This window comes from Peromyscus leucopus, unplaced genomic scaffold, assembly GCF_004664715.2.
Source record: "Peromyscus leucopus breed LL Stock unplaced genomic scaffold, UCI_PerLeu_2.1 scaffold_933, whole genome shotgun sequence".
Taxonomy (NCBI): Eukaryota; Metazoa; Chordata; class Mammalia; order Rodentia; family Cricetidae; genus Peromyscus; species Peromyscus leucopus.
In genome coordinates, this window is record NW_023505875.1 from 10,734 (window position 1) to 154,912 (window position 144,179).

The window sequence follows — 144,179 nt, forward strand, 5'->3', positions numbered from 1 at the left end:
TTTTCAAAGCAAAGACAGTAAGTAGTTCAGAGGTGTTAACATGTTTAATCAAGACACATAGCTACAGTGTACTGAAGCCTCACTTTGTTTCATTCTAGTCTGCTCTTTATTTGAGTCTTGGTTACTGTCCTATTGCTGTGAAAAGACACCACGACCGAGGCAATCCATAAAAGGAAACCTTTAATTGAGGGCTTGCTTACAGTTCCAGGGGTGAGTCCATGACCCTCACAGTAGGGAGCATGGCAGCGGGCGGGCCTGGTACTGGAGCAGCTGAGAACTTACATCTTATTCACAGGCAGCAGGCAGAGAACGACTGGCCAAGAACATGGGCTTTTGAAACCTCAAATGCCACCCCAGTGACATACTGCCTCCAACAAGGCTATACCTCCTAAGCCTTCCAAAACAGTTCCACAGACTAAGAACCAGGATTCACATATATGAGCCCTATGGGGCCATTCTCATTCAGACCACCACAATATGCTTACAGAATACTGTTTTAACCCTAAAATACATATATTTTTAATTCTTATTTTCTTGAGTTTTTTGCTTTGTTTTGGTTTGGTTTGGTTTTTGGTTTTTGAGACAGGGTTTCTCTGTGTAACTTTGGAGCCTGTCCTGGAACTCACTGTAGACCAGGCTGGCCTCGAATTCACAGAGATCTGCCTGCCTCTGCCTCCCAAGTGCTGGGATTAAAGGTGTGCACCACCACCACCACCCAGCTGTTTTGTTTGTTTTTTGTTTTTGTTTTTAAACGAAGAGTAAATGTTAAATTTTCTTAATGGCTTTTTAGAGCCTATGGAGCTAATGATAATCTCCTAGATTCCTTTTTTCTTTCTAGATTGCTCTTTTTTTCCTCTTTATTTTAAAGGTGTGTGTGTGTGTGTCTGTGTGTGTGTGTGTGTGTGTGTGTGTGTGTGTGTGTGTGTGTACACACCACATATGTGCAGGCTCCCATGGAAGCCAGAAGAGGGCTTCAGCTCCTCTGGAGCTGGAGTTACGGGAGGTTTTGAGTCGCCTGATGTAGGAACTGTGAATGAAATTCTGCTCTTAACTGCTGAGCTGTCTCTCCAACCCTTCTTTATAGATCTCTCAATACTCAGCTGCCATCACATCGGCTGTGAAGTTTTGACACCTGAATTTTAGGGAGGCAAACTCAAATTATAGCACTCACCAGTCTCAACTCTGTTACGGCCTTATTTTATGTCACTTTAAATTTTTTATATATAGATATTTTTACATTTTACCTGCGTGTAGTCTGTGTCCTACATGTGTACACCAGTGCCCATGGGATGCATAAAGGGGACTGGAGTTAGAGATGGTTGTGAGCCACTGTGCGGGTGCTGGAATCAAACCTGTGTCCTTTGGAAGAGCAGCCCATGCTTTTAACTGCTCTGACTGTTCCAGTTAAGAACATGTTTGACATCTATGTGTCGTTCTTGAGAAGTCTCTTTATAATTCGGATTCTCTTGCTGTAATAAGTTTGGGGCTTGGTTTGCTCAAGTGCTGTGAGGATTTTTCTTTTATTTAAAAAAAAATTTTTTTTAACGAAGATATTTTTCAAAGTGATTGTTGAAAGTCATTTTTCTCAACTATTAGTGGACCGTTTTAATTTCCTTATCCAGCAAGGTGTGATGTACACCCTTAATCCTGAGTCCAGCATATTTCTGTGAGTTCAAGGCCAACCTGGTCTATGTCACAAATTAGAGGCCATCTAGGGCTCCATAATGACACCCCTGTGTCAAATGAGAGCAACAGCAGCATAGTGTATGTATATTCACGTACATATTTATCTCTTGCTTCTTGTAGGCTCTGAGCTCAGTGCCAGAGAGAGCCTCACTTAGGTTTCTCTAGACATCGCCAGTGCCAAAGAAGTTAATAAAATGTTTCACACATAAATTTAAATATTTGTCCTTATATGATAATTTCTTCTGCAACATATCTAATATGCAATTGCATTTTCTTGTCTTCTATTTCAGTCTTTTTCTGGTTTTTCCTTTCTTAATTTGCTTTCATTCTCTTGAATTTTTTTTTATATAATTAAGGAATAATGAATTTATAAGTGTTAATACAAACTATTTTGGTTTTGGTTTTTTATTTTAGTGGGGACCTTATACTTCACTTCTGACGGGGCTTTTTTCCCCTGTTTCTTTCATCAGTTTAATCAACTCTCCTGTTTTTCAGGGTAGCATCCTTAGTTTTTGAGATTTTTGTTGTTATTTTTTGATCCACTTGTTTTTTATTCTACATTTATGGGTATTTTGCTGCATATCCTGCCTGTGTATCACATGTTTTCAGTTCCCTCACATGCCAGTGGAGGGCATGGAATACTCTGGAGCTGGAGTTGCAGACAGTTGTCAGCTGCCGTGGGGTCTGGAAACCAAACCAGGCCCTTTGAAGAGCAGCCAGTGCTTTTAATCGCTGAGCCATCTCTCCAGCCTGTGTCTTCAATTTGGGGTACCTAATTCAAGCTCCTTTTGAATCCTTTTATGTAAACCTTAGCTCAGCATGGAATATCATGTTAAGATTTTTTTCTGTTTTGTAATTGGTTGGGGAATTTTTGTGGTTGTATTACTGAATTCTTTTTAGTATTTTCTATTGATCATTTTATAAATGCATGTTTTCTACCTTTGCATTTTTGTGGACGGAATGGCAGATTAAGGTGATTTATAGATTCGTAGTTCAAACACCTTCTTTTGAGGGGCAATAGTCAACAGGTTATGTGTGCTTCCATGTTTTAATTTTTTTTTTTTTTTTTACATAGTAAGAACTTAAAGGTTTTTGTCATCTTTATCCTTTGCTGTTCCTAAAGGCTCCTTGCCTTTTAGTCTCTTTTCCTTGCCAAGGCTGCCTCTCCAGCTTTCACATACAGTTAAGTCCCTCAAATGTACAGTCTGCTCTGGTCTACCAGGCCGTTGGTTTCTGGTGTGGGCATTCACAGAGGTCTTCCTCTTCCCAGTGCCCTCTGGAAAGGACTGGAGTGAGAGCTGGAGAAACAGGTCTGGGAGCTGATGCGGAGCTTCTCTGACTGCCAGTGGTTTGATGCTTCTGTTCTGTCTTTAGCAATACCAGGTCCTGACATTTTCACAGCTTTATTGTCATTGTAGATTCATGCAGTTTGTGGAGGATGACTGGCAGATGTCAGTGTACAAACTCTTATTACCTTGTCCATTCAGAAATTTTTTCTACTTCTTTATTGCCAATATCTTCCTCTAGAAAACATGTTGCATTAAACAGGGACCATTTTACCTTTACTGAGTATTTTATTCCCAGTGCCTAATAGAAGATGTCTGACACTAATTGTTAAATAACTTGTCCAAAATGCATACATTTCTTTTACCATTTTTTTCTGTGTAGAAATGAGTTATTGATGCTTCTCTTGTTGATTTAAATGTTCTGTTATGTGTAAAGGTCTAATAAAAACATTAATATATCTTAATTATATACTTAATATCTTAAGTATAAGCTTTGAAGCAGGTGTCCTTAAGACAGTTTTTGTATGGCTTTTATTTAGATTGAATGGTGCAGGATTTAAATGTAGAGAAAATTAACCATACCTGGTCGCATTGGCAGTGGTTATAGTTATATAATTTTTAATTTTTCTCTAGTGTTTGAGTAGCTAACCACCTTTGCCCAGTAGAATTTTGTACTTTCATTTTGGAGCCTTTCAAGCACTCTGAAAGGAATTTGAGATTCTGGCCTATAAAGTGCTTTTCTTTTTTGCTACACCGTGAGGTTGGTGCTCCTCGGTGCCTGGATAGACAGGAAATGAATAGACAAAATGACAACAGAGGACAGCCTTGGAGAGAAGCAAAGGTCAGGGGGGTTGCCGAGTGTGCACAGGCCGGGAAGTGCTGCCTGTGACTTCAGTCAGAGCAGTTGACCTCTGTCCTCTAGGTTGTCTATTCTCACCCACAATCATATTCTCCCATCTAAAAATAGACCGGGGCCATCTGCATTGTGCTGGCGCTAGCCCGTTACTGAACTAGTAAAGTCTACAGAGCACATCTTGGAGTTGGACATTCACTCTACCGAGTATAATGCTGTTGAACGGAGGGGATGGTGTTTTGTGTGGTTGCAGTCAAATGTTTGCGTGTTTCGTTGGTTGGCAAGAAGAACAAGGGAGCCTTTCATGTCTAAGAAGACTGTAGAGGGCAGACTGGGCTACGGCTGTGAAGTGGGCATGACAGCGGATGATGTTTGGTCTATTTCTGTAGCTGGAAACATTCTGTCCCTAAGCTTGTTGCTGAAGTGCAGGGGAGCGCTCTGTGCAGTCATGAGTGGAATTGTACCCTTGACCACAGGACCTGTTCCTCCCTGATAGTTTACAGCCTCCATGGATGTAGCTTCCGAATTTCTAATACTAATTTCTGATTCTTATTAGTTATCTTCACCTAGCAAATACTTTGAGATTAGATTGGGTCTTTACACTCTTCGTTTACAAATTATACGTGTTCTGTTTCTCTCTTAATTCTCCCACACTTCGCAGTGTATCTGGGGAGTGTTGTAATGTTGCTTGAGCCTTGTTCAGAATTATCAACTGTTACTTTCTTTAATGTTTTCGAGTGTACCAGTTCTTCTTCTCAAGACTCGAATGTCTTTATTCCATTTATATACTTAGTGTGTATGTGCCCGGTGGCTGTGTGGAGGTCAGAGCACTGCTTGGGAGTCCTCCTCTCCTTCACCGTGTGTGTCCTGGGCATTAAACTCGAGTTGTGAGTTTTCTGTTGTTGTTGTTGTTGTTGTTGTGACAGGGTCTCTCTGTGGAGCTCTGGCTGTCCTGACACTCCTCTGGAGACCAGGCTGGCCGTGACTCACAGAGATCCGCCTGCCTCTGCTCCGAGTGCTGGACTAAAGGCGTGCGCCGCTGTGATGCCAGATTAAGTTGTGAGTTTGGGGAGCAAGTGTCTTTACTTGTTGAACTATCTTTTTGGTCCTAAAACTTTCATTTTTGAGAAGATTGTGAGAAAAGTTAATGTGGAGAAAAAGATACTCATAATTCAAACACCAAAATTCTTTCTTTTTATGTGTATGCATGTTTTTTCTGCATGTATGTGCCTTTGGAGGCCAAAAGAGGGCATCAGATCCCTGGAACTAGAGTTACAGGTGGCTGTGAGCTATCATGGATGCTGGGAATTGAATCCAGGTCTAGAAGAGCAGCCAGTGCTCTTAACCACTGAGCCATCTCTCCAGCTCTAAATTTGATTTTTAAAACTAAAGCTAAATCATTACTCATGTAATTTTGATTTTTTTGGACTTGCTTCATTATATAATATTTGTCATGCTTAGAAACATGGTTAAAAGCCATTTATAATTCCTAAGTAATCCTCAGTGTGCTGGCATTTAGACTATATCAAAAATTTTAAACATGCTTGTATTGTCACAAAATTTTGCTTTCTTTTTGTCATTTTTCTCCTTCCTGGATTGTCAGCCTGGAATTGTCAGCTTTATACTTCTGATACATGCAGTTACTGAATCTTCATTATAGCTTTTTGAGTTGAGCAATTGTGTGTTCTTACACTGTCATTCCTTTGATTCTGAATACAGGATCAGGATCAGTATAAGACAATCTTACAATCTCATTTTAGGCGTTGCTTTTCTTTGAACTCTTTCTTTAGAGTTACCAGTTAGGAGAACCTGCTTTCTCCTGTCTCTGCCTGCTCTCACCTGGTTTCTCAGTAACAAAGATCAGCAACAAAAGTGAGATGTAAATAATCCTCAGACACCACCTGAGGGTTCTGCCTGTCCTGAGAAGTGCCTGAAGCCTTTCCTGGAGTGAAACAGTGGGTAGTAGCCCTTTGTTGTGGGAGGACAGGTGTGTTCATAGTCAAGCATGGCTCTCTGAGATGGCTGAGTCCCAATCTCCTTAAGTTGTATGAAATTGAGCGTCAGAGGCTCAGACTTATTAAAAGATACTAGGACAGCAGAAGTTGTATTATCTAAACAATGAACTGACATGTTCGTGTATGTTGACTTTTGTTTCTGAAGGAAGTTGAAATTCGAAATAAAGACCTGGAGGGGCAGCTGTCTGACCTAGAGCAGCGCCTGGAGAAGAGCCAGAGCGAGCAGGAGGCTTTCCGCAATAACCTGAAGACACTCTTAGAAATTCTGGATGGAAAAATATTGAACTAACAGAATTACGAGATAATTTGGCCAAACTACTAGAATGCAGCTAAGGAGAATGAACTCTCAGTGCAACTGATGAAAAGATACTGTTTGTCTTCATAGGACTGTTGGGGCTCTGCACCAAGATTGCACAAAATTTTTTGAATATCATTTCCTCCAGGAGGAGGGTGTTTTGAAAATTGGAATTGTATATTTCAGTATAAATTTTAGAATTTAGCTTGTAGCTAGTTGGGGAAAAAAGACATGAAAACTTGAACTACAAATTACCTCCATGTATATTGGCCATAGTTAACTGGAAAGTTATAAGTGGACACTTAATGCAATCTTTTACCCCTGATATTAGCCAATGGGAGAATTAACAATGTTTGGGTCCTTTCTCCTCTTTTTTTTTTTTTTTTTTCCGTTCAACACAGTGAAGATTATCTGCTTTTTAAATTATTTATTTATGATATCTACAGCTGTGTTTTATGCAAAAACTTAGTACTGAAAGCCCTGTCTTTTGTTGTTATCTGAATAATTTCTCAGGATATTTTTGCACTGCTGAGAAGCAGGGCCATTACAATTAATTCTTGCCAGGTGTGGGAGAGAGCTGCATCTTAATTGAAAATCACTGTAAATGGGTGTCTGGAGTTCTTCCTTTTTGTACTAGAGTGTCTCACTCTAGTGACTGCTCTGGTACACTCTGCTGTTCTCCATCTTGTCTGCTCTACAGTTTACTTTCCATACTGATTCTTGTATTTATGAAAGATACTGTCTCCCATTTTGTTACACATTTTAAAGACAATTAACAAAGGCAGCTGAGTCCCTCAGATATTTTTCTTTTTGACTTTATAGTAAATTGACACACAGAACTGAAATACAGCAGTCTGTCCTTAGCGGTTTAGGCTAGCAATGTTAAGTATATTTACAGAAAATATGCAGTTACATTTATTTATATATTTGGCAAGAAATCTTTTCTGAGTGATCAATGAATTTCAATTTCTGAATAATAATGGTTATGGGGGCACTGTTTCTTATAGATAATTTTAAGGTGTATGGCTGATTTCAAGGAGGTCCACTTCCACCTAGCAGTCAATCAGAGGACGTATCTAAATTGTGACTGTGGCAGATGGGTCTTCACCGAAACCATGTCTTTATTCAAACTTCACAAGGCAATATTTTGAACTGTTAACTAGGCATTTCAAAACGGGAAATACCTTCAACAGGCTCTTCTCGGAGAACAGGTTTTAGTGTTGTTTTGATGTAATTTTAAGACATTTAGCAAACATGCATTTCTTTATATGATACATTTCTTTCACAAAGCTATCTTAAACGCAAGCCAAGTGCCGTCTGCTCTGCCCTAGTAGGAATCGCATCAGCATACATACATTCTTGCTGTACAATGCCTGTGACCTTGAAGGAGTTCTTTCAGTGTATGCTTGAGTACCTGACTTTGGAGTCAATGAATGCACTGATTTTTTTGTTTGTACCCCAAATGATTGAATTGTTCAGTACAAATTAAGCAGATTAACCCATTTTTCACTCATAAACAGATTCTTAGTACTAGTTTTGTTTTATATTTATGTGTATGTACATACATACATACATATATAATCAATTTATACCAGAGTGAAAAATAAATGGTTTGTCTCTAAAGTTAGTTTCTATGGGGAGGTGTCCTCTGAAAAATCTCTATCAGACACTTAGTCATCATGTATTATATGTCCTATAACACCACAAGAGCCACAACCATCTATTTTAGGGTATTTTCCTTACCTGTTTATTATAGGGAGAATAATTTAGGTACACATGCTCAGAGCCTTCTCTGATAAATCAGGTAATAAAATTTATTTGATGGATAGAATTTTGAAACAGATATGACTTTATCTGAGTTTCCTGAGTTTCTGAGTATCAAGGAATACCAGGTTTTAATTTAAGTAGAGGATTAACACTAGGGGTCAGGGAATTTAGTTTACGAAGAGTTTAAAAAAAATCTTAAAAAAACAAAAAAAAAAAAAAAAAACAGTGTAAGCTGTTGATAAGGTAAGCAAATTATTTTAATGATGTAATAAAATATTTTTAAATTTTGGCATAGTGATGATTTAATGGGAAAATAACTCACCAAAATGTCTCCACTTGAATTGTATGATAATGTGAGGCATATGTGTAATTCAATATATACATATACCTATATGTATATACAGAAATTATTTTTAATATTTTCCCTACTGCTGTGAAATTTAAAATTGGAAATTTTGTGAGTGTTTTCCATGTCCAATAGAGCCTAATTGTTTCTTTTTTTAGTAACTTAACAATTTCTTGAGGGCTGCACCTATAACTTCCCAGCTTGTCAGTAGACATGTACAGTACTTGGGAGCAGGTGGACACAAGTGCACATATAAATAAACCTTCTTACTGACTATTTTAAACACTCGGTCACACTAGAGGAGCGTTAGAATCATCGCCTCTGAGTCGTAGGTTTGTGTGCCTACTGTAGCTTTTTCCATTGCTGTATTATAGACACATTTGCATATTAAAATTTGATTTTTCCCAGAGATAATATTATATAATGTATCTCTATTTAGATCAATCGTGGTAATATATTTGATCGGAACCTAATGTTGGGGACTATAGCCTGAACATGTGGACTTGCAGTGACACTGGAGGAGAGCAGAGGTCAATCCATCTCTGTGTAAGTTATTATAACTATGAAATCTTGTACAAAAGCAAAAACTGGAAAAAAAAAACAACCAAAAATACAGTTTTTATTTGAAATACTTTTGTTCTCTGGAGAATGTACTTCATCTTTTTTTCCTAATCTTTTAAGGATATTTAAAACATTTAAGCAATGGCAGCATTTCCTTCAATCCTACAGGTGCTACTTCATTTTGCATTAGTATGTGATGTTTTAAAATCCAACTTTGACATAAAAGGTTTTATAAGTATTTCCACTGCCTGGAAAATTAGTTTTTATTCTTCTCTCCTCATTTCCTCCTCTCGTCTGCTCTCTAGACAAAAAAAAAAAAAAAACGAAAACAAAAACGAACATTCATGAAATACATTCTCCTTGTCCTAGAGGAAATTTGCAGCACCATCCAAACTCTGACGCTCTGTTGTCTTTGAACTGTTGGAGCAATTAGAGAGGAGCTTGTCCTTGTCTTTTCAGGTGCCACTGAAATGGTAAGCTCCCACAGGACCTTTAAGAAGCCATCTCTTTTGCTCTGTTTCAATTAAATGTGTCTTCAGCAGGTATGTCTGCGGTGTGGGCTTGGCTGCTGCCTCCTGACCCGACCGCTCAGGACCGGAATAGGAGGCAGGCCCTGGGGAGAATTGGGGTTATTGTTTTGAGCCTTTCATTTATTTGTTTACCAAATCATTTTAACATCTGAAATTTTGTGCTTTAAACATAAAATAGACTTCATTGAACCTTTTAGCATAATCTTCTAGCATTCGTGAGGTAAATTAACATAATTTCTTTTTCTTTCATGGTGCTTGGGGGTAAACCAGGGCTAGCACATGCTAGGCAAGTACAGTACACTGAGCTCCTTCAGCCCTGTGCAAACTCATAACGAAGACAATTGCAGGTAAGAAGTAGTTGAGTTTGACACATTGGGAAAAAAATCTTTAATAGAATACCACATTGTATGGTTAGTAATAATAGGTATTTGTTAGATAGATCCTCTTTATTTTAAGACTCGCTCATTCCACTGTCCTAAGGAAAACAAAAACTATTTTAAACTGGGAATCATCATTCTTTTCATCCCAGCATTGAGAAAGGCTGAGGCAGGAGGATGAGAGTTGGAAATTAACCTAGGCTGTATATAATAAGACGTTGTTCAAAAATAAAGAAAAATAATTTAAACCTAATAAGCAGAGGGACTTTGGATCACTGACTGTTTGACCTCAGAAACTCTGAGTCAGCACCATGGCCTGACAGTCTGTTTGGCCACTAGGTAGCGGGTGCCTAAGAGAGAAGAAAAAGCATGCATATAAGTGTTTTGCATGCATATAGATATGTCTACCAAGTGTGTGCTGGTACTGCTCAGAAGTCCAAAGAGGGCGTTGGGTTCCCTGGAGTTTTGGAGAGTGTGGGCTGTTATGTGGGTGCTGGGAACTGAACCCAGGGCCTCTGCAAGAACAACAAGTGCTCTTAACCACTGAGCATCTCTACAGCTCTAATTCTCTGAGAATTTCATACAGTTTGTTTTTTTATTGTACTTCTTTTCTGTTCCAAACTCCTCCCAGATCTTCCCTCCTACCACCCTACTTCAATGTTTCTTTGTCTTTAGTGAAAGAGAAAAGATGGGGAGAAGAAAGAGGGAGAGAGAGGGAGAAGCCACTGAAAACATGGAGCCGTCACTCCTGAGTGTGAGGCCAGCCTGGCGGGTTGGTGTGCCTAGTGTCACTCCAGTGAAGAATTTTCCCTCTCCCAGCAGCTCTCAGAGCTTCTTGGTTAGTGGTGAGCCTTTGCGTCCATTTCTCCTTCTCAGTGCTGGGATTTTGTCTAGCTTGAGCTTATGCAGGTCTTACTGGACTGTCACAGTCTTTGTGAGTTCATATGGACATCAGCCCTGCTGTGTCCAGGAAATGTCTTATCTTAAAATCCTTCATCACCCCTGACTCTTACCATCTTTCTGCCCCTTCTTCCACATAGATCCTGAGCCTTGAGGGGAGAGGTGTGATAAAGACACCTCAATGCTGGCTGAGATAGTATTAATGAAAGCAAGAACCTGAGACTAGGTGGGTCATGGGCCCGAGGGGAAAACCTACCCCTGTTATTCTGCCAAATGAATGGAGCAGTAAATGACTCCTAATGATAGACTACTGTACCCATAGATCAGTGTGTTGCTCAGCCTTCATTAGAGAAGCTTCTCATTGTAGGGATGGTAATTAACACAGAGACCCGCAGCCCAGCAGCATGCAGTATCAGACTCTGAAGAAGGTGCCTTTCAAGGTAGCCACAGGTCTGTTTACAGACAGAACACATGTTCAAGCACATGCAGAGACATGCGTGAACTCCTTAGCAAGACAAACAAGAAATGTCAAAATGATGAAAAGAAACATTTTTCTCAGGTCGTTGTTACTAAGACATATTGAGCCATGAAGAAAATTGCTTCTGGACTAGAATGAAAGGCACACCCAGAGACTTGTGTGGACTTTCTCGTCTGTTGGGGCACTTTCCACCCTTTACAGGCTGCACTTTAAGCCTAGGCAGAGCTGTCCATGCTCCTAGTCCCAGTGCCAGATTTGAAGCTGGAGAATAATTTGAGACAGGAGTTGGGACACTTAGGGCAATACAGACCCTGTGTCTTTAAACAATAACAGAGTAAGTGGGGGTGGAGAATTGTCATTATTGTGACAGCGAATCCAGCAAGTAGGAACATCAGGACAGTTTCCCACTGAGGCACATTGGGATGGCCAGACAGCCTCCCCAACCTTACTCTGTTTTCATGCTGCCTTTATTTATATTTATTTAGTTGTTGATTTGTTTTGTTTAAGACAGGGTCTTCTCTATGTAGCCTAACTAGCCTGGCACTCACTGTATGACCAGGCGGGCTGCCCTGGAACTCAGCAGAGCTCCACCTGCTCTGCTTCTGAGATTAAAGGTGTGTGCCACCACACTTAGCTGCTGCTGCTTTTCACCAAGTGGGGATTGCCCTGAGGAGTCTCAAGGACCTGAGAACACCCTGACACTTGGTAAGATTAGAACCTGCCCCAAGACATAAGCTTCCACACTCACCAGTCTCCGGGATGTCTGACTACGTTTGTCAGGTATTTTTTATGTCAGATACATCAGGAATAGAATCTGCTCTGCTTCCTCATGATAGCATTGAGTGAAGATACTAGATGTCTTCATAAATGCAACTCCACGGCTGTTTCTGTAGTATGGGAAAGTCTTGAGGATTTTTCTGTCAACATTTTGCTCTTGTCTGTTGTGACGGCCTTGCTGAGTACTCACTCATTCAGTAAGTACCTCTTTGTCTGTGTGACTTGTAAATGAGACCTGTTTGTTCCCCTGGCTTTTCGTGGAATGACATCTCAGAAAGCATGGCTAGAAATGAGATGTATTTGACAAGGACACTTCCTCTACAGCTTGCTTGCCTGTGAAACAAATGGACATCTGCTTTGCGAGGGGCGCTGTGCCCGTTGCTTGGCAGTCGGAGAGGAGAGCAAAGCAGAAAGGTTCAGTGATGGAACCTGCTGTGCTCACAGCTGGAGCTCAGGTGTCTGGCACATCTGTCAGGAGGTAGAGGGTTCTTTGTTTTTGGTTTGGTTTGGTTTTGGTTTTTTGAGACAGGGTTTCTCCGAGTAATTTTGGTGCCTGTGGATCTCACTCTGTAGACCAGGCTGGCCTCAAAACTCACAGAGATCCGCTGGCTCTGCCTCCAGTGCTGGGATTCAAGGCGTGCGCCACACCCCCGGCAGTAGAGTTCTGGATCATATTTCTGCTGCAGTTTTCCTTTCTAACTTACCTGCCTTGCCTCTCTAAAATATCAGTTAGAACTCACTTTTTGTTTCTTTCTTTTTTGTTACTGTTGTTTTGGAAAATGTCTTATGTAGCCCAGGATAGTCTCAAACTTGGTATCTAAGGACAGTCTGCTCCACCTCCCGAGTTCTAGGGTTCTAGGGCATGTGCTGTCCTATCAGTCTCTGTGTGGTACTGGGTATCAAACCCGGGCTTCATCCATGCTGGAGAAACATTCTGTCAATTGAGTTACAGTTCTGACTCTGTGCAGATGCTTCGTAGCTACGGGTCTTACATTTTCTCTCCGGCTTTCCCTGATGCTTACACCTCTTGTTGTCCTTGTAAGTCACACATCACACTTTTGCAGGCGTCTTATTCATGGACCGTGTATTAGCCCCAATTTAAAGAAAACTAAAACAATTACAGATTTCAATGGTTCAATGAAAGTAATTGTTCATATGCAGAACTCAAGTCCCTTTAATTTAAATAACATCTTAGTTTGAAAGCACATACTGGTAGTCACAGTCCTTGAAAGGCTGAAGCAGGATTGCAAATTTGAGGCCAGCCTAGGATACATAGCAAAACCTGTCCTAAAAACAAAATAGTAGAAGCTGGGCTTGATGTGCACTCCTTTAATCCCAGCACTCGGGAGGCAGAGGCAGGCGGATCTCTGTGAGTTCGAGGCCAGCCTGGTCTACAGAGTGAGACCTTGTCTCAAATAATATAAACAAATGAACAAAACAGTATGGGCTCAACAGTTAAGAGCCGTGTGCTTGCAGAGGACCAGGTTCAATTCCCAGCACCCACATGGCTGCTCACAACTTGCATTACTCAGTTTCAGGGAATCCGACATCCTCTTCTGACTCCACAGACACCAGACACACGCATAGTGGACAGACAGTGCACACGGAACACTCACACCACATGAAATAAACCTTTAAGACCCAAGGCCAGCTGGTCTTACAGAGTTAGAGCAAAGACAGCCAGGGCTACATAGAAAAACCCTGTCTCGAAAACATAAACAAGCCAGCAGCAAACTGATAACCCAGGCCTTAGGAGACAGTTTGCTCCTGGAAAACTCATCCCTAGCTCTGAGGAGCTCCCTGGGATGGACTTTGCTGTTGGTTCTAGATGGCTAGGCAGAGTTGGCTCTGTAGAAGCTAAGGCTTCTCCCAGTCGGTCTAACATTAAACACGAGTGCAAGTTAGATCTTGAAGAAGGCTGAGCGCACTCAGTCCTGCCAGACCACAGTCGGTAAATGATTACTAAAGTTCCTGCTTTGTGCTGGTGCGGCAGCTGTAAGGGCCTCCTGGTCAGGTGGCTTTCTCTCTTGTGTCAAGTGTGATTTAAATAGAAAATCACCATGAACCTTCCCCTGCCCCCAAAGCACAGGTTTCTCGTGTATAGCCCTGGCTGTGTCCTGGAACTCGCTCTTTGTAGACCAGCCCTCGGCCTCGCACTCAACAGATTCACCCTGCCTCTACCCCCTCCCAAAATGCTGGAATAGAAGGAAGAGAGACAACATGAGTATGGTGGCTTGCTGTGGGGCATGTCACAATCTCTGACACAGCCTCCCTTCTCTTCTCTCTCTCTCTCTCTCTCTCTCTCTCTCCTCTCTCTCTCTCTCTCTCTCTCTCTCTCTCTCTCTCTCTCCTCGACGAGTTTCTTCATACAGTCCTAACCATCCTGGAACTCACTCTGTAGATGAAGTTGACCTTTGAACTCACAGAGATCCTGCTGCTTCTGCCTCCCCAGTGCTGGGGTTTAAGGCGTGCGCCACTATGCCCAGTTCATTGAAGCCATTTCTAAGAGTCCAATGCTGTGACTTTCAATGCTTTTCTGGTGTTTATTATCACCACTGTCTATTTACCTTTGTTGTCCTCCCTGACGAGATACCGTATGCCTCTGTGTGTTTCTGTTCTAGGTCCTTGGTTGCATGCAGTCACACTGTTTGTCTTTGGGGTCTGGCTCGTGTCACTTGGCATGATGTTCTCCAGTTCCATTCCTATTGTGGCATGTCTCGGCGGGAACTCCATTGCTTCTTGAGACTGATAAGAGTCTGTTGTGTAGTTATTAGCTCTACTTCACTTATCCAGTCATTTGTTGATGGATGCTGGGTGTTTCTGTCATTGTGAACATTTGTGTACAAGAGTCTGAGTCTCTGTGGCACATTTCGGGGGCTATATACCTAGGATAGAAATAGGAATTTCATGTGATAATTCTAGGTGTAACTTTTTTGGAAGAACAAGCAAAAGATTAGGTTTGAATGGGTAAATGCAAAAAAGGCTGTAGGATTAAAGTGTGAGCTTGCAGGGGAAATTAGAGTTCCCAGACTGGGGTTTTGTAGTTGGTTCATTGTGACCCATGTGCCTTTTTTTTTTAAAGTGTGTGTGCACGTCATGTGGAGGTCAGGGACAACTTGTGAGTTGGTTCTCCCCTTTCACGGCGAGGCTGTCAGGCTTGCACTGCGAGCACCAGCCCAGTCCACATGCCTTTACACATTCTTTCCTAAGACAATTATCGTGCGCCAGCTGTGGCCCAGGCTCTGTCCTGGAATAGAAAACTACAGAAAGAGGGCCACAGTTGAGTACAAGACCAAGTTATTTATACTGTGAGTGCTGTGGGAAAAGAGGACTCTTGATCGGACATCCCAGGGAAGGAGGGGGAAGGGCTTTTCCCCAGCTCTTGCTGCAGGAACAAGAGTTTGTCAGTTCTAGGCCTCAAAGAATGACTGAGAGTGAGTGTATCACATGCAAAGACTCAGACGGAAAAGCACAGGGGCCGTTTAGATAGAGCGGGGAGTGTGGAGGAAGCCTAGGGCGTGGCCAACAAGGCACTTTCGCTAGTTCATTCTGTGGTAAGGGAGAGAGTGAGGGGTTTTGTTAAAAGTAATGCATAAAACCAGACCAGATAGTTATGTGAATGACAATAACCACTGCTGAGGGACTGTTGACAGCTGTGGCGTTGGGGACGATAACTATGCAGTGATGTGTTGGAAGAGTCTTTAGGAGGGAGAGCAGGATTTCCAAACTCCTTCAGGTGACTTGGGAGAATGCGTCTTGAATGCAGGCTGAGTTCAACATGACCCGAAGCAAAGACCCGCCGGATTAGTCTCTGTCTCTCCTTTGTGAAAGGGTGGGGTTGGTGGGAGGGAGGGAGGAGGGAGGGAGGAAGTCACTACTGGAGTCAATGAGTTTCCTTTTGAATGAATTTAGTGTGCGTGGAAAAATACCCAAGTGAAACTTTTGAGTCTAGGTGTGAAACTTAGTGGAAAAAACAGAAGCTGAAAATAGCTGCTTGGGAATTGTCGCTGTGTGTGTGTGTGTGGTACAGTTGAGGGCCTGAAGATCCGGAGACTGCAAAGTGAAAGGGAGACTCCAGGCCAGATGCAGCTTGAAGAAGAAAGTGACGAGGGGTGGGTCAGCCAGAATCGGGGCCTTCTGGGAGCCTAGCGTGGAGTTTGAGAAAGCCATAATTCACGTGAAAATACAGCCACAAATCAATCATATCTCAGGGTTGGTGGCTTAAAATGTGTTCTGTTGAGATCCTTTATTTGATTATTTTAGGCTTAAAGTAATAAAAAAAAACCAAAAACTGAAATATGCTACTTTAGCAAACTCAGATTCACTTGTTATAACATTTAAAAACATTGAAGTCCAGGTTAAGTGTTTCTTCCTGGAATTAGGAAGGCAGGTTGGTAAAGGATTGCTGCTGGTTTCTGTAGGAACTGGGACTTTGTCAGTGTGCCAGCTGTATTGGAACACAGAAATGATATGTGCAGGTGACGCTGTCTTCTAGACACCCATTTTAATAATTTTTAATAAAAACGACTTTATTTCCTTCAGTGGTATGCTGATTAAACACTCCGGACCGTTGTGTGTGTATGTATTGGACTTCATGTTGTCCCGGGGGTGGCTGCTGGGGCCGCAGCCAGGAGAGCTAGCTGCTGCCGCCTGTGGCTCCCCTGCCTTGGTGGGGTTAAGTTCTGGGGCTTAAGTTCCATGCCTTTCGGTTTGTGAATTTGACAATGAATTCATGACTAGGATCGAGTAATTGTACATTTGCATTGCTTTAGAAAGTTTACGTTTCTGTTACCCTAGCTACTCCTCTTTCTTACTAATTCATAAGCATAACTATTTACAAATTATTCTCTCATAGAAATAATCTCAAATGGTATCAACAAATACTATTCTTTGTACTTGGTTCTAGTCTGCTGTGGTATTTGAGTTTTATTTCTAGTTTGAGTTACGTTTCAAATTAGTTTGAATTTATTGCGTAGACATTCTGTGTCACTTGGACAACAGATTGAGCATGTTTGACATGGCAGGAAGGGAAAAGGAGCCACCGGTATTCACAGTTTGCTTAAAATATATCCTATCAAATTTTCAAGTCAACTTCGGAATTGTCAAATAAACAATAACTTTGAAGTCACTCGTGTTCATCTTTTTCTGTTTCATTAATCTCGGTCTCCCATAGAACCTTGATTTTAAGGTGCTGGTGCGGTGACTCCCAGTGCTGTGTGTCTGGGTATAGATGCACAGTGCAGCTTCGTGATGTCCGGCCAGCTCAACACAGCATCTTCACAGCAGTTTTGTGACCAAAGTGTTTTCGTCCCTTCCACTTCTAAGATGGGGTTGGAACACAGGCCTTCCTTCCACTGCGTTGTGCCCACCTGTGATAGCATGCTTGAACCGTGCCATACAAATCCTTCTTTAAAAAGCAGCATAAGAATTATCAGTATGTAACACTTATCAGCCTGTCAAGAGAATCAGCTGGCTGCTTTTCCATCCCATATGCTGTTGTGTATCTGATTCCCTTCCTCTCAAAAAAAGGAATTTTTAATTATTACAGTGGTTCCTATGTGCTTTCAAAAAAAAAAAAAAAAAACAAACTTTTATTATTGTGTGGGGTTTGGTGCATGTGTGGAGTCAGTTCTGCCTCTGTGGATTCTGGAGCCCGGCCTCAGTGAAACCCTGGTAACCCCCCTGGACCATCTCATCGAACCCATGTGCTTTCTTTCCAGTTGGAAATACAGATAAAGCAAAAGTCACTGTGACTCTCCTTTCATCTTTTGACGACATTGCTGTGATGCATTGGATGTCATTCAGTGTGTCATATGCTTGTACACACAGTGTGTATATAGTTACTGAGACCTCTAGTTTGTGGGATGAATTGTATCATAAGGTATGGGTTTTCCCCCTATGGTTTCCTTGTTTTAGGCTACTAGGTGTGTCCAAATTGGTACATACAAATCTGTCTTACTCTTTTTCTCTTCTTCATAGAGTTCTTTGTTTTGGACATCAGATTAGATATTTCTGCATTTTTTTCCTTACCTGCAGAGTGCTTGTTAAGTTTTAGGAGTATTCAGAATTAGTTAGTACCCAGTTACCAAATATCCCACAGTGCCTCTAAAACCTCATAATCAATAGAAGGCATGAACTCTGGAAAGAACATTACTGAAAGCTAAAGAAATAAATGTTGGACTTCCCTTGATGAAACTCCTAAATGACAGCACTGTCCAGCAACAGCTGCTTGACAGAGTACTTCATCAGTGGCTTGACTCACTGGGCATACTGCCTGCCTTAGGAGAAAGGACTGTCACTGTTGAGCTTTGCCTGGTGATCAGGTCTGACGACTGTAGTACAGTGCCACCATCTCCTTCCAGCTCTACGCGGGCTCTGGAGATCACACTAAGAGCTGCAGGCTTTGGGCAAGGCACTGTTAACCCACCGAACAAAGTCTGTTGCAAGTTCCTAAGTGTTTACACTGCCTTTTAAAAAAGTATTTGCAGCCCATGGCTCAAGCATGCCGCCCGCCATGGGTGAGCCCAGTGCAATATTTTCCTTTGCTCCTCACGAGGCCAGTCCCCTAGTCCTGGAGACACGAGGGTTCCCGTGAAAAAGCATAAGACACGTAGTTTACAGCCTTGATTTACAATATTTATTTATAGTTTTAAAACAGGAGGATGGGGACACAATGGAGAAAGAAAAATGCTAGGGCTGTGGTAGATCAGGACAGTGTCTACCCCTCGGGTCAGGAGCCTGGGTCACCTCCTTCACTCTGCCTCTGGTGGCGTCTGGTGACAGCCGGCTGGTAACCCATCATTTCCTGAACACCTCTGAGGTCCTCCCATCAGGAGGATACAGAAGCCACGGAGGGAGCCAGGCAGCCGCCTGACTTCCGCGCTGCACGGCGGCGAGGGATGCACATGGGGAGGGGGCAGTATTGAAGCAGGGTGTCAAAGGGGGGTGCTTGCCCCCCGGAAAGTCAAGTGATGGGGGAAAATGAGAACACATGCCGCTTCGGTCCTGAGGCCCAGCACGGAGAAGGAATCCAGACTGCAGGCTTGTCCTCGGCCGCCCCCCTTTCCCAAGCGGAGAATCAGTGAGACCCTGGAGTAACGGGGCTGCAGGTGCGCTAAAAGAGAAAGTAAGTAGCCATTGGACTGCACGTTTCTGCAAGGTCAGATTCAGGAAGGCTTTCAAACGGCAAACAGCTGACCAAAACAGGGGGCGGTCACGAGGTGAGTGACAGGGAGGCGTTGGGCGTGTGTGTTGCTGCTTCTTGCCTGGCATTTGTTTTTCCTTTTTCTCCTCCACCCCACCCCCAATCCAGTACCCACAAAAGCTGTCCAGTTCGGGGACTGCCAGGACTGAGTGGTTCCTCCAGGACCCTAGAGGTTAGTTCTCCACGTTTGAGTTTTCATGTCAACTGAGGTTTTTGTTGTTTTTTTGTTTTGTTTTGTTTGTTTTTTTTTTTTTTTTTTTTTTTGAAAACTTGACAGCTGTGTGATGAGGCCAGGCAGCAGAGGGCAAGTGTGTTTGGGAAGACACTAGGAGGAGCCCAGCCAGAGGCCCCCCCCCCCAGACTTCAAAGATACATAGTAAAGCAGAGTGCCTTGGGTCGACTTGACCTCCACAGTGATTCTCCATGGAGAAGAGATGGTATTACACACACACACACACACACACACACACACACACACACACACACACAGTGCCAGAGTTCAGCTTTGGAATGCCCTTGCTCAGCCCTTCACAGCAGGCTGGAGTAGCCTCTGTGCCTAGACAGATCAGGTCACCAGGGTGGGTCTAGGACATGAATGTGAACATTAAGTGAGAACATTAGGTGAGAACGTTAGGTGCGTTCTTGCCCATGGCAGCGTGGATGGGGCCCACCGCATGCCCAGCCTCCCACCAAGAACCTTCACCCTGACGTGGAATTAGATAAATGCCAGAGAAGGTAGAGAAGAAAGCCTAAGTACTGGGCTAACAAAAGCTGTTTTCCTCTGCTGGGCAGAATACATGTTTTTAAAAGATTTTTATATTATTGTTGTTGGGGTAAGAAGAGCCTGTTTCATGTGAAGGTCAGAGGAAAAATTTGTGCTCGCTCCTTCTAACTTGATGTGGATTCCAGGGATGAGCTAGGTGGTACACTTGCGCATGTGAAGACATGTTTAGACATTCTCTGTGTTTCCTAGCTGAGGCCTGAGGAAGTGTACCTGCTGCCACGAGCTTGTAGGGGACAGGCTGCTGGGCAGACGTCTCTAGCCTTGGCCCCCGCTGAAGGCGAGTTCTGGGCCACAGGACTTGGTGCTACCTGCATCCCCAGAGGTCTTGCTGATCTGATGCCTCCACAGGGGAGCAACGGGAGAAACTGACTCAGGGTTGCCAGAAAAGGATGGCTGGCACAGCCATGACAGAGCCAGAGAGTGAAGAGAAGACTGGAGCCCTTGAAAGCCCCGATAGTGAACCCTGTGCAAGGAGGAAGGAGTTAGAAAGGACACTGAAGGACAGTCCAGCATGGCCTGAGAGGGTGGGTGACACCATACATCTGGTTCTGAACTTCCAGGTGGGAACATTCAACATAAGGGAGTTTGAGTGGTAGGTGTTTCAGTTCTTTGTAAAATCTCTTGATTGGTTTTTTTTTTTTTTTTTTTTTTTGCTATTAAATCAAAACTCAAGGCCGAATTGTGACTGTGGAGATGCCAGGATTCTGACACCCCCAGGATTAATGTTCGGGTATTCTTGGTGGCCTTGGTGGCTCCACTGCCACTGCAGGGAAAGAGTGTGTGGTTCATATCAAGGAATGTTGCTGCAGGCTTTGTGGATCTGCTGTGGGAAATGTTTTCAGTACAATGCCTAATTTCCCCTGTAAGGAAAGATCCTCATCTCATCATTTTCTGAGGTAAGGGCTGGATGAGCTTGATCTTCCGAGGTAAGGGCTAGGTGAGCTTGTTCTTCTGAGGTAAGGTGGGTGAGCTTGTTCTTCTGAGGTAAGGGCTGGGTGAGCTTGTTCTTCTGAGGTTAAGGTGGGTGAGCTTGTTCTTCTGAGGTAAGGGCTAGGTAGGTAGCTTGCTCTATTGAGCCATTGCCCCTTCTAGGCAATGAGAATTCCATAAACATACCGAATCTTCATCACTCTGCCTGATCCAAGTTCAAGACTAGTTTTTGAAGCCAGGCGGTGGTGGGAGCACTTGGGAGGTAGAGACAGGCAAATCTCTGAGTTCAAGGCCATTCTGATCTACATAGTGAGTTCTAGGACAGCCAGGGCTACATAGTCATATGTTGAGAGAGAGAGGGGGGGAGGAGCGAGGGAGGGAGGGAAAGAAAGAAAAGAAACACAACAACAACAAAACAAAAACAGGAGGGTTTGAGTTTAATTGCTGTAGTGCATCTGACAGCTCTGAGATTTTGTTTTCTTACATTTTTGTTTTCCCTCTTGAACCTTGTTTTCTCTATTTCTTTTTAACATTTTTTGTAACTAAAAAGAAGTAAATTATTATATCCACTATCAATTTCCTTGTATTCCAACTTTCCCCCAGACGCTCTCAGCTTCATGAGATTTGGTTTGGTTTTTGGTTTCTGAACCCACTGAGTCTGCCAGTGTGTCCCTGGGTGAGGACTTGCCTGCTGGAGCATGAGCAGATCTCAGGGACTGAAGACCACTGCTGCCCAGCAGCCAGCTGCCAATAGCTCTCAGGTACTGGTGTGATGTCATGACTCCCTCTGACCCGTGCTGGGCTGTGCCTGGCTTGACTTGTGTGGGTCTTGTGCATACCGCCACAGCCTCCTTGGGTTCATGAATATAGCTGCCCCCTTTGTCCCTAGAACACTATTTCAAGACAGTCATCGACTTCCTCTGGCTCTTACCGTCTTTCTGCTCCCTCATCTGATAATCCCTGAACCTTAGGTTGAAGGAAGGCTTCTATTTCTGGGTTTGTTTCTTGTTTAGGGGATTTTTTTGTTGTTGTTGTTCATTTGTCTGAGACAAGGTCTCTCTATTATGTAGCCTTGGCTGTCCTGGAACTCACTCTGTTGACCAGGCTGGCCTCAAAATCACAGAGATCCGCCTGCTTCTACCTCCGAGTGCTGGGATTAAAGGCGTGTGCCACCACATCCAGCCTTATTTCTGTTTCTCTAATGAGTAGTTTGCTTTTACTATATTGGTCTGGTGGTATCTGTATACACACACATGGACACACACACACTGACACACGGACACGCACACAGGGACATACACACATAGACACACACCCAGACACACAGCACGGGAGATGGGTGATAAGAATACTAGTCTGGGCATGCCATCTGTCATCCTAGCGATCAGGCTGAAGCAGGATACATGTGAGCTCCAGGCCTGCTTAGGCTCTGCAGAGAGACCCTGTCTCTAAATAAATAAATAACTATATAAATAAAGTAGCACTGGGCAGCATGAAAGCCATGAGAGTGCCTTTGAAATCCAGCGTGCTCTCCAGGCTCACAACAAGCAGAGTGATGAGCCTTTGTTTCTCCGTGAGCCCGGCTTCCGTGAGGTGAACAGACAAATGTGACAGCGAGGCGGAGATCACAGCTCTCAACAAGCTGTTATTTCTTTTTATTGTTTGGTTCAAAGGATTTCAGAATTGCATTCCAGTTCTTTCACTTTCTTTAGGAAAAATAAACCAAGAAAAAAATTAACCAGTATTCTTTTTCACATCTCAAATCCGCAATGTTTTTTTCTTAGGATTAACATTGCTGCGATGACACACCATAACCAAAAGCAACCTGGGGAGGAAAGGGTTTATTGTGACTTACAGATCCAGCATCAGAGTCCACCGAGGGAAGCCATGGCAGGAACTCAAGCCAGGTGGGAACCTAGAGGCAGGCCATGGAGGGCTGCAGCTTACTGGCTTGTTCTTCGTGGCTTGCTCAGCCTGCTTTCTTACAGAATCCAGGACTGCGAGCTCCATGGGTGTCTCCACCCCCAATGGTTCCCTCCACCATCAATCTCTTAGAAAATGCCCTACAGGCTTGCCTACAGCCTGATCTTATGGAGGGATTTTTTTCAGGTGTGGTTCCCTCCCCTCAGAAGATTTTAGTCTCAAGTTGACACAAAACTAGTCAGGACAAGGAGTAAGGGTAATTTTACTTTTTGTTGAGGTTATGGTTAAGTTTTCAAGCAACTTGATTTTTTTTTTCCTCAAAATATCTATTTTTTGACTACTTAATTGCTGTGGTGGTTTGAATAAAAATGGCCCCCAAAGGCCCACTAATAGTGGAGTGGCACTATTAGGAGGTGTGGAGGAAGAGCGTCGCTGTGGAAGCGAGCTTCAAGGTCTCAGATGCTCAGGCTGTCCCAGTGTAGCAATCTCTTCATGTTGCCTGCAGATCCAGATGTAGACCTCCCAGCTCCTCCAGCACCATGTCTGCCTGCACACTGCCATGCTTCCTGCCATGAGGATAACGGACTGAACCTCTGAAACTGTAAGCCAGCCCCAATTAAATGCTTTCGTTTATGAGTTGCCATGGTCATGGTGTCTCTTCACAGCTTTAGAAACCCTAAGACAATTGCAAAACTTAAATTTCAAGAGGTGTTCATTGAAGATACTGGCTGCTACCACTGGGAATGTTCTTAAATGCCCTACCCTGAACAGTGCACAGTGACCACAAGGGAGAGAGAGGCTGAGTTTCAACTAGAATCTTAGTTGTACGGAAATTTGATTTAATATTCAGAGGTTTTTAGCTAAAGTTTTAGATCAAGAAAACTACTTTGTCAAGTAGTGATTTCATTCCATGTTTACTGTAGTGGGGAATGCCATCTTACATTCCATCATACAGCATGAGGTGTCCCCATAAAGCTATGGGACTGCTCCTAATCCCAAGGGCTGGCCCAGAAAAAGGATTCAAAACTTAGAGATTCTGCCAGCAATCCCCGTTGTGATGTAAACTAACAGAACCCAGTACTGCATCCAGACGATGGATTCTTCCTGAGCAGTTAGAGGGGGATGGTGTGTGTGGAGTCCCATGCTGAGTGAAGGAAGACAAGCCAGCCTCTCTAGTGACCAACAGCAGGGCAGGCACAGACCACGAAAGGGTGCAGGACTCAGTGGGAGTGTGGCTCTGTGGTGAAATGCTGGGTCCATCCCCACCAAAGAAAAAGAGAAGATGAGGAGGAGCAGAGGAAGTGGAGGGCTCTGGCGGAGACACAGAAGGCTGTGGATGTTAGGATGGCATTTTGTCAGTGTATACATACAGCTATCCAAACTCATCCGTTTGTTTCTTTAGGTGAATGCAGCTTAGTTGTACATTATTTCTCAGGGTGTGGTGAGGTGTTGTGTATGCTGTTAGAGCTGAGGCCGGGAGCAAAGATACAATGTACAGGGACTTTTGTGGAGCCCAGATGCCAAAGTGCTGGTGAAGCAACCATTTAGTGTAACCTTGAATGGTCTGGAGACCCCTTGGGTTTCTGGTCATGGCCAGCCTACATGACTGTAGGAAACCAATGGATTTTATGATTAGGGTAAAATTCCTCCCCCTCCCCCAAAAACAAAGATCTGCCTTGGGAAAAGACTGCCCGAGGCTGGTTCAATGTTTCCCTTTCTCCAGGGCCCTGTGGATGCCCAGAGCCAGCGGCCTGGACATCGAGGAGTGAATGGACAGTGGCAGACAGCCTCTGGTCCTTCTCTGTCTTCTTTCCCTTATGCCCAGTTGGCATCTGTCCACTTCTGTGTGAGGATCCATCCCCCTGTGGCCGTTAGGCAGGAGCCGGAAACTGTAGAGCATTTATTTTATTTGACTGCCTGCAGTGGACTGTTTGAGTTGGCATGACTCAAAGAAATGCCAGATGGAAGGTCTGAAGACTTCAGATTGTGCCCAGCCTTCCATCTCAAGAGGGGCACCCTGAGGTCCAGAGAGGGAGGTGGCAGTCTCACTCAGCCTGAAAAGGTCAAAAGTCACTGCCCTGGAGGAGTGTCTGCGGTGCATTCCGTACACTCCTCGTTAATCTGTAAAAGTGACTGGGTTCTAGCAGAGATGGGTAGTGCTTTCTCAGCCCTGCCTGCTGTGAGGTAAACACGAGGGGCAAACCTCAGCCTGGAATGAATGAGAGACATTTGGACTATTGTAGAACTTGGCAGTGATTATAAAAGCCTATTGCATGGAAATGGCCTTGTTAAATTTCCATTCATATTTACATGTGCAAAAAAATAGAACAAAATGACTTCTTGGGTAGAAACGGTCTCTAACGGGGAAGTATTGCTCCATTGTTAATGCTTTTTCTTCATACTTTTTTTTTTCTTCTTGGTGGCTATTGAAATAAGTATTTTATACAGAGAATTTTCATGCCAGCACATTCTTGATTGAAGGAGGATCGAATTCCTGCAGTGAATCAGCCACGGCTAGGAAGTAAATTAGGCCTTTGTAATTGCCTGGTGACAGCCTGGCAAGCTCTAGTCAGAGGCAAAGCTCTGCCTTCCTCCTCAACACTGCATGGGCCCTTTGCAGGTCATGCTGTCCTCTCAGGTAGCGCTGCAGGGGACATGGGCCGAGGGACACAGGCTGGAAGCTGTGCCCTGACCCTTGGGGTATCTGCACTACTAGTAACCTGGAGAGTGCTCTTCACTGATTTTTCCAGAAAATCTGCAATTTAGCTTAGTAATCAGGATGGGAACTTCAGGACGAAGACTTCAGGGGGTGGAAATCAACTGCTCTTATGTGAACCAGCAGGGTTGCTGTACTGGTGATGTTAAAACACACACACAAGTAGTAGTAGTAGTAATAATAATAATAATACAGCAAAAAACTACTTAAATAACAGATGCAGCGGGGGAACAGAAACTGTCCCCAGAAAATCCTTCCATGGCCACAGTAGATCTGTGACTATCACGGAGAAACAGAGTACATATCGGGGAAGGTGAGGCATGTTCTTCCACCTCATCTATCCCTTGAATTAAGTGTATTATAATCAAAGATGTTGGGGCATCTAGTTTTCTTTTTCTTGAGATAGTCTTGTCATGTATCCCAGGCTGGCCTTGATGCTGAGATTCTCCTCAGTCCCTTGAGTGCTGAATCACAACTCAGCTGCTGTGGAACAATCTTTGCATACTGTGAATATGTGTTACCGTCACTGGTTAATAAAGAGCTGACTGGCCTATAGCTGGGCAGGAAGAGATTGGGTGGGACAGCCAGACTAGGAGGAATGCTGGGAAGGGCGGAGTCTGAGGAGTCGCCAGCCAGACTCAGACACACAAAATGGGATGGAAGTAAAACCCACATGGTAGGACGGAGATTGAAAGATACGGGCTAAGTTGTAAGAACTAGTTGGAAACAAGCCTAAGCTATTGGCCAAGCTTTTATAATTAATAATAGTCTCTGTGTCGTGAATTGGAGCTGGCAGGAGGACAGAAAAATCCACCTACACTGTGCCACTATGTCTGGCTCTCTAGTTTCTTAATTACGAACTAAGAAATGTGAACACAATGGCTATATCCTGTTACTTTGGCTTTTTATCTTTTCTAGCCACACATAAGCATACTTTGGTGCCTTTTACCTTAAGTATATCCTACCCAATTCTTTATAAAACTTCTTAAAGAACTGTATTCACAGAATATCTTCCTTTACAGATCTTACCGGATTCCATCAACTTCTCAACTAAAACATAGTACCCTGTCCTGTATAGCTCTCCCTAGGGAGCATCTTGAAGTCCTCCCTTGCTGGAGTGTTCCTCGGGTAACTTGTTACATAGGAACAAAATCCCAACTTGAATCCCTTCAAACAGGACAGTAAGCTGCTTGATCATTTCATCCCTTTGTCATTTTTCTCATCCTCCAGACAAGAACTAGATGTATCATGGTGGGATTAATCTTCTAACTTTCCATTTCTGCAGCTATTCAGTGTCATGCCTGAATTATTTTTGAAACAGGATTTCACTATGTAGCTCTAGCTAGCCTGAACTAGCTACACAGACCCGGCTGGGCTCACGAGATCCACCTGCCTCTGCCTTCCTCTTGCTAGGAATAAAGGTGTGTCACCATGCCTGGCTCCATGCCTGAATTTGTAATCTTACCTGTCATAGATTTGGTTTCCAGGCATTCATCTTTGCTTTCATTATCACAGCACATTGTTTCATGGTGTATTTTATCTTTTTTTTTTTTTTTTTTTAAAGATACGTGATTTTCATTCTCCTTCCCTGTTTCCTAATTGTGTGTGTTTTTTAGTTACTTTCTTCATGTTTTGGTCTCATCCATGGTGTGGAGACTTTGACAGTGCCTCTAAGTAGCCCATCCGTGCTCTCTGCAGAGGGCACCTGGAGGCTGTGCAGTATGTGCCGTGGCTTTAGGGTAGGCAGTGGGGTGGGAAGCCAGCCCTGTCGTTTGACTGGCATCCCTCCACAGACAGCGGCCCACGTCTTTGGAGATGTTTTGTACAGGATGACTCCTAAGGCCCACTAGATGGTACATGAATGTCTACACTCAACTACTTCTACAGAGTCAGAGTTATGGGTCTTTTATTAACTTAAAATGTGACTCTGGGGCTGGAGAGATGGCTCAGTGGTTAAGAGCACTGCCTGCTCTTCCAGAGGTCCTGAGTTCAACTCCCAGCAACCATATGGTGGCTCACAACCATCTAGTGGGATCTGATGCCCTCTTCTGGCATAAAGTTGTACATGCAGATAAAGCACTCATACATAAATAAATAATAAAAATCTTTAAAGAAAAAAATGTGACTCACTGAAGTGTTTATTCTGTGACAAGAACATGTCTGTGTGAATTCTCAGTGTTAAGGAAATCAACATTAAGTGTTGCTGCAGTCACAGGGCATCTTTCTAGTCTTGGATGTTTTTGTTTCCAAACTGTCTTCCAGGTAATGTCAAGCGATTCTCGTGTGTGCCAAGACAGTATTACGGTTTTTCGGGTTTCTCAAACCATGTCACAGCCGTGAGACAGATATATCCTTGTTGCCTCTGGTTACTCTGAGCTGCAGGACCACGCCCAGGAGTCCTCACTCCTTAAGCAGGTTTTGTTCTTTAAAAAAATCTCACCTATGCTGGGAAGCAGTGGTGGCACACACCTTTAATCCCAGCACTGGGAGGCCGAGCCTGAAGGATCTCTGTGAGTTCGAGGCCAGCCTGGTCTACAGAACAAGATCCAGGACAGGCACCAAAACTACACAGAGAAACCGTGTCTCCAAAAAAGAAAAAAAAAAAAAACCCCAAAAAAAACCAAAAAACGAACTCAGCTACATGACTTCAAATATACGTGTTCAAACCAAACCAAACCCACAGCAGGAGTCTGGCCCTCCAGAGCCAGCAGAACACAGAAGCCGTTTTCAGAAGTCTGCGCCGCCCGTGTGCCACCAGTGCCCTGAATGTGGCTCTGGCTCGTGCCAGCAAATGAAAACCTGAAGCAGCAGCTATGGTCCTCCATTATTTTGTAGGAAGGGGGGGGGGCAACTGAATTCTAGAGCAATTTTCTAGAATCCTAAGAGAACATTTTTAAAAGTCACGGCATGTAATACTTACTTTTAAAATGCATAGACCTCATCATCAAACAGGTTACTGAGCCCTTATCAAAGCACCATCTGAGGCCTTAACGACCTGACATTCTACAGCCGGCCTGGGACTGCTCACCTCCCAGTGCTTTGTCCTAAAGGTGAGCACAACCGTGGTTTCTGTGGCGGCACTTTCTTCTCTCAATAACTTTACTGAGTAACACCCCAGCACTAGTTTAGTTTTGCCTGTTTTTACTTCATGACTGGAATCTGTAGACCTTTGTCTTGCTCCCTGGTGAGATTCCTCAAGTTGCTGTCCTAAGGCATAGGCCTTCTCTTGCTGTCCCCACTGGGCCACATTTACACTTTAGGGATACTATTTGTTCACCTGTTGCTAGGCCGCTGGGTTATCTTTAGTGGCTGGCTATTACACATTGCTACCACAAGCACTCTTGTCTGCTGATCGGGCTGTAGACACATCCACTACATACGACAGTTGTGTGTCCAGAGCATCGTGGCCGGTCTTTGTGATACCCCAGTAATTTTTCATTGTGCATGCCATTTACAGCACCGTCAGTGGGCAGAACTGTCTTCCAAGTCCTTGTCTACACTTGGAATTGCCAGTCTAAAGCGTAACAATTCAGTGTGAACTCAGTACTAACAAGGCCAACTGATAGCCGGGCCGTGGTGGCGCACGCCTTTAATCCCAGCACTCAGGAGGCAGGCAGACCTTTGTGAATTCGAGGCCAGCCTGGGCTACACAGTGAGTTCCAGGAAAGGTGCAAAGCTACACAGAGAAACTCTGTCTCGAAAAAACAAAACAAAAACAAACAAAAAACCCAAAACTGCTTTCCTGTAGCTGCACTGGCATTTGGATTTCTTTAGTTGTCTATTTTTTCTTTTGTACTGGTTCCTCGCACTTCTCGATGGACATTTTTACGGTGTTTCACTCTTTATCTCCTATCCTTGGTAGTACCGAATGTCTGGTCAAACAGAACTGTTAATTGTGGCCATTTAGGCACTTCTGAATTCTGCACACAGCCTCCCAGTCAAGCGTCCTTGTTCCCCGTCTTCCCTCACATGCTGGCCTAGCTCTCACAGCAGCGGCTCGGCTGCATCAGGGGATGGTGCCCTCCATGCCATCTCAAAGTTGTCTCCACTGCGTCACACAGCGACTCAGCAGTTTTCACGGGCCGTGCCCCCGGCAGGAGACGCCCCCGGCAGGAGACGCCCCCGGCAGGAGACCCGCATCACTAGTTCTCCTTCACTGGGCGATGGCCTGGCTCGTCTGAGCTAGTGCAGGGACACCTGATGAGACACTCGTGGGTTTGACTCCGTCCACACGGGCAGAGACCGGAGAAGAGGCCACCGTCCTTAGGTAGCACCATGGTGGGAACTTGACCGATGCTCCCTTGGTTTGCCAGGGCTGCTGGATTCAGCTGCCACAGGCTTGTACCTTCACATCCCCCAGTTTCTGAAAGTGCAAGATCAGGGTGTCTGCGGGACTGGCTCCTTGTGAAGGCAGCAAGGGGAGGACTTACACTGAGCCTGTCCGTTTGTAAACAGCGTTGTCGTCCTTTATACCACTTGCCCTGTGACCAGTGACTGGTAATACTAGGTAAGGGCTCACTCAGCCCAATGGCCTCGCTTTCCCTAAGATCTCTGTGCACTCCATGGAAAAACCAGACGTGGCAGCATGAGTCTGTAACCTCAGCACTCGTGAGACAGAGAGGAGGGAAGGCAAGTTCCCAAACCCAAGCTAGGCTAGCAACACCTTCCCTTTAGATAAAAACCTCTAAATGCGAACACGTGCTCAGATACAAGGCTTTAGGACATGACTATATAACGAGACACACACTGTTGGTCGCTGTGCGGGAGGGGAGAGGCATGGGCAGTGCGGGAGGAGAAACTCTGCAGAGCTCTAGCCGTGCCCGCAGGGAGCTCAGGAAGCCGAGGAGCAGATGGCAAAGACAGCCTGTCTCCTGGAGTTTGCAGAAAACCCTACTGTCGGTTCATCAAGTGTTGATGCAGGGGTGAAGCACGGCTGTACCACCGCGCAGGGGCAAGGCCGGCAGTGGGAAGACCATGTGGACGCCGGTGCCAAGAACAGCTGACAGACGGTCCAGCTGTGCCAGACGGAAGATGGAGTCGGATGTGGGCAGAGATCGAAAGGTCTAAGGGCAGCCGCTTATGAATTATCCGAGCCAGGGAAACGTGGCAAGATCGAGGTTCATTTTGACAGGGATAGTCAAGGGCACCACTTTTGGACCAGAGGTTCCAAATACAGAACTCATTATTAAACAGCTGGACCCAGCCCTGGGAAGCCTAGAAGAGTCACAGGCCAGAAGAAAACCACCTATCCATGCTGAGTCATGGGGAAAAGTGGGAACACAGGAGTTAAGATTTTTGGCTCAGCCCAAGTTTAATGTTTACAAGGCTGGTGTGAGCTGGGCAGTGGAGGGTCTGCATCCAGGTGTTTCCAAAGCTTAGATAATGAGAAAGTTAAGTCAGGCAGGCAAGAGAACTTCCAGTGCCGGGCAACAGCACAGATGGCTGCCTCTTCTGATAGTTTTAGGGAGCTGCAGTTACATCCGCTCAAGGGTTATAGAGCTCAGCCCTGTGTGTGACAGAAGCTAACCTGTGTGTGACAGAAAGCTAACCTGTGTGTGACAGAAGCTAACCTGTGTCTGAAGTCACAGCCTGGCCTGGGGGAGAGCAGATAATGAAGACAGGAATGGGAATGGCTGGAAAACCTGGTCTATCACAGTTTTGGATCTTTGTTCCAGCGTGAGGAGATCCATTTATGGGGAACTGCCACCAACTGGACAAGTCTAACCCCAGAAACCACAGCAGGGCTGTATGCAAGGCTGTACCCCCAGGCAGCTCGACTCCTATCTGCTGCCTCAGACTCCTACCCCAAATTCTGACAGAAGCTGGAATTTGATTACACAAAACATCTGTTGCCAATCCACCATCCACGCCCTGGGGATGAGTAGCTTTCACCTGTTCATGCTATTAAATATACTGACAGATTGGCCAGTGTCTGCTGGCCTCTAGTTAGCAATTTCCCAAGTCTGAAGCCAATCTCTCTCAACTTAGACGATCGTGAACAAACTCCTAAAATGAAGGCATTTAAAGATCTCCAAGTTTTGGAAAACATGTTCAAGTTTTGTACATATGTGTACAAACAGCACATACAACAACAGCTCAAGAAAAGCTGTTATGAAAATACCTTACAACAGCATTCAGGGACGCACAAGTCAGCCGTGGATAGCCCATGTATCAGGTTCTACGTAACTGTGGTTAATCTTGAATCATCTTTAATGGACTTAGAATCGCCATGGAAACCCAGCACTGGAAATATCTATGAGGGTGTTTCAACGTGAATGTGGGGACACCATCCCCTGGTTACCTGGACTGGATGAAAAGAAGCAAGCAAGCTGAACACAAGGATTCCCTGTTTTCCCGCCATGCTGTCAGGGAGACGTAGTCAAAGTATCAGTCACAACAGGAAGTAACTAATATAACAAATACTACTAAAAATGTGCATATTGGTATGCTCCTGTTTGAAATGAAAATAACGCCAACGTATTTAAACAAACAAAATCAAGTTAATTCAAATAAATATCCTTTATTAAAGAAAAAAGAATATTGTTAAGCACCAAAACTGTGTGTTGTTACATTGCATGTACAGTAAGAGATGGTGAGTGCAGTGTTGGGTGAGCAAGTACTTAGCTCTGAAGTCAGGAGTGTGAAATGTAAGAAGAAGAGCAACGCAACCATCACGATGCAGAAAGGTTGCACTAGAAGTGAGAGGCAAGACCTCATAGTATTGCTATAATGCCTGCTTAGTATTTTCTTTGTATCTTTAATACTTTAGAATGTTAACTGAGCATAGTTAAGTATATAAATCTGCAAGAGATGGCGTTACAGTACGCTGCAGACAGTCACTTCACGGAATGTGGGAAAGCCATCCTGGGAAGCCAAGCAGTCACTAGTGTTTGCTTCTGCCTTTGGAACACTGCACAAAGCTAGAGTGCTGAGTCGTCGTCTGCCACTGTAATTCTCATTTACCCAAAACAGGTCAAAAGAAAAGTGTCAGTTTCTTCAGCCCCAGTGGGCTTTACTCATGCAAAGTGATCTGCAAGCCTTCCATTTCTCAATCAACTACACATTAGGGTTTCACACCTGGCAATGCATACAGTACAGAGAGCGATTCAACAAGGCAGTGGGGACTGTGTTAAAGACATTCTACGTCACTGTTAAGGGATGCACTGTCCAACCTCTGGAACAGCACATAAATGAGGGGAAATCACAAGAAAGGGAGTGAATGTCAATGGTAACTGCAAAGACTTGAGTAAAGACAATGGATGTTGCATGAGAAACCTAAAAACAGTGCATTACACCCTTTGATAGTTAACTATACAACATGCAAGTAAAAATGTTTTCTCCTGTTACAACTCAACACACACACCTTTGCTTTTCAATTTCTCAGGGTCTTTCCTACATACTTTCAATGCCCCAAACTGAGCCACTGAATCTACAAAAAAAACACATAAGAAACAAAATGTTCCCTTCCTCTCAAAACAAAATGATTGCTTTCAAGTCAATGTGAAACAGCATCCATGAACGCTTATCATGTCAACCTCAGAGGTATTTTCTGTACACACACCTTGTAGTAACCCAATAAATGTGCTTTGAAGAGATGGGACATTTCTAAATTTGGAATTCAGTCATACAAATGCCAAGTTGTGCGTTCACTGTGGGCAAAATGAAAATTTAAAATAAAGAGCATCTTTAACATAACTCAAGGAACATTTAAGACTCTCACTTTCTCTCTCTCTCTCTCTCTCTCTGGGTCAGGACAGCCTCCCACTTTTAGAAGCTTCTGTTTAAATACATGACATTGATATAAACTCATTTTGGTATGAAAACTTTTTAAGTTACATTATATTTATAGAATAAAAATGCCATTGCTTCACTTTACAAAGCAATTAGGCTGAATTTTCATGTGCTTTAACAAAAAAGGAAAGTTCAGACATGACTACTGATGTGCTCAGTAGCAAGACATAAATGTTGTGTGCTCAACAGTAAGGTGCCTCCACTTTCTCACCTCTCTTTCCATCTAAAATGTCTTGATGGTTACTGGCATCGCCAAGCACAAGTAAAATGTTTCAATATGCACATTTAGCTTTATATAATCATTTATATTCAGTGCAAAAAACGAGGAAAAACTCAAGGTCTCCGCTTCCTGTCAAACGGCTGTCTTAAGCTGTCTGCAACTGTCTGAAATGTTCTGCAGGTGTTCAGAATTTTTTAGTTATTGTTTTACCTGGTAAAAATATAACCTCAAAACTCCCTGATAGGTCTGCTAAAGACCCAAAGTCACTTCGCAGCTTGGTTTCTGGTGATGGCGTATGACAAAGCTATGCAAAAAGCAATGATTTAAATAAATACCAATAAACCCTGTGAATGAGTTTCAAACACAAGTCTCAAGGAAAAGAGAGAATGCAACTGCATCCCTGTGTGTGTCCCTGTGCGACACAGATGCTGCCTAGGAGGCTGCATCCCACTGGGCTTTAAAGTCTTAGTGTGGTGTCTATGATACACTGTGCAACTGAGCACATTCTAGGACATACTGTGGCACCACGTACTGTTCTACATTCAGATTTGTAGAAAAGAACCCTCCCAACACACACATTGTAGACTCAACAAAGTGTTCATTATAGGAAAGTATCTTTTTAAAAATGAGATTTGCATCATGTGTTGTGGTGCACACTTTAGTCCCAGCACACAAGGCGGAGACAGGTGGATCCCTGAGTTCAAAGCCAGCCTGGTTCTACAGAGAGTTCCAGGCCAGCCAGGGCTACCAGAGAAACCCTGTCTCGGGGGAAAAAAAGTTTCAGTGTACAATGAACCCCTAGGAATGATTGTTTTTATGAACTCCATCCCCCTATAAAGCACTCTTTAAAAAAGGTCATTGCTTATCCCCTAAAAGTGCTCATTCTCCAGCAATCTCTTACTGCTAACAAACAACTAGGACTTTAAATCATCAGAGATACCTTTTTCAATACATACTACACTGGCTATTATACACAATTTTGGTTGTATTAGGGGAATATTTGAAACTGACGTTCAAGTATGAACAATAACACTAGGCTAAGCATCCCCATGTCATCGACTAGTTTCCTGTCTTCAGTCTACTGTATCTGGGAACTGCACAAACAAGCGGGTCTGTGGATATAGAATGACCCAGCAGAAGCCTAATTGTCTAAGCAGACTGGAATCGGAAACGCCACGACAACTAAACATAGGAATGTGCTATGAAGACCAGAGCTCATCACATCTGGTCTGCTGACGTCATCCAAAACCAAGTCAAAGAAAGGCCCTTTTTTAATAAGTGTCTAGGAAACTGAGATAGAGAGGGAGAAAAACCCACCATCCCTAGCATCATTTTTCTGGGGCTCTAAATTCACTTTAAATTAATGCAGGTCCATCTAGTGATTTGTTGAACACCTGTACACTAGTTATTTTTAATTGTATTGTTGTGATTAACTCCAATGGTGTGTGATTTTATCGGTAAGGGAATCTTCTCTTGGGGGCTAGGAAGCAGCTACTGAAGGGCACACGGTGACCCCTCAGCCACACCCCCAGGGCAGGAACCAGTCCTGAGGGGACCAGCATGATGGGTGAAACACATTTGCTTGAAAATGGGCTGAAGGCTCCCTGCTGTAGCCGTGGATTGTCCAGGATGATCTCTCCTGAAGAGCTATGAGAGGATGTGCTTAGAGCTGCTCTGATCTCATGCATCCCCACCTAAAAGGCCAGGAGTTCGGTGCTAAGACTGATTACAGCCCAGCGGCTATTGTTACTTTATCGTTATAGTCCACATTTTCCTACAGTTAAAAACAAAAAACAAAAAACAAGGGGGGGGGGCAAAGAGCTAGCTCAGGGATTAAGAGCAGGCATTGCTCCTTCAGAAGATCCAAGTTTGATTCCCAGCAACCACGTGAGGGGTCTGTAAATCTAGCTCCAGGCAAGAGCCTCTGTGAACATACATAATTTAATTTTTAAAAAATGAATCTTTAAAAACAGAAAAAAATGGAGCCAACCGTCTTGGCACCCAGCTGTAATCCCAGCACTGGAGAGGCAGAGGCAGGTAGATGCTGCAAATCCAGTCTGCATGGGGAGTTCCAGGCCAACAGGGCTACATAGCAAAACCTGGTCTCAAAAGTAAATAAAAAACAACTGGATATATAAAACACTGATGTATATATCATTAATATTAGAAGTGTAGAAATGATGGATGACTTCTAGGAAGTTTGTAAACTTTGCAATTTTTCAAACATTTTATTTTAATATTTTATCTAGCCAATGACTCTGGGCTAAACACATTCTGACGCTTTCCTGTGGGTCTAAAGGACCCACATATCATCCTGGGGTGAGATCTATGTATCAGCTGTTTTCATTGTTCTGGACAAGATGTATGACTCTATTAGGATGAAATCTAGTATCTAAATAAATGCTACAGAAGCTCCCAGTCTCATCAACAAACATGCTACGAATATTTAAGTGCAAAGATTTGGTTTACTTTATCCTGTTACCAGAATTTTTTTTCCATAATTAAAGAAAAATATCTCTTAAAAATGACAAAAAGGCAAGCTGTGTTTCTAGAGGAAACTGATAGTGGACATTGAGGTGCTCTCACTTCAAGGTGGTTTCTGGCTAAGCTGGGGAAGAACTTTCTAGGAATGAAGCTCTTTTTGGTATTTGAATCCCTCCATAAGGCCAAGATCTGTCTTCATCATTAGCACACACTAGAGTGTGCTGTAAACTGGGTCCAGCATATCTTCCTTCATGCATGTCCACATAATCCCACTGACAATCCACGCCAGCTCCATTCATAAATGGACCCTTTAAGACACAGCTAAGTCAGCACTAGAACTACATATGTGCGTAGCATAAGCAAACAGTGAAATGCCAGCTGGAGGATTTCGGGACTGGCTACCTTCTGGACCTTTCCTGAACACATGCTCTTCACCATAAAACTTAAAACTGGTGCATGATACAAAGAGTTGTAGTCTGTATCACTACTGTTGAATCCTGATTTTTGATTCTCAATAGTAAAGTCATGAGTTACAGTAATCAAGCAGTAGTTCAAACAAAAAGACTAAAATAAATTTGAAACATTATCAAATTATGAAGCATTGCTTCTCATAAACAGGGTGCACATAAAATTCAAACTATTCTAAATTCAGAATTATGAAATGCTATTTTAAAAGCATGGAAATTTTAACTTCAAACTCTTACAAAATGTAAGACTGTGGCCTCTTAAAAATATGCCTTGTTAAATGTGCCATGTTTGGGTGCACACATTAATAGGTATATCTCCACTGGCTTCTCAGACACTGAACACCTCCTCTGGAGATGAAAAATGTGGAAATTGTAAGTGCATTCCATGTTGTCGTCTTGTAATTCCTGACTGTAACTACCATGATCGATGTCTTTCAGCATGTCACTCTATATTCTAGAAGCTGATGGGGCAGGATCTGTGCTCCAGCAAGTATCTTCTCAGTTCACTGAAAGACGAATCCCAAGCAGCTCACGCAGAAGAACTCTGCCAACCCAGTGTTCGTCTCACCACAGACCCTAGCGTAACTGGCCACTGTGAGCTTATGATGGGTGGATGGGAAGAGAAGGTGTGTAAGAAACAGCCGTCTCCAGGAGGCCTTCTCAGGGCAGGCAGGAACATTGCACATATAAAACTGACGTCACCACTCCCAGTGAGAGTGACCGAACAGTAATATCCTCCAATTGTGCTTCCTTTTTTTCATACCACTTTGCCAATATACTCGGGATCTAATGGAATCCAATTATGGGAACAAGAGCTTAAACTTTTTCCCAAAAGAATCAGAGCCAGTCTTCATCCATGGGTATTTTTCTTCTTTCTGTTAAGTCACCTGTTTGTAAACAAAACAACACAATGTGTTAGAACAAAATGCCTATTACAGGTAGGGTAGATATTTGTTCTCTCATACCTTTTGAAATATCTGCAATGAATACTTTTTTCTGTTAATAGTCACCTATACAGTAATGGTATAGGATTTCCTTCAAAATAATGTCTATGAATTTTTTTTAATTAGTTTTTTTAGTTTGTGTGAGTGTTTGACCAGGAATGTATATGCACCATGTGCCTGCAGTGCCTATGGAGGCCAGAAGAGGGTGTCAGATCCCCTGTGACCGCTACCACGCAGATACTGGGACTTGTCCACAGGCCTCTGGAAGAGTGGCCAGTGCTCTTAACTGCTGAGCCATCCTCTCCATTTAATACAAATGTTGATCGCTATGGAGAGTGTTAGGTTCATGCTGTGGACATCACCCTGTATGCTGTGAATGTGTTGCTCTGATTGACTGGTAAATAAAACACTGACTGGCCATAGCCAGGCAGGAAGTATAGTATAGGCAGGATAAGCAGAAAGGAGAATTCTGTGAACAGGAAGGCAGAGTCAGTCAGGAGTTGTCAGTCAGACACAAAAGAAGCAAGATATGAAAATACCGGTAAGCCACAAGCCATGTGGCAACCTATAGATTAATAGAAATGGATTAATTTAAGATATAAGAACTAGACAGCAAGAAGCCTGCCACAGCCATACAGTTTTATAAGTAATATAAGTCTCTGTGTGTTTACTTGGGTCTGAGTGGCTGCAGGCCCGGGTAGGCTCCCGCTAGTTTCACTTTAATTTCTATTACTCTTAGGCTAATACTTTATGTCAAAGTGTGTATTTATTATGTTCTACAAACTGCCAACACAATAAGACCTATTATATGGTTGTCTTTAAACATGAAAGAGACAGTCTTTATTAATTGACCCTTTAGGAGAAGGATAAAAACCATTTTTTAAACACATGAACAAAAGCACCGTGCTTCTATTCTGTTTTCTCTATTTCAATGAAGCTACACATGGTACTGAGTACTTGAAATACAGCTAGTGTGACTGAGAAAATATCTTTTCTAGTTTTTTAGATTAAAAACTCAAACAAAATAGTTTTCCAATAAGCACATTTTTGTTTTGATAGGATATTTCACTGAGATGTGCTATTAGGAAATACAACATAAAGACTAAATCAAAGCCTGGGTTTTAAACCCTTAGTACCTAGAAAGGCAATGCACAGCAGTTAACTATTTCACAACTTTATGGCATCTACATATTGAAAGGTACCATTTTGGCCCTCTGCCATATAAAAATTAGTGAAATCAATTTCACATATTCCTTTTTACCTATGAAACAGGACCGCCATCAATTTTCTTTTTTTTTTTTATTTATTTATTTATTTATTTATTTATTTATTTATTTATTTATTAATTTATTTAAGACAGGGTTTCTCTGTGTAACAGTCCTGGCTGTCCTGGAACTCACTCTGTAGCCCAGGCTGGCCTTGAACTCACAGAGATCCGCCTGCCTCTGCCTCCCAAGTGCTGGGATTAAAGGCGCACGCACGCACCACCACAGTTTTCATAAAAAGACATTTGTGCCTCACGTTTTCTTTCCACTGTTATACTGACAATTTGAGAAAGGTATATTTTTTTTCTCTTGTTTAGAAAGCTCTCTGGGGACACCGTTAGCCACAGCTGTCCCCAGAGTCTCACAGGAGGAGGATGCAGAGCACACAGCATCCATCTTTTCAACTCCGACAGGTCCAGGTCATAGATCTGCTGAGTGTTTCCTGGTTTCTTTTGACACTGTAAGAACTGTCAGCCCCTCACGCTCCATCAGTATGTATGTACCCAGACACACCATCACACTTTAGCTGGGCTACCCAGAATGATGCTGCCCTGTCTTACATCTCAGGCCAGACCCAGTGAGATGAGAAAGACAGCATGGAAATGCTGGCCTGAGCAGCTGTAGTCACAGAACTGAGCACGAGAGGGCAGCGTGGAGGAGTTAGCCAATCAGCATCGACTGGGTGAGACACAGGGTAAGTGGCAGGAGACACCAGGAGCAGACAGGTGTGGTGATGCACACTTTAGTCCCCAGCAGAGGCAGGCGGGTATCTGTGAGTTCAAGGACAACCTGGGCTACAGAATGAGTTCCAGGACAAGGCTCCAAAGATAAACAAGAGGAACACTGTGTTGAAAAACAAACAAACAAACAAACAAGAGAGAGCCCGAAGCTACGAGCAGGAGACAGCAGAGCAGGACCAAGGACGGTAAAGAGGGAGAGGATCTGCACGGGTCCATCTACTGTGGAAAAGATCCTCGGGAGACAACTTGAGTCTCTGAGCATTAGCCCACTAGTTAGAAGTCCTGACACTTCTCCTCCTCTACATTTCTCAGAGGAAAATAAATACCAGTGTTTCCTATACAGTAAGCAAGATGACTGACCATTAGGACCTCCGCACAGAACAGCAATGGAGGAAAACGCCGTCAGTCAACAGTGGCCGAATCAAGGGAGAAATACACAACACATATCATAGAGAATGTTACTGTGAGCCTTGCTTTGTGAAGCTCGAGACAGGCGCTGATGGAAAGAGGTACCTGACAACATCTCCTCATGTCCTAGGCCCAAAAGGAAAAGGTCAAAGTGCTTTTAGTAGTAATGCTGTATTTGACTATTTCACATTTACTGTGCCAAGTCTTCAAAATCCATGTGGACTTGTGTATACATTAAATATCCACTTAGATTCAGAGTCAAAGACAGGAATTCATACTTTTTAATAAAGTCCCTTCAGCTATTCTTAAGATCATACATGATCAGGGATCACTTGTACACCCTCCCACCCAAAGATAATTATCCTGGATATATCCCTGCTAGAAAATCATTTAAAAATAAGCTATCTCCCCACCCCTTGAGATGGGGTCTCTCTGTAGTCTTGGCTGTCCTAAAGAGCACTCTGTAGACCAGGTTGGACTGAACTCACAGAGATCCTCCTGCCTCTGCCTCTGAGTGCTGGGATTAAAGATGTGCGCCACCATGCCCGGCTGTAAAAACTAAGCTATCTTGTATATATCCCCACTAGGAAGAGTTCCCTCTTTGGGGTTTGCTTTACTATTTTTGTTTTCAGATGGAGTTTTGCTATGTAATCAAAGCTAGCCTCAAAGTCATGATCCTCCTGCCTCCACCTCCTGCACACTGCCTGGGTACTGCAGAACTGCACAGCTAGTCTGGCCTTCCTGTCTGGCTCACTACTCTGCAGCCTATCAGAACATGTTACATGCTCTGCACGTGTGCACAGGTTATCTTTTTTCAGCTGGAACTACTGCCAACCCTTTTACCACGGGACTCACGGCCTATGTCAGAGTCGCTTGCTTCACTCTTAACGCGGTGGTGCCATTTGCACATTTAAAAGCAGCAGAGGGCTTGGTGGCCAGCGCTCAGGGAGACGAAGAGCAAGTGGGAGAAGGAGGCAAAGACTCGCCTAACCTATATATCAGGGCCAGACCAGCTACAGCCCCATGCTGAGACCCCATCTTAACAAAGAAGAGAGAGATGCAGCAGACTGCAAGTGTTAGAATGCATGTGTGTAACCAAACAATCTCACTGTGCAGGAGACTCAAGATGTTTGTACTGATAGAACCCAGACTCAGGGTACTACCTTCTTGGGTGGGCATCCCAAGAACCCAGATTGATGCAACAATTGATCCACCCAGTTGATGCAACAGCACGAGGTTTATTGTTGCGGCTATACAGTCGGGCTAACTCAGCTCCAGAGAGCAAGAGTCGCGCCTATGGCAATCACATGGGTGCTTTTAAAGGAAAAACCCACAAAAGCCGTAAGATTACAATTCCCATGCAATTTCATTTCGATTGCTTTATGTCTAGAGGCTAATTTCATAAGATCATGGCCTGATCACAGGGTGGGTACAGTCACGTCCACATGCACATTTTTCCCGAAACCTCAAGGGGGGGGGTATCAGGGTGGGAGTGGAGTTTACACAAAGGTCACAGTGGTCCTTCCTGGAACGCTTGCAATTATCCCAGTCTCAGTTGAGCGCATCTCTTAACAGAGATCTCTTTACACTGTTACATTGTGGCAGAGGTGGTTGAATAATGGCTGAGTCAGGCTGCCCTTGGAATTAGTTCTCTTTTTAGTTCCTTCTTCTCCTGGGGCTTGGGGGTGTGAGCCTGAAGGGTTAGGGTCTTTCAGTACTTGTGTTTATAAATGTAGCTATAGTGTTTATTATAGACAGCAAAGGAACAGTACACTGTATTATAGGCCAAAGGTAAGCCTCCTCAAAATTCAATATGCCCAATTTAAGTAGTTCAGTTAAAAAGACTTCTGTCAAGATTAAAAATAAGACTGTCTCTTTATTTGGAATAAAACTATACTGTAGGTATTTTTAATGAGTGAGATAGAAAAAAACAAAACATTTACATGGCCATTGCCTTTTAAAGGTGCTTTCTGGGGCTGGAGAAATGGCTCAATGATTAAGAGCTCTTGGTACTCTGCAAGAGGACCTGAAACAGGTTCCTAGCAGGTCAGGGGCTCACGACTGTCTGTAACCTGTAACTCCATTTCCAAGGGGATCCAGTGCTCTCTTCTGGTCTCTGTGGGTACTGCAAACATGTACAGAAACTCTATGCAGAGACACACACACACACACACACACACACACACACACACACACACACACACAATACAATTAAAACAGAAATAAAAGAACAAAGCATTCCTGGCCAGGTATGATGCATACCATGATAGCAAGAGAATCACAAAGAGTTCCAGAAGAGCCTTAAAAGGTGCATACAGGAAAGAAAACTACTGCAACAATGATAGAAACCAATACGAATGTGGCCTCTGGAAACATACCCACCTCATTTGTCACGAACAAGAGGGACTGCTGTATAAAGGGACAGGATTTAAAAAAAAAAAAAATTTAAAAATAGGCACTGAGCAAATCAAATATCCACGTGGAAATAAGAGAATGTTTTTGAGTTAAAACCTGGAATTCACATATCTATTATCCACACTATAAGTATAATGAACAGGCCACAGACTCGACAAAACATGCTGGAGCTCACCAGCTGACCGACGTAAAAGCTGGACCACTGGCTCATGCTGCTAAAGGCAGCAGGTCATTTACCTGCTAGTTCTCCCAGTCTGTGCAAGGTAAAGCCTCCTCTTCATCCTCCGACTCAGGGGATGCTTCTTTAATTCTTCTGAGAGCTTCATGGATGCTCCGAGTCAAAGGGTCTGTATCAGGAAGTGTGAAGGATTCTCTCAAAACTTCCTTCTGAACCTTCTTCAATTTTACCCCTTTCCTTATCTGCGCCAAGATATTATTACTGTCATCTTCATCAGGAAAAGGAGGCAGAGTCCGCTGTTCAACCTTTTTCAGATGAAAACTACCACGCTTCAAGGATGCTAACACTTCATCCATGGGGGAACTCACTTTGGAAAACAAAACAAACAATCAGAGTTAGGATAACTATTTAGAGTCAAACTCTGTGACCTCCTCCAATGCAAGCTGGGAGATGGTCTTGATACGATAGGTGAGATCTCAAAGACCCCATATTGCACACCCACCACCAACCCAAAGTAAGACAGTGACTGGTTACATTTTTTAATTAATTAATTGATTTATTTGTTTTCCAGACAGGGTTTCTCTGTGTGTAGTTCTGGCTGTCCTAAAATTTGCTCTGTAGACCAGGCTAGCCTTGAACTCATGGAGATCCACCTGCCTCTGCCTCCTGGAATTAAGGCATGTGCCACCATGGCCAAGCTTTTTTTTTTTTAAATTGGAGCTGGAAGATGAGGATCTGAGTTCAAATTCCCAACACCCATATAAAAGCTGGACACAGTGGTGCATACCTATAATTCCAGTACTTGGGAGGTACATGTGACAGGTGGAGCCTGATGGGCTTTAAGTGGAGTTCCTGGCTAGCTAGTCAAGCTGAAACGGTGAGCTCCAGGTTCAGGGAGAGACCCTGTCTCAGAAAGTAAGGCAGTGAGCAGTTGAGGAAGACCCTCAAATTGACCCTGGCTCAACATGAAAAACTGAGTGCATATACAAACACACACACACACACACACACACACACACACAAACACACAATTTAATGTTGTTTCACTGTCACTGTGCTTTTTCATTTAGTTATTTCACATATGAGATTCTATTCAGACTGTGGTATGAAATAACTTAGAGAATATTCTCAGATTAATATGTAATATGCAAGATGCTCAGTATTATTTGCCCCATGCAAATTAAAAGCCCTCAATGGTAAGAAAAATGCTATTTTTAGAAGTAACTGTATTGAGGCATAGTGGACATGTGATAAATTGCACATAACTTCCTGCTTGTCTTTGTCTTTTTATATGAAGAACTTTCTTGTCTTCAATACTAACTGTGACCTATATGATCTTGTTAATGGCTTCACACCCTTTCTTACAATGATATCCTCATCATCAATAGCATATGAGCTCCATCACTATCACCATCATCATCAATAGCATATGAGCTCCTATCACCATCATCAATAGCATACGAGCTCCATCGCTATCACCATCATCATCAATAGCATACGAGCTCCATCGCTATCACCATCGTCATCAATAGCATATGAGCTCATCACTATCATCACCATCATCATCAATAGCATACGAGCTCCATCACTATCACCATCCTCATCAATAGCATATGAGCTCATCACTATCACCATCATCATCATTGTCATCATCAGCAGCAGCAGCAGCAGCATATGAGCTCCATCACTAAGCTAGACTCTCCAGTCAGAAACAGTTTACCATTCAAGTTAAAATCACATTTGTGGGGCTGGAGAGACGGCTCAGTGTTTACGAGTACTTACTGCTCTTCCAGAGGACCCAGGTTCAATTCCCAGAAATTGTCTGTAACTCCAAGATCTGACACCCTCACACAGCCATACGTGCAAGCAAAACACCAATGCACATAAAATAAAAATAATTTTTTTAAATCAGATTTGTTTGTCCTAACACGAAAAGTGCTACCTAACAAATAGGTCAAATGTCACTTGAATATTTTAAAAACGTGCCTAATAGCTCAAGAGAAGGTATGTATTTGGAAACACTTGCTGTGAGTTAGTAAGAATTCTCCTCTGCTGTGACCCTGAATGCCTGTTTGCTATCAAATAATGTTCAAAAACACTCTTTTAGGCTTTGCAATGCAGAGCTCTTCCTTCCCTGTGCTCCCTCGCTCCCCAGCGAGTCCACAGGTCCTGTGCACTCACCTCTCCTCCTCTGTAAGCCCTCAGCAGTCTTCCTCAGCTTCCTCCGGGCACTGAGCAGCTGGCTGCTATCGAAGAGCTGTGCTGAGGGGGCGCTGGCTGACTTGGGGATCCTCTTCTCACTGCCCCCCTTCCTAAGTGTGTCTTTCTCCAGTGTCTCTGAAGTGCTGGTGCCACCATTGTCCTTTGCAACAGGCAGAGGCGGGGGTGGAGGTGGGGGAGGGGGTGGGGGAGGGGGAGGGTTGGAGGAAGAGAGGCCGGGAGTGGATCTGCAGTAGCAGAAGGTTTGAGATCACTACTAGTCAAAAGTGGAAGCGATGAGGGGGGAGGCAGTTCCGAGGTAAGGGCACTGGGAGGGAACGAAGTGGCTTCAAGTTGTACTGATGAGGTGTCTTCCGGGTGGACAAGGCTCCCAGGAGGCTCTGCTGACTGTGAAGGCCCCAGTTGGCTCCCCGCTTCCCCACCTCTGTTTTCTCCTCTGCCTGCTGCACTCCTGGGAGAGAGTCACCCGCTCCTCACAGGCCACAGGACTTGCTGTGCTTCTTCTTCTAGAATGAGCCACCTTTAATCTCGCTGATTTAAGGATGACTTGCCCGGGTACCTCTAAAATATCAAAGTTATTGTATGAGCATAAATAACTTGCCAACAAATGCTTAGTTATTTCTTCCTTTAACAGAGTGTTATTATTTTGTCTCTTCTCTGACTTTTTCCAAGGTACAGGAAAAAAGACAACCAGAAAAACTAGAATACCTGTGCCTCAACTTTCAATACCTTTCAATCAATTATCACCAAACTCTTTATTATCCGATATCAAATATGCTAAGCCTTGTTCCCTCTTACCCAATTAAGTCAACTGCTTAGAAAACGCATGTGCTGGGTATTGCGGTACACTTGCCTTTAATTCCAGCGTCCAAGAGACAGAGGCAGATGGATAACTATGAGTTTGAGGCCAGCCTAGTCTACATACATTCCAGTCCAGCCAAGGCTACATATAGTAAGACCAATCTCACAAACAAGCAGGAAAACTAGCCACATGACTTTAAGTCTTCAATGGGGAAAAAAAACAACAGTATCTAAAACTCAAGATAAGAAGTATAAAATATATATTACTGGTACTTAGCAGGAAGCTAAAACATTACTACTGTTTATTTTCAAATACTTATATAAAAAAGTTGAAACCTTTAAAAAAGGGGGGGTCCTTTTTAAAATGTCTGATAATGATTTTGATAGGAGGGGGAGAGTACAATGAAGTGGTTTTTTGTAGTATCGACAGTATTTTTTTTTATTCAAAAGAATCCAGGCTTTCTGACACGCTCCATTCTTTGTACTCCTGAAGGAGTACACCAGGGCTCCAAAGAACACTACTGTCAGCTTCCGCCACAGGAAACCTGGGAGCCCATCAAACCAACGACTTTGGTTGGGATAGATTCTACACAGAGATCTTCTAATAGGAGTACTACGGCACTCTCTGAAAAACAACGAAAATCCATCAATCTATTACCTGCTTAAATGTCCGGAGTCTGTCCAGGGTCCTCTGTCTCTCCTGGCTAACCCAGGCACTTTTCCTTTCCTCTTCATCATGGAATTTTTCTCTCTTCTGGGAAAAAGAAGAAATTACATTACACTGTACCTTTTTCACAGGAAAGGAAAAGAGAGGATTTCCCAACATGTTAATCAAATGACGAAGAGAACGACTCAGTAGACAAACCTTTCACGATGAAATCACTACACTCCCTGTTAAGTTCACACTGGCCCACGAGGATCAATCAAACTCTTTCCAAGCTGAACAACAATGCTTAGTCTCAGGGTCGGGGCTGAAACAATTTCAGTAATAAATAAACACTCTGGTCTTCACATTCAGCTAACTCAAATATGAGTGAGTTTTGAAATAAAAACAGCAACCACCACATCAGTAACTGAGTGTTCAAAGGTTAGGAAAAACACACTTCAAAACACTCACTGTTCGTGAATCATGTGGCTCACGCCACCTGCAAGCAGCAGTTACCGACACTGATGGTTTAACTTTCTCCTTAGTGCTGAATCACCTGTAACATAGCAAAGCCTCATTTGTCAGACTTCAAATGAAACTCTCTGCTTAATTTTCAAAGCTTGATTCTTCATGTCAACAGCACATGTACAAACTGAACTGAGAGAGGATTAGCAAGGCCCTCCCTGCTCAGGGCTGACTAGAAACTCGGGAAGCACTCCATACTTGAACAAGACAGCACGGGAGCTGCCTCCTCAGGAGACTGAGCCCCCCCCCACGTTAGGCTCTTCTCTCACAACCTTTTCACCCCTTCTTCTCCCGACCCAGGCTTGATGACAACGGCAGTTCTTACTGTATCTTCCTTGGATGATGACATCAAAGTCTAAGATAAAGAGATCTCTGTTTCCTTAAAAAGGTGAGAGGTGGGCTGGGCATGGCAGCACACACCTTTGATCCAGCACTCAGGAGGCAGAGGCAGGAGGGGGATCTCTCTGAATTTGAGGCCAGTTTGGTCTAGAGAGCAAGTTCTAGGATAGCAGGGCTATGTAGAGAAACCCTGCCTGAAAACAAACAGAACAAACCAAAAAGAAAAAACAGAGCGGCAGAGAGGACTCAGGGAGCGAGGTGCTGACCGCAGACACGAGTCCGAGGAGGAGCCGTGGAAAATCCAGGTGTAGAAGGAGGCGTGACAGGCGGACTCCTGGAGCTTGCTGGCCAGCTAGTCTAGCCAAGCCAGGTACAAATGAGACCCTGTCACAGACAGGTGAGGTGGAGAGTGACTGAGAAAGACAACTGACATTGACCTCTAGCATCTGAGCGTGCTCCCACATGCACGTGCACATATGCACACAGCCAAGGCATGGTGCTGTACTTTTGTAATTACAAGACTTGAGAAGCCAAGACAGAGAGATGATTGTGAACGAGGCCAGTCTAGTCTATCTTTAAAAAAAATAAAATGAAAAGTAAAAAGGTGAAGTAGGTGTAATCTATGGGTGAGAGGAAACTAAAAGGTATTTGGATACTATAATCCAATAACAATATTTATTACATCTAAAGATACAAAAACACCCCAGGAAGAACCTGAAGCAGTCTGTATCCAGAATGACAAAGACACACAAAACAGAAGCCATTGTTAGCAAACTAGACAGCGCCAGGCTCCTTACTCACGGTCATGTTGGTCACTTTACAGTGTGGCAGATAACCTAATCAGGGAAGTCCTGACTTTTCCTTCTTAGTTTAAAACTACCTGAAAACAGAGTTCGAGAAGAAAATGCTATCTTCAAATACAACATGTTGACATCAACCTCAAGTTACATTTGATGTACTTAACTGCCAAATACAATCAAATTTTGACTAAAATGAGGAACAGTACCCGACAAGCATCTAAGATAAGACAGTGTTCCCTACAGAACAGGCATCCCATCTAAGAAAGCCATCAACTCTCACCAGTGATAAACGGTCACAGAAGCTGAGCATATTCCTCTGAACACCCTGTTCCTTATCACAGAGTAAACAGTACGGTGGATGTAGAAGAAGAGGAAAACAAGACAGTACATAGCCCTTCTCTGCTGAAGGAATGAGTGTCCAACAATGCAAAGCATCACGCTCTTAACAGTGGTTCACACTGGTGGGCAGCAAGCAGCACCTGGAGGCCGAGGCAGGAGGAGGATGTGCATTCTGGGTCAGTCTGGGCAAGAAAAAACATTGTCTAAAAGGGAACCTGGCGATCAATGCCCAAATATAGACAGAAGAGTTTAACAACATACAAGATTCCCATAGATGGCATATGAACCACACGGACCTCATGGGCAAGTTTGGGTAGAGATAACTCACTGAGCACAAGACAGCATGCTCAGATTGTCTTTGTCCCATTCTAAGACAATAAGAAAAAGAATGGCGTGGTCTGCAGTGACAGCCGTGACTGTCACGAAAGCTATGTCTGAAACAAGTGCCTGAAGACCACACAAGAGCCGAGACAGATTAAAAGCAGGGCACTTCCCGGGGTCCTGTCTCTAACAACACAAAACAGTGATGACTACCGCAAAGTGGAAAAGAACAAATACATAGAGAATAACATGAAGCTAACATTACCAAGTAGAAACATGGCACTTTTTAAATAGAAGAACAGTCACTGCCTGATGAAGGACTGGCTTTCCATTAAAAATAAAAAATGGAGCAGGAGAGATGGCTCAGCAGTTAAGAGTACTGGCTGCTCCTCCTAAGGACCCAAGTTCAATTCCCAGCACCCACATAGCAGCTCATACCTGTCTATAACTCCAGCTCCAGGAGATCTGACACCCTCGCAGACATGTGCAGGCAAAATGCACATAAAAATAAATTTAAAAAGAAAACTAAATAAAATAAAAATAAAAATTGATGTGTATCAGAAAAGCCATACTCAATGCTGGGCCTCAGACTTCTTCACTACTACATCAATACTACAGAATATAGTGACAGTGTCTCCAAAACTTTGTTGGAGAGGTAATGACTGTATTGGACAGCCAATCTGCCCTTTTGTTATTGTTATTTTCAAACAGGGTTTCTCTGGCTGGCCTGGAACTCAGAGATCTGCCTGCCTCTGCCTCCTGGTGCTAGGATTAAAGGTGTGTGCCACCACAGTCTGGCTAACCTGTCCTTTCTTACAAAGAAAACAAGAAGACATTCCACAAACATACAAGAATTAAGGAAATATCAAGAACACTTTCCTTAAACAGTACCTTTATGAAACCTTAACCCTAAAGGAATAAAATATACTTAGAAATAAAGAAATGAGCCAGCCGGGCGGTGGTGGTGCACACCTTTTATCCCAGCAATCGGGAGGCAGAGAGGCAGGTGGATCTCTGTGAGTTCGAGGCCAGCCTGGGCTACCAAGTGAGTTCCAGAGAGGCACAAAGCTACACAGAGAAACCCTGTCTCGAAAAACAAAAACAAAAAAACAAAAAAAAAAAAAAGAAAGAAAAAGAAATAAGAAAATGAGCAGCAGAGGACTGCTGATAAGCAATGAACTTGCTTAACTCTAAAACTGAATCTTAACAACTGAGAGATATGAATGTGAACAAAATCCAAGTTTTCTGATATTCTCACATCCAGATCCACAGCATCCCTGAATGGCAAGGGGGGCTGTGAGAAAGCAGGCCAGCAACAGTAGATTTACTTTTCACAGCCCAATGCACTGATCCCAATGATCAATGCTTTTCCAACTATCTTCGTAAAAGAATCTATAAAATTCTAATAGTTCTTTCAGAGTCATGATCAAGGCCTTTTGCTAAAAGTAGCAACAATGAATTCTGGAATTCATTTTTTGGGCATTGTTTTATTCTTCAATGATGATCACCTAACACTTTATATATTATACACAATAAGGGTTTTCAGCCGATTGAGACAGACTCTGATGGTCAAGAGGTTAAATTGAAACTTCACAATAAACTTAAATCTTTTTATTTTCCTAGACAGGGTTTCTCTGTGTACCCTCTGCTAGCATTAAAAGTGTGTGCCACCACCACTCAGCATTTAACATCTGATATATGATCAAAATTTTATACAAACATAAAAATACAGAACGGGTGAGACTTGCATATAAGAAACCATTTAAGGTCATGCACTAGAAAAAGTCATGTAACTTGTTAAAATATCCAGACAACAAAATAGTAAGAAAGATGCTGTTTAAGAATTAATCCCATGTTCTGGTTCACTTACTGATTTGTAAGTCAACTGCACACTACAATACACATCAGGAAAAGGGCAGGGCTGGCTTCCTTTTTCTTTTAGCTCATGCTAGGTCAGGTCTTTACTGAAGCACAACCCTTGGTTTTTTGGTACAAGGTCTCACAATATAGTTCAGGTTGGCCTTGAATTCACAGGCATGCATTATGCCAGCTATGGGGATTATCACAGGGATACACAAGAAAGAAGATCTGTGACACAGTTTTTCTAATTTGGCCAATGACGAAGCAGGGGGTAGGATGCTACCCTTGAGATTGGGAAAGCAAGAGAAAGAGAAGTTTGGGTTGGAAGTGGAATGAACAAATCTAAGACAACCTGGATATAGGGCAAGGAACTTTGATAACAGACTATCTTTAGAATGGTGGGTTTACACACACATATATGAATAAAGTTCTTAAATTGTGCGGACATTTATATGTATATAAGCATGTATATAGGGAAGCTCTGAACAGTGTCAGGACTCTTAAGTAACATTCTTGGCAGGAGGGTGAATAGCAGAAGTAGTGTTTTATTAACTGTTTGATTGAAGGACAGATGATTGATTCATAATTGATTAGGAAATGCTTTTTAGAAGGCCTGAGTAGCCATCCTGTTTCCTAATGGGTGGAACTGCCACACTTTCAGAGAGGTCAGATACACTCTATATGTCTCTTGGTGGTAGTGGGACGGATCCTTTGGATAAACATTCGTTCCATGGACTGTGGCAAAGCAAAGGAATTGTGAAAGATTAAAAACAGCACACTTCCATGTCTTGCTCTTACATTAGCTGAGTCAATTATTATACAAAAGCCAGACCTCTCTTCCTAAGTCTCAGAAGCAGGCTCACTACATCATCTTCAAGGTTTCCAGATAGGAAAACAAAGAGAAGACATGTTTTTAAGCTCCACAGTGAAAGCAAATATAAAGCTACAGACTTTTTATTTGTTTTTTTATTTATTTATTTTATTTTATTTTATTTTATTTTATTTTATTTTGGTTTTTCGAGACAGGGTTTCTCTGTGTAGCTTTGCGCCTTTCCTGGGACTCACTTGGTAGTCCAGGCTGGCCTCGAACTCACAGAGATCCACCTGCCTCCACCTCCCGAGTGCTGGGATTAAAGGCGTGCGTCACCACCGCCCGGCTATTTATTTATTTATTTATTTATTTGTGATCTTCCAACTTAGGTAACAAAGCCCAGAACTACGAGTTACCAACGAGCACAACACAAGACACACTACGTTCTACACACTACACACTCCTGTTCACACACTACACACTACTACACACCACTCCTGTTCTACACACTCCTGTTCTACTGTTCTACACCTCCTGGCTTCACTACACACTCCCTGTTCTCTCTACACACTCCTGTTCCTGTTCTACACACACACTCCCTGTTCTACACTCCTGTTCTGCTCTACACACTCCTGTTCTACACACTACTTCCTGTTCCTACACTCCTGTTCCTACACACACACACACACTCACACACTCCTGTTCCTGTTCTACACACTCCTGTTTCTACACACTACTCTCCTTCCTCCTGCTCTACCACTCCTTTCACACACTACACTCCTGTTCCTGTTCTACACACTACTTACTCCTGTTCCTTTCTACACACTCCTGTTCCTAGTTCTGTTCTACACTACCACACACACTCCTGTTCCTACCTACACTGTTCTACTCACACACTCCTGTTCTACACACTCCTGTTCTACACACACTCACTGTTCCTACACACTCCTGTTTCCTGTTCACACACTCCTGTTCTACACTACTACACACTCCTGTTCCTGCTCTACACACTCCTGTTCTTCCTGTTACACACTCCTGTTCCTGCTCTACACACTCCTGTTCTACACACTCCTGTCTTACTACACACTACACACTACAACTCCTGTTCCTGCCACACTCCTGACTACTACACTCCTGGGAGCTCTACACACTCCTAGTTCCTGTTCTACTCACACACTCAGGTGTACACACTCCTGTTCCTGTTCTACACACTACACACTACACACTCCTGTTCCTGCTCTACACACTCCTGTGGACACTCCTACACACTCCTGTTCCTGTTCTACACACTCCTGTTCTACTGTTCTACACACTCCTGACACTACCACACTCCTGTTACTGTTCTACACACTCCTGTTCCTGTTCTACACACTCCTGGTTCTACACTGGACTACACACTCCTGTTCCTACACACTCCTGTTCTACACACTCCTGTTCAGTTCCTGTTCTACACACACTCCTGGTGACTCCTAGTTCTACACACTCCTGTTCCACACTACACACTCCTGTTCCTGCTCTACACACTCCTGACACTCCTGTTCTACACACTCCTGTTCACACACTCCTGTCTACACACTCCTGCTCTACACACTCCTGTTCCTGCACACACTTCTGTCCCACAGCTAAAGTTTACCCCCTGACCCAGCTGAGTCCATCAAATGAAGGAGCTCTCCCAGCCTAGTGTACACTGGTGAGTCCGCTTGCATCTTCCACATTCAGATGCAGACCAGGGACTTCCAAGAGACAGGCACTCTGAGGCTTATAGAGGAGCAATGACTGGAGTGTGAACAGACAGAAAAGGGTTTCCTACAGCACTGGTGGTTAAGATGCCTAGAAAAAAACTGCAGGATCCTAGAGACGTGGACGGAGCTTCCATGGTAAGCCGGCATCTCTATACGAGTCACATGGACAGAGAGTTCAGGAGAATGGATTAATCATACCACAGCTGATCTGTCAGCTGGTACGTATCAAAGTCAAATCTGTTAGATCTAAGGATCCCAGATGGAGAGATGTGAAGTGGAGAGGTTGTTTGGGGAAGTATAATGCTTACAACCTAGAAATTACTATGGTAAGTACTGTCTCTAAGAGCACAGCCCCTAAGTGGAAGGCCTAGAATGCACATCAGTTTCTTCCTTTAGCATCTGAAGGACTTTGTTAAATCAGCTCACCTGTGAGGGGCTGGAGGGAGGCTGCTATGCTAATACAGGAGACTGGGTTCTGTCAGCATCAGAGTTGGGTACAAGGAACCTAGATAGACTTGGAGATCCAGCTTCCATTGTCACAGTGCATGCGTGTGGTTTTTTTGGAGGGGCAGGGGTGCTTTGGGGGTAGGGAGTAACTGCAATGCCAGTGGAGGTCAGAAGATAACCTTGAAGTCAGTTCTTTCTTTCTTTCTGCTGCAGGATCTGAGGCACCAACTCAGGTCATCAGACGCATGGCAAGCACTTCTACCCACTCAGTCATCTTGCTAGCCCAATAATGCACTCTTAAAGAATCTGAGCTGGGTGTGGTGGCGCACGCCTTTAATCCTGGCACTCAGGACACAGAGGCAGAGGCAGGCGGATCTCTGTGAGTTCCAGGACAGCCTGGTCTACAGAGTGAGTTCCAGGACAACCAACCAAGGCTACATAGTGAAACCATGCCTCAAAAAAAAAAACAAAACAAAACAACAACAACAACAACAAAACACCACAAACAAACAAACTAACTAAAGAAAGACAGACTCCGAGGACAAGGATTGGATACAGCACAGTCAGAACAGAGTGTGGCTGATACACCCGGTGCAACTCCATTGGAGAAATGATTTTTCCTTTGCCAGTACATATCAATTGCAGATGGCTTCCCCCTCTCAGTGCTGGGATCCCATCCGGCTTGAACCTGTGCACGTCTCTGTGAATTAGGTAAGTGCACCAGTCTTGTTGTATCTGGAAGACAGTCTCCTTGGAGTCATCCAGCACCTTTAGCTCTTAGAATCTTTCCATCTCCTCTTCCTTATGGATTCCCCAAGCTTGGAGGAGAGGACTTTGATGCAAAGAGCCATTTAGGGCTGAGTGCTCCAAAAGTCTGCACACTGTCCAGCTGTGGGTCTCTGGATAGTGCCCATCTACTACAAGAAGCAGCTTCTCTGATGGGGGTTAATCAAGGTACTGATCTGTACCCCAGCCTGGTAGGAACTTATAAAAATTTAAGAGTTTTATACTAGATTGCCACAGCTAAAGCCAAATCTGGCCTCAATTTGGAATCTTCTGCCTCAGCCTTCAGAGTGCATATTACAGGCATATGCCACCATGCCCAGCTTAAGTGTATGTTTTGTGGTTTTGGTTTGAAAACAGTGTGGTAGCTCGTGCGGTGGTGGCTGAGGCAGTGTAGCTCATGACAGGTTCGGCATCCACACCCCTCCTACCCAATGCCACCAGGATGCCCAGAGAAAGGTTAGCAGTGAAGGCGGAGCCCAAGCGGCGCTCGGCAAGGCTGTCAGCCAAGCCCGCACTGCAAGGTGGACGCGAAGCCGAAGAAGGCCTCGGAAAGGATAAATGATTAGACAAAAAAGTGAAACAAAAGGGAAGAGGGGAGCAAAGGGCAAACAGGCTGAGGTGGCTGAGCAGCAAACCACAGATGTGCCTGCAGAAAATGGAGAGGCTGAAAACCAGAGTCCAGCTCTGAAGTCGAAGAGAAAGAAGCAAGTCCGACTAACATCCATCGTGTTGTTAGTGTCCCGGCCTCCCTTCTTGTACAATCCAGAGGAATATTTTTATCAACTATTTTGTAAATGTGAGTTTTTAGTAGCTCTAGAAACATTTTAAAAGGTGGGAGAAGTCACTCATCCATTTTTTAAGTGTAAATGATTTTTTTAAGAGGTTAAATCACTTGCTGGTTGGTTATTTTTTGGTACAACCAGAAATAGCAGGATACTGAATCAGGAGAGGCTGTGACTGTCTCAGGGGTCACCATAACATTCCGTAGAGGGGGCTAGTTTTATATCCTATAACACAAAGCACAGTAAATGGTAATTTGGAGTTTGGTCATGCATTTGTGTCTGGAATATTTTCAGTTATTTCTGGTCTAATGTTTCTAATAGAACTGTATCCTAAAAAAACCACTCCTTGGTCCTTGCCCAGTCACAGCTGTCTCTGGTCATGGCAGTCCATTTTCCTGACAATTGTGATAATGTTCTGTGAAAGATTAAATTGTGAATATGTACTGTATGTGGCATAAACTGTGAGTCAGTGGAATTAATGATTGTGAGCATTTGATTGTTATGTGAGGTTTTGGGAAAACTTGCCAAGTTTAGGATGGAACATCACTGGAAAAGTTCAAAGAGAAACAGCACATGGCTCTTTTGGGTATGTGAACACAATGTATGACTCTTAAGAGTTTGGATCCATGTTTTTAGAATTGAAATGTCTGTGTACTCTGCTCCTCAACCAATAAAATCTGAGCTGTGAAAGAGAAAAAAGGGGGAGGGGAGGGGAGGGGAGGGGAGGGGAGGGGAGGGGAGGGGAGGGGAGGGAGGGGAGGGGAGGGGAGGGGAGGGAGGGGAGGGGAGGGAGGAAACAGTCTTTCTCCATATGTAGCCTATGCTGGCCTCAGCTGTTCAAGCGACATCCTGCCTTGTCTGTCAAGTGCTACAACTACAGCTGTACACATTGTATCTGTGAGGATATTTTTAATGGAAAAAAATAACTTGTTTTTTGACCACAATTTTTTGTTTACCATTTGTTCAGGGGTAGTAACAGTCAGCAAGTAAACTTTGTGCTTCTTTAGTTCATTTTTTGAGTTAATAATAGATTTTAAACTACCTTAGACCTGCATGTTTATTTTGCATGGTTTCTATGGAAAACTGTTAAAACAATAAAATTAATTATGAATTATATTTTAAACAATATACTACCCAAGAAATCCAATAAAGGTAACTTGAGCTTCAAACCAGGCTTTGAGAAACAATAATCACTTGTAATCAAAGGCTCTGGGCATGCACAACCTGAGGCTATAAGCCAATGCAGTTGCAAACAGCCAAGACAGCTCTAAATAAGGTCCAATATAAAAAATGTAAATTACAGCATTATGAGATGGGGAGGGGTGCTGATATCTCCCCTGTCTCCTGTCTGTCTCCCTGTCTTCCATCTCCTGTCTCCCCATCTCCCCTGGTCTCCCCATCTCCCTGTCTCCCCCGTCTCCCCCGTCTTCCTGTCTCCGAGTGTGACTTTCTTTAAAGATAATTCAGAATGGACATGCTGAAGCCAGCTCTCATTTCCTGAGCTATAAATGTTTTAGAATGGACTTACATTGTTCGGTTTCCCTGTCTCATCAGGTAGGCTATCTAATGTACTGTTGGGCCAAATTTGAAGATAATGTTTACCTCTGATATGCTGTAGATTTTGACCTTTGTCCTTATAAAATTCTTTGAGGAACAAATAAATTACTTCATCCACAAAAAACTGGCATTTTATCGGAAACAGATTAGTCACATCAAAAGAACAAATTAAGAGTAGAATGTCAGTAGTCAAGCTAGTAATCCAGGTAGAAATGAGAGCAGGGCACCCTCATTCCCCATCTGATCCTTACCTAACCAGACACAGCAATTCTAACCACAGACAGAGATGAAAAACAAAGGCCCTAATGAATTAGCGATTTCTGGCTTCTAAGAGAGAGAGTCATATAGTTTAAGGATAAGTGACTGATCCCATGTAATTATGATAAGGGGCAGCTTTAGCTCAACTGTGCCAAATTAGCTCAAAGAACCATAAATGAAGTCAAGTCCACTGACGCTGTGTGTGATGCAAAGAAAGAAGAGACGCTCTACAATATCAAATAGGGAGAAATGCCATACTAGCTTTTCATACTCAGTTAGGTATAAGCTTCTAGTGTTGACTAAAGATAGCCATATCAAACCCTGGAGAACCCACTCCAGTGTATGCAGGTGTGATGCGGTGCAACACCGGGAAGAAAGATGATTCCTAACGTAGCTCACATAAGTAACCAGCTACTCTCCGCACCTAGGAGCGCAGGCAGGGCGCATCCGGAACACGGCAAATGTGACATCACACTGGATAAGAAGCCGGAGCTGTCTGCTAACTGGAAAAGGCCAAGTGTGCTCCTCCTCGTCCATCTTTCCTTACATCATACTGGAATCCTAAGCTATGCCATACGAAGGGAAATGAAGTTATACACATTGGCAAGAAATAAAGCTATGTAGAAATGTATGTAGAAAGCAGAAATGAAAGTCAGCATAAAGAACAGTGGACCATTACAGCAGAGATGCTATAAAACAATTCCTAGTCTACAACTAGAATTTGAAATTAAATATGAAATAATACTATCCCCACAAAGACAAAATCTGCCATATTACAAGATTTAAATGAAGAAAACTATAAAACTGAAAGAAAGTTAAATAATCTTGTATGTATACAGTAAACTTCAATAAAGATTGATTCCTTCTTCTCGTTGATTTAGAGGTTAAAAGACCCAGGTTAATAAAAGAGTCTCCAAACAGAGCCATGGAGACAAATCTCTTGACCTTTGACTCAAGGGCAAAGGAATGCAGTGGGACACAGTTTGTTAAACAAATGGCGCTGGACAAAGTGGACACGGACGTGCCAAGGTGATGGGACACCGACCTCAGACGGGCCAGGCAATTTTAACTCAAACAGCTCATAGACCTAACTGTAAATGCAAAGCATAAACCTACAGTATTTAAAGTAAAGAGACACATGCTATGAAAAACAACAACTAGTAAGCTACGGATATTGCTCAAAGCAAAAGCTCTGGAAAGGCTATGTTTAGAGAATGAGAGAATAACAAAAGACACCTGATAAAGGACTCTTCAAACTCCACAATGAGAAGAAAAGCTCATTTAAAGTGAACAACAAAAGCCAGAGTGGTGGTAGGGCTGTAATCTGGGAGGTGGAGGCAGGAGGTTCAGCTACACAGGAATTAAAGGTCACGTTCTACGTGAAATCCTATCAAAACAAACAACCCCCCCAAAAAAAGATAGATAAAAACTGAGCAAGGATCTGAACAAGTAGTACTTTACTAAAGAAATACATATGTGGCAGATGAGCATATAAAACCATGCTCAGCACCATGTCATTTAGGAATATGAACTAAAACATTAAGATACTACTATACCCATCAGGAAGCTATCACTCTGAGAACAGCAAAAGCCGGAGAGGGTGACAACATAGAGCTCTCCTTATTGCTGAGGTAAGTGCAAACTAGCACATTTAATTACCCTACTGTCCAACAATCAAAATCCTAAATCTGCATTATTAAGTGAAATAAGTCAACCTGAATATGCTACACTGTGTATATTCAAATATCTATCTGTTTGATTTCCAGTCAGCAGACTCCTATCGTTTTACACTTGAGAATAGTAGTAGACTCACACCAACAGGAAGGAACTCAACGTAATCCATAATTTGAGAGCAATCAATCGTATGCCAACACTGACTTGCTGCTAACTGTAAACACGTATGACCTCAGTGTAACAGAAGGCTGGAGGTTAAGCTAGGTGGACACAGCATCCTGGATTAGCCTTCATTTTCTCCTAAAACAGATCTCAGTCACTCAGTCACTCAACATACACATTCAGAGTCACTAACATCTAGGGACACATACTCAGACTTTTTACCCTTTCGGACACATGTAAGATTTTGTTCCAAGTCTCCAGGAGTCTGACTTACTAGTTGTATTTGTGATGGGTTTATATTCTCTTCATCTGAAAACGCTGTTGGAACTTTTCATTGTGTTTTGCAATACAAATTTCTAGAAAAATAAAATGTGTTTTTAATTAAAGTGAGACTTAGAAAGACACAGCAAAGTTTATCTGACTTGTTTTACTCAGGGGCACAGAGCTAACAAGGACTAGCTCCTCCTTCCTTCACCACAGACCACTAAACCATCTCTGCATCTCTGGAGGGTCAGAACTGGCTGTTGAGACCTGTCTACCCTGAAGAGCAGTGCCTCAGTCCACTCTCTTAACATCCAAGCTCACTAAGTAAGGCTAAGGACCCTGACACCATCGGTGAGGACACTTCAGCTTTCCTTTCAATGCACTGCAGGGGATCCTAGCCACATCCTCTAGTGAGTCACCTACAGAAATAAGTAAGTGGAACCCAGCCAACACTGGCTGTTAGAACATACGGAAAAGGTATAACTCTTCTAAGAAATAGAAATGTTTAATGTAAAGAAGCTGAGAACAGGCAATGGCTACTTAGTTTTAAATGGAGGCAATGGCAATCCTATCACGGTCTGATTTGTCAGACAGGCCCAGGATGAAGTAATGAAGGCACCAGGCTTCCACACCTTTTTGTTTCTGAGGTAGGCTTCTTGGCTGAGACACGCCCCCTTCTGGCTTCCAGCTGCCGCGCCTTCTGCTGCAGCTTCTGCAGCTCTTCTCTCTGCGCGGACACAGATGCCACCATCTCCTCCTTCTCCAGCATGGCCTCCATGCTTTCGTAAGTGTCGTAGTACACCACTTCATCTCTCTTCTCTGTCACGGAAGGCACGGTTAGGAATGAGCTTCCTTACTCAAGAGTCATTAAAAGGTGAGGAAATAGACCTCCGACTACATTATGCAACATTTCTAGCAGTGTCAGGTACACAGTAAGTGTTCAATAAATACAGACCTCACTCTTCACACTCCACCCACACAAACCTGCAAAAATTCTGATTCCAGATGAAGCATCCTTTAACAAAGAAGGCATGCACAAACCATACTCCAAACCAACGATGCAGCCCGAGCTGAGTTCACGGACTCCTTCAAAACTTTATGTTTAGACCATTTTTAAGTCTTAGGAGAAACACAGTTGGGTCCATGTATACTTTCTCCACATCTCTACCCTTTGTGGAGACTGTGTTCAATCCACACCATACCTGATATAAGTCTTTTGATGCTCTCCAGTTGTGCAGTCAAAAGTAACTCTTCACACTTCAAGATTTCAAACTGTACTTCGTACAACTGAAGCTGCAGATCATAATAATCAGCTTCAAGCTGATCCAACTGAGCTATAGCTTCTGTACCGCCCTGTAAACTTTGCATCTGCAGTGAAAATAATAAACACTATATTAATTGGTGAGACAAGAAAAAAAAAGTCAACTAGATATTAATACTAATCCAATAAGGTACGTCCCAAAGCAACTTCTTTAAGAAAGAAATGAGTACCGGGCAGTGGTGGCATATACCTTTAATCCCAGACATACAGAGTGAGTTCTAGGAAATCCAGAACTACACAGAGAAACACTGGGACGGACGGACGAACAGAAGGACGGACACACACCCACACACACACTTCTAAGCTGGGTGTGGCACTGATAGTGCAGAAGACCACTTAAGGCCAGGAGTCTGAGGCTAACTGAAGAGAGAGCACAGGCCTAGTAGCAGAGGTTTGAGCTATGGAGCTGAAGATGTTACATTAACTCAAGGCCAGTCTGCGAAAGAGTGTGTTCAAGGTCAGTCTGGACAGCTACTGAGACATTTATCTCAAAATAAAAAAGTAAAAGCAGCCGGGAACAGCTCAGCTATGAAAGTCTGCCTATGTCTACAATATCACTATCTAGGTTCATTTCCACTATCACAAGAGGTTGGGGGGAGGTATCTATACTTTTAGAAATACACACAGAACCAAGGAAGGAGGAGAAAGGGCACCTCCTAAACATAAGGAACAAAACAAACACCTAAGAACCTGAACCAGTAGTAACTCATAAACAGTAAAGTTTCAACCTAACTTGCCACCAAGCAAACTTGTAATGTTTATACCATAGCTCAATCATATTTAGAGTAACAATGTACTATTATCATCCTGACACAGATCTCAATCTTTCCTCAGTTCAAAAGCATACACTAAGTTATAGCACAATAACATACAAATTTCCACAATAAACATACAAAATTTGGAGTCATATTTCGATGGTTACAAGAGTGGGAAAAGTCAGTTACTCCACACAGCTGGGGTCCCCTTTGTTCTCAGTCACAGCATATGTTAAGTAGATCAGTCTGAGAGAATTGCTTTAGATGTGAAAGTCCTTGCAATCTATGCATGATAGTTACTTTTGGTAACAAAGCCTGTTATCTTTAGCAGAACTGAAATCAGGGCCTAGACTGGGCCTAAGTAGGAATCCTGAAATTTCTCGGGATAGTTTTTAAAGTGGTAGTGGTCTTGTATGAGGCTTGTGTGGCTAGCCTTGAAGAGGAAGGATTTGTCCTTCATCATATTTGAGGTAATCAACTACAGAGAAAGGAGGATTCAGAATTGCTTCCCAACACTACCACTTGCAAACAGATGCAGCTTCTTCAGGAGCTCCTGAGATGGAAAACACCAGGCTTACAGTGTCAGGCTGTAAGCACTCTTCTGGGAATACTTCTTCCAGAACACAGTACAACTGTTGTGGCTTCTTTAAGGTTGTCTTTAGCTGTGCCAGAAGGGCCCACTGCACAGACATCAACGTGCCCTGGAGTTCCTGGTAGCACTGGAGAGGTGGCCCTGGCTTCAAGTAACTTTGCAGAAGTGACTACCAAAGGCCACAGGGGTGAGGCTGACATCACTTGGGTCCCCAGTTCATAAGGGAGGTATCTGACCACTGCTCTAGGAAAGCCTATGGCATAAAGATGTGGGGGGTTCATATTACTATCACTCTGTCTTGAAGGTAATGGACACACGAGAGCAACAAACAAGATTTTTAGATTTGCTGGCTGAGAAACACTTAAGAGATGTGTAACACCCTTAGCCATCGGGGATATGCAAATCAAACGATTCTGAGATTCCACCTTACACCTGTCAGAACAGCTAAGATCAAAACACAAGTGACAGCTCATGCTGGAGAGGATATGGAGTAAGGGGAACACTCCTCATTGCTGGTGCGAGTGCAAGCTTGGACTTTTGGAAGTCAGTGTGGCGGGTTCTCAGAGAACTGAAAATCAATCAGACCCAGCTAACCACTCTTGGGCATATACCCAAAGGATGCTCAATCATACCACAAGGACACTTGCTCAACTATGTTCACAGCAGCTTTATTCATAATAGCTAGAACTACAAACACTAGATGTTCCTCAACTGAAGAATGGATAAAGAAAATGTGGTTATATTAACACATTGGAGTATTACTCAGCTGTTAAAAAAACAAAAAAAAAAACAAAAACAAAAAAAAACCAAGGACACCAGGAAATATGAAGGCAAATGGATGGAACTAGAAAAAAAATCATCCTGAGTGAGGTAACCTAGACTGAGAAAGGCAAACATGGCATGTACTCACTCATAAGTGGATATTAGCTGTAAAATAAAGGATAACTGTACTACAATCTACGGACCCAGTGAGACTAGGTAACAAGGAGGGCTCATTGAGGGAACACCTGGATCTCCCTGGAAAGGGGAAATGGAGATTCCGTCAGTGGACTGAGGGCAGGTGGGGATGGAAATATGGGCAATCAAGTGGGGGGGGGGGGAGAGGTTTGCAGGGGAGAGAATATTGAAAGAGACTACTGGAGGGGGGAGTGCATTCTGGGGTCAGGTAGTTCCCAGGAATTTACAAGGATGACCCCAGCTAAGACTCCTAGCAATAGTGGAGAGGGTGCCTGAACTGGCCATCTCCTGTGACAAGACTGATGCCTAGCCCAATTGTCAACAAAGAGGCTTCATCCAGTAACTGATGGAACAGATGCAGACCCACATAGGTGGAGCTTAGGGAATCCTGCAGAAGAGGAGGAGAAAGGATTGTGGAAGCCAGAGGGGTCAAAGATACAACAAAACTCATAGAATCAACTAACCGTAGTTCACAGAGACTGAACTGACAACCAGGAAGTCTGCATGGGGCTGACCTAGGCCCTCTGCATATGTTACAGTTGTGTAGCTTGATCTCTTGTGGGACCCTAACAGTGGGAAAAGGGCTGTCTCCAACTCTTTTACTGGCTTTTGGGACCCTACTCCTCATATTTGGTCACCTTGCCCAGCCTTAATGCATGAGGAGGTGCGTAAGTCTTACTGTAACTTGATATGCCATGCTTTGTTGATATCCATGGGAGACCTGCCCTTTCTGGATAGGATGGAAGAGGAGAGGACTGGGGGGTAGAGACAGAAGGGGGTAGAGGGAGGGACTGGGAGGGAAGAAGAGAGGGGAAACTGCAGCCCGGGATGTAAAATAATACAAATATATTATATATACATATTATATATAAAAGATTTTGAGTTATAATCTAGATATTTATACAGATTACCCAATGACTAGAATGCATTTTTTAAAGATTTATCATGTATACAGTGTTCTGTCTTCATATTTGCTGCACACCATAGAGGGGATCAACTCTCATTATAGATGGTTGTGAGCTACCATGTGGTTGCTAGGAATTGAACCTCAGGACCTCTGGAAAAGCAGTCAGTGCTCTTAACCTCTGAGTCATCTCTCCAGTCCTAGAATGCTTTTCAAAACTGCCTAATGTCAAAGCCATTTATTAAGACAGAAAAAGAAATGGTTAGGTTTGGGTCTACATATGTAGTGGTACACATTTAAAAACAACTCCAGCAGACATGGCGGCACATGCAGAAGGAAGCAGAGGCCGGCAGATCTCTGGAGTTTGAGGCCAGCCTGGTTACACAATTACATTTCAGAACAATCAGCAGTGGACAGCAAGACCCTGCTCCAAAAACTAAAAATAACTAAATGAATTAAGTCTAGTCAAATCTTTTATAAACTTAATAAATGATGCATTAAGTGATCAACAATAAATACAGACCCAAAAGAACAAGCTCTCAATTGATATGGAAATGGTAAAAGAACATGAGAACGGGGCTCTGAGAAGCTCTTGTGTATAAATACAGACGCTGCCACTGACAGCCAGCTATACAACTGGAGCTAGTACAAGAGGCAGGACTGTCTGATTCACATTCCACAAACCCTATAGAACTGGTCATTCCGTTCCATGTCTTTGATGGCAAACCTAATCTCTGAATATATTTGTAGCAAAATCATCTCATTTGATGTTAACCACGTGCAGTTCTTATTTTTCCATTTAATGTAACTATGTTTCATCACCATGAAATCAACATCTCTCTGGAAGTGAGCTGCTCTGAGTATCTCCTTCTAAAATCCTGACACACCTAGAATTCTCAAGGATGGAACACATCTCAATGATTTAGGAATGTTTTTGAAGTTTAAATGAGATAACATAAAAAAAAAAAAAATAAGAAATACTCTATATATAAAATAAATAAATGAGGCTGGGTGGTGGTGGGCGGCGGCGGCCGGCGGCTGCGCACGCCTTTAATCTCAGCACTTGGGAGGCAGAAGGCAGGACGGATCTCTGTGAGTTCCAGGCCAGCCTGGGCTACAGAGCAAGATCCAGGAAAGGCACAAAGCTACACAGAGAAACCCTGTCTCAAAAAAAAAAAAAAAATTAATATAAAAGTAATTGACTTTTTTCCACTTTGTTGTAACCATCAAAGTACGGCTATGCATTTTGTATGTTTATTGTGGAAGGGAATGCTATAACTTAGTGTATGCTTTGAACTGAGAAAAGATTGAGACCTGTGTCAGGATGATAATAGTACACTGTTACTCTAAATATGAATGAGCTATGGTATAAACATTACAAGTGTAAGGTTCTGTCCTTAATTACATCATCAGCCTGCGATGGTGTCTCGGCCTAAAAAAGCGGGTGGCCCCTCTGTGCATCCTCTCTTTCCTTTCCGCTCCTTCTTCCTTCCGTCTTCTCTCTCCTCTCCCTCCTCCTCTCCAATAAAGCTCTAAAAAGGTAACCATGGCCTCTGATTCTTCCGATAAGCACTCTCCTCTGCCGGCATGGCTGCTGGCCGTTTAACCAACAAGTCTGCTTGGTGGTAAGTTAGGTTGAAACTTTACTGTTATGAGTTACTACTGGGTTCAGGTTCTTAGGTGTTTGTTTTGTTCCACATGTTTAGGAGGTGCCCTTTCTCTCCTTCCTTGGTTCTGTGTGTATTTTCTAAAAGTATAGATGCTTTGAAAAAGGCTTAGTTGCTCGAGTACTTGCCTAGCATATATGAGACCCTGGTTTTGGTCCCCAGGACTAAAGGAAGGAAAAACGTTACAAACCCGGCCTCCTTGTCTAAGGAAGGACTCAATTTCCCACCTACAGCTTGGCTGTGCCCACATCTAAGCTCCTTCTCTTTGTAGTCCCTTTCATACAGAATACTTACACAAAGTGCCTATCAGAAATTGAGTAGTATTAGTAACATGTGTTCTCCTATGCCAGGTCATATGCTAAATATTTCACATATACCAACCAACTCATGGGATCCTAACACCCAGACGACAGACATTGCAATTTATAGAGAAGGAGTAAGCTTGCAGAACTGAGACCCACAGAGCTGTTTGTTCAGCATGGCAGCTACTAGCTGCAAGTGATTTTTTTTTATTTAAGTAAAAATGTGATTTTTTTCATTGCAGGATGTTCTGATGGACAATATATTGAGATATTTTAATTACACACATACAATAATGTTCAATAGTGCATGTATTAAAGTAAAACTGAAATAAGAAAATATAAACTTAATTATAATTTACCTACATGCTTTTAGGAAAAAAGCTAAAATAAATGAATATTGGCGTCAGAATTGGCATACTATATTCAGCTCAACATGCTAGCAGTTTACTGCTCTTCACAGACACGCCCAGAGAAGCAGAGCAGCAGCGGTGATTTCAGTTCTCTGTGGTGAAAGAGAAAATGCTGAGAAGCAGGCTTTACACAAAGGTGGGATCTTTGAGGAGTCTTCCCTATTCATCGTCTGCTAACCAGTAGACACAAGTTCACTGACAAGTGAGCTGTTACTGTGCTATGACTGTATCGTGATGGCACCCTAACTTTAGTATCCTCTTCTTCACTTAGTAACGATAAAGAAAATAACCTAATCACAAACTAAAGTCAAACTGAGAGAAACAGTGTTTAATCTCTCCCTTAGTTAATGTTCTGTTGCTGTGAAGAGACACTGACCACAGCAACTCTCATACAAAGAAAGCATTGAATTGGAGCTAGCTTACCGTTTCAGAGGTTTAGTCTATCATGGTGGGGAGCGTGGCAGCATGCAGGCAGACATGGAGAAGTAACTCAAATTTCTATATCCGGATCCACAGGCAGCAGGAAGAGAGCCACTGGGCCTGGCTTGGGCTTAAATCCCTCCAAGTCCACCCCCACAGGCTCACTTCTTCCAAAAGGCCACACCTCCAACAAGGCCCCTCTTCCTAATCCTTCTCAAGTAGCACCACTCCCTGATGGCTAAGCATGCAAATATGAGCCTATGGGGCCATTCTTATTCAAACCACCACAATCTTTTTTTTTTTTTTTTTTTTTTTTTTTCGAGACAGGGTTTCTCTGTGTAGCTTTGCGCCTTTTCCTGGAACTCACTTGGTAATCCAGGCTGGCCTAGAACTCACAGAGATCCGCCTAGCTCTGCCTCCCGAGTGCTGGAATTAAAGGCGTGCACCACCACCACCCGGACCAAATCTTAAAGTAAATAAAATTCAAATGCCAAACAGTATTGCTTAAGAGATTAGTAGTATCTGCTAATTTGGAAAATTTATTTCAATTCATCATTAATCTTTGTAAAAAGTACTCCTAATTATTAATTCATAATTTTAACTGTTGTAGAATATTATTTTTAAGGTGTGTTACATTTGTTTAACTCTGTGAAGCTGTGTTACTGTGCCTGTCTAAAACACCTGATGGTCTAATAAAGAACTGAACGGCCAATAGCAAGGCAGGAGAGAGAACAGGCAGACAGAGAGACTATATAATAGGAGAAATCTTGGAGGAAGGAGGAGGACTCCAGGAGCCAGCCACCCAGCCACCCAGCTACACAGCAGCCAGCCACAGAGTAAGAATAAGATTTACAGAAGTAAGAGAATGGAAAGGAAAAAGGAAAAGGTAAAGTGGATAATTTAAGTTAAGGAAAGCTGGCAAAAAACAATCCAAGCCAAGGCCAGGCATTTATAATTAAGTAAGCCTCCGTGTGTGATTTGGGAGCTGGGTGGCAGGCCCCCAAGAGTAAAAAAGCCAAATAACAACATCTAATCTTATGATTTAATTTTACAGAAAGAGGTTTGTCTTTAAAATAACCCGAGTAAATAAACATACTGACGTGTTGATGATTAACAGTAATCTTATTTTCCACCAGGTACTTTTCTACTACTTCAGTATGCTCCTCAGGCAACATGAGAGCTTTAGAACTGGGCCCCTTGGTCCTTTCCCTTCTTGTCACTTCCCAGTTCAAAACACAGTACTGACATTTTTAAGAACAAAACTCTGCACTCAGGAAGCCAACCTGTATGGTGATATTTTATTTGTACTGAAATGTGATTTAATTTTATGTTAATAAATAAAGTTGCCCTGGGGTCAGAGCTATTAAAGCCATAGCAAGAGTGTGATGGTTAGAAGAGCTAGGTAGATTTCTGTGTGTTCAGGGATACAGCCAGTATTGGAGACATACACCTTTAAGACCTGGAGGGCGGTACTTACAGGCAGTGATGAGGCAGTCATGTGGTTGGGTTTACAACCAATGAGAAGGCAGAACAGAAAGATTATTTAAACACAGACAAACAGGAAGTAGCTCTCTTCGGGGAAGCTAGGAGCACTGCAAGAGTAAGATTTTTATCTCTGAGCTCTGACCTCTCAGCTTTCTCTTTTACATTGGCTCTGTGTTTCTTATTTTAATAAGACGATTGGTTACATCTACAAACCTGTTCTGCAAGGCAAATTCCAGGGCTAAAGTAAGACCTTGTCTCAACAAACAAGCAAACACACAAACACATGCCTCCCCTTACTCTAAAGCACGCAGAAGGCTGTGTTACCAACAGAAGCCTGCAAGGGCAAAGCATTTGTTTGGGATGAGCTTAATATTTTACATGTGTTCTGTTTCTCATGAGTAATGCAGACACCTTAAATTAAGGCTATTAAAACTGACACAGTACATCATCACAGTTAAATATATATAAGACACAATACCTATATTATATATACAACAAGCATAAACCTGGCAAGAATGACTAACTGGCAATTTTAAAAAATCCTTTGAAGAATTCAGAAACATTATGCAAGACTTTAAAGCAGACTACTATAATCAAGGATGTGGCCTAGAAAATAACCACAGAGACTCCAACTCTAGAGCTCTGGTCTAGCCTCTCCCTTCCTCCACCACTGGAGGCCTATTTTAAAGAAGCTGTACTTTCCAATGCCAGAGTCAGGGGTCTCTGCCACAGCAGGTCAGTGTCAGACAGATCATGCCAACACTAAGCAACCAGAGATGAAGGCAAAGTCTACTTCACAGGCAATACAAAGGCTGGGATTTAAAAAAGATCCAGACAGCAGAACAAGAAGGAGCAGGCTCAAGAGAAGGGGACTGATGACTGCAGTAGAAATGCCTCGGGAGGGAACATGGGAGGCGCTGAAACCTTTCCAATGAATGATAAAGTACAAACAAGTACAACTTCTAACAAGGACGAAGCTTTCCATACTTCTAACAACTAACCACACACAACACACACCACACACCACACACACACACACACCAAGGACAGAGAGAGAGAGAGAGAGGAAAGAGAGACGAGAGAGAGAGAGAGAGAGAGAGATAGCTCTGCAGTTAAGAGAGGAGCTGATGTAGTTCCCAGCACCCACATGGTAGACAACCATTTATAACACAGCAATTCCAGGGAGTCAGACGCCTTCTTCTGACCTCCAGGGCCACCAAGTATCTGTATGATACATATACATTCATACAGGCAAAACATCCCTATACATAGATTTAAAAAATTAGCCTGTACTATTAAAAGTAAGGCAACAGCCTGACACAATACATACGTATGAGGGTGTTGGAGAGACGGTCTCTCACATATCCCAGTCTGGCTGTGCTTGTCAAAGCTGAGGATGGACTGAACTCATCTTCCTGTCTCTACCTTGAAGGTGCTAGACTAGTAAGATTATGTCCCACCACACCTGGCTCCACAGTTAGTAACCAAGACAATGGCAGAAAAGCAGCTCTATATTGGGTAACAGATATCCAGAAAATAAACAAAATTCTTTAAAGAGAAAAAAAATTCCTTTAAAAAAAAAAGATCATTAGAAAAAAAAAGCTAAATATATTTCAAGAGACACTTCTTAAAAGTAAATACACATTGTTTTCCAAATTCTAACAATCATACACTGCAGTGGGAGATAAAAAATATGAATGGAAATGAATGTAATTATGACTCAGATTTTATTATTGTTTTGTTTCATTATGCCAGTTCTCTATGCATACTGGTAATGGCTAAGCGCATTATTCTGTTATGTGACTATCCAAGTGGGTTTTTTTTAAGTTTTTATTATTATTTAGTGCTAGGCATTGTATGCCATTCTATGCAAGAGTTCCACCATTGAGTTACACTCCCTAATAAAATGGCGTTTAAATGCCATGCGCCTTGCAGATATATACATATACCTATGAACACTAGTTTAAGTATGGTGGAGAATTAAGAAAGGAGATAAAGAGAGGATATTATGAGATAATGAGAAACTCTTTTCTCTGTCTGGGCAGTGGTGGCAAACATCTTTAATCCAAACTCAGAAGCAAAAGACAGGTGGACTTGAGTTGGAGGCCAGCCTGGTCTACAGGGTGAACCAGACAGGCCAGGCTACACAGAGAATCCTATTTTCTTTTCCTAGTTTTGACTCCTTTGCAGCTCTCCTTTCCTATGGTAGACATATTTCAACTGTCTCTCGTTGAAGCAGCAAGAACCATCTTTGCATTTCCAGAAGAAACCAACATGTGTTACTCTTCTGAGGCAGTGACTGTGAAGCCGCACTTGCCTCCATTCCACTAATAGAGCAGTGAGGACTGATGTGACTAGTCTGAACACGCTCGTCACAACTAATAGAGCAGTGAGGACTGACGTGACTGGTCTGAACATACTCGTCACATGACACTCACAAAGTAATCAAAAAGAAAAACGGGGGGGGGGGGGACGACGGGGACCTGAAATGTCCCTTTTTTTTCATTCTTTTAAATCATCTACTTCCAAGTATTTTTTAGTGTAAACATTGCTGTATATAAAAGTTTTAAAAAATCAACACAAAATCTAAAAATGAATTAAATAATCCTATTTTAATATAATTCTTAAGTATATAAGTACTTTAAAATAACTACTATAAATTCAGTCACCTTTGCCTGGTTCACTACACCCAGAACCAATAAAAACATACATTTTGCCATTCTTACCAACCTACTCAAAATGAATGTGTGCAAACTTGGGTCTAACCTTCGCCAAATGCTCAGACTGCAAGAACATTAAGTGTAGTTTTTATGTTTTCATGTTTTCCACTAAACTCCACATTGCTTTCAATATAGTCATCATCCATTACTGTACAAAATTATGAGAGACTGAGTTGTATGTTCATTTTGGTTCATACCTATTCTACTAAGACACTGAATCAAGTTGGTGAAGTCGAGTGCTCAATAGAAACCCTGAAATACATCCTTACAATACCCAGAGCAACGCTCACACTAACAGACCTGACCATGTATCCTTACAATGGAGGCATGCTGCTTTGAGGGCAACAGCTGACTCTTGGCAGAGCACATACAAACACTCCCGCTCTCTTTCCAAACTGGCTCCTTACCTCTCCTCCCACGCCAGCTTGCAAAGCTCTGCACTTCTCCAGTGGTCCACCTTGATGAATCACAGCTCACAGATCACTTTTACATATACTTTTCAAATCTCACTATATTACGACCGTATCTTATTCATGTTTTTTAAAAAAACTATCTTTAAAAGGCTATGTGTAAGTCAATGACATGGTTCAGGGGTCTTGCCTCGCAAGCCTGCAAACCTGAGTTTTGATCCAAGAACACACAAATCCCATCTCCAGAAGCCAAATATTGTGGAGAGACTTGACTCCACAAAGTTGTCCTCTCTACAAAAACACCATGGCATGAACACTCCTATACACAACAATCAATAATAATAATAATTTTAATGCAGCCTATGGAGGGAGGTGCAGGGCAGGAGGTACGTTGAGTCATTTATCTCTATAATTTACTAAAATTTCTGGAAAAGCAGTTTAATAAACTGAGAGAGTGTGGTGTAGTGAATCAAAATGAGCCCATCTGACTGCTTAGTCACCAGGGAGTGGCACTATCTGAAAAGGATCAGAAGGGTTAGGTATGGAATTGTTGGAATAGATGTGGCCCGGAAAAAGTGTCAGGGGGTGGGCAGGTGCGTCTCTATCGCCTGAGGACCAAGGATGTAGCTCTCACTCCTGCTCCAGCACCATGCCATGCCGCCCCGGCCACCCATGCTCCCTACATGAGGGATAATGGACTACAGCCTCCGAAACTGTATAGCCACCTGAACGTAATGCTTCCTCCTACTAATCAAGAAATGGAGCAAGGAATCTCTGCAACCCCTGTTGTTTTTCTCTTTTCTGATTCAATTGTCTTTCACCGCAACAGGACAATGCACAACAGAGAGGTCATCTGAAGATGCTTGTAGCCACACATCCAAAAAACTCAGGAGGGAAAAACATCAAAGAAGAAAAAAGATAAGAAAACAACAACCAACCCAAGTCTCGGCGAGACTAAAGCCACCACCATAGAGGAACTACCGCGTCTGTGTGGCATATAGAGGGGTCCAGTTAGGATCCTTGCTGCCTGCATCATAAATTTCACAGGGACCCAGACCGCTTAGCTATCCACGCAGCAACACATCTTTGAAGAATTACAACACAATCCAAGCATCTCCTCACCCACTACTATAGGACTATGCTGGACAAAACACTCAAAACGTGCCCCATCACCTTATGAATAACAACACAATGTTAAAATAAAACCCTTAGCACAACTACGGAAGAGAAAATCAGAGGCAGCGAACGGAACTCCCGGAGTTCGAGGCAAGCGGCAGGGCTTGCCCAAAGTGAGTTCAGGAAAGGCGCCAAGCTACAATACCAAGGAAACGCCTGTCCTCCAAAAACCACAAATTACACACACATAACCTCCACCACAGCAAAGCACAACAACAACACACACACACAACAACACAACGTTTAAAACCTGAAAGCTTTAAAAAAAAAAGTCTGCATAAGAGAGAACCTGCAACGGACCATAGCAAGGTCACAAAGGGAGATTCTATCCATATACACAAGAAAAAATAATAATGTGTACTAAAATAAACAATTATCCTAAGAAATAAAATTGATAAGGGAAAGCAAGGAGAAAAGTCCAACATATAATCAACACATAAATTTCAGAAATGTTTTTTTACATGTATAGATGTTGTATCTTCATGTATATCTGTGCACCACAGAGGCTGGAGAGGGCAACAAATCCCCTGAGACAGGAGTTACAGCCAGCTAGGCCAACCAGTGCATGTTGGGTATTGAACACGCTCCTCTGAAAAAGCAGGCAGTGTACTTAACCACTGAGTCACCTCTCTGGCCCTCAACAAACCATTTTTGGCCCCATATTTAATGCCTGGTTCCCAGTTGGTAAACTGTTTAGGAAGGATTAGGAGGTGTGCCCTGGTTGGAGGACATATGAAGGACACACTGGGAATGGGTTTTGAAGGTTCAAAAGCCAATCACCATTCCCAGTTGGCTGTCTCTGCCTTGTGCTCTCTTTTGAAGACTGAACTGTGAGCTGTCACACTGCTGCTCCAGTGCCAAGTCTGCCTGAGTGCTGCCCATGCTCCCTGCCGTGATTGGTCAGGGGCTCTTAATACTCTGGAACCATGAGCCCAAAGCGTAACTCCCTTCTTTCAAGGTGCCTTGATCATGGTGTCTTTATCACAGATATAAAAAGTAACTATGATAGGCAGAATAGCCACATATCCTGACACAGCCTAGAATCACTGTCCTACTCCTGGGCTGGTTCCTGGGCAGGTTTCTGTTTTGCTTTAATTTTTCAAGACAGGGTTCTCTCTGTGTAACAGACCTGGCTGTGCTGGAACTCACTTTGTAGACCACCAGCTGGCCAAAACTCACAGAGATCTACCTGCCTCTGCCTCTGCCTCCTGAGTGCTGGGTTAAAGGTGTATAATCGATACGCTCCTGGCTATCCTGGCAGTTTAAGCAAAGAAGCTGAATATGAGCCTGGAGCCAGTTAAAGAACAAGCCAGCAAGCAGCACTCCTGCATGGTTTCTGAGTCAAGCTCCTGCCCCGACAACCCTCTGGATGGACTGTGACCTGGAGTATAAACAAATAAATCCTTTCCTCCCCCCTAGTTGCTGTTGGTCTACATTTTATCACAGCATTAGAAAGAAAACTAAAACGTCATGCAAGTCTAAGAACTGATCCAGAGCCCAAATAAAAATGCTGAGTATGATGGCACAGATTTGAAAAATCCATGGGCTGGAGAGACAGAGAAGGGTGGATCCTGGTTGGCCTGCCCAGCCTAAGTGACAAGTGCCAGGATGGGAAGATCCTTTCTCAAAAACAAAGTGGTCATCAACTGATGAATGACACCCAAGGCTGACTGCCCTCATGCATACACACACAAACACATGCATCTACCATCTGTGTGCATGCATACACATACACGCATACAGACACATACAATGCATAAGAAACTGGCAGTGTAATCAGAAAATGTTATATAAAAATATCAAAAAGATTTCTATCAACACCAAGAATCTAATGTATGTAAATCCTAACTTTTTACATTTTGTATGTTTTAATGAAGGCTCTTATTACCTCTTCTTTCAGTGCATGTTTCTTCTGTTCCAGACAAATCTCTTTAGCTCTCATCATCTGCAAAGTCTCCTTAGAAACTGCATACTGGAGTTTTTCCATACGTTCTGCAGCTGCTGCCCATGATGCTTTGCCAAATTTCTTCTGATCTGCTCGCATCCGATCATACACAGCTGGTAATAATAATTTTGTAGGGATATTAAGGCACAAAACTGCTAGACACTAAAGAACTATAAGGTCTTAGATTTCACTGCCCCCCTCACAATAAATGTTTAACATCTCTAAAATCTTAATAGTTCAATAATATCACACATTCTCTGTTATCTCAAGCAGTGGTGCACGCCTTTAATCGCAGCACTAAGGAGGCAGAGGCAGGTGAACTAAGTTTGAGGCCAACCTGGTCTACACAGCGAATTCCATAACAGCCAGAGCTGTTACAAGCAGTGAGATCCTGCTCAAACAAAACAAAGAAACACCTTCAACATGGGATGGAGAGGTGGCTCAGAAGATAAGCGTGTTTACTGCTCTTGAGAGGACCTCAGGTTGGTTCCAGCCTCCACACAGCAGTTCACAAACACCTGTAATAGCCAGTTCCAGAGAATCAGATGCCTTTTTCTGGCCCTCCTCAGGATTCTGTACACATGTGGTGCACATAAACACACAGACTCACATACACATACACATAAATAAAAAAATACATATAATCATTAAAAAATAGCTGAAAGCTGGGCATGGTGAGTTGAGGCCAGCCTCATTTACATAGTGAGTCAATTACAGGACAGTCAGGGCTACACAAAGACCCTGTCTCAAACAACAACAATAACAAAATAATAAATTAATCAATAAAAATAAACATTTAGAAATGGGGGTAAACATGATCGAAGCACATATATGCATATGTATTAGTTGAAATCTAAGCCTAAATATTCTACATGCAATCATGCATTTCCAATGGTTTATCACTGTATACTCTGAAAATTTTGTGAGATGAAGGAGGAACTAAAGACACACACTAGTTCAGCTCTCATTCAGAAGGTAAAAATGGAATCATCAGCTATGAGAAAGAGCACAGCCCTCTTCCTGTTCCAGAAAGAAAGAACTTTCTCCCCCCAAGACAAGTTTCTCTGTTTAAGAGCCCTGGGTCCTGGAACTCATTGTAGACCAGGCTGCCTCAAACTCAGAGATCTGCCGCCTCTGCTCCTCCTGGGTGCTGGGATTAACAGTGTGTGACATCACTACAAGAAAGGAAGAACTTAGCTAATTGTTGATGTACACAGCTAATGTCTTCCAGTTTAAAAAAGTAGAACTAGATAGATGGCTCAGTGATTAAGGAGAGCACCAACTGCTCTGCAGAGGACCCAAGGTCAATTAGCTGCACCCCACAATGGCAGCTCAAAAGACTTATAAAGCCAGTTCCAGGAGAGCCATGCTTTGGGCCTCCATGTGAGTGCATTGAAAAAAAAAATTATATATAACACATAGATACATGCATATAAATAAAATAAGCTGGCAGTTGGGCATACTGCATAAATCCCAGCCCAACACTTGGGAGCGCAGAGGCAGGCGGATCTCTATGAGCTCAAGACCAGCCTGGTCCTACACAGTGAGATCCAGGGCAGCACCAAAACTGACACAGAGAAACCCGTCTCGATTAAAACCCAAAATTAAACAAACAAATAAATAAAAAATACTGATAGGAACATCGACGGTGCTGCCACCTGAAACCTTAATTCTCTATCTTTATGCCCAATTACATTTTAATAAACGATAGATGCCTTCTTACGGAAGTTGGCAATTAGATTAGTTCAAAAATACAAATAAAGATATATTTGCTGGTATCTTCTTTTATATTTTAAAAGGTGATTAATTTTGTATTGTTACTTTGTCCTAACCATCTTTACAATATAGAATTGTGATGATTTGAAAGAGAATGGTCTTCAGGGAGTGACACTATTAGGAAGTGTGGCTTTGGAGTAGGTAAGGCCTTATTAGAGGAAGTATATCACTCTGGGGTGTGCTTTGGTCTCATATATGCTCAAGCCATGCCCAGTAAGTCAGTTCACTTCCTGTTGCCTACAGATCAAGATGTAGAACTCTCAGCTCCTTCTCCAGCACCATGTCTGCTTGCATGTCCTGCCAAAATGACAATGGACTAAACCTCTGACACTGTAAGCTAGCCCAATTAAAGGTTTTCCTTTATAAGACTTGTTGTGGTCATGTTGTCTCTTCACAGCAATAGAAACCTAACTAAGGCAGAAGTTAGTATCAGGGACTGGGGTAGGCCTGTCCATGTTTTTGCTTGAAGAATTTGGACTTTGTTACTTTGGGTTAGGAAAGCAGTGGAATGCTTTGCATGCTGCTTAATGCGCCTTACTAGTAGAAGCATGGAAGACAGTTGGCTGAAGGTAGATTTGGACTGTGGGGCCTGGCACAAGAGGTTTCAGAGCAGAATTTTAGTATGCTGCCTAGAAATGGTTTTTGTAATATTTTGGTGAAGAAAGTGACTGTTTTTTGCCCTTGTACAAAGAGTCTGCCTGAGGCTAAAGTGAAGAGTTTGGATTAGTTGCACTAGTAAAGGAGATCTCAAAACAGCCTAGTATAGACTCTGCAGTGTGGTTACTAGTGTTGACTCTTATGAAGATCTATAATGAAAAGGAGCAAGCAGAGCAAAGAAAAATACAAGATGTACAATTTGAGGAGGAGAGGGACACCAGGAAGTGGAATGAAGCCAAGTCCTGGGTTCAAGACGATAAACACATTAAGAAATGGAATAAAGGGAGTGGCAACCTCAGGGCAAGATCCACCCAGCTAAGCTTCCAACTTGTGAAAAGGAATTAAAGAACACAGTTTGGTCCAGGCATGGTGGTACACACCTTTTACCCCCAGTAATCAGAAGGCTGGGCTTCTCTGAGTTTGAGACCAGGCTGGTCTAGCAGAGCAAGTTGCAGGGAGCTAAGCTTAGGCCATGAAGGAAAGAAGCTGGTATAATGAAACATGGAACCAGGTTCCAACCCCAGAAAGCAGCAGAACTTGGGCAGAGATTCAGCATGTGGGTTTGGCTTTAGAGTCAAGGATAGAAGAAAGGGGCGATGGAATCATTCCTCTGAGACTAAGAAAACCCACTGAGGCCAGGCATGGGCAGGGTTATATCCTTGGGCATGGAACCCCAAAGAAGCTTGGTGTAAAGCTGTAATGGTGAAGCCTCGATTGTCTTAGAGACACAATTGTGGGATAACCTACTGAGGAGCGAAAGCTACGCAAAGAGTAGAACCAAGCCACAGAGAGTAAGTGTTGCACTCAACAAAACTGAAAGCGCTGGAAATCTGAAAAGTGTTTTGACATTAGTTATGGAGATACAGAGTTTGGAGTTGAGGGAGGTGGGGGGGTTGGGGAGGGGTTGGTCTTCCTTTTGCCCCAAATTTCCGAATTTATCCCCTCTCTTTCTCCATTCTGGACATAGTAATGTATACCTGAGTGCCACTATGCTGGAAGTAATGTGATCTGCTTTTTTATTTTGATTTAGTACAAGGGATAGAGTGTAATGAGGGGATTGCAGTGGAAGGCGCGTCACAGGAACCGAAAGACCTGTTGGACTTAGGAGTCGTCTCAAGGTAGTCCTCATCCGAGAACTGTTACACCATGATTCAAGTCAGGCTCCTTTTGACATGTTGGACTGAAGTATCCTATGCATTATTGATACTAATGGCCTAACGGAGCCCTATTATATGGTGAGCAAGAGAACGACTGAATGAGGTTGATAAGAAAATGGCCCCCACAGGAATGGCAGGCTAATAGGGGGAGAGGGACGGTTTGTTGAGTGTTGTGGCCTCTCGAATGAGAAGTGGGCCCTTGTGCCGGCGCTTGAGACTTTTGAGTCTGCTATATGTTAATCAAGCAAACTACCTAGCACACCGTCCACTTCCTGCTGTCTGCAGACTGATAGAGGACTGCTCAATCCTTCTACAGCACCATGTCTGCTGTCAACGACCATCCACTAGTAAAGCGTAATCGTCAGCACGATAAAAGATCAGATAAGTCGTTATAACTAAATCTCTGAACTGTAAGCCAGCTCAAATTAAATGTTTTCTTTTGCTAAGAACTTAGTTGGCTGTGGTCATCGCCAATGGGTCGACCTCTGTCACAACGAGCAATAGAACATTTGACTAAGGCTAACCGAATGGTGAGTGATCCTATTGCAACTTGAAGGTTATCAGAATCACCAAGAGATAGTGAGTGGTGCGAGCACTGCCTATGTAATCCACCCCATGCACAAGAGGCAGAGGCAAGAGCAGGCATCTCTGAGAGAAGTTCAAGACCAGCTGGTCTACAGAGCAAGATCAGGATAGGCACCACCGAACAAACCTAAGGTTCACCCCAAGAGAACGCCTGAGTCTATATGACAAAAAAAAAAAGAAAAAAACCAGAGGTCCAGATCCTTTATTATATGTACAGGATTTTGCCTGCATGTGCACACACCATGTACGCATGGTATCCATGGAAGCCAGAAAAGGGCACCAAGGATTCTCTGGAACTGGAGTTAACAGACAAAAGTGAGCCACCACATGGGTGTCAGGAATAGATCCCTGGTTCTTTGGAAGAGCAGTCCCAGTGCATCTATCCACACTGCTGAGTAGAGCACTACCATCTCTCCCACGCCACCAGAACCTCACTTTAAGAAGAAATAAAGGCCGAGCGAAGTAAAACTCATATACTCTTAAAAGGTATAAGGTAAGTCAAGCCTCTCTGTCATTGCTTCAGACACTCTCTTTCAGCAGCTCTCTATACCTGGGAGCTGTGGACAGAACCGCCTCTGGCCGGCCTCCTTCAATGGTGGGCCCTCCGGTACGGCACGGAAACCCCAATCCCGGAGGGCTTTCACTAATCACCCCCTCCCTACCGCTCACACGGTTCCTGCTTACTTCAAGCCTCTGGTGCTTATTTCCAAACAATGGGCGTACTTCTTAACTTACAGACTTTTGAGAATCACATGATGCTTCCTAATAGAGAAAACAAATTTGCTTCCTTAGAAGCTGTGCTCCTTTTCTTTGCTCTCTCTCAGCTTTGTTGCTATAGTCACTGATGCTGTTCTAGTAGTGACTTTTAAATGACTGAGAAAACAGCTTTTCTGAAAATTATTCTTTCCTTCAAAAACTGAATTTTTGCCAGACCTTGCATGAACCACATTAATAACATACCTTGACTATGTGCTCCATTCTTTCCCTACTGTCGTGTTCAGCTGTCAACCTGCGCCCTTAAGAAAACAATGAACCCACCCTTACTATACCCACCTTCAACTTTCCACATAATCATACAGTGTAAGCTAAATGCATAGCTTTGACCTCTATCTATATAAACACTTCCATGCCACTGACCTAGAATACGTGCGTGTGTTGTGGTAATCATTTGCTGAAAGCAGCCAACAGGTTGAAAGCAACCTTAAAGAAAACGAAACATCCCACCATAAATGTTGGAGGCAACAGGTGGATATAGGCTGATAACATGTTTGCAGTTTTGAGTACTATCTTGGGTCAGCTTGTATCAGTAAAACATCTCTTGTAAAACTCTAAAATGTTTATAGAAGACAATTCCTCATTTCTTTCCCATATCATGTTTTCTGTGCTGTTCGATAAATATGGAGCAAAAAAAACCCTGTTAGGGGAAGATAACAATCATCATACACACACAACAGATGAGACACAACCACAAACAGAGATGAACAGAAGACAAAATTAAAGTTTGTGTTCACTCTTAGTCTAAACTACTCAAGAGGAAGAACCTTTTTATTATTTAATGTGGCTTGAATGGGCATTTATTAACAATAGAGCCAAACTTTTTCAACTCAGCATCTCCTTGAACCTCAATTTTAAATGTCTCAAACAAAATATCTCTATTGTCTGTTTTATATCAAATATATTTCTATCTTTCTTAAATTTCTGACTATTGCCAGGCGGTAGTGGTGGTGCACTTGGAGGCAAAGGCAGGCAGATTTCTGTGAGTTCAAGGCCAGCTGTCTACAGAGCGAGTTCCAGACAGCAGAGAACTTTCACAGAAAAACAAAAACAAAACAAAAAACACAAAAATGAGCATCTTTTAAAATTGTATTCAAATATTAAAACAACTGTAAGATCAATAAAGTAGAATGTTCTGCGGGGAGGGGAACATGTTCTATTTTAAGTATGGTACATTTATTTTAAAGTCAAGCCTGTGAGGTTTAGCTTTGTAAAAAATTCATTTGTGTTTATAGATAGTTATTTGTTTCAATCATGTTTCTCCATTAACTGGCCTTATCCAAGATGAAATGACCTTATTGCATCTGTTTCTGTACTTGTAACAAGGCCTCAGACCTTAGTAGGCCCCCAAGACCTAAGCACAACTAACTCCATGATAGAAGTACATACAATCAGGCAAAAAAAACACAGCATGGGGCAGCACCACCTGCCAAAATGCAAACAAAGACTAATCCATCGAAGTCCACAATCTGAGAAAGTCTCTGAGTGTCTTAACCTTGCTTTCTCTGGCTTCTGTAGTTCCATTTCTGGCTAACTTTTGTTAACTGAACTATGTCAACCCAGAACATAGAATCTGGGCTTAAAAGCTCACCCTGGGAAAGGCTCAGGACTACACTGGGATCCCGAGCACTCAGTGAAGTAACAGCTGATAAAGACTTAAACCCGTCTGAGAAGTCTTCTCTGGTGGGCTCCCACAACAGTACTTCTCGCTTTTCTACTGATTTACAGAGCGTATGGTCATACACACTTGCCCAGGAGGAGCTGGAAGGATGCCTTGACTTGCTAATAATGGTTACTCTCAGCTGAGGTGAATCCCCTGACCAAACTCTACCATACACAATTTTTTCTAAACATAAAAAAATAACTATTGTCTCATCCTAAAAAGTGTGTATGGAATCTTACTGAAGCTTACCTTTCTGAGCTTTAGCTGTTATTTCAAAGTATTTGACAGTGAGGTCCTGAATAGACAACACAGCCATGTAGCTTTCCGCTGCAGTCAGCATCTTCCTTCTGTAGACTCTCAATTCTTCGAGGTCCCAGATAATCATTCTCCATGGAAATCTTCAGAGAAAAAGAGGAGACATTCTTTACTCACTCCTCAAACATGTAATGAATGTTATATGCCAGGAACTAGTCAGGCTTGGTGCTAAAAATAAAGCACATTACTTGTTACTTTAAACTGAGTGACTTACTAGCATGCCGAAGATATCTGACACAGCAAAGCGTTTGCTCATTTCTGAGTGGTGAGATAATGATCAATTTATTTTCTCACTTACAATAGTAATATTTTAGGTTAACAATTATATGTACAGTGATTTATTTAAAGGCCATTAAATATTAAAAGATTTGAAGATTGGTGATATTGTAAAAATCTGCCCAAGTGCATATTGAAAATACATAAATTTTATTTATTGTTTTCCTTTTTCAAGTACTAAGGCCTGGCATATCCCAAGCAAACACTCTATCCCTTTAAGATAAAAACAAAGCTATGTATTACCAAAGTCACGAACAAAAGTGAGAACAAAATGAACAGAAATGGGTTGTGGACACATATGCTGCTTTAGCATATCCAGAGACTAATTTAAAAAATTAAATAAGGGGGCTAGAGAGATGGCTCAGAGGTTAAGAGCACTGACTGCTCTTCAAAGGTCCTGAAGTTCAATTCCCAGCACCCACATGGTGGCTCACAACCATCTGTAATAAGATCTGGCACCCTCTCCTGCCTACATATAAATAAATAAATCTTTAAAAAAAAAAAAGAAAGAAAGAAAAAGAAAAAAAATTAAATAAGAAACATTTAAGCAGGGTATGGTGGCCCATGTCTGTAACACCAGCTCTTAAAAGGCTGAAGCACGAGGGGAAAGAAAATTAATACTGTTAAGACGATGAAAAACAAGAAGAGTTATGGTGATATTTTATTTTGTACTGAAATGTGATTTTAATTTTATGTTAATAAATAAAGTTGCCCTGGGGTCAGAGCTATTAGAGCCATAGCAAGAGCGTGGTGGTTAGAAGAGCTAGGTAGATTTCTGTGTGTTCAGGGATACAACCAGTATTGGAGACATATGCCTTTAAGACCTGGAGGTGGTACTTACAGGCAGTGATGAGGCAGTCTTTGTGGTTGGGTTTACAACCAATGAGAAGGCAGAACAGAAAGACTATTTAAACACAGACAAACAGGAAGAAGCTCTCTGTGGGGGAAGTTGGGAGCACTGCAGGAGGTAAGATTTTATCTCTGAGCTCTGAACCTCGCTTCGCTTTCTCTTTACATTGGCTCTGTGTTTCTTATTTTAATAAGACGATTGGTTACATCTACAAAGAGTGTTGGCACACACCTTTTTTTGTTTTGTTTTGTTTTTTTGTTTTTTTTTTGTTTTTCGAGACAGGGTTTCTCTGTGTAGCTTTGCGCCTTTTCCTGGAGCTCACTTGGTAGCCCAGGCTGGCCTCGAACTCACATAGATCCGCCTGGCTCTGCTCCCCGAGTGTTGGGATTAAAGGCCTGCGCCACCACCGCCCGGCGGCACACCTTTAATCCTAGCATTCAGAAGCAGAGGCAGATATCTCTGAGTTCAACGCCAGTCTCACACAGTAAGTTTCAGGACAATCAGGACTATATAGAAAGACCTTGTCTCAGAAAAGAAAAGAAACAAAACACAGAAAAAAAAAAATAAAAAGGTGGGGTAGGATGGGCTAGAGAAGTAGCTCAGCAATCCAGACCCCTGCTGCTTTTCTAGAGACCCAAATTCAATTCCCAGCACCCATGTGGTGATTCACAGCTAATCTCTCAAACTCAAAAAGGGATCTGACACCCCTCTCTGGCTTCTGTTGGTACCAATTAAAACAGACAAATGTAAGTCAGGGCACACTAGCACACACACACACACAACACACACACACACACACACACACACACACACAACAAAGTGAGTGTTCGCTAAGAAAAGGTACCCAACAGCAGAGATTCTACAATTGCAAGAAAGAGCTGAGATGGAGAAGTTCAAGAAGAAAGCACCTTGAGGAATAACTAGACTGTTCACACACACAGAGGGTTGTTTGAAATAGGGGGAAATGAAGACCAGACTTGGAATGAGAACGCTGTGTACGACACAGTCATACAATCCCAAAGTTCTCCTAAGAGGAATTATGCTGTAACAGTGGGTGGATCCATCAATGGGTGAAATAAATTCACAATTACATAATGAATTCCAGAGAAATAAGACAAAGCACGTAAAATGGATACTAATGTCATCTTCAGGTAGCAGATTTTGGATTAGTCATTTTCTCCTGTTAAAAAACTGCACTTCCCAGGGCCAGGATGTAGTCAGCGGCAGAGCTCCGTCTGCAGCCCTACAAGAACACAGCTGCGGTTTCTCCCAGGCGTGAGGTTCCTGCCATCCTGTTATCCCAGCACTCAGGAAAGCTGAGAGGCAGCTGTGAATTAGGTCAGCCTGATCCACAAAATGAGAACCATGTCAAAAGAAAGGCTGCTGTGGATATCACTCTGTATAAATAATTAACACTGATGGTGGTCAGGCCAGGCAGGAAGTATAGGTGGGACCGGCAGAGAGGAGATTCTGGAAGTGGAAGGTGAGTCAGAGAGACCCAGCCGCTGAGTTGAGCGGTTGCCATAGAGAAGCCAGACTTGGAATGAGAACGCTGTGTACGACACAGTCATACAATCCCAAAGTTCCTCCTAATAGGAAATTATGCTGTAACAGTGGGTGGATCCATCATGGGTGAAATAAATTTCAATTACATAATGAATTTCCAGAGAAATAAAGACAAAGCACGTAAAATGGACTACTAATGTCATCTTCAGGTAGCAGATTAATAGTCATTTTCTCCCTGTTAAAAAACTGCACTTCCAGGGCCAGGATGTAAGTCAGCGGCAGAGCTCCGTCTGCAGCCCTACAAGAACACAAGCTGCGGTTTCTCCCAGGCGTGAGGTTCCTGCCATGCCTGTTAATCCCAGCACTCAGAAAGCTGAGTGTGAATTTCAGGTCAGCCTGATCCACAAAATGAGACCTTGTCAAAAGAAAGGCTGCTGTGGATATCACTCTGTATAAATAATAACACTGATCAGTAGCCAGGAAGTATAGGTGGGACTAGCAGAGAGAGAATTCTGGAAGTGGAAGGCTGAGAGAGACCCAGCCGCTGCCATGAGAAGATGTCAAGATACCAGTAAGCCACGAGCCACGTGCAGAGATTAATAGAAATGGGTTGATTTAAGCTATAAGAACAGTTAGCAAGAAGCCTGCCACGGCCATACAGTTTGTAAGCAGTATAAGTCTCTGTGTTTACTCGTTGGTGGGTCTGAGCGGCTGTGGGACTGGCGGGTGAGAGACTTGTCCTGACCGTGGACCAGGCAGGACTGGAGAACTCCAGCTACAAGAGGCTAAGTGAGAAAAGAGAAGAGTGAAGAGAAAAAGAGAAAGGCCAAGAAAAGACCCTACATTTTCCACTGTCTTCACTGGATCAGATATGTTTAACAATGAAAAAGTGGTGCTGTACATAAACTAATAAGTAGGAAGGAACTTTCATTTCTTCTTTGGGCTAACAAACTATCCCAATGAATGGGCTAAAGGCACATTAACCAAGTTCCCCATTTTCCTCTAGGAAGATCAAAGACAGTAAGTATGAGGGGCCCCTCTGGGCAGTGTACAGTGAGGAGGAGGAAGCGGCGATAGCATCAGGACCCAATGTCTCTGTGGGAGTCCTGTTTGGGGGACTATAAACCGGTGTCAAGCACAGTCAGGCAGGAGGAGCATCTCTTCCTCCTGACCTGCTGATGGATGATGACAAGCATGTGCTAGCACGGCTGTCCCAACATGTCTAGTATGACACCTTGGTTCGTGATAGTCATTTATACTGGATTTGTTTTCCCCAATATGCAACTTCTATACCTACCACTTCAGGAGTCATATATGATTTGTATGTTGTTCACTTCTCTTTTTGAACTTTGTTGTGGCTTATATTTGAAAACATTAAGTGTATAATTAAAATAAAGAGACCAGTGTGGAGACAGCAGAGATGGCTCAGCATGTAAGAGAACTTACTGCTACTGCACAGGACCTGGGTTTGGTTCCCAGCATCTACATGTGTTTGCAACCAACCATCCACAACAATCTAGGGAGCCAATGCCCTCTCTCTTCTGACCTCTATGAGCACCAGGCATAGATATGGTGCACATGCACACATGTAAGCAAACAGCCATACATGTAAAATACAATAAAAAATATAACACACGAGAGAGAGAGACACACACACACACACACACACACACACACACACACACACACACACACACACACACACACGTACCAGATGATTCAGAGACTACAAAAATGAGTAGGATGCAGTATTCCTCACTGGAAATTTATAATGCAATGGAAGGGGGATACATTAGTGATATAGAATTCATTTATTTATTTACTTATTTGCAAAAGTAGGAGACATGGTTCTGTTACTAATTAACCACAAGATCATTCTTTCACAAAAACCTTATTAAACCATTTAAATGATCATGGTGTGGCATGCCTAAGATCCCAGGTACTACAGAGGCCTTTTTGCCTCATCTTCCAGTTCATCCTCCTACTCCTTGTAATGCTAGTTTTAGAATCTGCAACCCCTTCTCAGGTACTGTCAAGAGAAAGGCTGGATGGGCGAGAGATGCCCTTCTTCCTTCTACCTGCATATCTTTAACTCTGCTGTACCTGTAGGTATCAACCCAGACTTGCGTTTTACACTCCAGCACCAACAGTTCCTTCCTTAACAACAAAATCAAGTCTGCAGCTTTTTCAAACCCAGCCTTATAATGCAACTTTACTTTTTCCAAGACAGCCAGTACCAGCACACCAAGTGCCCTATCCTTAGAGGTCTGGATCTCTCATCCTTTTTATAAGGACGTAGCCCCAGGGGACCTGCCTTCTGTGCTTAATAATCCAGTCCTTCCCTTTGTTCTTTCACCTCTAAAACAGTGGTGGCTGTTTTTATAATTGCTTCCTTGAGGTAGCTTACTTTCTTGCCTTCCTTAATTACTTGCTTTATTTTATACCTAGTTAACAAATCTTAGTATCAGAACACTCTCTGTTGATATTGCTAGCTTAATTTTCTGATCAAACCTCAACAGACTTAACTACGGAATAGAAACTTAATAAACACTACAAAGAATGTACAAACTCAAAACTCAAAACAGTAAGACGAAAATCATTTCCACCTGCATGAATAAACGCTGCATCTCCCATCAACAGACAAAGGGAGGGATGGACACCTAGAACAGTGCACTCATCTGAAGATAACTTGCACATTGCTGCTGGATTAGCACTTGTGTCTCCACCTCACAACAAAATACACACGTGCTTCAACATCTCACACACACACACATACACACACACATCATACACATACACACACATACACACATACACACACACACACACACACACACACACACACACACACACACACACACTGCTGCTCTGTGGATGACTTTTGACCTTGGCAGCTCTGATGCTGCAACCAACTGCTAGAAACCTTGCCTCGCCATCCTACTGTACTCAAGACACTAAGCAATAATCCTCTCCCAACTTCTTTTCCTAACTTGGGAAACTTGAAGATGTCGCAGCAGCCCTGTTCAGTTGAATTGCGTGCTAAAAACAATGACAGCTCTGTTTGGAGTTTCAAGGCTAGAAAGAAAACAGAGCCTGTTTTAACATGGAAAAAGGTGTGTGTCAGTTTAGGTAGCCAGGAGAATAAAACTAATTTATAAATACAAATTCTCTGGCATGGAACTCCTTATTATACAAGCACATCTTTGCTAGGATACTGCGTTTCATAAGAACTTATTGTAGTATTTCTGTGCATTGTTAAGATACTGGGAACACCTAACTTAAGATTCTCCAGTGATCCACTCTGAGGGAAAACATTGCATTCTGAAAAAATTTTTTGCCCCTTCTTCCTGTTTCCAATAGTTCTGAATGTTACATATTTTTTTTCATGGGGTCAAAAGGTACCTAAGTATATACAATTGTGAGCAGGAAAGTAAGGGACAGGGGGTCAGGTACTGGCCTGTTTTTCTGTTTTCATCTTTGTGTTAAATTTTAGTATACATGTGGGATGTAAAGGATTAATGCAAGTCAGAATGTTTCAATAAATGCATTTCAATAGTTCAGCTTTGTAACAGTTATAAATAAAACCTGGTAAAATTTTCTAAAAAAAAAAAAAAAACTCTCCGGTGAAGCAAACGCCAACACAGATTTATGAATTATTTATTGATATTGTAGCACAATGTAACTTTTCTAGGCATTGGGGCTGCTTGTTCAATGAGAAGTGATTATCAAGAACGTCACCAGTAGAGGCCAGAAGAGGGCATTAGATCCCCTGGAGCTGGAGTTACAGATGGTTATGAACCACCCATTATGGGGGCTGGGAACCAAATTAAGATCCTCTGGAAAAGCAGTAAGCACTCTTAATCACTGGGCCATCTCTCTCCAGCCCCGTCAGAGCTTCTTAATACACCACCCAAGAGTGTGAAATGGGTGTACTAGCATGCACCTGTAATCCCAGCTACTTGGGGTGCCAGCAAAGCAGACACAAAGACTGGGCAGTGAGAGGCTGTGGATGCAGCTCTGTGGTAAGGGAACTGAGTGGCTTCAAAAGACCCTGGATTTCATTCCCTACCAGACATCTTGTGAAAGATGAGTATCCAAATAGGAGAAGACAATTTAAAAATGGGCCAAGGGCCTAAGCTGACAAGTATATGAAAAATATTCTATGTCACTAATCATTAAGGAAATTAAGTCAAACCCATAATGAGGTATGATCTCACTCCTATTTAAATGGATACTATCAAAAAGACAAAAGATCACCAATATTGGAAAGGAGATGAAGAAAGGGAGGTTTTTGCACTGTTGTGGGAATATGTTAGTGTTAACTACTATGGCGGCTCCTTAGACAACCAGAAACAGAGCACATATTCTTCCAGTCCCACTTCTAAGTCTATCACCAAGGACTTGATGTCAGTATGCTGAGGTTTCAATGTTAACTTCGGCATTACTCACAGTAAGAGAGAGGGAATGAACACGTGTCCATCAACAGATGAATGAACAAAGAATACATGGGAGTGCGTGTGTGTGTGCGCGCGCGCGCGCGCACGCACACACACACACATATAAAATGTCAGTTAACCTTTAACAAACAGTAAAATGGTACTAACTCATGTATAAGAGAGGGATTTGGGGTTTAGGGAAGATTTTAGTTAAAAGGCACAAAATTTCAGTTAGAAAGACTAAGTTAAAAAACCTGTTACAACATAGTAAAATATATTTATCGATATGTAATATTCTTTAAAAATGTAACAGCAGTTCTTAAGTGTTCACACCAAAATTTGGTAAAGTATGTAAGATATTTGGTAAAGTATGTAAGATAATTCAATTTAGCCCTTCTAATTTTTTTTTGGGGGGGGCACAGGTTATTCAGACAGGGTTTCTCTGTGTAACAGCCTTGGCTGTCTTAGAACTTGCTTTGTAGATCAGGCTGGCCTCGAACTCAGAGATCAGACCCCTCTGTCTCCTGAGTGCTGGGGTCAAAGGGCATGCACCACCACACACAATCTAGCCTTTGTACAGTGCATAAATAAAATAGAAAAACACTGTTGTATATGAAAATAGTTTAATTGCTAAGTTAAAGATTACCTTTAAATAAAAATAAATTGTAAAGGCATTGCTAAAACTGATTTTATTCAATATATCAATTAAGTGAGCTCTCACTACTATAGTTTAAAACTATGTCTCTTTAATCCCAAAGGCTCATGTGTTGCAAACTTGGTTCCCAGGTGTGGTGATGGGGCTGGCGGGCTATAAGAGGCTCTCAGGTCAGCTTAGGGCACACTCAGAATGCTGGCACTCCTATTACCCCAACCACCAAAGGTGGTATACTGATGCCCTCACCAGAACAGAGCCTGCACCAGGATTTAGACTACTAACCTATCTCCCCTTGGTACTAAAAGGTCCTGCTTTGGACATTTTGTTGCAGTAACAGAGAACAGACCAACATATTGACATACTATAAACATTATTGAGTCTTCCAAAGCTATTAATGTGCAATATTGCTCAAGTTAGGCATTCTGTAATTTCTGCAAAATTTTGTTGTCTATTTATTCTGTGCAGCTGGGGACTGCGTACCAGGGCAACAAGGCAAGGTAAGACAGGTGCTCTGCTACAGAATGACCTCAGCATTGTTTTACAATTCTTACTGCATATTTTAGTAAAACTTATTACTGAAAGTTTTGTGATCAAGAATTGTTAATGAGCCGGGTGGTGGTGGTGCACATCTTTAGTTCCAGCACTCAAGAGGCAGAGGCAGGCAGGCGGATCTCTGTGAGTTTGAGGACAGCCTGGTCTACAGAGTGAGTTCCAAGACAGGCTCCAAAGCTACACAGAGAAACTGTCTCAAAAAATTTAAAAAAAAAAAAAAAAAAAAAAAAAAAGCTAATGTAAGTGTCATTTTAAAATTTTTCAATTTAAGTTATTCACATCTAGAAGACAATATGTAATCAAATATTTCATACTGACTGTATATCAAAATTCCATTAAACATATTCTTCCTAACAACTCTTTTAAGATTCCTCAGAATTTTCTACATGCTCTTTCTAAAAATAATGGGCTTTACTTCGTCTTTCCAATTTATGTATTATTTTTACTTTTTTGTATTTTTTATTCTGCTTTTCTGTGCTATTTTCCAGACTTTTTGGACTGGTTAGCCCTCTATCCTGAGTAAAGCAGTAGACGGATGGAAATGGAAGCGGAGAGTCACCAGTGGCGCACGCCTTTAGTCCCAGCACGCATGAGGCAGAGGCAGAGGCAGGAGACTCTGTGCTGGTGCCTGGTCTACAGAGTGAGCTCCAGGACAGCCAGGACTACCCAGCGAGAGACCCTGTTACAAAACATAACATCTCTCTCTTCTCCCCCACTCCCTCTCTCACAATGTTTACTGCTTTCTTAAAAAAAAAAATTTAGACTAAGTTTCTAAAATACACTGAAATACATACTTTTCATGTAACCAGGGTTAGGCTTCACTAATTTCTGTCTAAGTTTTCTCTGCTTTCCACTCACTCTCAATTTTTTTGTTTTTCCTTACCTTGCTTGTTTTGTGGAGCGAAGCAAACACCCAGCACTGGCTTTTTCTAGGGTCTTCAGCGAGAGCCTTCAATGGTTATTTTAGACCTCGCTCTAACAACACGTCACAAACATTCCTGCACTTCGGTTTCACACCTGATGTCTCATCAAGGGTGCAGAGTGAAGTCTCTCCCAGAGACAGTTCTAAGACCAACCAAAGTGTAATACAGCCATACAGGGCAGTCTTTGGGGAACACGGGAACAAAAGCAATATAGACTGGATTGACCAAACCCTCTGCAGACTACCAGTTGGAAAGTGTCTTTATCATATTGTCCGATACAGACAGACATCCGAAATGTAGCTGTAGAATAAATGTCAGCATTAGGAATAGCGGAGTGCCTGAGTATACATTCTGCTACTTCCCCTACTTTCCAACTTTTCAATTATCTCTACACACAATACACACTGCACCAACAGGTCAGAAAAACATGTTTCTACCTCTATTTTAGACATGAATTTATCTTCATAAACTAAGATAAAATAATTTCCAGAAATTAAGGTGGTAAAACATAAATCCCTAGGTTCAATTTAACCACTACAAAAACAAAAAATGTAAAAAGAGATTTTGAAATTTTGCTGATATAGCTAGCTTGGTAATAAACCAAATACAAGTCTCAATTTTTGTGCTAGTTAGTTTTATGTGAACCTGATACAAAGCCAGTAATTTTGAAAGAAGGAACCTCGACTGAGAGAATGCCTCCTACTGGATATCCTGTGGGAAAGCCTCTGGGACATCTTCTTGATTGATGGGGGAGGACACAGCTCACTGTGGGCATGCCACCCCTGGACTGTGCTCCTGGGTGCTCTAAGAAAGCAGGCTGAGCAAGCCATGGGGAGCAAGCCAGGAAGCAGCACCCCTCCACTGCCTCTGCGTCAGCTCCTGCCTCCAGGTTCCTGCCCCGTTTTGCGTTCCTGTCCTGACTTCCCTTAGTGATGGGCTGTGATGGGGAACTTGAAGCTGAAAAAGCCCTCTCCTCCCCAAGTTGTTTTTGGTCATGGTGCTTTATCACAGCAAAAGAAATGTTAATAACTAAACTATATGACATCTACATGATACTATGTAATAAGCAAGTGTTTTTAGTTGTACTTATAACAAATACTTTGTCAAATCAATTATAATTTCGTTTTTAAATGTGTCTTATTTTCTAACTTAATAGTAATTATTAGCCAGGCAATGGTGGCGCACGCCTTTAATCCCAGAACTTGGGAGGCAGAGGCAGGTAAATTTCTCTGAGTTTGAGGCTAGCCTGGTCTACAAAGCGAGTTCCAGAACAACCAGTACTGTAGAGAACCTTGTCTCAAAAAAAAAAATAATAATAATTAATTAGTAAAATAAATAATATAATTCTAAGATTCTTTGGAATTATAGTCACCTAAATTGGTGACTATTACTAGCTACAGATAAGAATATAAATGAGTTATTTGTGTAATAGTACCACTTAACATGCTCATCTGATACACTATGAACGCAGTAACTGGGTGTAATGAATTACTAGGAAATATGCCTATATGTGGCAAGCATTCCTAAGAAGCACAAAGAATAAAATAGTAGTGGTTGATGGTATGAGAGGCAATAGCTTATAACAAATGTAGTCAAATATTTACCTCAGAGAAAGGTACAAATGAAATAAATATGGTCTGTTTCTCCTCACAGTTCCCAAGAAAGACGGACTAAGCAGTGTCAGTAGCTCGCGCATACAGTCCCTAGTTTCCTCAAGTGAGCATGCAACCCCCACCTGTTAATTAGCATACCTCTAAGGACAAAGCTGAGTCAATGCCCAACTGCAAAGGTGATGGCTACAAATACAGCTAGCAGTCCAGTTGTGTGGACACCGTATCTAGTTCTTTTGTGCCTCTCGTTAGAGTCTCAAAAAGGGTCTACAGTTCATTTTTAGAAGTCAATTCTAATATCCAGTCTTAGGTTCCTGACACCCTTTTATTCCAAGTGCCAAATGTATGTTAAAATAACTGACAATTCAGTATTTTTCAAAAGTTCAATTAAGAGTACAACAATATGTGTACTTATTGTCCAACAAGGGACGTTGGAGAAGGAAGGCCAAGAATCTGTTTGCATTATTTAAAAGCTTCTTTTGTAATTACAATGCGTGACTAGCCAGCCTCAGAACTAGAGTCGCTACAGTGTTGCTTTAAATAATAATAACAGTAACAGTAATAACACCAATACCTTGATCTGCTGTCTTCGCAGCATGGCAAGCTCGCGCATGTCTCGGAATGGCTGAAGTAAATACTGGTAGAGTTCGGTGGTGGCTTCTGCAAGGCTGCTGTAGGCTTCATCCTCCCTCTGATACAAGTCCAAAAGCTCCACCATGCTCTCTATAGTCTTGTGCTTGTCCAAGAGCTGTGAAGAAAGGTTCAACACTAAGAAAACTAACAAAGCAATTGATATAAACACTGTAGTTGCTGTGGACCCAGAATCAAGGTACTAAACACACAGTTTTGCATGTCATCACTCATCTCCATACTCCAAGGGTCTTACTATATGAGACCACAGCCTGAATCATTAGGGTGGAGGAGTACATGCTATCTGCCTGCCTTTAAATTGGCATCTAGTAGTGCTCTCCAATCATATAGTGAAACAAAACCACAAACAACAAAAAACAAAAAAACAAACAAAAATACACATTATTACTGAGCTAGTTAGTTGTTGACACAAACCTAAACACATCTCGGAAGAAGGAGTCTCAACTGAGGATTGCTTCCATCAGACTAGCCTGTGGGCATGTCTATGGGGCATTTTCTTCATTACTAATTGATGTAGGAGGCCCAGCCCACTGTGGGCAGCGCCATGCCTGGACAGCGGGCCTGTGTTCTAAGGTAGCTGAGCAGAAGCTATGGAGAAGTTTCATGTCATCCTCATCTATAAAGTGAGTAGGAAAGCTACCTCAGCTACACAAGGTCCTATCTCGAAAACTACCACCAGCACAAGTACATATATATACCTAACCAAAGCAAACAAAACAAAACCCCACCTCCCCCAGTATCAAGACAGACCTGTGCTAGGCCAGAAAGACCAAACAAAGAGAATAAGTTTGGGGTTTTTCTTTTGTTTCTTACCACAATGAAATTCCAATAGCTGGAAAGCTTTTAAAAATCTGTAGGCTAGGGACTGGAGAGAGGGCTCTACACTGGCTGTTCCTGCAAAGGACCCAGGTTTGATTCCCAGCACTCACGCGGTGGCTCAAGACAGTAAACTTCAGTGACAGGGAATCTACACCCTCCTCTGGCCCCCAGGGCCTGCATGCATACACACATGGTGCACAGTCATACATTCAGGAAAAACACCCATACCTCTAAGACTTAAAAAAATTTAATCTGCAAAATAAACATCACAGAGATATATCAAAATGGAGTATTATGTAGCTATTACAAGAACTACAGCTTGTTAAAGAGAGAGAATTAAATAAGTCTCTAAGATCCTAGTAACTACTTGAAAGAAAAGGCTCCTATGAGAGGTTGCCTCCAAGAGAAGGAACTGAACAGAGAAGAATGGGAGAAGGGAAATAAAGATGCATGTCTCAGTCATACTTTTTCAAAATCAGCCATCAAGCAAGTGTGTGTGTGTGTGGGGGGGGGGTGTTTACTTGTTAAGCCAGGGTTCTATTATGTAGCCCAGACTAGCCTTGATCTCAGATCCTCCTATCTCAGTTACTCAGGTGCTGGGATTACAGGCAAACAAAGGTTCTGTAGACCATTCCTTTTCCACTTCCCAAAAGTATTCTGGCTCACATAAACACAAAACAAAGGGGGAATGACTAAATCCCTTCACCATAATACCCAAAACTATGTATACCTCTCCCACGAGATGAGGCATGATGAATCTAAAAATGATACATGCCCCGACTTCTCTGAAGCGGCAAAGTCAGGTGTGAATGTCTTCTTGCAGTAACCCATGTCATGCTAAGGCAAGGAAGGAAAGAAAGCAGTTTATCTCCTACTGTGGAAATGACCGGTTAGTTTCTCATCACTGAGCTCTTCTCAGATCCCAGCAATGAGTTCGAACTTGAGGCAAGAGTGCCCACCTTCACCAAGACCTACCACTCCAAGGCATGCTGCATACTACACATATCAGCAAAAATAAAAACAGTAAGGAAGGATCAGATCTGCTCGGGTAGGGGGCAGTCATCCTAAATTTTTGCAATAAATCTTTGCAAGAAAAAGATGAACCTTATCTTTAATTCTACTTGAAAATGAAACACTTCCTTTAAAATGATTAAACACTAAGTTTCACAAACAGCAAAATTAGAAATGAGAAAAAACAAATGGCTGCAACATCTCTAAATAACAAAGCTCTCCCTAGTCATTCATTGTTACTTAAATATGAATCTAGAACAACTCAAAATCAGAAACTCTCAGACACTAAGTAGGCTTCTTTGAGTTCTGCTTTCAAGAACGCTCAAGTCAATGCAGTAAAACTGCCATAGAAACTACTTTCTGCCAGAGTAAAAACACCGTCACTATATGCCTATTAATTTACAAGTTTCACAGATCTGTACAAGAACTACGGGAGAAGTAAGTTTTCAAATATTAAAATAATTATCCAGTATTTCCTACATGCTGTTTACTCTCCAACAGAACAGTACTCAACTATGCAGCAACTAAACTTAATACTCTTGCAGAAGCCCAGGGCATCTCACCTAACAATACTAATTTATTAATCTGTCTTTGCTATAAAGTTTCATGTTTTTCCAACACTAAATTACTTTAAAAGCAATGATAACTGTCTTCTATTTTAATCTAAGTAATCTGGAAATAATCTTAAATGAAATGTACTTAAAGTTACAATTTGCTCAACAGACTTTGAATTGTTTTCTGTAATTCATGATAAAGGAATTCAACAGGGACTGGCACAGGGTGAGTGCTTACCACCTACCTAGCACAGGGAAGGAAGGGGAACAGAGGCAACCACTATTCAGCTAAGTAAAAACAGAAAGTTCAGAGAATAAACACATTGCTTTGGATACTCACAAGTTATAAACTATGACATATACAGGATACTGTAAATAAGGCATGAGTAGCAAGAATTTATGTAATTAGAATATTTAGGATTCAGGCTGTTAGTGACCAAGAAGAGCAGCAAATTTAAAATGTGAGAAGTACCTACATAAGGCGACAAGCTCGACAAATTTGAAAGCATTCACTGTGACTCTAGGAATGCGGACATACCTGGATATGAGTAAGACATCCTGCCTAGTACTTTCTAAGGGCTCCCGACCAGTCAGCGGCAGCACAGCGACAGAAGAGGGAAGTGGGGGCGGGGAAAGCTCCCCCAGAGGACCCCAGCACCCCCGAACCACCTGTCTGTAACTCTAGTCCTAGAGGACCTAATACCCTCTTCTGGCTTCCACAGCCACTGAACAAGGGGTACAGACATACACGCAGGCTGAACACCTATAAACACAATAATTATCAAGGTTTGGGGTTGTTTGTTTACTCTGACAAAGCTCTTCTGCAATTTTAGGGAATTACTTCACAAACACATAAGACACAAAATAAAAATTTACCAAGCATTACATATAATTCCCTAAGCCTAGTAAGTAAAACAAATGGTGTGTGTGTGTGTGTGTGTGTGTGTGTGTGTGTGTGTGTGTGTTGAGACTGAACCCTGTTTACACATGCTAGGTAAACACTCCACTATTTAGCTACATTCCAACCCTTTTCTTTTTCCTTGAGACATAGTCTCATATAGCCCAGGCTAGCCTTGAACTCTAAGTATCCAAACAACCTTGAGTTGAACTTCTGAGCCCAGGACTTTCTGCTCCTCGGGAGACAGGCACTCTGCCAGCAGAGACAGCAGCTCTTTTCCCCACTCTTTTTAAAGGGTATCACTATGTAGCTTTGGCTAACCTGGTACTTGCTATGTAGACAGATCCTCCTGCCTCTGCCTCCTCGAGAGTGCTGGGATTAAAAGCAAACCGTCATGTTCGGCTTTTGGCCTTTCTCCCAGCTTTCTGCTCTGCCACGAAGTCTCTAAATTACTTGGACTCCTTCTGTAGCTCAAATAGGGGTTGAACCTGCAATTCTACGGGAGCCTCCTAAGCAGCTGGGATTACAGGCTTCCATCAGACCCCTCTGGATATCCTTTGTCTCCATCTCAATGTAATCCTGGTAAGAATGGGCTCTTAACCTAAGAAGATTCAACCTTAAGTCTAAAACAACAGTCTGCTTAATGAAAAATTTCTCTAACACAAGGACGTACTACAGTTTTCTTTAGTTTCTTTTTTTAGTTTTGTTTTGTTTTTTTTTGTTTTCCGAGACAGGGCTTCTCTGTGTAGCTTTGGAGCCTGTCCTGGATCTCGCTTTGTAGACCAGGCTGGCCTCGAACTCACAGAGATCCACTTGCCTCTGCCTCCAGAGTGCTGGGATTAAAGGCATGCGCCACCCACCACCCGGCTCAGTTTTCTTTAGTTTCTTTAAAGTAGTCAGTAACAACTTAAATTTCTTTTTCAACTGAGCTCACAGACCTAGTAATCAGAACAATGGGTGGATTACTAGGAGGAGGAGCAGAGAGAAGCAGGGTGAGGACAGGGAGAAACTTAAATGGAAACAAGATAACAGAAGAATAGAAATGGGTGTTCTATTACATAGGTCATTACTATGTTTCATATAATCCAAAATAACAAACATTTCCAAGAACTAATGTTATGAGATGATACCTGAATATCCTGATTAAATCAATATATAATATAAATGTACCAAACTATTACCTAGTGTCCTATAAACATAATTACTATGAATACAAGTTCTCAAGGGTCCCTAAAAGCTATAGCAAAAGAAAAACTGCCACTCTTCTCCAGGGATGGGTGCTAGGATCATCTTTCTAACTGCATGAGAGATGTAGTCACTATGAGAGCAAACTGGCACAGACAGCAGCAATCTCACCCAGTCCCAATGCCATCACACCCGACGCTTTCATAGTCAATGACTCACACACAACTTTTAATCCTGCAAGAGCCATTCATTGATACTGCCTTACACGGATACACACACACGGTTTTTACAGTGCCTCTTCTGTTTACATACACAAATGTTCATTGTGATACAACTGCTTACTGCATTCCATAACATGTTATTCAGGCTTGTAACTCAGAAGCAACAGACCACAGCATGTAGCTTAAGTGTACAGGTCCATAACACCTACATTTATATAGGGACAGTGTAGGAAACTGACTTCTACCACGCTAACCCACCACTCCTTCCAAATAGGAATAGATACTTTGAAAGAAAATGATTTATAAAATAACTCTTGGTAAAAATAAAATCCCAGGTTGGGGATAGGGGCGGAGACACAGTCAGTAAAATAAATGCTTGCCATGCAAACAAAGGACCTGGGTTCAGATCACCATATAAAAACCCAGACAGAAGCTTGTGCGTGGCTGGGAGGCAAAAACAACAGACTGCTGGAGCTGCAGAGACCCTGGGTCATAAGTAAGGTGGAGAGCAGCTGAGGAAGACACCCAACACTTACCTCTGGCCTACACACACACACACACACACACACACACACACACACACACACACTCGAGCACATATACATATATAATGTAAACTAAATATAAACAGAAATGTAAGTAATAAAACTGGGCTGGACATGGTGGAGCAGGTCTATACTATCAGCACTAAATAGAGCCAAGAAGTTCAAGGCCACCATTGGCTACAGTGCCAGAATACCTCCTGGCTATGAGATCCTATCTCTAAACAAAATAACTCCTTTGAAAAGCATAATAATAAAGTGGGAAGGAAGTCAATTACAGGCAGTTCTCAACTATCAGACATGTCATACCCTAACGGCACATTCTCCCACAAAGATAACATTTTTTTGACTGCACAATTCATGACTACTCAAGATTGAGGTAAACATGTTTAAGTGGAATTTTTAAAAAGAATACACAACATTTTGCAAGAGCAAGTATTAAAATACTGATCAAAACAGTCAGCACTTAAAAAGTAGAAAGTAGGGGCCATCTTTCCGCGCCAGCACATGGTGCGCATGAATGTCCTGGCTGATGCTCTCAAGAGCATCGACAATGCTGAGAAGAGAGGCAAAGGCCAGGTCCTCATCAGGCCCTGCTCCAGAGGCCACATCTGTTTTATCAGTTATGCCTAGTACCTGACAAGAGAACTCCGAGTATTATTTAGTTGCTTAGTTATTAATGATTATGATGCTAGAGGTCAAACCTAGGGTCTATCTCATGTTATAAATATGCTTTGCCACCTAACTACACCTCCAGCCCCCAAAACTATTTAATGAATAAATTACTGAATGCAATTTAAGGGCTTCTAGGTCAGTACTTACAATTTAACATTATTCCGATTGTAGTTCTGCAAATGTAATCAGGGTTGTCTGATATGCTTGTAAGCAAAAGGAAGATATAGAAAAGATAGATAAGATTAAAAAGAAATAAAAGAATAATGGTTGTTAGGCACAGTAGTGCACACCTGCAGTCCCATCTCCATGGGAGGCTGAGGTGGAGCATTTGAGCCCAGGAGCTCAGGCCGGTGTGGTGGTGAGAATAGGAATCCCCCCCCCCATGGGCTCACATATTTGAATGCCTGGTCATGAAGAAGTGGTGCTACTTGACAGGGATTAGGAGGTGTGGCCTGTCTGACTGGTGTGACCTTGCTAGAGGAAGTGTCACTGGGGAGTGAGCTTTGAGGTTTCAAATGCTCAAGCCAGGCCCAATTTCTCTCTTCCTACTGCCTGGTGATCTGGATGTGGAAATCCCAACTACCTCTTCTCCAGCACCATGTCTGCCTATGTGCCACCATGCTTCCTGCCATGGACTAAGCCTCTGAACTGTAACAGCCCCAATTTAATGTTTTTCTTTATAAAAGTTGCCATGGTCATGGTATCTCTTCACAGCTATAGGACACTGACTAAGACAGCCAGCCTGTCTCAAAAACCAAAATTCAAACCATTAAAGGGGCACCAAGGGCTTAGCTCAGAAGCAGAGCACATGCCTAGCAGGAGAAAAGCTATGGGATGTGGGTGGAGAAAATAAAAATTATAATCAACTGTACCAAAAGGACCACCATATCCTGTAAAGTCAACCAAATAATTAGATACATATGTAGCAGCAACCTGTCTTGGGAGTCATGGAAGGGTCTCTGATGACGTACAAAGACCAGACCAACCTGTTGTTCTTATTGAGACACTGAATCAGTTTGGGAATGTTAACCTTTGTGGGACCAACTTCCATCATCACAAACACGGCTTTGAATCACCAACCTGGTTTTTAGTAGAAATAGGTTAGGATTTCAGAGGAATCCAACAGCCAGCTAGTAATCATGTCTCAGGGGAAAGTAAATGGTAGTTTTTATTTGCTGTGAGTTTCTATATACTAGGCACAGGCATGTACATCTCACTAATGACCTTATGAAGCAGGGATAAATTTCCATCACTTCAGAAATGAAGGACCCGAGGCACAGGCTCAGTTATCAACGGCTCCCAGACTAACTCATGTTCTTCTCTATACCTCACCATACGGCCGGCATGCGTGGCCACTTTGTTCTTAACAGTCTTTTGAGTTTAGAGAGACTGAAAACCATGGAATTCCACGGAAAATAGTCAACTGAATGGGCCAACTGGGAAATGTCACAGTTAAACAAGATTTGAAAAGAACAAAAGCATACTTTAATTTTAGATTCCTCCCAACTCCACTCTATAAATTCTAAGCATGCTGACACTTCAACAAGAACTGCCGCTTTATCTAATCTATGTAGGGCAATTTTCACCAAGACAAATAAAACATCCTAATCAACTAGCTTCAGGTTCCACAAAACTTAACACAGAAGAAAAACAACTCAAGAGTCAATTCTGAGGCACTCCAGGGAGCCAGAGTGAAACCAACTGTTTACAAAAGCAGCATCAATATAGACATAATTCCCTTTTAATAGAATAATGAATAGTATTCCCTTGCAACTTTCAAGGTTCAATATTGCTATTAGAAAGTTTCATACATTTTCTCCTTTGAGCCTTCATTAACCCTGCTTGCTATTATCTTATTTAGTTTCCTAGTACCAAAAAATGTACTTAATATAAACAATATGGAGGAAAACTTCTAACTAAAAATAAAGCAAGAGAAGTCAACATCTTTCCCACTTTCAGATCTATCAAGAAACACTAGTGAAGGAAATAAACTGTTTTCAGTGCAGTTATGAAGGGGAAAGGAAGATTAAAGGTAGCAGGAGGAGACAAGGAGATTTCTGGGCAGCAGTCTAGACTACGCCATACTCCCTCCTTCTACTCTGGAGGCTAATAGATAGTACTAGGAAATGCTTTTGTGAGGAGGTATTTCTTCCAAATAGCATATATTTGTGAAAATTTTAAAGGTGAAATATCCCACATCTAACCAGATGTGGTTACTCCTGGCCAGAACAGTCTAAGCCAGAACTTGAATATATTTAGCCAGGCATGGTAGTGTGAGCCTTTAATCCAAGTCCTCCCTCGGGAGGCAGAGGCAGGAGGATGAGACCAGCCCAGTCTACATAGTTCCAAGCCAGCCAGTGCTACATAGTAGGACCTGTCTCAAAAAAGCAAAAGAAAGATCACACAAACATATTCCTCCTGTAGCTTTATATTGAGACAGACAGACAGACAGACAGACAGACACAAGGGGGGGAAGCTTTATTTGAGCAGGATCTCATTTTGTAGCCCAGTCTGGCCTAAAATCTATAGAACCTCCTTCACGCCTCAGCCTCCCAAACTCTGGAATTACAGGTATAGGGCAGAGGTACTGCTCCCCCGCAGCTGGTAAGCAGAAAGGTGAATGTTTTCATATTTATTTAGAAAAGTTATTTACTTTTGTAAATAGCCAGGCATGGTGGCAAATGCCTTTAATCTCAGCACTCTGGAGGCAGCGACGGAGGATCTGTGATTCTGATTCCACATATGTAGACAACCTGGTCCACATATGGAGCTCCAGGACAGCCAGGACTAGTTGATTATAGTATATGTACAAATCAAGCTCTTCCAAAAACATTAGTGTGATGGTTAATCCTGATTGTAAATTTGTTAGAATTTAGAATCACCACATAAACAACCTCTGGCACTTCTGTGAGGTTGTTTCCAGATTAGGTTAACAGGAGTAGAAAGACCTACCCTAAATATGGGTGGTATCATTCCATGGGTTGAGATTCTGGACGGTATAAGAACAGTGAGCTGAGTGTCAGCATTCACCTTCTGCTTACCAACTGTTTCATGTTGCCATGGTATCACCACCATAGTTAACAGCTACCTCACACTCTACGACAAAATAAATCCATTCATCCATGCTCTTGACAGGTACTTTGTTCCAGCACACGTCAGAGTCCCAGGACCTCAATATGCCTGGCCCTGTACTGTTTCCAGAAGTTAGATACAAAATGCTAGAAAAGCAAAAATAACTTTACCAACTATACCAAAAATCACCAAGAACCATTTAGAGTCTGTTGTGTGCATGTGACCTGCCACTTAAAAGCTTGTGTGGTATGAAGGCTTTGCCAGACACTGGCACTATTTAGAAGTGATGTGCGCACTAAGGATTGATCTACTGATGGGTTCATAGTTGAATGGGCTATTAGAAGGTGAAGGCTATCCGGAGGAAGCAGGTCACTGGTAGTGTGCCTCTGCAGTCTATCTTGTCCACAGCCGTCAGAGATGGGCAACCCAGCTCCTTCACTCTCTCTCCGCCATGATAGTCTGCCTTACCTCAGGTTCAAAGCGAGAGTAACTAACCATGAGCTGAAACTAGGAGGCAACATCTTCCCTCCTTTTACGCTGTTTATGTCAACACCCTTCATGGTAATACAGTGAAATCTAACCTCAATGCCTTCATCGTACCCTTGGAAATCAATCCTCCTGTCAGTAACAGAGAGCTAGGCAGATTCAGAGGAACCATATCTTAGCCTTTTACAGAGTTAAAGAGCCCCAAGAAACTCTTCATTACAAGAAAACAAGCACACAAACAGATGGCCGACCTTTTGTTTTCCGTTAGTAACAGTACTTTGTAGTCAGCCAAAGGCAAGTAAATAACAATGGAGAACAGTAACACCAATGAAAGTTCTAGGTGAAGGATTAAGAAATGAAGGCAACTATAAACAAACCTTCTCCTTCCAACACACACATCACATTACTAAAGAATTTGGACAAGCTGGCCTTCTTTAGCAAGGAAGAATCAAACCCAAATTTGATGTGTGAAATATCTGACTGGGCACCATGAACCCTCCTAATGGCTTCATAGAGTGTAAGCATTTAGGTCAGTAGTTCTCAACCCTGGGAAGTGAGATCCCTTCACAGGGCTGCAGTTAGGAAAGGATGAGAACAACTGTGATTTAGATCAAGAAATCCAGATGAACCAAGGTGATAGGCTACTCTATAACTCCAGCATAGGGAAAATAGAGGCAGAAGCATCAGGAATTCAAGGCCAGCCTGGGCTACTTGAGACTGTTTTCTAATTATTTTACTTTTGTCAAAAAAAGATAAAGGAAAAGGAAAGGAAAGGAAGAAAAAGATACCAAACAAGCAGCATGCTTTGGCACAAGCAGCACGAGGTTGGTAAGATGGGCTTGGGTCTGCATCTGAAATTCTGTCACTCCTTAACTGCTTCACCTGCCAAACGCAAGACCATTGTAAGCCTCAACTCTGGCTTCAATAAGGTAGGCAGACATCCACTTGTACTGGAGATGCAACTCAATGGTAGAGTACTGTCTAGCATTCAAGCTGGGCCCCACCAGGAATACTTAGAGCTTGATATCTACGCCATACTTACTAGAAGCTACCTTTATAAATGCCAGGTAGTTGTGATTTCATATGTCCTAATTTGTAAGACATCCTTTGGTTATTTCTCCACCTCTCATTTAAGAGACTAAATAGGTAAGCATGCATCAGAAGTAATGAGTCCTAATAAAAATCTAGACTGTTTCTGACTCCAAGACATTCAGTGTGCTTCTTTGAAAGCACTTTCTGCTCTCAATGGTTTTAACTCAAAAATCAGATTCAGTATATTTATATAAACAATACATTCCAAAGTAAACAGATTTTTAGATCTTAAGTAAGCCTCTCTCATAATTGAGTTTCACAAGCTGAAACGCCAAAATCCATCATTTGAAAAATAAGCAGCCAGGTGGTGGTGTGCACACCTTTATCCCAGCACTTGGGAGGCAGAGGCAGGTGGATCTCGGTGAGTTCGAGGCCAGCCTGGGCTACAGAGTGAGTTCTAGGACAGGCTCCAAAGCTACACAGAGAAACCTGTCTTGAAAATAAATAAATAAATAAATAAATAAATAAATAAAATAAATAAATAAATAAAATAAGCTATGATTATACAAGAAACCATTACTACATACATCTAGGTCAAAGTTAAGCTTTTAAGCTACCTATGTGAACACACAGTAATACAAACCTTAGCTTTGCTCAACAACTAAGATCTACTGCTACACTGTTCAAAGAGGCCTTGGTGGCACTTGTCTAAATATAAAAATTGCCTGCCTACTATATAAATAGTAGATACTACAATAAACCCATGTAAAAAGTCCAACACAAAACTACAAATAACAAGTATTACATTTCCTTTAAACTGAGGCTTTTAGTATATAATCTTAGAATGCATCTGTCATTAATAAAACATTTATTAATATTGTGTTAGTGTATAACTTGTAAATCCTCACGCACTATAATTTCCAAGTGTGAATCATGAACAAAAAATTTCCAGTAGAAAACAGACAAGGGAGAGGGCCTCTTAAGCTCCCCATACCAACTGTTCTTTCCTTTGCAGTTCTAGGAGCTGAGCCTAGGTCTCACACACAGTAGGCAAGTGCTCTACCATTGCATTGACCTACCTATCTCCCCAGCTCTATTTGACTTCCCGCCTTGGCCTCCTGAGTGCCTGACACTACAGGCCTGGTAAACCATACTAAAACCTTAAGGGTACTGCAAATATTAAACTCCAAGTGTCACAACCTTACATAGCAGAGCAAAATAATTTGCAAGAGTGCTTTTTGTTCTGGATGTTGTTGATTTTTACGTTTTTGAGATGGGTCTCAAGTATTTCAGGTTGGCTTCAACTTGCTACACAGTGGATGACCTTGAACTTGTGGTCCTCCTTGCCCCACCTCCCAAGAGCAGAGACTGCAGGTGTGGGATCCTACACCAAGGTTCCGGTGCTGGGGATTGAAACCAGGGCTTCACATCAGACAAGCACCCCATAAACCATGCTTCCAGCCCCCATTCCATTTTGGTATTTAAAAATCTTAACAAGTCAGGAGTTGGGACACACACTCACATTATCCCCAGTCAGGAGGCTAAGGGGGGAGGATCATAAATCTGAGACCAGCCTGGGCTACATAAGGAGACCGTCTCAAAATCAAAAAACTAACAATTTTAAGAGAATTTTAATTTATTTTAAAGCATCTTCCCTGAAGAATATACATTTATCAACTTATAAAAATTGTATTTATCTACAACTTCACATTAAAAAGGACATGTCTTATCCACTAATGTTGAGTGCAGGGAATTCAACAGAGTCAAGGTCAGTGGCCTTCGTTACAATGTTGTTTTACACTTTTTTTTTAAGGGGAGGGCTGGAGATGTGCTTCAGAGGAAGAGGATTTGCCAGGCTTGTACAAGACCTGTACTTGAATACCCTGAAGATAAAACCTTCCTTAAGCAAGTCACTGACCATCTTGAACAAAAACAAGTATGGACTTTATAGCTAGGAAAAAGTCATGCTATGGGGGCAGGTAACAGATAAAGTCAAGGAAACTGAAGAATGAAAACTATGAACAAGAACTACATTTTCAAAGTATTATCTGTTCAAATATGTTATTTACCAGACATACCCAGCATAAAAAAAAATTGGTCAATTCCACAAGCTGTGTTGATTGAGATATGGAAGGAAAGACAACACTAAATCCAGTAGAACAGAAATGAACTCAACAGAACTCATACAAGTGACGTACAACTGCTAGAGAACATTTTTACCTTTGGAAAAAGCAGCTGTGGAGCGTGCGGATCAGTGCGTGCTCGAGAGGTTGATGTGAGGTGCTGTGCTCCAGGGAGCCTGTGCTGTTCAGGACCAGCCTGGACTAGAGTCCTGTTCCACCAACCAGTGTCATCAGGGAGGGCATATTACAGCTCTTTGGTAGAGCAACTTGCTTGGCATACTGCAAATCAACCCCCATACCCACCCCGTGAGCAAAACTACCAACACAGAAAAGAATCTAAGCTGCAGGAGAACACATTAACAACCTAATTTAGAGTATCGGAAATATTCTTGGTACACTTCCATCAGCATGTCCATGGCAGACATCACTAACTAGTCTCCACACTCCATCTTCCAGTATAATTCAGGGGAGGCACTACAGGCGAACTTGTTTGTTATCATTGAGAGCTATTCCTCAAATACCATTCTAGTCAACTTCAGAAAGAATCAAAAGCTTACATATTTGTTGTTAATGAATTTATAATAGTTTCCCAAGACAAAAAAAAAAAAAGATTCTTCAAAAAAATTGTTTTTATTTTCTTTTGTTTGTTCCTCTGCTAAAGAGAACCAAACAGATAGATATAGATATGATGGTTCACACCTGTAATTCCAGCACTCAGGAGGTTGAGTCAGGAGGATCAAGAGTTTGAGGCCAACTTGAGCTACATATTGGTGAGTTTCCAAGCCACTCTGGCTACAGAATAAGACCTTACTTTAAAAAAAAAAAAAAGACTGGGGAGATGGCTCAGAGGTTAAGAGCACTGGCTGCTCTTCCAGAGGACCCTGGTGCAATTCCCAGCTCACAACTGTCCCAGTTCCAGGGGATCCAACTCCTCACACAGACATACATGCAGGCAAAACACCAATGCACATAAAATAAAAATAAATACTTTAAAAAAAATTAAAAAACACCTTAAAGAGAATAAAATATTTAGTTAACAGATTTCTAACTAAGAAAATGTGTTCTTTAGAAAAAAAAACTAGCCTCAAAATTGAGTTCTAGAAAACTAAAATTTTTAGCTCATTTTTGACCCATCTGAATCTACAAAACAAAGGTAACCACTTTTTTGCGTATCATTAAAGGTGAAATCAGACAGCTCTCAACTAGGAATTAAAGAGCTTCTGGTTTGGAAAACACTAGCTATCTACAATTTCTAGTTTGAGAAACTAGCACACACATGTATAACTGAGTAATAAAAACGTTTTAAAGCTTAAAAGAAATATATGTTAATATGAACACTAGAAGAAAGAATATCATGCTATTTGTCACCTCTGTTCAAAAAGATACCAAGGTAGAAGTGAGAAAATAAGGGGGAAATGAAAACAGCCCTGGAGTTCTAGGATCAATTATTATGAGTGATGTTTACCATACAGTAAACCACAGGGAAGCAGTGAAGAATCTGAAGAATCTTTTTTTTTTTCCTTCAAGACAAGGTGTCACTAAGTGGTTCTGGTTGTCCTGCACCAAGCTGGCCTCAAACTCACAAAGATCCACCTGCCCTGCCTCTGGAGTGAGTCCAAGTGCTGGGATTGAAGGCTTGCTCCTCGTAGTGAAAAGTTTTGATAAAAGAAGTTGTAAATGTACTGTGTGTATGGTATAAGTGAAAAATAAGTATTTCCTAAATACTCAAGTCTAGCAAAGAAAACACCCAATATTCTATGAAAAACCCAGAATGTCCCAGCTTCCTGGTTGAACAGCAGTGTGTGTGTGTATGTGTATATATATATATATATATATGTATATGTATGTATGTATATATATGTGTGTGTGTATGTATATATACACATATATATACATATACACATATTATATATATATATATACACATGTGTGTGTGTGTATGTATGTGTATGTATCTATTACACACACACAAATGACACCACGTCAGGAATAAAAACCCATGAAAAGCAGCTTTTCTCCATCCCAAACCAACCATGATACATATATAGTGACATTAGAATAGTAAACTGCTTTGAAAAACTACATATGCCGGGCGGTTGGTGGCGCAGCCTTTAATCCAGCACTCGGGAGGCAGAACCAGGCGGATCTCTGTGAGTTGGAGGCCAGCCTGGTCTAGATCGAGATCCAGAAAAGGCACCAAAACTGCTCGGAGAAGCCCTGTCTCGAAAAACCAAAAAGAAAAACTACATATACTGCCCATTAGGAGAAGCTATTAAATTATCTTTTTAATAAGTTTCAACAGAAGCTGGTAAAGAGGTAATGACTATAAACACACAATGCAGAGCTCCATATGTATGACCATTCAGGCATCCCGCCCTTTATTTCCTGTTATTTAAAGAATTAAAGAGTATGGAAAAGTTTTCACACTACATATGAAAACATAATGAGCATTCCTGCCCATGACCTTCCTTCTCCCTAAAACAGGAGTGAAACTTGAGTCATCTGTAAAGACTTCATAGTCTACACATTTGTGTCGATTGCCATTTGGACAAGTCAACACACTTAAAAATGAATTTAGGATGCCGGGCGGTGGTGGCGGCAAACCTTTAATCCCAGCACTCAGCACTTGGGAGGCAAAGGCAGGCAGATCTCTGTAAGTTCGAGGCCAGCCTGGTCTACAGAGTGAGTTTGAGGACAGCCAGGGCTACTACATAGAGAAACCCTGTCTCGAAAACAAAAGACTTTAGGGCTGGGGTGTAGCTCAGTGGCACACTTTCAGCACAGCAAAACACTGAAAGGTAAAAGTTTCCTACCTGCCGATGTCGCCAGAGCACATGGGGAACAAAAGCAGATGAACTTTGTTCCCGTAAGACAACTATTCTGAGTACATAAACATGACACCTGGAAAGAACAGTTGACGTCTGGGCAAGTTATTGTCGCTTTAGGGGCAGAATAACATCCATTCAGTTCAAGTTTACAGAATACCTATTTTCTAAGTGCTTTCGTCTCTACCTATATTTAGTAAACTGGGTACTTTGGGGAGGGGGGGCGCCCTAAAGACGTCCCAAAGGTCCCTCGCTGAGATAACTAGAGAAGAAAGCCGTGGGTAAACCGCACTGCGCACACCCCAAACCAAGGCCCCGGCCCTTGACAGTGAGACAGGGAGACCCGGGACGGCCGCTCGGACTCGACCCTCACCTCCTGGATGCGCTTCCTCGCCCGCTGAAGCACCTCTTCGTAGCCCTTCTGCCGCAGCTCGCTGAGGCTTTCGTATACTCCTCGGGATCGTCCGTCTCGGTGAAGAGCACCTGGGAAAGGATCTTCCAGCCGCACGTGTCCAGGCCGTGGCCAGGTAGACCTGGAGCTGGTAACACAGAGCGTCGATCTCCTGCTCGGTCATCTCGGGGGCGCCGCCGAACAGCACCGTCCACATGCCCGACGGCTCTTCGGGGAACACCGGCAGGCACGGCTCCAGCTGTGAGTTCACCGAGCACAGCTGCTGGTGCACGGCCCGCAGATCCTGGAAGGAGAAGAGCCCGGCCCAGCTGCACTCTTCGGCCGAAGACTCCAGCTCGGCGGCGGGCGGCGGCGGCGGCGGCTCCGAGTCGGGGGGCGGCGGCGGCGGCGCCTCGTCCTCCTTCACCATTTCCAGCACCTCGATCTCCTCGGAGACCGCCCCGGAGGCACTCATTCACCCGCACCGACGACAACGGGGGCGCCGGCGGGGCTGGCGGGGCTGGCGTGGCAGCAGCGGCGGCCGCATCTCGGATGGCGCGCCCTCTGCGAAGCGGGCTGGCCTTGACCCGCGCAGGGCTACGCAGGGACTCTCCGGTCCTTTGCCCGCCGGACCCCGGAGAGGATCGCCCCGCGGGCTGCGCGGCGCTGCGCGGAGAGCCACCCTCGGCCCAGGCCGGGCTCTTGCGCGGCCCGGGGCTCCGGTGCACCGTGGCCGAGGCAGCGGCCTCGGGCCGGCCCCTGGTCGCCGGGCTGCCGGGCCCGCGATTCCCATCGGGCGCAGGAGCCGCCGCCTGTTCCCGGGAGCCGCTCCTCTGCCTCTGGGCCGTCCGGTTGTGGCAGGTGATGGCAAACTTGCCTTCGATCTCGTTCCAGGCCACGATGAACACGAACTTGTGCTTCTCGCGCTCGTCGAAGACGTGGGGCCGCACCGCCACCCAGTCGGACTCGAGTGTCTCCTCCAGCGCGAACGACATGGTCGCTTCCAAGGGCCCGGCCGAGGGGGGCCGCCCGGCCGAGTCTCCGCGGTGGCCGCGCCCCAGCTCACCCTTGCCGGGCGCCTTCAGCATCTTAGCGCTCCGGCCGCTCTCCACCGGCTCCTTTGTGGCGCGACTCTCACCGGAGACAATACGCGGCCCGGAGCAGGTAGTTCACATGGTCACGTGCGGCCGGATCTGTTTACAAGCCGCCGCCGCCGCCGCCGCCGCTCGCTGCGGCAGTGCGGGGGCCCCGGGGCCGCCCCGGGTCGCCCGGCCTGGCGCGAGGCCGCGCGGGGCTGCGGGATGCGCCGGGGGGCGCGCGCGCGCGCGGCCCGCCGCTCCGCAGGGGCCGACCTCCCCGCCGCTGCGCTCTGCCTGCCTGCCGCCGCCGACCGCGCCGAGCCAGCCGGGAACCAGACGCCAGAACTATCCTAAACTCCGCGGCTCAGCATCCCCACAATGTTGCCATTAGGCTGTGACGTCGGCGGCTCCACGAGGGACGTAAACACGGGCACGTGCGGCACGCTGCTGACGCGGCGGCGGCGGCGGCGGCGGCCGTGGCGGCGGCGGCGCGCGCGTCGTGCCCGCGCGGCGGCGCCCCGCCCCCCCTCCCCCCCCGTCCGCGTCCCCCAGCAGCGCCTGCGCGTGGCCGCGGCCTCCCGGGCCCGAGCCCCGCCCCCCTCCTCCCCCGGCCCCGGGGAGCTGGAGGCGGCGGCTGAGGGTGGTAGCTTCCTGGCGCCGGGAGAGGCTGCTGTGCCCTGGGGCACCAGTGGCCTTGAACCCCGAGTAAGAGGAGCAAAGGCGGAGAGGGACGCTGGGACTTTTTCCAGGGACCCTCCGTGCACGTTTGCCTGAAGGAGTCTGGATGGACACCCGTGTTCAGAAAGTACCCAGTAAACAGTATGGGAACTCTGCCAGGCTGGAGAAGGCTAAGTCAGAGGGTTCGGTTCTCCCCTGACACCCTCGAGACAAAATATAAGATGGACAAGTATCCGAGGACAACTCAGTGGGACACTGGAACAATAGGAAAATTCAGCCCCGGCCTAAGAGTGTGAACGTTCGTCTCCATAGAACGTCTTTTATTGCTTCAGTTTTCATGAATGTGTACTGTTCTGAGAACCTCTTGGAGCAGACACTGGGCTAGGGCTCTTTTGAAGTTGTGTTCAGTTATCCGAATTCCCAAGAGAGCACAAACAACAAAAAGTCTTATCAGCCAGACATGGCGGAACACGAGCATAATCCCAACACTTGTTGAGCAGAGTCAACAGGATCTGGGAATTCAAGGCCGGCTGGGCTACAAAAGACCTTCTTTCAAAGACAAGCCATAAAAATCTAATTATTCAGACGAAACTATGTTGAAACATTCCCAACATAACCTAGTAGGTTTATGATCCAGTTTGTATTTTTGATGTTATCTTTCCTGTCAACGTTCAAGTCATCTGCAAAATAGGAATTAGTTGTTTTACTTTAAGCCACGTTTCTAAAACTTGTATAAAACCGGCTGAGTTACCCTCACACTGTCAGCTTTGTATTATCCTGACGTCTAAAATTAATAGTCAAAAAGTTTAGCCCCGTCTCTTGGCTGAACATGTAGACCTTACACATTTGCTTTGAAACTCGTGCCAGATTAACCTCCAGATTAAAAAAAGAAAGAAAAGAAAAGGGCACTCGAAGATGTGCAGAAAAAGTTGAAAATGACTTTCTCCTGGTACAGTTCTTTGTACGCAACCGTATTTTCAAAGCTTGTATGTGCATCTGTGTTAACTCTCCACGCAAATCAAAAACATACCTTTGAAAATACGGAAAGAGGGTTGGAGGTGGTGGCGCACCCTTTAATCCCAGCACTCGGGAGGCAGAGGCAGGCGGATCTCTGAGTTCAAGTCCAACCTGGTCTACACAGACAACTCCAGGATAGCTAAGGCTAGAAAATGAAATGCCGCCTGCAGTGGTGGCACACATCACTCGAGAGGCAGAGGCAGTCAGAGGCAGTCGATCTCTGTGAGTTCGAGGCCAGCCTGGTCTATAGAGCAAGTTCCAGGGTAGGCTCCAAAAGCTACACAGAGAAGCCCTGTCTCAAAAAACCAAGTTAATTAATTAATTAATTAATTTAATTAAATGCCGCCTTAAAACAAAAAACTGAAAGAGGTCTGGGGTGTAACTCAGTGCTAGAGTGCTTAAGGAACATGCGTGAAGTCTTGAGTTCAATCTCCAGAGACATAAAAATGAATAAATCAATAAAATGCTGAAGGAAAAAAAAAAAGCACTGCAAATTGGAGTCTCCAGCAATGCGAACAATAACATATATATAGGAAATTGTTCATCTTGATAAAAAGATAGCTGCTAAATTTTTATAGATACGGTTACTGACATGATCACCATCTCTCTTTGTGCAACACATTTTACATATTAGTATGAGTCTGGAGAATACAAGCTAAATCCGTTTAAAAGAAATCTTTTCCAGGCTTGGTGGTTCATACCTGTAATCCCACCATTTGCCTCCTGTAGCCAACTTGAGTTACAGAGTCAGGTCCTGTCTCACACAAAACGAAACAACATTTATGTACACTTATTAATTGTATCTAGAGTTACAAAACTGCATCTTATCCCAAACCTGCAAGGGGAAGATGGGGGCATGGTTACATGGGTGTTAAGTATTTTCTCCTAACACCACTGTTCCTTTTCAAAAGAGAAGTCTCCATGTTTCATGTTTCCACTATCTTAGCCATTATTATCCTAGAATGAAAAGAAACAAACCAAATCCCATGATAGATTACTGTAGTCCTCTAGAATTCTTTATTTAGGTCTATATCTGATTGTCAAGTGTGTAAATCACTCCCTGGGAATAAGTCACGCCACAGAAAAGCACACACACCATCCCAACTGTGAAAAGGCTTTGAAAACTATTGAGGATTGTTTGGCAATCTGGGAAATCCGTTAACACTTTAGGCCTTTTAACAGAAACTCGAGTAGTTTAATTGTGATTTTCAAGAAGCATGGCGTTTCCGCACACAGTGTATCAATCCTCACAGTGCCATGCCATGTGGGTATGAAAGGAATGAGTAACTTGAACTGTGTGTGTGAGAACGCAGGAGCTCTGGACAGTGGGGGTTAGTCCCAAGGGTGGGGGAGTGAATGACAAGTTCAGGGAGCAGGTTCTGAATCCACGGCCAGCCCCACTGAATTTCCCCAGAAACAGACCCTGAAAAGAAGCTAGGAATAGAAAGGCTTGGAAGGGCCAGGGGGTAAGTAACGTCTGTGAAAGACCGGAGGCCAATCAGGACTTAGCGCCTTACAGGGCAAAGTTTGTTGAACTCCAGGACAAAGATTGTGTCTTTCAGGAGTCCAGCGCTGGCGGGAATAGTCGAGCCTTGCTTGGTCGTTGGCAGAGGACCACTCTGAGAAAAGCGTGAGATAAAAACTTGGAACGGACTCAGAGGACCCTAACTGCTGAGTACTGTCAGTCTGTCCCTTCTTACAACGAGCGTAAAACTTTGCTGTTGTGGCTTAGTTGATTTTGGGCCGGAGTCTCACGACTTAGCTGAGACTGCTCTTGAACTCCTACCTCAGCTCTCCTGAGATTATAGACGTGAACCACTGTATATCCTTCCAGTAACTGTGATGGAATGGGCCTGCCAGTTATTTATTTATTTACCTATTTACTTATTATTAGGACAGGGTAGCCCTGTGTAGTCTCACTATGTAATGCTGGCCAGCCTGGAACTCACCATGTAGCCCAGGCTAGCCACTAACTCACAGAGACCCCCTGCCTCTGCTCCCAAGTGCCGGATTGAAAGGATTTTATTTACACATCTTTATATCTATGACAGTACAGTTTGCCCTGTAAGCCATGTGGCTCTTTCATAAAAGCATTTGGGGAGTTGCTCTTCCAGCGCTGTGGTAAGCTTCTTTTTTGAGGAGAAACATTGAAGAGGGAGGTTAGGGCTAATTACAGACTCTTCGCTTCAATTGCTTTCATGGACATACCTAACTTACTATCTCCTCCATTCTGCATTCCGAAGCCCCTGTTCTCCTAGCTAGATCAGTTGCTCGCCTGGTACTATGTCCCAAATCCTCATTCTTGTGAGGTCTGAATCCCAGTAATTTTATTCATATATCATCACTGTTATTACTTCACCGTACATGTTATAGTTAAGCAGCCATGGTGATATATGCCTGTAATCTTAGCACTTGGCAGGCAGATCAGGAGTCTCAGGTCAGCCTCAAGTACATAGTGAATTGAGGCCAGCCTAAGCGACTTGAGACCCTGTCTCACAAAACAAAACAAGAGAAAAGAAAAAAGTCTACCAGGGGTCAGGCACCTCAGTGCATCACTTGAGTTCCGTAAGCGTTCCTCCCAGCTCCCATCAATCTCTTGCTCCAACTGCTCATGGTCAAGGAGCTCTTAGGACACTGATTGTGTATCTTGCCCTGGTTGACAGAACTCAAAATATCAAAAAATGTAAGATATTGCCTTACAGTTCAGTGGGTTCTTTGCTATGTCCCTGGCAAAAACAAATCCCTGTCTAGACCAAGACCCCTAACCCTGCAGAATCCAGAACTGTGGTGACTTCTTTGGAGTCTCCGAGAGTGTAGGGAATAAGGCCATTCTTTTTTTTTTTTTTTTTTTGGTTTTTTGAGACAAGGTTTCTCTGCGTAGCTTTGTGCCTTTCCTGGAGCTCACTTGGTAGCCCAGGCTGGCCTCGAACTCACAGAGATCCTCCTGGCTCTGCCTCCCGAGTGCTGGGATTAAAGGCGTGAGCCACCACCGCCCGGCTAGGGAATAAGGCCATTCTTGCTTCTTTCTTTTGGGTCTCAGATTCATGTATTCTTCCTACTGGGGACATAATGCCTTATAAATGTCTGAGATGGTACTTTCACTGTGCCTTCATCATACCAAGCCAACACTACACCTATCCAGTGACGTCTAGAGAAGGCAGTTTATAATACATCGTAAAGTGGGTCCTCTGATTGGACCCTATGGTGTATTGGATCTGTAGGCCACACATCGTATAAGTGGCTTGATTGTCTAACTGGCTAATACTCTGGGGGCAGGAAAGGCAATCCCATACTCAGATAAAACATCTATTCCTATGGGAAAAGAAAAAAGAAAATTCCCTTCCCGAATAAAAGAAAGGGATCTCATGTAGTACTCCATTTGCTTCCCAGTACGAACTTCTCAAACAATAATGCTCGCAGGGGCTCAGCACTGTCTTCTTTTGCTGACAAGGTGAACCATCTAATCAGGCTGATTAGATCAGCCTCAGTAGGTGGGGATCCATGCATCCGTGTTTTCCCCACACATACTTTGGTGAGGGGGATGGGAGGGATCGGGGCTTGGCTATGGAACTCTGTAGGCCCAGTGGTCAGAAACATGCCGTGTAGCCCTGCCTGCCTCTAGCTCCCAAAGGCTGATATTAAATGCATGCATCACCATGCCTGGCAGAATCCACGTTTTCCAAACCGTACAAACAATCTGCGTCTGTCACTGCAGTCGCTCACCTGCTTTTCATGACAGGGAAATCAACTGGTCGAGTTATGTTGGCTACTTGGTGCCATGCTGTACAGGTGCCTTCTGGAGGGCATGAATGTGGTGTTTAAAACCCTTCATGCCTCCTGCCCATTCTCGTAGACTTGTACCTAACTCTGACGTTCTAATTTTTCTCTTTCCAGGCTCCTGACCACTAATCTATACACAGTTTGACTCTGCGCCTCTCCGTTCACACTGTGGATGACTGGAGGTACTCCCATGGGGCTCTGCCTGCTGGGAAGACGTCTTTCACACAGTTACTCATCCCGTCATTCATGGTCATCCTGGGATGAGAGTTCGATGTAAACAGAATCTAATGCACTCACTTAGGACGCCCTAAAGTACTCAAGTTGCACCAGTTCTGAGCAAATTCTACAACAAACGGCTATGGGCACCACATGGTCCAATGACCGTATATTCCACCAGTGTCCATGTCGGGGAATATGGGGTCGTGGGCAAGAGCAGCAAAGACTGCATGATTCCATCTTCTCTCTCATCTCTCTTACCTCCCCCACTTGACTTTTTGTTAGTGTTGTTTTGTTTTGAAACAAGAACTAGCTATGGTTTCCAAGGTGACCTTGAGCCTACCATCCTTCTGCCTTGGCCTCTGTACCACACTTGGCATCCATTTACATTTTAAAAACCTTACATCAACATAGCAGGGCATTCCCGTCCTGGTACACTGTCTCAATCCACCACAGGGGAACACTTTAGAAATGGGACGATCATCTTAGGAGGGTCCTGTCTGCTTGTATGTGTGTGCACCTTTTGTGCTGGTACCCCAGGAGGCCAGAAAGGGCTGAAGGGTTCCCCTGGAACGGGAGTTATAGATGGTTCTAATTTGCCATGTGAGTGTTAGTAGCCAAACTCTAGTCCTCTGGAAGAAAAGCCATTACTCAACAACTGAGCCACCTCTTTCGGCCAGCTAGTGACTATCATCTTTTGTCGGGAATGCTGATGTCCCACCTAGCATTAAGAATTTGGTGCTTGGCTGGGTGCAGTGGCGCATGCCTTTAGTCCAGCCCTTGGGTGGCAAAGACAGGCAGATCTCTGTGAGTTTGACGCTGTCCTGGTCTACATAATCAGCCAAGAGAATGAAGAATATAAACATTCATAAATGAACATCTATCTGTTAATATTCTGACCCACTCCTTGAAACCCCACCCCCTTGGTGCCAACCTGTGTCCTGACATAAAAGCCCCATTCTAAGGAAAACTCCTCCCTTCCTTTTCTCCCTCTCTCTTCTGCTTCCCTCCCACGAGGTACACACCTCCGAACCCCTTCCTCTCTCTCTCTCTCTCTTCTCTCTCTCTCTCTTCTCTCTCTCTTTCTCTCTTTCTCTGCCTCTTTATCTCTTTATTATAATAAACTCTCCACGTGGATGCATTGTCTGGGTTGTGTATCACTGGCTGCCCTGCATGGCATGCATCTGCCAGCATGGTTACCTGCACTCGCTGGATACCCACAGTGGGGGGGGGGGGCTGCTGCATAATAATTCATAACAACATCTCTGAAAGAAAAAGAAGACTGAGCTATAACTCAGACCTCCAAGCAAGAAGTCAAACCAGGGGGAAGGCTGCTGTAATGATCGTTAGAGAACAGGCAAGCTGGGTGGGGATGGTTAGGTGCTGGTAGGAAAGCCTGGCTCCTGGGACAACCCTAGAAGAATGTGACCTTGACAGCCTTTGCCACAATTTATCATGGGCCAAGGCTCTCAAGAAGTGTTTGACAGTTGGGCAGTGGTGGCGCACGCCTTTGGTCCCGGCACTCAGGAGGCAGAGGCAGGTGCAGGTGGATCTCTGGAGTTCGAGGCAGACTGGTCCAGGGCAGCCAGAGCTGTTACACAGAGAAACCTTGTCTTGAAACAAACAAACAAACAAAAAAGTGTTTAAACTCAATTAAAAGCTGAGACAACTAGTTTGTAGTGGTGGCCATCTATAATCTAGGAATCTATAATCCAGGAAGCTGAGACAAGAGAATCTCAAGTTTGAGGCCATCTGGGCAAATTATTCTGTATCCAAAAAAAAAAAAAAAAAAAGAAGGAAGGAAGGAAGAAACAGAGAACAAATTCAAAATTTCGATGAACCTGGAATCCTAAGGGCTTATTTCAATGCAATTGAGTAGCAAGTTTCTCCTTTCTGAAGGAGTTCTGCACAGTGCTTGTCCACATCTGCCTTGACTACCCTTCATGGTGCTTTAGATCCTATCATCCTGACTTTACAATTCCCCAGTAATGACAGTGGACAGGGACAATGGACAGAAGAGGAGGAGGAAAAAACAATGCCGAGGGCCCTGGCGAGGGTAGGAATGCCACGTTCTCCGTGTTCCAGGAACTGACCTAACTGGGGCAGCGGGAGGAGGACAAACACATGGACGCACCGAGCAGAACAGGCAGGATCAGATGGCCAGGGCCCTCGATGGGGAAGCCACAGCAGCCCTGGAAGGTCACTGAGTTTATTACACACAGCTGAAAAAGGAGGCAGACTTACCTAACCTCAGGAGGAGCTATCTCTGTAGGGGGTCAGTCTTCAAGTAGTAAACACCCAGGGAGAAAGCTGTGCATCATGGGAGAAAGCTATGGAGGCATTTTCTGAAAACACTGTCAACATTCACACTCAGATCTAAGGAAGGCTTTGCTTTCCTATGAGCTCTGACACTCCATAGGGCTGGAAGTTGTCCTTGACACTCCATGGGCTGAAACTTTGGTTCTTGACATGGCCAGCTCACATGTCAACAGCACACACCCAACTCAAGACTTGACACACTGGGGCTTCCTCCACACTGCGCATAGGAGACACCAGAATGATAGAAAAATCACCCTCAGGGAAGTGACCAGAACTACACAGAAATGGAGAATGTGTCTGGCTGCTTCCTTCCGACATCTATTTCTCTGAAGTCAAGTCTCACCCCATGAAGAGTTCATGTCTCTGGGCTGGCACATTCAACCCTTCAGGAAGACAGAGCCTGTGCCCTGAAGACCAGGATCTCAACCAAGCCTGGGAATGAGGGAGAGAGGTTCCCATGTCAGAGAGGTTCCCTGAGGCAAGCCTGCAGCCAGTAAGCTGTGTAGAGAGAGGCAGCAAACAGTGGGGCAGTCTGGGATGACACAAGCCATGCCTTTAGGGACACGCGCAGTATGGAGAGTTAGAAGGCAGAAAGGTGACATCCAATAAAACCTATGAGCACAATGCATAACCACAGACTTGACTGTTTCTTTAAAGCTTAAAAAAATTATTGCAAAAAATAATGTGTGTTTTATGCATATATATTTTTTTTTTTCATTGCATTTTTTTTATTTAATTTGTGTGTATGGTGGGATAAGGGAAGGTGTGCCAAATGGGCATGTGGACACATGACAATTTCAGGATCCGGTTCTCTCTTTCCACCATATTGGTCCTGGGGATCCAACTCAGGTCATTGTTTATGCATATATATCTAAAACTACAGGCAAGCCAAAACAAAATTTTATTTAGTTTTAAAGATATATAGATATAGACACTTTGTGGGTTTTGTTTCGTTTTGCTTTTGAGATAAGGTCTTTCTACATAGCCCTGGCTATCCTGGAACTCCTTATGTAGACCAGGCCAGCTTCAAACTAACAGAGAGCCAGCAGCCTCTGCCCCTTAAGCTTGAGATTAAAGGCATAAGCCCCATACTGGCCCAAAATTTGTATCAATTTAAACTATATGTATGTGTGTGTCTATGTGTGGGTATTTACACATGTGGGTGCAGTTGCCTGCAGAGTCAGGAAGGGACATTGGATCCCTGGAGCTGGAGTTATTAGAAGTTATAAGCCTCCTGAATTGGGTGCTGAGAACTGAACTCAGATTATCCTTGAAAGGGCAGTATGTACCAGGCAAGGTGGCACACATCTTTAATCCCAGCACTGGGGAAGCAAAGGCAGGTGATCTTTGTGAGCTCAAGGCCAGTCTGGTCTACATGGTGAGTTTTGGGACAGCCAGGGCTACACAGTGAGACCCTGTTCCAAAAGGAAAAAAAGAAAGAAAGAAAAGAGCACACTCTTCATTATTTTACCATTGACCATCTCTCTACCCCAAACAGAGCGCCTTCCAGGACAGGCTCCAAAGCTACACAGAGAAACCTGTCTCAAAAAACAAAACCAAACAAATAAAAAAGCTCTTGGTCTATTTCTTGTTATGTCTTTTTCTATGTTTATTTACATAAAAATGTGATCCCACCGTAAATACTATTCTGTAAGCTACTGACTTCACCCATAGTGTCTTTAAAGTGTTACTATTTGTATTTACTATTTTTTTTTAAAGAATTCCAAGATGCTATGTGGTAGTACATGCCTCTGCTCAGAGGCAGAGGCAGAAGGATTGTAAATTAGAGGCCAGCTGAGCTACATAGCAATACCAAATTCAAAAACAAAACAAATAAAAATCCAAAGAGGATTCATTGTGTAAAGTTTTACATAATAATAGCCATTTAGGGCATTTAATGAATGTATGTGTGTGCACACGTATTGCTGGGAAGCAGACTCAGAGTAGGACATTTAGATGGTATCACTCTTGTAGTTAAGTCTTTGAGCACATCCTTAATTATGTCTGCTTCCTTCCCGAATTCTGTCTAGGGCATCCTTTGAAACTCAGACATTTAAACACTGTTATTTACAAATCCTCTAGGCAACAGACTTCAGGAGGGATTAGATACGCAGAGATTTGAATGGAAAGCATCCTAAAGGAAAAGAGGGAAGCTGATGAAGGGCTGGGAGGCTGCGATGTCCACCTGACCTCTGGGAAGGGAGTGGGAAGAAAGAAGTCTCGCGAAGCTTCCTAGAGGGGAATGTGGCTATGGCGGTTTGGGCCAGGCCAGTGTTGGGGTCTTTCGTTCTCCATCAGAGGCCGTGTCCGAGACTTTCCATGCCTCCAGGAGCAGGCCTGCCTAGTCCCCTTGCCTTATTCCACCACTGGCTGGGAGCCCGGGGAAGGGTGGTGGATTCTAAAGCAGCTGCCTGGGCATCTGTTGCTTATGCTCAGAAATCCGGGGCCCGTTCTCATTACTGCCATGAACACCATCTGTGCTTTGAAAGGCTTTCTACTACTGATTCATTGATTCTTGACACATCGAGGGCACAACTATGAGCATGATCACGGCGCTTACAACCTAGTCGCCAGCTCCAGTTTGATGGATTAGCATGGCATAGTTCCCTGAATTAGAAATAGCCACATTTTCAGAGTATCCCAAGGCTAATTGCCAGGATATAATAAGTCATTGTTTCATTTGCAATTGTTTTTTGATTCTAAGGTAACTACAAAACAGGGTTTGGGCTTTTTTCTCATTGCACAGAATCTACTGTACTAATTTTGCCTGGTGCAGCAAACCCATATTAATAAAGTCTAGATATGACACAACTACATTTTTAAGGATTTATTTACTTTTATTTATGTACATTGGTGTTTGGCCTGCATGTATGTCTGTGTGAGGTGTTGGCTCCTCTGGAACCGGGGTTACAGTTGGGAGCTGCCATTGGGAATTGTACCCAGCTCTCTGGAGCAGCAATAGGATCACTTCTCGCTTTTGGCTAAGATCAAGTGTGGAGCAGCAGCAGGTACTCTTGACTACTGAGGCCATCTCTCCAATTCCCTCCCCCATAACTGCTTTTTTGTTTTTCTATTTTTTGAGACAGGGTTTCTCTGTATAGCCCTGGCTGTCTAGAACTCACTTTATAGAGGTGGCCTCGATCCGCCTGCCTCTGCCTCCTGAGTACTGAGATTTAAAGGTATGTGCCGCCACACCCAGCTTCAACAACTACATTTTAAAAGGGTATTTTTGAGAGAGGAATACATGCATCCCAAAGTACAATTCCTCTTATTTTCATTCGTAATAAGCCTTATTTTAAAATGGTTTCGAACCAGTATGGCGAGTGACACATGCTTGTAATTCCAGAACTCGAGAGGTAGACATAAGAAGATTTTAAGGTCATTCTTTATAATACAGAAATTTCCAGCTTAGTGTGATGGCATGAGATTACTGTCTCAAGCAGGATATATATAAATTAATTAATTAATTAATCTTATTTTTTCAGAAATATCTCAATATGTAACCGAGGCTGACCTTTGACTTCTCTCCAATGCCTCAGACTCACACAAATACTTATAAGAATTACTTATTTTATTTTATGAGTGTTTTGCCTGCATGTGTGTATGTGCACATGTTTTGTGCCTGGTGCCCGTGGAGATCAGAAGAGGAAGTTGGATTCCCTGGAACTAGAGTGTAGGTGCTGGGAATTGAACCTGAAGTCCTCCTCAAGAGCGGTAAAGTGCTCTTCACAGCTGAGCCCCCCCCCCCCCCCTGCAGCTCTGTTTCCTTGTTTGTGTGTATCGGTTTGTATCGGTCTTCTATGGCTGCTATAACAAACTATTTCAAAACTTAACCTTTTTTACTTTTATTTACTCATTTATGTTTATTTTACTTTATTTTTTTAAAATAGATTCTCAAGGAGCCTAGGCTGGCCTTAGATTTGCCATCTAAGCCAAGCATAGTGGCACATGTTTATAATATTTATCCTTGTGAGTCTGAGGCGGGAGGATGGAGAGTCTGAAGTCAACCTGGGCTGCCATAGTGAAACTGTCTAATTTTTTTTTAAGCTACATAATTATTCAAAATTCTCACAGATGTTATGTGGTTTTACTCATTTTTTTCCCTTTTAGACAGGATCTGTCTATTATGTAGCCCTGGCTGGCCTGGAACTTGCTGTGTAGACCAGGTTGGCTGGGAACGTGCAGATATCCAGTTACCTCTGCTGTCCCAGTTGCTGGGATTTAAAGTGTGTGCCACCATGCCCAGCCTTGGTTTTGAGTTTTTTAAAAACTCTTTTGTCTAGTTAAGATTAATTCTCACTGTAAAGAAGTCAAGAGAAAGCACCCTCTAACCTCCCCAAAGATAACCTGTTCGCAATAAGTTTAACCCTCCCATGGTACTTCACTTGCATACAGGAGTTTCTCTCTGGAAACTGCCGGTATGTTCAGCAGTTTCTTTGGAAGTCTGCCAATTCCACAGTCTGTGCCATTACATTTCTCTCTTGTCTTAGCTCCTTTTTTGATAATTTTTTTCTCTACAAAGCTATTGTACGGCTCTATGAGCTCTTTTCTCTGAATCTTTCAAAGCAATACAAACTCCCCAGCCTGTAACTACTGGCTTGATTTATTCTTATGTGTTTGTGTATATGCACATGTGTACACACATGTGTGGAGGCCTCAATCACTGGTATTATTAGTAGTAGTAGTAGTCAGGGTCTCACTGTGATATCCATGGTTGGCTGGGAACTCATTATGTAGACCAGGTTGGCCTTGAACTAACGGAGCTCTGCCGGCCCTTGTCTCCAGAGTGCTGGGATTAAAGGGGTGTGCTACCATACCCAGTTTTCCATCTCATTTTTGAGGCAAACGATCATTATATCGGCAAATTGTCACATGCTGTTTGAATTCATTGAGAAGCACTTCTGGAAACAGAGTTGCCCTGTTCCTCAGATGTAAGCATGTTTATGTTTTTATCAAGCGTCCCCTTATCTGAGGATAGGCTGTCGCCTAACTCTGTGACAGGGAGGGAAGAGAACAGTAAAAACAGTCCAGGAGTCACAACATTGTATCCTTGAGAACAGCTTGAGGGTGGACCTCTTCCAACAGAGGTGCCTATTGTTTATCACGTGACATAAAGTGACTGCAGCGGGGAGAGAAGCTCATCCGTGGAGAGAAAGCTCTGTCAGAAATACCAGCTGACGGGCTCAGCCTCTCCACTCGGCTTCCGATGGACTGTGTGAGAGCCCAATCTGATGACGTAACCTCAGCCTGTTCTACCTGCTCTTTTCCTGGGAAGCCTTACCCCAGGGACACTCCTCTCTGCCTAGGACTCTCTCTATGGGGAATTCCAGCTGAGTGTCTCAATGGGCTCCCCAGTCAGTTTCTGCTGGAGTTTTGAGCACCCGATTTGATGATGTCTTGCTATCAATCCATCACTTACCCCCCCCATCTGCTATTTGCTATTCTTTTACTTTGACTTCCTATTATACTTAATAAACTCATTCATTAACATGAAAAGTATGGCTGCCATAGATTATTCTCTGTGCTCTGTAGAACATAGGATCTCTCACTAAACCTGAGGAGCACTGATACTCCTGTCTCTGTCTCCCTAGTGCTGGATTCTTTTTTTTTTTTTTTTTTAGATTTATTTATTTATTTATTTATTTATTTATTTATTTATTTATTTATATGAGGCTTCTACTTGGGTGTAGTGCCTGCGTGAGAGAAGAGAGCCTCAGAGAGAAGAGGAAGGTGTCTGATCCATTGTAGATGGTTGTGAGTCGCCATGTGGTTGCTGGAATTGAACTCAGGACTTCTGGAGAGCAGCCAAGCACTCTTAACCCACTGAGGCCATCTCTCCAGCCCCATAGTGCTGGGACTCTATGCACGCTGCAGCACCTGGAATTCTAATGCAGATCCTTAGGCATGCACAGCAGGCACTTTACTGACTCAAACCATATCCTCAGCCCTTTATTTACTCTTCACAGTTTATTCTCAACCTCAGTGGCACTGCGGACACGTCTCTTCCTCCACATAATTTAAAACAGGATGATAAAGGGTGGGACTGGGAGATTTGCACTGTCAAAAGTACCTCTAATATATTGACAGGATTGGAAGTGACTTAGTCTAATTTCTGGATCATTGCTCTATACCTGCTCTCTTCTTTTTCTTCGTGACTCAGTTTCCCTCAGTTCCCTACAAACTGGACAGAGTCTTCTGCTTGCCCCAGCTCTGGGTGCTGAGGATCGAAGTTGGGGCTTTGACCAGTGTCTTAATTAGCTTTCTATTGCTGTGAAGAGACCATGACCACAGCAACTTTTAGAAAGGAAAACATTTAATTGGGGCTGGTTTACAGTTTCAGAGGTTTAGTCCATTATCGTCATGGCGGAAAGCATGGTGGTATGCAGACAGACATGGTGCTGGAGAGGCAGCTGGGTGTTCTACATCTGGATCTGCAGGCAGCAGGAAGAGACTGAGATACCCTGGCCAGGCTTGAGCATCTGAGAGCTTAAAGCCCACCCCTAATGACACACTTCCTCCAACAACCCCACATCTCCTAACAGTGCCACTCCTGTCCTGGAGAACACAAATGTTTGCCACTCTTCCTGGATCAGCCATTGCTTGTTTGTTTTTCAAGACAGGGTCTCTCTGTGGAGCTCTGGCTGTCCTGGATCTCGCTCTGTAGCCAGGCTGGCCTCGAACTCACAGAGATCCTCCTGGCTCTTCCTCCCGAGTGCTGGGATTAAAGGTGTGCGCCACCCAGCCCCGCTCCATAGCCACCTGCCTTTTTGAAACCAGTAACTCCTCTGACTCAGTTCAATACCACTTAGTCTAAAGTGGTAGATGTACAAGTTGTCTTTTGATAACTTTCTAGAAGTTTCATGCTTGTTGTTTCTATGCTTCCCATTTTAATGTAAGATATTTGCTGTCCCATTGCAAAACTGCCCTGAAAACTTAATATCTCACAACAACAACAATAACCATATCTTTGTTGCAATGGGCTGGGCATGGTGAGTGGGGATCGTAGCTCTCAGCTCCAAGTAGTGTTTGGGAAGGACAGATTGACTGGAACTCCATAAAAGGTCTCATGTCTTCCCTACCCCCTCCCCAATGCTCTTACACAAAAGAAGAGCTGGACTCTTTTACACAATGGCTCCGGTCTTTGAGAGCCAGAGTAGAAGCTGTCTGGTTGTCATGGCCCAGTCCTAGGACTAGCAGGGGTCAACCTTTGCCTTATGCTATTTTATTGGTCAGACCAAGCCACAGGCAAGTGCAGATTCAAAGAAAAAGAAAACGGAATTACTCTCCATGGAGGGGAACAGCATTGCGAACAGGGACGCACAGACACGCAATTAGTGGAAGAGAGTATATATTAGTTAGAATTATTGAGTGATGATAGATGGATGGATGGATAAAGGACAGATAAAACAATTTTAAAAATCACTGACTGATTTGGGGCTATAGCTCAGTGGAAACAGTACTTGCTTACGTGTGGTGAGACCCTAGGTTTGCTCCTCAATATCAGACACTAAAACAAGAATCCCTACAAAAGACAGATTATGGAGGGACGGTGGTGGCGCACGCCTTTAGTCCAGCACTTGGGAGGCAGAGGTAGGTGGATCTCTGTGAGTTAGAGGCCAGCCTAGTCTATAAATTGAGTTCCAGGATAGGCTCCAAAGCTACATAGAGAAAACCCTGTCTTTAAAAAACAAAACAAAGGTCAATTGTGATGGTATATGCCTGTAATTTCAGTATTTAGGAAGCTGAGGCAGAAGAATTACAAGTTTGAGGACAGCCTGGGATGCATTGTGAGACTGTGTCTCACAAAAACTATTTTTAAAAAGTAGACTGTGTGAAGCTGGGAACAAGGAGGAATTACAGTCACCAGGCCTAAGTTCAGGTAGGACAGAGGGCAGGTAGAGAAGAACGTGTTCTGGATAACAGAGCAAGGACAAGGCAGCGAGCACCAGGGTCTCTGCAGTTCAAAATGACAAGTCTTAATCAGTAAGGCCACACCAAGGCACCGGAAACTCGAGACAAGAAAGTGAGAGCCAAAGGACCAGGTGCTGGATGGAATCCCAGGACTTGAAGGTCAGGAAGGAAGCCATGAGTTGAAGATCAGTCTAAGCTATGCAAGCCCTTTCCCAAAAATGGGGGGGGGGAGAAGGAGAGAGAGGAAGGAGGGAGGAAGGAAGGAAGGGGAGAGAGAGAGAGAGAAGAGAGAGAGAGAGAGAGAGAGAGAGAGAGAGAGAGAGAGAGAGAGAGAGAGAATGGTGTGGGAGAGAGCATGTGAGCTGTGTGTAGTATATAGTATATATGGTAGCACTGGCCTGTTATCCCAGCATTCAGGAATCCAAAGCAGGCAGGAGGATCGCCTGGAGTGTGAGGCCAACCTGGATCACATAGTGACATTTTGTCTAAAAACCTGGAGGAAATAAGAGCAAGAGAGTTGGATATCTCCCCGTGTCTGGTGGCAGAGGCCAGCAGTTTCTGATGGCCCCAGGGGAAGCCATATCCTTCCTCTAATCAATAGTGCCAAGAAGGATCCCCTGGTGGTTGGCACCCACTTCTGTGTCCTGTCGAGGTGCCACAAAAGGCCATTGTGTACCCATGTGCACTCTCCGCTCTACAAGTATATCACATGAGCTAAGTCTTCCTAACTGCCTGATGAATAGCCATTCATAACTCTAGTCCCATTGTTTATGCTGGAAACTACCCAACTTATGATGTAACACATTGTATGTTTATTACATGCCAAGGATACCAGTTCAGCTTGGATCTGTGTCACCTGGACACAGTGTGGGGAAACTGGCTCTTAGCACATCTTTTTTTTAAAATTACATTTAAAAATGTTTATTTTATTTTCTGGGTATATGTCTCTGTGTATGCACCATATTCATGTAGGTACTGTATGTATGTATGTATGTATGTATGTATGTTGTATGTGTGCTACATGTGTGCACATATGCAGGTAGCTGTGGAAGCCAGAAGAAGGCTTCCGATACCCTGGAACTGGAGTTCCAGGCAGTCGTGGACTTCCTGATATGGATGCCGGGAACCTGAACCTGGGTCTTCTTCAAGAGCAGCAACAGCAAGTGCTATTAACCGCTGAGCCGTCCCTCCAGCCACTGAAATTCAATTTTAATTCATCGTGTGTGTGCACACATACCTCACCCCACCCCAGCATGCCATGGAACATGTGTGGAGTCAGAGACACTTCGCAGGACTCATATCTCTCGTTTACCAATTAGGTATCAGGAGATTGAACCGAGTCATCAGGGGTGCCTTTACCCACTGAGCCACCTCCCTGGCCCAGTGATCCTTTCTGAGCCCCCACTCCCGCCCTCGCCCCCACCGCCGCCCCCCCACCCCACCTCAGGTCCCTTACTAGGTTGTCTGTTCCTATCTACTGTCTCTAAGTGAGCAGCTCTTAGTGTGAGCTGGTTGGTAATTTTTTTTTTGTGGGGAGGAGGGGATTTCTCAAAATGTGATTACGGTGGCCAGCCTCCAAGGTGGCCCCTGGACCCCCTTCATTCACAGGGTTTTCCTGTCTCTTCCCACGCTGTCTCTGTTGGTCTCCATGACTAATAGACTATGCCCGCTCCCAGGTAATAGTAGTCCCTCCCATAGTTAGATTGTTAAGACTGGAACATTGGTTACTGAGCCTTCCCTCTCTCGTCTCCATCCCTGCCTCTCTCTATCCCTGCCTCTGGTCTATCTCTGTCATCTCCTCCCATCCATGTTCACTTACCCGGAAGAAGTATGATGTCGCGTTGTGAGTTGAGTTGCCGCCCTATGTAGAGGCCCACGTGGCGCAGACTGAAACCTCTGAGCGGCAGGCATTAATATGAACTTGGAGGACAGATCCTCTGAGACAGTTTAACCAGAACCTTATGAGAAACCCGGAGGCAGAACCATCCAATCAAGCCGCTCCAAAAATCGGGAGCCCCGGGAACTCTGAAAGCTAATAAATGTGTGTTCTTTTAAGTGGCTGAATTAGGGTAACTTGTCATGCAGCAATAGAAACCTAATACAGATGGCGACGCGTGTCAGAGGTCTCTGGAGGGCTTGCTGGGTGTGTGCTTCCCAGGTCACACCTAAATGAAATACATCTTTGGAGTAAAAGCAGGAACCAATCAACATCCCCCCACCCCGGGGATGGGGTAGGGTAGGGTGGGTACACATGCCATGGCACATGGTGGAGGTCGGAGGACAGCTCTGTGAAGTCAGTTCTCTCCTTTTATTTTTATGTAGCTTCTGGGCATTGAACTCAGGTCACCAGGCCTGTGAGGCAAGTGTTCTATCCACTGAGCCATCTTGCCAGGACAAACAAAAATCTATCTTTTTAACAAGCGACCAAAGCAGCAGTTCTCAACCTGTAGGTCATGACCCCTCCAGGGGTCAGATATCAGATATCCTGCATATCAGATACTTACATTATAATTTATAACAGCGGCAAATTAGTTATGGAGTAGCAACAACATAATTTTATGGCTGAGGGTCACTACACTGGGGAACTGTATTAAAGGGTTGTAGCATTAGGAAGCTTAAGAATCACCGACCTAGACTGAGCAAAAGCCTGGACTTGATCCCTGTAGCATGAATAAATGAATAAATAACTTTGAACTCAGGGAGATAAAGCCTACTAAATAAATAACATGGAATTGGATGAGGCTTCTTTGTGTGTTTGTCCTAGCTTGCTTTTGTTTCAATGATAAACCCAACCCCTGGTACCAATGTCTTTTGGGGGTTGACTTCCTTTACAGTGATAAACCCACTCCTGTACCAATGTCTTTGGGGGTTGATTTCCTGTTGCTGTGATATACAACATCATAACCAAAAAAAACAACTCAGGGAGGGGAGAGTTTATTTCATCTTACAGATTACAGTCCATTGTTGGGGGAAGTCACTACAGGAAGAGAAGCAGAAGCTTGAGCCGAAACACGGAGGAACACTGTTAACAGGGTTACTCTCTGGCTTCTCCTCAGCTAGCTTTCTTATATAGCCCAGCACCCCCCCCCCCCAATGATAGTAACACCAATAGTGGGCTGGGTCCCTTATCACTTAGCAATCAAGAAAATATCCTACAGACCTGTCCACAGGGTAATCTGATTGAAGCAATATCGCAGTTGAGAGTCCCTCAGTTAACTCTGGGCTATGTCAAGTTCACAGTTGACAAGGGACATGTTCAGTTTTTTTTTCTATTTTAATTTTTTCTATTTTTCTATTTTTTTTCTATTAGGTATTGGGAATTGAACCCAATGTCTCATGCTGGGTGAGTGTATCACTACCGAGCTCCATCCTTTGCCACCTCTCCTCTTCGGTTTTATGTAGCTAGAGTTGATCTCCAACTCGCTGAGGATGACCTTGGGTTTCTCATCCTTTGCCTCTGCCTCCCAGTTTCAGGGATGTGCTATTGCACTTGTTTATGCAGTACCAAGCAGCAAACCCAGGGCTTCATGAATGCTAGGCAAACCCTCTACCAACTCAACTATAGCCCCAGCTCTTCCTGCTTACTTCATATTTTGTAAAAAGGGCCCTCTGAGTTTCCCAGGATGGCTTTGAACTTGTGATTCTTCTGCCTCAGCCTCCTAAGTGGCTGGAAATCTAGGCCTGCTCTCCCAAGCCTGTATCTCAGTTAGATCTTTACGATCACACCTGTTCCGGTCATGGCCGTTCCTATTCCTCCACTGAGTGTTAGCATTTGGTCCTAGTCTGCCATGTGACTTGGTGATTTTAATTAAAAGGTAGGAGAGGAAGTGGGTCAGCCACTGCCGTACTTGTTGGTCCTGATGACATGCATCTATCATCCCAGCACTCAGGATTCTGAGGCAGCTGGATCATGAGGTCAAGGCAAGCCTGGGCTACCTACAAAACCCCATCTCAAGAAACAACAACAAATAATTAAAGGAAAAATCCCAACTAAGGTCATGAAGAGGTGGCAAGGTTAGGAGATGTCCCAGGCAATGATGGAGAAGCCTGGGAAATACAGGCTTAAAGGAGATAAAGGGAAAACATGGGATGTTTTTAGTCACAACTGAGTGGTGGAGTCGACTTACCAATTTGTTCACTTATATCAGCACTTACGTTCCTTAAATGTGGTATATGTGGAGAGGAGGTACCTCTGTGAAACTAGCATAATAAATCTTGGATTTGAAAAGGATCTTCTACCATCACAAGATCTAATTTACAACCTTCTTAGCAAACAACTTTCTAGTCATTTAAAGGAGGCCGTGATAAAGGAGCTCTCTTGGCATCTTTTCAAAACTTTTATTGCCAATGTAATCATTCTAAAAAGCTCTTACCAACAGCCAGGGATACATTTTTACAATGTCTTCCCACTGGTTGGGCAGATGGAAAAAAAAAGCACCATTTTCCTTTAACCATGGTAAGGCTTGTGATTAAGGAACATATCATAAGAGACAGATTAATAAAAGGAAAACATACAAATGTATTACTACCAGTTTTATGTGACATGGAAGCCTTCAGACATGGAGAACCAAAGAAAGGGTACACTCTGTGTGCAGGCCTGGGTTTGGGAGGAGTGGAGGGGAGCCCTGGAGTGTGCCTGGACAAAGAGAGTGTGAGCTCATGCTAATAAAGGAGGCAAACTCAGCAAGCCTGTCTGTTCAGATTCTTCTGGGCGTCTCTGTGTCTTTGAGGGTAAACATGTTCCTTCCCTGCCAGGATGAGAAGGGCACCTTAGGAACAAAAGTTTTATGACCCACTTCATAGGATATAAGGGCAGTGAGAACACACACAAACACACACACACACACACACACACACACCCCGCTACTGTTGTTCTGACGCCATAGTGCCCTGTTCCGGGTTAGCATGTCCTGAATGCCAGCAGTTTTCTTTGAGCCTTTGGACATGTTTATAGCTGTCTATTTCCTCTTCTTCATGAAAGCTTTCTAAACATTATCCCGACTCTTTCTTCCAGCTCCTTTTTATATAGTGAAGCAATTAACAACAATAACAAGAAACTGCACATAGCATATCTTTGGGCCCACTCAGAATTAGACACTGTCTAGATGTTTCAAGATGTTTCATGCAAAAATAGTGCCAATTGTTGCCAAGACATTAGGGTAGCCATATTTCCACTCCTGCTCTGTAGGTGAGAATGCCACAAAACTTCCAAGTGGCTGACCTCAGATTTATTTTTTAATTATTTAATATATATTTATATATATTTGGGAATATATATATTTTGGGGAAGGCAACAAGGTCCCATGCAGCTCAGGCTGGCCTTGAACTTGAGATGTAGTCCAGGATGACACTGAACTACTGATCCTTATACTTCCATCTCCTAAGTGCTGGGATTTCAGGAATTCACCACCATCCTGAGTCCAGCACCTCCTGCATACTGCTAGGCAAGACCTTTATCAACTGAGCCACATCCCCAGCCCCTAGTTTTTAACTTGTAACTTTTTGGGGTTTTGTTTTGTTTTGTTTTGAGACAGAGCCTTACTGTGTAGTTTTGGCTGGCCTGGTACTCACTATATAGCCCAGGCTGTTTTCAAACTCATGATAGCCTTCTGGCCTCAGCATCTAGGGAACAGGGATTTAGAAAGCAGGTGGGTTTGAGTCCAAACTCCACATTCTCAGCTGTCACAGTTCTTTTATGTCCCTGGCGGTAACAGCATCCCAGTCATGCATTAATTAGATCAGTGAGTTGATCTAGTTCTATTACTAGGACCCACTAACAACACTGGCCGTGGTAACACACATCTGTAATCCCAGCGCTGCTATAACCAGACATCCATTGTGTTTACAAGGTCTTGCTGCACAGCCCTGGCTAGCCCCGAGCTTTAGATCTCCTGTCTTAACATGCACCACAGAACACCTGGCATCCCCTCCTACCAGACAAGATCTTGTCATGTTGCCTAGACTGGTCTTGAACAACCTTCCTAGCTCAAACAACCTTTCCAAAAAGAACCACCTCCTTTTTCCTTATACATGCTGGGCAATCACTCTACCGTTGAGCTTTGTTGCCGTCTTGAGATAGCTTTTTAAACTTATTTTACCTCTGAGTATTAGATATCTCTTGTCTGATGCTGAGGAATAAACACATATAATACAATAGGCCCCATTTTTTTTTTAAGCACCAAGTTTTTAGGAAACATCTTGAACAAATACAACATTCTTTTGAAAAACCACTTTATTGTCAAAGAAAAGGGAAGGGGAAGTATTAATTTAAAAATATTTATTGGCTAGGCATGATAAGGCATGCCCTTAATTCCAGTACTTGGTAGGAGAGGCAGGTGGATTGCTGAGAGTTTGAGGCCAGCCTGGTTACACAGCAACTTCCAGGACAGCCAGAACTATATAGTGAAATACTGTCTCAAAATAAAAAATGTCTACAGAATGAGTTCCAGGAAAGGCACAAAGCTACACAGAGAAACCCTGTCTCCAGAAACCAAAAAAAAAAATAAAAATGTATTGACTGGAGATGTAGCACAGTAGTAGACTACTTTACTAGCATGCCAAAAGCCCTGGGTTTGATCTCCAATACTATTACCCCACACACACACCCACAAAAGGCACTTAAAAATAATTAGGAGTAGTAGATTTGGAAGGCTGAGGCAGCATGATTGCTCTGAATTTGAGAAACCCTGGATTATATGGTACAGGTCAGCCAGAACTACATAGCAAAAGTCTGCCTAAAAACAAGCAACAATAAAATTAAGAAAGGAAAGAAGAAAACAAAACATTTCTTAATCGTTTTTTCCTGACATAATGCTAGAGAATTTTCTTCTGTTTGAGACTCTGGGAAGTTGTATAATTTCGTGATTTTATCATTTACTTCTCACTGCTTTGAGTTTAGATGTTTAGCTTCATACAGGCTTTGTGGTTATGGAAGATTTTTTTTTTTCATTCTTAATTATCAGTACACACCAAGGTCACCAATAATATCAACTGTAACTCTCAATGTCCTGAAGGCATTGGGCTTTGCTTGAATGCTATATATATGCATACATATTATATATATATTTTAAGACTTTGCTTCATATAGAGTCTTCAAAGATTAAACAGAAAACTTCAAGAAATTAAAAATATCAATAATTTGATGCTGGGCCTGGTAGCACATGCTGATATTCCAGCGCTGGGGAGGGCAGGAGGAAGATTGTCACAAGTTGAGGATAGCCTGGGGCAACATAGTAAGTATTAGGCCAGCCATGGATATATAATAAGACTTGTCTTAAGAAGTAAAAAACAAAAACCAACAAATGTCATAGTTGAGAAAAAGTTATAGCATCCAAGATTCAAAGACAACCTGGCATGTTTAGGAGCTGCAGTAGATTTTGTGAAGCTAACACTAGCAGAGCTCCTTTGGTTATTTCTTAATACCTGATATTGCACATCAGTTTCCAGACTACGGCACTTGGATCAGAGCAACTGTGACCACCAACAGATGGCCCTTATCTTTGAGAAGTTGAGCCTATTAGCATTCCCTTCCTGGAGAGAGGGGCTGCCTCTCCAGGCTTGTAGGAGGAGGCCCCTGTAGAGTTACTCTTTGTGGTTGTGATAAAACTCCAAGGTCCAGCAAGCTAGGAGAGGAGGGCTTTATTTTGGCTTATGGTTCAAGAGCGATAGAGTCCATAAAGGCAAGGAAGACAGAGCAGAAGGCAGCCAGCTCAGGAAGCTGGGAGATCCTATGTTCAAGCCCAAACACGAAGCAGAGCGCAAACCGGAAGTGACATGAGGTAATGAATTCTCCAAGCCTACCTCCTCTAGGAAGGCTGCTGGTGCTCCCCAGACAGCATCACCGATTGGGAACCAAGAATTCTAACACCCACCCGAGACGTTGTAGAACATTTTTCATTTAGACCATCACACCTGTCTTGAGTTTTTATGTAAGAGGTAAACAATGGACCGGGGTGGAACTCTGTCACACAGCTGCCTCTGAGTCACCATGCTCCTGCACGTAACCCCAATAAACTCACTGGTTCACCAGGCTGGACTTAACTAGAATCCTTCCTTTGTCTGTTGGTCTCTTCTCTGTCAGGGATAAACAGACATTTCCTTACATCTCTCAAAGGGCAGCATGATGAGATACTGACTTACGGAGCCCCAGCCTCAGAGGTGAGAAAGGAAGGTCACATTCTGCCAGGCAGAGGATCTTTATGATATTTTGGGGACCTGAAGAAGAGAGAACTACGGGTCCCCCAGGCAGTGGGATCAGGATCCATGCCTGGTGCATGAGCTGGCTTCTTGGAGCCGGTGCCTATGGTGGGACACTTGTGCAGTCTTGTTTGCAGGAGGAGGGGCTTAGACCTGCTTCAACTGAATGTACCAGGCTCTGCTGACTCCCCGTGGAAGTCTTTACCTTGGAGAGGTGGAAATGGGGGTGGGGTTAGGTTGCAGGGAAGCCTGGGGTGAGAGGAGAGAGGAGAGGGGAATCTGTGGTTGGTATGTAAAATGAATTAAAAAATTTTAAATAATAAAAAAAAGAAAAGAGAACTAGGTTGGGCATGGTGGTGCATGCCTGACACTTGGGAAGCAGAGGCAGGAGGATCTCTGTGAGTTCAAGCCCAGCCTGATCTATATAACGAGCTCCAGGACAGTCAGGACTACATAGAAAGACCCTGCTCAAAACAAAACAAAACAAAACAAAACACCCCCCCCCCCAACAAAAAGAAGAAAGACTGTCTACAGATCTAAAAGTATTACAAATGAAGTCCAGTGGCTAGTTCCTGGTGTGGCCACCATGCTTTTGTTTTGCTTTTTAAAATCCTACTCTAAGGTGTGTGGTATGGGACATAGGGCAAATAAAAACAAAGTATTAATATAATGATATATGTATGAAAATAACAATGAAACCTGTATCTTTCTATCTCAACCAATAATTAAATTTCTTTTTAAAAAAATCTATCCTCAGAGGAACAAGGCTATGTCTACGAGGTCCAGGATGTGAAGCAGGCATGAGAGAGGAAGCCGATTTTCAGGTTCCCTATGGAAACTTCCTGCAAAATAAACTGGAAAAAAAAAATTCAGCCTACCATGGTAAATGTTAATTGCTGCAATGATCAGGACAAATCCAATGAGAGTGGACCTGGTTAGAAGGAGGCATCCTCTTCCTGGCAGAAACTGCTTAATCTTGGACCCAACAGATTGGTTTTTCTCTCTCTTCAGACTGGAGCTTCTGCTACAAATGTGTCCCCTCAGCCAGGCCAGGAGGCAACTGAGAGCGCAGACCTGCGAAGCTGGCACCCATGCTGGATGCTGAAGCAGAAGGATTCTGTGAGTTTGAGAACAATAAAAATTCTATCCAAGCTGGCGGTGGTGGTGCACGTCTTTAATCCAGCACTCAGGAGGCAGAGCCAGGTGGATCTCTGTGAGTTCAAGGCCAGCCTGGTCTACAAAACGAGTTCCAGGAAAGGCACAAAGCTACACAGAGAAACCCTGTCTCGAAAAACCAAAAAAGAAAAAAAAGAAAAAACAAAAACAAAAAAACAAGCGGGTGGTGGTGGCACACATCTTTAATCCAGCACTAGGGAGCAGAGGCCAGCCTGGTCTAACAGATCGAGTTTCAGAACAGGCAGGGCTACCTGTCTCAGAAAAACAGCAACAATAAAACAAATCAAACCAAAATTCAAATTGGTGAATGCAGATTTAGAGAAAAATGAACAAAGATAACCCAGACTTCTACATGAAACATTCACAGGAAGTTGCTTAGAAAGTTTCTCACCAGCTAGAAACTCTCCTTTTCTGGGTGAGGAGGAGAGCTTAGTCACAGTGGTTCTCAACCTGTGGGTCTCCGCCCCTTTGCCAAACCTCTATCTCCAAAAATATTTACGTTACGATTCATAACAGTAGCAAAATTACAGTTATGAAGTTGCAGCGGAAATAATGTTTATGGTTGGGGGTCACCACGGCATGAAGGACTGTATTAAAGGGTCGCAGTGTTAGGAGGGTCGAGGACCACTTAGTGGGTAAAGTGCTTGCTGGGTAGGTGTGAGGAGGTGACCCCACACAGCTGGAGACAGCTGTATATGCCTGTAAGCCCTGCGCCTGCGCCGCTAGACAAGAGGTAGAAGCAGGCAAGCTCTCGGAAGCTGAGTGCCAGCTAGCCCGGAAGCGGAGTGCAGCTAGCCCGGAAGCGGAGTGCAGCTAGCCCGAAGCGGAGTGCCAGCTAGCCCGGCATAGCGGTGGCAAACAAGAGACCCCGGTCTCAAAACAAGATGGAAGGCAAGGACCAGAGCGGGAGGCTGGCCCCAGACTCCCCATGCACGTAAACTATGGTGTGTGCGCATGTCCGCACATGAAGATTAAAAAAAAAGAAAAAAGAAATCCTCTTCTAAGTTAATGAAACCATAACGATTGGTTTTAGTTTAAGAAACATAAATTAATATGTTTCTTCTTACTTGATACAAGTCTCTCTCCACTTTTCCCTCTTTTTTGACCAGTGGACTCATGACGCCTTTGCCTCTGTCTCCTGCCTGCTGAGCCTGTGGGCGAGTGTTTACTTGTGCCGCTGGTTAATTCTGAAAATCTGCCCTCAAGTTTACAACTAGGATATCGGAAACAAACGTTCAGACCTTAAACCAGAAATTAATCATCTCCGGGGGAGTGGCTGCTAAGAAATAAGTCTTTTGTGCTCCGTAGAAAGCTCTCTGGCACAATTGCAGGTTGTTTGGATCTGGCCCGATTTGTAGTGTTTGAGCTGTATCGCACCCTTGGTTAACTGCAAATGACTTGTGAATGTGAAGATCTCAAACACGATGCTATCCATAAACTATACTGAATCCTGTTATCATATATCCACTGCCGACTTACAGCAGATTTTCAATTCATCCCCATATTTTTTTGCTACCTCCTAGCGACTGTCCTCCAAAATAATGTTTCCAGTTCCCCTCCTCCTTCCTGACAGGATGTCACTGAGCACTCAGTACTCATGGTTCAGATTGACTATGAAGTCCAGGTTACCGTGTAGCTGGCCTTTCCCCTGGATCCAAAATACACGCTGAGAGTTAATTAAGTCCAGTAACTTGCTGAGTACTTCAGAAGAACCCTGCACTCAACACTGTTGTGGAATGTTATCTTAAGATGTGATACATTTGTTTGCGCTGTGGAACATTTGTTTAATGATGCAAAGATGTGTTGCATTCTTTTATGTTGCATTTGTTTAACTCTGTGAAGCTGTGTTACTGTGTCTGTCTAAAACACCTGATTGGTCCAACAAAGAACTGAATGGCCAATAGTGAGGCAGGAGAAAGGATAGAGGGGGCTGGCAGGCAGAGAGAATAAATGGAAGGATAAAAAGAGCAAGAGAGATCAAGGAACAAGAAAAGAAGGGGCCAGCAGCCACCAACTACACAGCCAAACATGGAATAAGAAGGAAAGGAAAGACATAACAGAAATAGAGAAAGATAAAAGCCCAGAGGCAAAAAGTAGATAGGGATAATTCAAGTTAAAAGCTGGCAAGAAACAAGCCAGCTAAGCCGGGCATTCATAATTAAGAATAAGCTCTGGCCAGGCAGTGGTGGCTCACGCCTTTAATCCCAGCACTCGGAGGCAGAGGCGGGCAGATCTCTGAGTTTGAGGCCAGCCTGGTCTACAAGAGCGAGTTCCAGGACAGACTCCAAAGCTACAGAGAGAAACCCTGTCTCGGGGGAGAAAAAAAAAGGAATAAGCTCCATGTGTGATTTATTTGGGAGCTGGGTGGCAGGCCCCCAAAGAGCAAAAGAGGAAAAAAACAACCAACACCACACCACACCCCACCCTCTCGTGGGCCTGGTTTCCCTGTGGACCTGCCCCTGTGGGGGGTTACCAAGGAGATCTGACAAAAATGCTCTGGTCCCGCCTTCCTCCTCTGATACGTCACCTCCACAATGGCGGACGGCATTGCCGAGATCTTCTACAGCTCTGCTTCCAGGAACTCAGCCGACAGCACCGCATCGTCAAAAGTTCTTCGCCCATCTTAGATTTTATTACGACCTTTACATTCCTTATCTCCTTCCCCCCCAAACGTTTATTTGTCTGTTTGTTTTGGTGCTGAACAAAGCCTGTTCCCAGAAGCTGTGATGGGTCTGTGAGACAGCACCTTATTCTTGAAGATGACTGAATACTCTATAAATACCACCCCCAACCCACCCCCACCTCGGAACCTCCGGTACTAGGAATTGAACCGAGGGCTTTTACTAGGCAAATTCTCTACCAATGAGCTCTTAACCATTTAAGCACCCGTTTTTAAACTGCCTAATTCTAGCTCAAGTGACCTTTCCCATCGTCCCTTAGCAGACGGTTCCATTGATTTTGTACGAAACACAGCCAGCTGGAGTCATCAGGAAATTATTTCTTACACTGTATGTCACCCACCTTAGATTTATGACCCTGAGTTGCGCAGTTACAACAGATACCATTCATTTTCAACAAAGGCAAGACTGACAAAGTTGAATTTTACCTTAGCCTGGAAAACAGCCCAGGAAATCTTAAATTTCACTGACCTCAAATAAAAATATTTTCAAGATGTATTAGAAAGGAAGGAAGGAAGAGTAGATAGTGTGTTTTCCCACTCCAGAACTGAATTTTTTTGTGGCCATGTGCTAGAGATTGAACCCAGTGCTCTGAGTATACTAGACAAACACTTAAAACAGAGCCACACCAGGCGGTGGTGGTGCACACACCTTTAGTCCCAGCACTCGGGAGGCAGAGGCAGGCGGATCTCTGTGAGTTCGAGGCCAGCCTAGTCTACAACTTGGCCACCTGAGCCTGTAGTTCCAGCACACTGCACATGAAGCTGAGGAGTTCGAGATCAGCCTAGGCAACAAATACAACCTTATCTCTAGTGAATGAGTGAATAAGTTCAAAACACACTAGTTAAAAAATTAAATGCAAAAGCATTTTCCCCATACTAAATGGTAAATACATGTCATTTCATTTGTTAAAATCCATGGCTTGTTCAATGTGAGCAAGTTCCTTAAATATGCTGGATGTAGTGGCGAATGCTTTTAATCTCAGCAGCTGAGAGTCAGAGGCTGGTGGATCTCTGTGCTTTTGGAGTCAGCCTGGCCTACGGAGTAAGTTTCAGGCTAGCCAGGGCTATAGAGTGAGACTGAGACTCTCTTGAAAAGAAAGGAAGGAACAAATGAAGGAAAGAGAACCACACACACACACACACACACACACACACACACACACAAACACACACACACACACACACAGAGAGAGAGAGAGAGAGAGAGAGAGAGAGAGAGAGAGAGAGAGAGAGAGAGAACAAGAGCTTTTAATATAAACTTTGGCTACATGCCTTGGTCCATGAATTATAACACAGGTACAGGATGCTGATGGTGGAGGAGGCTGTGGGTTATCAGTGAACAAATGTGGGACTATGCAGTTTCTGTCTAGTTTTGCTATTAATCTAATACTACTATAAAATCAGTCTGTGAGTTTAAAAAAATTAAAATCAACTGATTTTCAAAATTAATATAAAAAATTCATTTTTATAATGCCATGAAAAAGTACATAAAGAAATGAAAGACTTCTGAATTGAGCTTTAAGACTTGTTAACGGGGCAACGTAGATATATAGGGGAGTATTGTTTAAAAATTTGCAACTCTAAGCCTGGAGAGATGGCTCAGCAGTTAAGAGCATTGAGCACCTAGGTTCGGTTCCCAGCACGGCACAACCACCTACTACTCCACTTATAGGGGATCTCCTGGCCTCCTCAAGTCACTTGAACACGCACACAATGTGCAGATACACATGCATGCAAAACACCCGTACATGTTAAGTACACATTCAGTAGAAAGTAATAATTAAAAGTGTTTGAAACTATAAATGATAGCTCACTGGGAAAGGCAGTTAAACGACTATGGCCCTTGCTTTGAACTAGCCTCCTACACTGGACCAAAAGGGAAAAAAAAAAGATCCGTATCACCAAGCTGGAGGGAGGCTGTTTGACTTCCCAGACACCAGCAAAGAAAACAGCTAACCTTCCAACAGGCAGGATAAAGGAAGCGTATTGTGGGGCAAAGGAGCAGAGAGGTTGAAATATGTTTAGAGTGGGAAAAAGTCAAACTCAGAAAACTACTAGAGAGTTTTTTTTATCCTATAGCCTTTCCTGCTTCAGGTTCTCTCTCCTGAGCCCCTGGGATGTATAATATTAAGGCTGGTCCCACTACTATTATACAAGCCTTTCCTAATCCCAAAGTACTTTCAGATCGTAGGTTGTCTCCTTCTCCCTCTCCTCCTCCCTCTCTTTCCCCAGGATCTCACCATGCAGCCACAGCTCTGGCTGGCTTAGAACTCACTATGTACAGCCACACTAGGCTCCATCTCACAGGGACCCACCTGCCTTCCAAGTGCTGGAATGAAAGATGTGCATCACCACACCCAGCTGTTGATCCTCTCGGAAGCCTTGACACATCTTACATTTGGACCCTAAATAAGACTAACTCCACAGTTAACACTTCTTCCCCTTCTTTTAATTGATATACTATATGCTGCTGTTTATAACTACCTAGTCACTTTATCCATGCCCACGCTCTGATCCCCTGCATTGGAAAGCCAGGGGCTGTGATTTTCCTGCCCGCCTTTATTCATTTCCTCCATTCTCCCAGGCAAATGATGATTAGTAAAGTCCTGCTGCTAGCTAGCTTGGCCTGGCTTCCTGCAGGGTCCAGGCTCCTTGCCTGGTTCCTCACCTCCACCCAGCTCGTTCTCTCTCTCTCTCTCTCTCTCTCTCTCTCTCTCTCTCTCTCTCTCTGAGGCAGGGTTTCTCTGTGTTGTTTTGGTGCCTGTCCTGGATCTCACTCTGTAGACCAGGCTGGCCTCGAACTCAGATCCGCCTGGCTCTGCCTCCCCAGTGCTGGGCCCAGCTCTCTTTTTAAAACACTTTCCCGGGAGAGGCTCTGTCACAGTCTCTTTGGGCACTGGTTCTCTTGATGCCCCAAATCTGGCTCTGCTTTGGTTCCCCACCCCCAGCCCTGTGGCCAGCATCAGGTGAGTGGGATACAGCTGTGTTCCTGTGTCCTTTGAGGTATTTTGAGTCCCCTTTGGAAGCTATGTTCTGAAACCACCCTGAAACGTAGTACTTCGGGTACTACTTCAGGCAGTACCTTGAATTTCCCCTCCTCGTCTATGAAAAATCCCGATAATTATTTATTTCCTAATTTTTAAAATCTTTTTACTTGGCTGACATCCTGTCTTTCCTCGGCAGGGTGGGGTGGGTGGTATTAGTAGCCAGCGAGAGGCCTAGGGAATGAGATGGCACCATTCAGGCTGAGTTATGGCAAACCCAGGACATCTAGAACCACCATGATCCCAGAATATCTGAATTCAGCTCTGCCTGGACCCCAGGCTACTCTAGTCCCAAACTCCACACTTGTCCTAGGATTCAGCCCTAGGATTCTGTCCTAGGGTCAGATTTAAGGGAGAACCATTTGCCAGGTTGATTTTGTCTGATCCAAGTGATGATCCTCTCTGCCAGGCACCACAGTCTGTCTACCTTGGAAGTTGGATGTGACATTCTGTAGTCAAACTCTCAAATCACCTACTTTGTCACACACATGCACACATGGCCCTCTGCTTCTACTGGCAGAGGCCTTCTGACCACAGGTAAAAGACTAACAGAAGTTAGCCTGATCCACACCACCAAAGGCCCAGATTGACCTCATCTGTGTTGTTAAGACCTCTTACAAAAGGCCTCTTCCCTTTTAGGGTCATAAGGAGATGTTATTCCTTCCAGCTCATGCTCACAGGATCAAAGAACCATCTCTGCTTGTCCCCTCTCACGAACATTTCCTGTGGTATAGCTGCTGTTATGGTTTGACCAGGACATGTCCCGAGCCGATGGTACTCTCCGGGGAAGCTGTAGAGCCTTAAATAAGTGGCCCTGGTGAGTGGAGGTGGGTCACTAGTCTTTGAAGGTACAACCCAGTCCTGGTTCCAATCTGATTTTTCTGTTTCCTAGTTCATGCCCTGGGAGTACTAATACCACAGTCTCCTGCATCCTTGGTCTCTTCCATGCTTTCTTCATTGTTGATGGAACAAAACATCTGAACCCATGAACCAAAAGAAAACTATCATGTTTCTGAAGGTATCTTGTCTCAGGAGCAAGAAAGGTAACAGATACCGTCAATCAAATCTTCTGGAGACTATAGACCTGCTTGAGATGCTCAGGTGCTGCCTCAGAGCACCGTTCAGATGTGTTGATTCATATGTGTCATAGATCCAAGGTCATTTATCCTGTACCAACCAATGGCCATGGAAGGGGGCACTGTTGCAGGACTAGAGATCAGTAGGCTTTTGGTTTCGTTAGAAAGTAGGCTAGAAGAGGTATCAGTACAATCCTCTCTACCCATAGGCTGTCAGGGGGCCCCAGCTGTTCACAGCTAAGTACAGATCCCAGCCCACCTCCCACAACTTCTGTCATGCCACCAAAATGACCTCTTTTAGACACCCTCATCTTCTGTTTCCCAGCACCTTCTCCTTTGTCGTCATCACCTTCTTCTTCTTCCTCCTCCTCCTCTTCTTCTTCCTCCCCTCCTCCTTCTTCTCCTCTCCTTCTTTTTGAGACAGTGTTTCTCTGTATAACAGTGCTAGCTGTCCTGAAACTTGCTTTGTACAGACCAGGCTGACCTTGAACTTACAGAGATCCTCCTGCCTCTGCCTCCTGAGTGCTCAAACTAAAGGCACATGCCACCACATCCGGCTGTCTCAGCCCCTTCTTTAGGGCTCTGTTGACCTCCCCATTTACCCAGGAAGCCATCCTTGATGTTTCAAAACTTCAGTCCCTGAGTTTCTCAGGAGCTTTGTAGGACACCATGTAGGCAGAGTTTTCCTGTACTGGCAGCTTCTCTCAAATAACCACTCAGAGTCTTAATATTAATTATAAATGCTCAGTTGATAGCTCAGGCTTGTTACTAGCTAACTCTTACACTTTAGATTAACCCATATTTCTTATCTACCTCTTTGCCACATGGCTCATGGCTTGGCTTATTACCTCATTTTCTACATGTCCTGCTTCCTCTGCCTCAGTTGACATTTCCTCTGACTCTACCTTCCTTCATCCTAGCATCCTTGGTTTGGTTGTTCCACCTATATTCCTGCCTGGCTACCAGTCAGTCAGCTATTTATTTATTTATTTATTTATTTATTTATTTATTTATTTATTTGCTTTTTATTTCTGTCTTCCTTCCTTCCTTCCTTCCTTCCTTCCTTCCTTCCTTCCTTCCTTTCTTTCTTTCTTTCTTTTCTTTTCTTTCTTTCTTTTCTTTCTTTCTTTCTTTCTTATGTATGTGGTGTTCTGCCTGCTTATTTATCTGCAGGCCAGAAGAGAGCATCGGATCTCATTACAGATTTTTTTTTTTGTTTTTGCCACCATGTGGTTGCTGGGAATTGAACTCAGGACCTCTGGAAGAATAGCCAGTGTGCTCTTAACCTCTGAGCCATCTCTCCAGCCCCAGCCAGCTTTTTTATTAGACCAATCTGAGTGACAGATCTTCACAGTGTACAAAAGGATTATTCCACGGCAACACCAAGCTCTTGCTGTTTTCTAATGTAACCACTCAAACTCCCCTGCCTCCTCGCTGGGAGCCGTAAATTAATCTGCATGACTCTCAGGGCCTTTACTAGAGATCTGTCCATATGGAAATAATGCACACTAGAAAATGAATAGTTCAAGTTGCCATCAACTCGTTTGATCAGGAAAAGTGTAGCATGAGATAGCCTTATGTCACAGGTTGCTGCAAATCCGCTTTTGTTCTTTCTGCACATACTTAGGAAGATCCCTCTCTGGTTCAGCCTGAATCAGCTCTATTGGCAGATAGACTACAAAAATTCAGGTGGGGTGGGGTGCTGAAGCTCACCAGCTCTATTTTGCTTAATATTATACAAAATGCCAGGAGCTAACAGCATGGGGTATTCAGCCAGTTCTCCTCCTTCCTAAATCAATGTAAGAAAATGAGGCATTGGACCCACAGCTGTGAGCAACAGAACTGTGAAGATCAGAGCTCCCTGGCCCAGGTCTTGCATGTCGATGTCCTGTTCATAAATTCCAGGTATATTAGTCAGGGTTTTCTAGAGTCACAGAGCTTATAGAATCAATCTCTCTCTCTCTCTCTCTCTCATCTCTCTCTCTCTTCTCTCTCTCTCTCTCTCTCACACACACACACACACACACACACACACACACACACACACACAGACACATACACACACACACAGAGGAATTGATTGGAATGACTTACAGGCTGAGTCCAGCAATGGCTAGCTGGGTGTCTCAGCTAGTCTCAGCTGGTCTTCCGTATATGCTGGAATCCTGAAGACATAGACTCCAAAGCCAGTGAAGTAAATGGGCATGCTGAAAGGCGAGGGTACGCAGGCAAAGAAGGAACACACCTCTTTCCTTCTTCCATTGTCCTTCCAGAAGAAGGTGTGACCCAGATTAAAGGTGTGCCTTCTAGCCTCAAGGTCTCAATTAAAGGGCTGTGTCATGCAGACTCAAGATCTAGATCAAAGGCATGTTGTCTTCTTGCCTCAAGATCCGGATCATAAGTGTGCCCTCCATTTCTGGATTATGGTTCATTCCAGATATAGACAAGTTGACAGCCAAGAATAGCTGTCACACAAGGGCTCTCTTGCTCCCCCCCCCACAGTTGTTTGATGGGAAAAGGACACTCAGACCTCAGTGTCAACCATCTCAATAACAGTGTGTTGGTGGGGTGTGCGATGCTCAGATGAGACTGGAAAATGGGTCTCGTAGTGACACCAGCCTTGCTGGCTCCATGTGTAATCTGACTTTGGATAGGAACCCTCCTGTTTGTAGAGCTGGCTCTTGAGGTCCCGTTGTGTCCTGGCCCTGGGTACACTGGGGACTGGTGGTGTGAGGGGGATGCAGGGCAAGGTGCAACACGTAGGACTGGAGGGTTTGGAAAGCAGGTTAACTCGTTTCCTGAAAGCTGGGGTTGAGTGTTCCCAGTCATCTGTCTCGTTACCTGTAAATGGGGGACAGTAGTAGAAATCTCTTGCAAATATGTCCATCTGCCACAAACAGTAATTATACTGTAGCTGCTGGGATTGGGGAAGGGCTGGAGAAGCCGAGCTTTTAACTGTATTTCTCCAGCTCTAACTGTTAGTAAATGAGCACTCATGACTTAATTAGAATTCAGCTATAAGGTTTAGCTTAGTAGCCATCCAAGGGCT

General features: G+C 43.4%; 1 protein-coding gene and 1 pseudogene across 1 annotated transcript in view; one reads left to right on the forward strand and one right to left on the reverse strand.

Annotated features, from left to right (window-relative positions):
• Nucleotides 1-6,173, forward strand: part of LOC114682157 (homer protein homolog 1) — a 13,562-nt gene extending 7,389 nt beyond the window's left edge. The window contains 2 exon segments of the mRNA XM_037202028.1: nucleotides 5,986-6,118; nucleotides 6,121-6,173. Of these exon segments, the coding sequence (XP_037057923.1) occupies nucleotides 5,986-6,118; nucleotides 6,121-6,173 (186 nt within the window).
• Nucleotides 6,174-36,968: 30,795 nt separating this feature from the next.
• Nucleotides 36,969-108,954, reverse strand: LOC114682152 (annotated as a pseudogene).
• Nucleotides 108,955-144,179: the final 35,225 nt, after the last annotated feature.